The sequence below is a fragment of the Diabrotica undecimpunctata genome, chromosome 1 (assembly GCF_040954645.1).
Source record: "Diabrotica undecimpunctata isolate CICGRU chromosome 1, icDiaUnde3, whole genome shotgun sequence".
Classification (NCBI taxonomy): domain Eukaryota; kingdom Metazoa; phylum Arthropoda; class Insecta; order Coleoptera; family Chrysomelidae; genus Diabrotica; species Diabrotica undecimpunctata.
The window spans coordinates 199,779,702-199,899,983 of NC_092803.1; the positions used below are offsets into that span (position 1 = coordinate 199,779,702).

Consider the following 120,282-nt stretch of genomic DNA (forward strand, 5'->3'; position numbering starts at 1 on the left):
AGTATAGCGAATACACACGTAATGTTGTAGCAGCAGCAACGTTTAGCTGCGAACTTTTTGGAATACCCTGCCCTGACGACGGCCTATTAAAACAATTAAAAACTTTGTTAAACAAAATTGTAACTATTTACGAATAAAGGTTGCTGTGTGTTCCTTCTTAATGGTTGTTTTATTTAAATTCCATTACTCTATGTATGTCAAGCGATGTCTTGCGTTGACACATAACTGTCACGTCCTGCATCGAATGTCACGTGTCATTTCACGTTCTGCGTCGAATGTCACGTTCTACGTCGAATGTCACGTGACATTTCACGTTCTGCGTCGACGTTCTCTCTTAGGCACTGTACGGAAAAAAAGAAGAAGAAGAATGTTCGAGCGTTGACATGGCTCCTGCGTCACCAACGCTTTCATTTGACACCTCATACGTCAAAATCAGGCCAATAGTAACGAAGATACGTTTTAGCGCCCATTTGGCAATGCCGCCATCTTTGTTTTTTGCCTCCCCGTCTCCTCCCCGTTCCAACGAGCCCTCGTACGTCACGATCAGACCAATAGAAACGAAGATACCTAATAATGCCCTTTCGGTATGCTCCGATGCGCACGGCACATACTGCGTTTAACCCTATTTTTCATCCCCTTTCCAACGAGCCCTCGTACGTCATCCTACGTTAAGCCGTTTGGCACTTACGACCGGGGGTTGCGATTTTAGGGGTTGCGATTTAGGGGTTGCGCTTAGACACAGGTAGCCTATCTACTCATGAGTATTGAACAAGTAATGGAAATAAAATACCTGAGAATTACACTGTCTAGCTATGGAGATCTGGACAAAGAAGTGAGAGATCAAGTACAAAAAGCAAATAGACTGGCAGGATGCCTTAATGACTTTATATGGTGAAACAGACACATTGACACTGAGATGAAGTCAAGAATTTATACAGCCACTGTAAGACCAATAATGACATGCCTCAGAAACAAGACCCGACACAGCCACAACCCAAAGGCTACTGGAAACGGCAGAGATGAGAGTACTGAGAAGAATTAGAGGAAATACGCTGAGAGATCCAAAGAGAAGTGAAGACATTAGAAGAAAATGTAACGTACAGTGTATAAATGAATGGACACAAAATAGAAAAAAAAGAATGGAATAACCACATAAGCAGAATGGAGGGAGCCGTGTCGTCAAAATAGCAAGAGATAATTCACGAATCGGCAGAAGAAGTATCGGACGACCGCGCAAAAGATGGAGTGACAACCTTCCATAGAGGTATTAATCCGCCAATGAACAAGCAGAATTACTTATAAAGAGGAAGAAGAAGAAGAAGATAATTCCATTTAGCATTGATATTGCTCCCCTATTCTGTATATTGTGTAGTATGTAACCTTTATATTCTTAGTTTTCATAAGGCCTGATGTGCTCTCACTTTTAAAATATTTTTATAAAAAACTAAAATATTCAAAGATAAACAACAATAATAAACAACTCAACATCATAGTTGTAATGTATAATTTTGCATTTTATTTAAAACCACTGTGTATATATATCTAACGTTTTTGTTGTCTACTATCATCAGTCAAGGTTTTGAATAATTATTTATGTATAAACTAGGATTTACAAAACAAAATACCGGCAGTCGAGGAAAATACGGTGTGTCGAATGCGTCATCTCTACAGTTTTCGCGCTTCGCGTTGGAGAGACGGGAATATCCGCAAGTGAATTCGTCGTTTTTAGTCCGCGGTTGTAGGAATTTTATTAAACATCTGACTTCGCAAACGAGTCGGACAACAGATAATAAAAGCGGTGCGTTTGAATAATTATCATTTCAAATTTGACCTCTGTTCAGTGCGCGCCCATTTTTGTGCTTAAAACTTGATTTTCGTACGTACTTCTACCTGTTTAATATGAGTGTGGCTTATACGGCTTTAGATCAAGGACACGGCGGTGATGACCGTGCAAACCAACCAAGTGATGGTCATTCAGCGAACAGTGCACCCATGGCGAAGGCCGAGATAGACGACATCGACGGTCCTACCGAAGATGCGAATCGGATCGCTGGAAGTAATAACGTTAACCCAGTTTCACATACAACTGTACCTGACATCTCAGTCACCGACACAAATGAACTCAAACTGAATAACTCCGAAGACCACATGGATGGTCTTCATTTAGGAGATGATCTCAATCACGAAACCGACGGAGTACACCACCTGAGGGACTTTCGAGTGGGCACCCCGCACTCCGGCATGAATCGCACAGGGTTGAACTTTGACACAGAATTAGGAAGTATCGCAGGAGAAACTATTCCTGATATTAACGTTTACCAACACAAGAAAACTTTGGCTCAAGGTATGATGGATTTGGCCCTTTTTTCTGCCAATGCCAATCAGCTTCGGTACGTGCTGGACAGTTATTCTAGACACCCTTACTACTGGGCTAGTTGCATCTGCATAATTTTGAGTTTGGGATTACAGGTAAGTTTTTAAGTAAATGTATATATAATAAAAAATCAACATATTAAATGATTTTTCTAATGTTTTAGTTATTAGTGTCTTTTTACAACCAAAAATATTTTGCTCTGTCTAGCTTTAAACCCCAATCTATATGTGAAAAAGTCATTAATTTCGCGTAAAAATCTTATACAGCTATTTGTCAGTTTTAAAAGATATATGAGGGGTAGCTTATGACAAATCTGTGAAGATACAGGTACAGCTGATTTTCGTTTTTGTTAAACAAATCATAAAAAGTGAAAAAAATTTTTGTGCAGAAAACGTTTTTCATTTATTTAAAAAAATGGTTCAAATAAAAGTAGTTCTTTCAAAATAAAAGTGTATCTTAAAGAGTTCTTTAATTTTCGAATTTGTAAATTTAAATACATAAAAAATTACAAAAACTCTTATTTTTGGCGTATTTTATAAATATTAATAACTTTGTTTTTTGTGCAATGATATGTAATACAACCACTTGAAATTTATGAGCTATTAAAGTATGTTAAATCTCAGCTAGATTGATCAAATAGTTTATGTTATTTAATTATTTAATTTGTTTATACTGGAGAGCGATTATTTAAATAATTCTACATTCCCAAACAATGATTCTCGAGGTATTTTGCTGATCTCAATCAATTCTTTGAGGGTTCAATTTTAAGATATATTAAAAATCAAGATTTTATCGAAATTTTTATTAAAAAAACTGTCTGAAAAGGGCATTTAACATAACTTTAATATTTATTATGTCACGCTTTTAAGTAGGCTCACTGGAAAGCTGGAGAAAAAGCACGATTTTTTAAATGACCTTCTATGACCAATAGGAACCAAGAATGCACATTTTTTAAAAAATCATATTTCCATTGTTTATTAACTATAAGTGCTAAAAATTGAACAGATTATAAACGAAGATCTAGATTTAACGATCTAATTTATAGATGGTATTTACAGAGACAGGCTAATAGGTCTATAATTTTCTAGGTCCGATCTATCTCCTTTTTTATGCAAAAGAATGGTTACAGCATTGTTCCATTCTTTGTACACCAAATGTCCTCCTCCTTGTCTAACTCCTCGACCTAAGCTGAATTTTTCTGTGTCTTCGTGTAGTCGTATACTTGATGTAGCGTTCTCGTAGATGTTTTTGATGAGTGTCATGTACCTGTAATCTATTCGGCTTTGATTTAGGGCTTCCAGTACTGTTTCAAACTCTACAGAATCAAAAGCCTTCTCGTAATCGCCAAATGCAAGAACCAGTGGTATGTTGTACTCGATGCACTTTTCTATTAAGATCCTTATGGTATGCAAATGGTCATTTGTGCCATATCCTTTCCTGAAGCCTGCCTGTTCCTTGGGCCGATAGAAATCAAGTTTAGTCTCTTTGTTAAGATTTTCATAAAGAGTTTGTACATATGTGTCAAGAGGTTGATGGGTCTATAATTTTCTAATTTAGTAATATCGCCTTTTTTGTGTAACAAGACTATCACTGCATTGTTCTAGTCTTTTGGAATCGTACCCGCATGTAAGCATTTATTAAACAGTTCGCTTACTGATTTTAATAGAATTTCTCCTCCTGCTTTTATTGCCTCAATAACGAGTCCATCATCACCAGGCGATCGATGGTTCTTCATTTCCTTTAAAGCTGCTCTTACTTCTGACACAGTAATGGGTAAAAGTATTTCCGATCCCTGATTTATGAGAGTCTTTACTCGTGTCGGGAGATTGTCTTGTGGTCTTTGGCTGGTATAGAGGTCTTTATAAAACTCTGGTTATTTTCAGAATGTTTTTTTTTTATCTCTTGTTGCCTTTCCGTCTTTATCCGCTAGGTATATTTCTTTTTTACTTTGTGTGAGTTTTATTTTCATTATCTTTAAACCTTTGTTCTCTTCTACTGTTTGAGTAATTACATTAGTATTATATCTTCTTACATCTTTTCTAATGAACTAACTCTGAAATTCTTTTATTTAGTTTTCTATATTCTTCTTTGTTTATCTTTTCGTTCTCGCTTAGGTTTCGTCGTATTTCCATGAGAGCTTTTGTATTTTTGCTAATCTTTTCACTTTTGGTGAACTCACGATGGACGAGCAAAATTAGACATTGGAGGCCAAGAGCAGACAAATGTAGTAGGGGGAGACCACCTACACGTTGGGCTGACGACATCAGGCATATCACCAAAAATTGGCAACAAAGAGCATAAAATCACAAAGAATGGAGGAGTTTAAGGAAGGCCTATGTCCAGCAGTGGAGGTGATAAATGAAGGCATGATGATGATGATAATCTACAGAAAAGGTGTAAAAATTAATAACTCGTTAAAATGATCGTACTCGTAAAAAAACTCCACGTTAAAGTAAAGGGGAGAACTTTCTGAGCTCCGTTTTTTTTTTTGTGGAACTTCAAATTGAAGCATGCTGGAAAAATTTACATATCTGCTTCTATGGTACGCACATCATTCATTTTTTAAAATTCTGGTTAATTTTCAGTTCTTAATGTAAATAAACAATGGAAATATGATAAAAAAAATTGCCATCTTGGTTCTTATTGATCGTAGAAGGTTCTTTTTTTTTTAATTGTGTTTTTCATCATCTTTTTAATAAGCCTACTTCAAGTACGTGACATAAAAAAATATCAAAGTGATTATAAATGTTTATAAGCTAAAAAGTCAGCCCTTTTTCAAAGGGGTTTTTTAATAGCAATTTTGATAAAATTTTGAAATTGTTTAATGTCTATTAAAATTGAAGCCTCAAAGAATCGATTGCGATATATTAAATACCTCTAGAGTCACTGTTTGGACAAGTACAGTTTAAATAATCTCTCTACGGGATAAATAAATTAAATAACTTACAAAATATTTGATCGATATAGCTGAGATTTAGCACATTTCAATAACTCAATAAATGCCATAATTTCTAGTAGTTATGTTACACGTCATTATGCAAAAAACAAAGTTATTAACATTTGTAAATTAAGGGTTTTTTAATTAATCTCGGTCAATTGTTTATGTATTTTAATTTAGAAACTCGCAAAATTAAAGAACTTTTTCAGATCTACAACTTTTATTTGAATAATTTTTCCCTAAAATATATAAGAAACGTTTTATAGGCAAGAAATATTTTTTTCACTTTTTACGATTACAGTAAAACCTCCCTTAACCGAAACCTTTTTAACTGAAACGGCTGACAGTTTCAATAATTTCGTCAATAAAAAGTAAATTTTTATCGCAAAACGTAACAATTCCATTAATTTAACTCACCGATTGCTGCCTATGTGTGTTGGGAAATCAAAAAAACCAAGAGCTCTAAAAAATATTTCCGAAAGAGCACCTACAGTTTTTTATAGAAGCCAAAAAAGCTCATGGATGTCGACCACTTTATTTTCAGACTGGTTCGAAAATGAATTCGTCCCAAGTGTAAAATCCTTTTTTAAATCAAAAAACCTTCCCGTCAAAGAATTGTTGCTTTTTGACAATGCGCCAACTCATCCCCAAAATATACAAAATAGTGACAATTGTCAAATTTTTGCCACCGAATATCACGAGCTTAATTTAGTCGTTAGACCAGGGAGTAATAGAGACATTCAAGAGACATTATAGAGGAGCATTCTTAAGACATCTGTTATTACAGGAGACGAATGAATCCAAAAGTGTTCCCGAAATTCTCAATCTTTAACAATGAAACGTGTTCTTTATTGGTGTGCTGAGCCGTGGACCAAGATCAAATCTTCAACTTTGGAAAAATGCTGGAACAAACTTTTTGATGGGATTTTTATTGACGAGCCTGAAGAAGAAAATGGTAAGAAACGACAGAAGAAATTAAACCTTTAATAAAAAATTTGCCGGGATGTGACGAAATTAACCAAGAAGATATAGAATACGTGAGTGGTTAGCAGCCGATGACTCAGAAAGTGAATTCATCGATCAGGACATTATTGATATATGGTTCTTTTGGTAAGAATTTTATACAGTAGGCCTAATTAGTTAGGGGCACGACTAGGTTCTTAATTTTTGTTGCCATTGCATAAAGTTTTGTCCTTTTCAGATTGCTTTAGGTTTCGTCGAACAATCGAATGAGACAAACTCATGACGTTCTGCAAATGAACGATGAAGAGATATAGCTGCAAAACATCGTTGTCAAACGAAAACGCAAAAGAAAATAGAAAATTTCTTTAAAGAAGCATGTTAAATTTGTTCATTTTCCTTAATTTTATGACTTTTTATTCTGTATTTACTAATTAGAAAACATTACAAAATCACCTCAAAGTATTTTTAATACCAATACTTTGACCAAGAATACTATAAAAGACAATGTTATTTTTAACCGAAATTCTTGTTATCCGAAACGGCCTCCCCCCTCCCCAATTATTTCGGTTAACGGAGGTTTTACTGTATTTAAAAAAAAACAAACCAAGATTAGCTGTACATCTTCAAAGATTTGTCATCAACTATCCCTCATACAACTTGTAGAATCTTCAAAAACCTGTACCTGTACGATTTTTTCTGCTGTTTTTTTTTCTTTGTATTTATCAACTCTTTAATTTAAGTAACTTTCTTTTTTCTGCTTACTTTTCTTTCTGATTTTATCTGGTTTTGTTATATTTAGGGTTTTTGCTGGATATTTGGATATTAGAACATTTACTTAACATTTATATTTATTCTTCAATTTATATATAGCAACGACATACTTATAAAAATACCAACAGATGCTTACACTTTTTCATACATTTTGGGACCTTTATTTGTTGTTTTTGTTTTTGTTTTATTTTTTTTTTATTTTGTTTGATTTATTTTTTTTCAAAAAACTTTTCGTTTCGGCTGTTTCCACAAATTCTTGCTTAGTAGTTGAATATAGACATATGTATTAGAATCTTTCTATAAATTTTATCCTGCACTTTTGATCCTCTTTATGTTTAATTTACTTTTGTTTCAAAGGTTTTCGTCTCTTTATAGTATTTTCTATTATTTTTTGTCTCCATATTTCTTGTCTTGTATTTTCTTTTCTTCAGTTAGTAACCTTAAAGGTACTTTTCTTGCTTTCCAGCTTTTTTCTATTAGTTTCAGTATAGAGTCTTTAAAAGGACCTTTTAAACTATCGTGTACCCTTTGTCCATTTGAAATTGAAACTGAAATTGAAACCAAATGTCCAATTGAAACCATTTTACTGCTTCACTGCTACTAACCGTTGAAAAATTAGAAACAAAATAACCAAATCTGAGTAGGTGTTTTTTTACCTACTTATTTTTTTTTGGGAAATTTAAAGATCGATACTATTTGCATCAAGTCACGATACGTCATGGTTTAAAAGCAAAAAACTCATTATTCTCCCAAAATTGGAACAATGACTCAACACGTAAATCCAGTTCAAATTTTCATCTTTCGGCATGACACCTGTTAGCTAATATACCAAACAATATAATTAATTTAAATATTTGGCCAGCGCGTGGGTAAAGGTACACAAAAAATTATCTCTTTGACAAGGTGATTGGTATTCTGCTCTTGTTTGGACATATTATTGAAATAAAAACCACATAAAAATTTATCAGAGTGAAAAATATGTTTATCTTTGGTTTACTGTAGTTGTTGTTAAGGATGATAAACTTAAATACTGTGGTTTCTTATCTGTTATTAATAAGGATGAAATATTCAGTGAGTAAGTAGCAAAATGGAGATTAATTATACAGTTTTTGCATTTTATCGGCAAATATTTCAACGTTTTATTACATAAAAATCCTCTAAGTACCGTTAAAATCAATAAAACTGCGTATTCCTACTGATTCAAACCATTCCATTTAAATTTTGCACCTTTATGGGTGAAATGGGATAAAAATGAGAAAAATATACTAAAGAAAATCAAAGCAAAAAAAAAACAACAATGGATGACCAATTTTGAAATTCTTGAATTGACGGAGCAGAGAAGATCATCATCATCATCATCAATCAGCCCTGAGTTGTCCATTGCTGAACATAGGCCTCCTCTAGACTTTTTCATCTGCTTCTGTTCTGAGTCTCTGCTATCCAATTGTCCTGTCACGATTCTTTTGAGGTCGTCGGTCCATCGCGAAGTCTTCCTCGACTTCGCTTGTCAGCCCGTGGTCTCCACTCAAGCAATTTTTTGTCCAATTGTCGTCTTTCATTCTTGCAACATGTCCTGCCCATCTCCATTTTTGCCTTGTAATATGTTCGATAATGTCTTCCACTCCGGTTCGTCTACGAACTTCCTCGTTTCTTATTCTATTTCTTAAGCTTATTCCAAGCATTGATCTATCCATCTTTCGTTGTGCCCTTCTCAATTTTTCGGCTGATGTTTTTGTGAGAGTTAAGGTTTCTGCTCCGTATGTGAGGACTGGTAGAACGCACTGGTAGAACGCAGAGAAGATAACAGGGAGGAATATGAGAAAAAACAAAAATTAATACAACAAAACAAAAATATCGCTAAACAAAAATGGATGGAGGATAAATGCATTGAAATGGAAGAATTAAAATACAAACACGACACATTCAATATGTTCAACAAAAAAACACAAAGGAATAACTTGTTTCTATCATGAGAAAACTCATAAAATTTTAGAACATACAACTCATACAACTCGACAAGGAAAATGGTGATAAATGAAGAAGAAATTTGGACAACTTGGTAGACGTACATATTTTTCTTCTTCCTTCCTCTTTATAAACAATTCTGCTTGTTCATTGGTGGATTAATACCTCCATGGAAGGTTGTCACTCCATCTTTTGCGTGGTCGTCTGCTACTTCACCTGCCGATTAGTGACTTATCTCTTGCATTTTAACGACACGGGTCTCCTCCGTTCCGCTTGTTTGGTTATTCCATTCTTTTTTTCTATTTTGTATCCATTCATTTATACACTGTACGTTACATTTTCTTCTAATGTCTTCACCTCTCTTTCGATCTGTCAGCGTATTTCCTGTAATTCTTCTCAGTACTCTCGTCTTTGCCGTTTCCAGTAGCCTTTGCGTTGTGGCTGTGTCGGTTTTTGTTTCTGATGCATATATTGGTCTTACACTGGCTTCATAAATTCTTGACTTCATCTCAGTGTTAATGTGTCTCTTTCGCCATATAGTGTTATTAAGGCATCCCACCAGTCTATTTGCTTTTTGTACTTGACCTCTCACTTCTTTGTCCAGGTCTCCATAGCTAGACAGTGTAAATCTCAGGTATTTTATTTCCATTACTTGTTCAATACTGATGCCATTAATTTCTATTTTACATCTGGTTGGTTCTTTGCTGACTACTATTGCTTTAGTTTTCTGAGGTGAGATTGTCATATTAAATTCTTTCCCTCTTATGCTAAATCTGTGGACCAGTTTTTGCAAACTATCTTCATCTTGGGCTATCAATATTGCGTCATCTGCGTAGCAGAGTACTTTTATTTCTTTGTTTCTCATTCTGTATCCTCTTCCTTTGGTAAGTCTTTTGATGATTTCATCCATGATCAAATTGAAGAGCATGGGGCTCAATGAATCCCCTTGTCTTATTCCGCTGCCTATTTCTATAGGTTTTGTAAGTTGTCCATCTACTTTTACTTTTATTTTGTTGTTTTGATAGACAATAGATAGAAGACAGATAAATGAACTATTTAATGATGTCAGATCAGAAGAACAGAGATTAGGTGAAGATGGTGAACCAAAAATATATATATACAATAGCACTAAAGGCCTTAGAGGCCCATGGCTTAAAAAGTTTGTTCTTACTTCATTTTCGCTTTCCTTTATGTACTGAGATCTTCTCTGGCTCCATATGTGATTTTTCTCCATTCCTTCTTGTTATTCATTTTTCTTTTCTGGCCTTCTAGTCCAATTTCTTCCATATCTTTTTCTACCTCCTGATTCCATCTATTTTTTGGCATTCCTTTTCTCTTTTTTAAAGTTATAGTGTAGTTTAGTACCCTTTTTGGAGTCCTCGTGTTCGGCATCCTTTCTAGGTGACCTCGCCATCTTAGTCTCTGTGCCTTTATGATTCCTATTATGTTAGGTTGATTATATAATTTCTTTAACTCATCATTTGATCTTCTTATCCATAAAACGTCCCTTATTATTCCTCCATATATCTTCCTCAGGATTTTCCTTTCCCATATCTCCAGTAAATTTTGTTCATTTTTTGTCATTGTCCATGTCTCACTGCAGTATGTTACTATTGGTTGTATAGTTGTTTTGTATAACTGTATTTTTGCCTTTCTTGATAAAAACTTGCTTTTCGACATTCCACTAAGAGCATGTACACTTCTATTGCCTGCCATTATTCTAGCTTGTATTTCTTCTTTAATGTTAGGTTTACGTGATATTATTGTACCTAGGTATGTAAATCTTTCTACCATTTCGAATTCGTATGATGATCTTTCTTCTACTCCTACTTTAAACTTTTGTCCATCCCTGAACTGATCATCTGTCCACTGCATACATTTTGTTTTAGTTTCGTTTATGTAAAGTCCCATTTTCTTTGCTGCTTTTACTATTCTCTGTACTATCTCCTGTAGCTCTTTTTTTCCTCTTGCCAGCAACACTATATCATCCGCAAATGCCAAAACTGGACCAAAAATACTAAAGCTAAAAGTTCTGAAATGTGAAGATCAAGATAAATCTCAGTTTGAACTTGAGAGATGGATTGAGAACTAGACAAGCACTTTTTGCACTGAATGTTCTGCTACAGAAATGTCGAGCTCAACGTAAAGATGTCTTTGCCGTTTTTATTGATTATAAAAAGGAATTGATACAATAAATCATGATAAGTGAATTAAAATATTTACAAAGAGATCAAGGAATTGAAAGCCGCGACGTCAGGAACTTTGAAAAATTATATTAGCGTCAAACAGCGACCATTCGTCTTAATGGGACATCGACAAAAGAGAATAAAATTCTAAATGGAGTTAGGCAGGATTTTGTGCTGTCTCTGCGTTGTCTAATTTATATTCAGATGTTGTGCAGATTTCCACTAGTCGTTCCTAGTAGGTTCTACCTTAGTTTCCTGCCGTCTGTCTTGTGGAACATATGGTGTTTGTATCAGTAGACACAGTTTATCTCTCACAGTTTAACATGTCCTAGACCTACTGTACGTATTTTACTAACATTTAGAAGTTCTCTGTCGTTTCTCATCATCGTTCTGCATTCTCACCGTATAATTTTTAGCATTCCTCGGAATACTCACATTTCGGGACATTTCAGCCCTCTCCTAGACTCCATGTTTTGATCTATACAGTTATATGGATTAAAATACAAATTTTGACAAACGGTGTCTAACATTCACTGATAACATAGAATTCATGAGATTTTTCAATCATTGAAATATTGATCTAGAATTTTGTACTCCCATTACATGAATTTTTTCTGTGTTTAGTTTTACTTCCTGTTTATGGCATTCTCTATTTAAAGCATTCAATACTCCTAGCTATAACAACTGGTATCGTCTGCTTATCTCAAGGTGTTTTGATAGATTTCCTTAGATTTATCCGTATGATTAAGTTAGCTAGTTGTGTTCTTCACCCGTTTTCAACATTGCTACAGTTATTCCATATCTTTACGAGCTCTTATTGTTCTTTAAGTGTTGAATTGTGTCTATTATTTTTTGTTTGTCTGTCTGTCAAGGATACTTTTACATTCTAACATTGTTTGTTGGGCCGTTTCCTCTTTGTTACCTCTATTTAACAGTTCATCAAAGAAACTTTTCCATTCGGACATTACATGATCAGTCTCACTTAGCACTATTCCTTATTCTTCCTTTTCGTTTGGCATTATTACTCTAGATGGGCCTCTAATGTCTGACTATGTCCGTCCATTCAGACCTCTCTTGTGCCCTTCTCCTCCATTGTCTTAAATTCATAGTTTTCAGGCCGTCCTTCACGTCATCCAACCATCTCGTTCTAGGTCTTCCTTTTTTTCGTGCCTCAAGATCAATTTACGTGAACACTTCCTTGATCTTTGAGTTTGATATTTATACCGCGGGTTACATTGGTTTTTCTGACGACTACCTCAAGAACCAGGTTGAACAGCATCGTTGATAACGCGTCTCCCTGTCTCACTTCCACATTGATAGGGGAATCAGTTCTCCATTTACGCCCATTCCTATGGCATTTGCATCTTGGTTCATACTAATATTATTAGCTAATGAATTCTTCTCAAGAGTTCGGATCCTCCATTTTTTAACAATTGTGCTGAAATTCCGTTCATATCCTGCACTTTTATTACTTTTTTATTTACTTTATTATCTGAACCACTTCTTCATAACTCGAATTTTCAATGTGCTGCTCCGCCGTATCATATATTGTCTCATTTTGTTCATTCCTAATGTCGGCGTTTGGATTTTATTCGAAATTCTTTTCATCTCCGTATAATGTTTTGCTTCTCTGTTAGTAGTTCTTCATCCTTGTCTTTGCATATCGTCAATTTTGGTCTAAATTACTGTCTCTCTCTCTCTCTTGTCATTTCTCCATTACTGAGGATCGTGATTTCTTCCAATATTCCTAACAATTTTTTTCCATTGATCTTTATCTTCAGCTGCTCTGAGAGCTTCGCAGAATAAGTTTGCAGCTGAATTCTTAATTTAGTTACACCATCTAGTTGGTGATCGTTCCCTTGATCTTCTCCTCGGAACGTTTCCAGAGACAATTAATCTCTCCAAATGATCGTCACCTCTGCGAACCACGTGACCGAAAAATTGCAGAATACGTTGCAGACATATTGTAGACAGCCTTTTTATAATCTTGAGTTGGTTTAGAATGGAAACGTTTGTCCTATGAGCTATCCAAGGTATGCGCAGCATTCGTTTCCAGTACCACATCTCAAGGGCATCAATTTTTTGGCGCTTTCGTCCGCGAAGAGTCCAAGTCTCTGTCCCGTATAGAAACATTGAGAATACGAGGGCATTCACTAGTCTCATCTTGATATTTTGAGAGATAGATCTGTCATTTCAAACTTTAGCTAGGTGACTCAACGCATTTTTTGTGATACCAATACGTCTCCGAACTTCTGCTTCACAGTTACCAAAAGACTGTGTGCTTTCTTTTATTCCTTTATAGAATCTTATGCTTTCGTGTCTGTTGTTATGCTCTAGGATGTCTTGTACTTGTTTTTTAAAAGCCTCTCTTTTTTTCTTCTTCATATTCTAGTCGCTCGTATTTGTCTTTTTGTTATAAACTTTCCTGCTGTTTCTGGAGTTTCTTTGAAGTTGACTAAGTCTAGCTATACTTTTTTCCGTTAGCTTATCGTTAAGTTTTATTTGGATAGCATTTTGGTAAGGTTCTGAAACTGTTTTCTAGTGGCATGCCCAAGATACAAATTGTGTCTATATTTATTGTAATGAGAACTACATTTTTAACTGGGTATAACCGCGAAAGCGTTGAAGAAGTTATGGATTTTCAAAATTGAAAGTTCTACTAATAAAGAAACTGTATTGGAGATCTACTTTTTAATTCAGTGCGCTCGTTCCAGCATAACTTAAATCGTGTTGTTTTAGTGCTGGCACAAACAATATACAGTGAATACGCTTTGTTCTTGAAATGCTACCACAATGGAAATCATGCCACTTCCAAGTTCAGCACAATTGTACGTTTTAGATTTCAAAGTCTTCTGGTGCATATATCCTTATTATGTTAATAATTTTGCTGTTCGCCCTAATTTTTACTAAAAGTATTCTCTGAGATATGTACTGGTACTCTGTAATTTGATCTTTATATTTTGTTTGAATCATTATTGCTACACCTTCCTTTGCTCTTTCTTGTTTCGGAACCCCACTATATATTAGTAAATATTCTCCAAGTCGCGTCTGTCCTTTACCTTTCCTCTTTGTTTCCTGTAGGGCGCAGATATCTATTTGATATTCTCTCAACTCTTTTTCTATTTCCTGATCTCGGTTATTTAGGCTTTTTATGTTCCACGTCGCCACTCTCATTATATTTTTCGTTTTCCAGTTCGTCGTCCTTTTTCTCGCCTTTGTTATAATACCATATTTTCTATCCTAATACGAGGCTCGTCACCGGTTCTTTGAGCTTTTTTTTTATTTTTATATATGGCAGGCTGCTAACATAACCCTACAACCCTCCTCCTTTATCCGGGCTTGGGATAAAGGAGGAGGGTTGTACAACAACTGCACCTTCTTATTAATAAAATAATCACCACGAACAGAACACCAGATGAATGTAGGAGAGCGATCATGGTGATGTTCTTCAAAAAAGGAGATAAGAAAGACCCAATAATTATCGAGCAATAAATCTATTAAATACAACACTCAAATTGACAACAAGAATAATAGCGATAAAAATAAACGAACTAATATCTCTGCAAGAGAAACAGCAAGGATTTCGGACAGGAAGATCATGCACGGATGCAGCTTTTGTAATAAGACAAATAAAAGAAAAGTCGCTGGAATACAACAAGCCAGCATATATGTGTCTGATAGATTTGAAGAAAGCGTTTGATAGAGTGAGAATTCGGGACGCGATACATTTATTATATGAAAAGGGAATATCACTGGATTTAGTAAAAACCATTGAGAATATATATAAAGATAACATAGCTATGGTAAGATGTAAAGGAAAACTATCGCAACCTATCAAATATGAAACTGGCATTAGACAAGGAGATTCGCTGTGCCATTATTATTTAATCTGATAATGGATGAAATCATAAAGAAAGTTGAAAAAAGAAGAGGATATAGAATGGGAGAAAAGGAAATAAGGATAATATGCTACGCCGACGACGCCATAATAACAACCAAAAATGAAGATGACCTACAAAGATTAATTAAAGAATTCGAAGATACGGCGTTCATATACAACATGGAGATCTCAACAGAGAAAACTAAAGCGATAGTGATATCAGCGGAACCGAGACGATGTAAACTAGTCGTAAATAACAAAATAATAGAACAAGTGATGGAAACTGAATACTTGGGAATAAAACTGTCAAGCTACGGAAAAGTGGAAGAAGAAGTACAAAAACAAGTGAACATGGCAAACAGAGCAGCAGGATGTCTCAACAGCACAATCTGGAGAAACAAATACCTCACAACGGAAACGAAAACCAGGATATATAAATCAACAATAAGAACGATAATGACGTACACAGCGGAAACAAGAGCAGATACGGCAAAAACACAAAGACTACTGGAAACAACAGAAATGAAAGTTTTACGAAAAATAACAAACCAAACTCTAAGAGACATAGTAAGAGTGAGGAAATACGGGCGAGATGTGGTATAGAGGAAATAAACGCGTGGACCAAAAGAAGAAAAGTGGAATGGAATCAACACATCGAAAGAATGACAGAAAATAGAATAGTACGAATAGCAAGAGACAAATCGCCAAATGGAAGAAGATCATTGGGTCGACCGAGGAAAAGATGGTCAGACAACGTCAATTGAGGCTAAAAACCGAAGTAAAACAGGCATTTTGCCTATTTATAAAGTAGGAAGAAGAAGAAGATTTCAAAGGAGTCGATTGGATCCTTAGACCTTTCCCATTACGACCTGAAAGAACTTTTATGTATACTCTTCAACTATAATAATTATATCTAAAATATCTAGACTACTATAACGTCTTTTATCCGTGTCAAAGATACGTTTCTTTTCTGGCCAGATTCTAAAAGTACCTGTTCTAGACTTTTTTGGCATCGTTAAATACATTTTAAAGCTTCAAGAGTATTTTTGAGTAACGAACAGAATGTTTTAATAGGCTTTTTGCTTGCCTTTAAATGTTTTCCCAGTAGGCTGCACAAGTTATTTTTCTCATTTTCGGACATTTTTCATTAAGTGGCTTTGCGGTAAATCGCAGAATGCTGAATTGGGCTTAACCAAATAAATCAATAACGGTTTTATCTCCTTGTATTAACACTAAAGGGTTTTTCCTTCTACTTTGCTTTTATTTTGTTTCTAATGCAATTTTTTTAGTATTTTAACACCACGTATATGTTTCTAAGAACCGTTAACTGTTTACGATTGCTTATATCGTTTATTTTTATACAAGTAATTACACAAGAAAAATACTCTTGTATAATTATGATTTCAATACGTCTAATAATTGTAAGTACATGAAGTAGAACGTGAGTGTGACGGACGCTTAGACAAATATAAACAACTCTTTCAGCTAATCGGTTAATTTTTTAATTGGATTTTAGTTTGGGTCGTAAACCTATTACTCAACATTTTATTCTGCTAACTGCCAAACGACCTTGATTTTTGTTAAAAATAAAATGTAGCCGATTGCAACTGTCGGACCTACTGGTATACCGTGTCCTTGATAAAATTTACAAAAAACGGAATTGTTGCTATAAAGTCGATACCAGTCGAGCATAAACCTATGTCGAATAATTAATTTTACTTCATAAACTTGTTCTTTATTAAATATATACCGGGTGTGCTAAAAGAAACGGCAAGCGTGAATTTTGCAAGCTTTTTCAGTGAGTGGTTCAAAAACGATCCAAATAACAGCGTTTTGATTGATTTTATTATCAATTAAAACATATAAACGTGCAGTAACTCTCCTCTTTCCGAGCGAGTATATTCCGGAGTATGTCGAATTTTTTCACCGGAAGGCGTAAAATTATAACTTTGATCATTCTGAAAATTACGGAATGATCTGAATGTACCTTTATAGTTATAAAGTCATCCGGAAATATTTAGACTAAAATATAAGTATAAAAAGTATATTACTATTTTGTCATATAATTTTTTTTTGTAAGCGTGGCGTTAGAAAGTTTATCTTTCAGACGCATCTAAACACGCAAACGAAAAAGAATTATGATAGATTAGGATACGTTTGTCTTTCTTGTATTAAAAACTAGAGAGTCTTGTCTCAAAGATTAAGCCATGCATGTCTCAGTACAAGCCAAATTAAGGTGAAACCGCGAAAGGCTCATTAAATCAGTTATGGTTCCTTAGATCGTACCCACGTTTACTTGGATAATTGTGGTAATTCTAGAGCTAATACATGCAAACAGAGCTCCAACCGGAGACGGAAGGAGCGCTTTATTAGATCAAAACCGCTTGCAAAATGTCGAATATTTTGCGAAATTTACACCAAATCGAAAAACTGAAACACTTGTTCAATATTTTTCAATTATCTATCGAATGACACCCCCTGCAACCACTCTCTGGGGGTGGTACGGGAGCAACTTTAAAATCTTTAATGGAAACCCCTATTTTTTATTGCAGATTTGGATTTCTTGTGCAAAAATAAGTAAATAGAAAGCAAAAAACACACGTTGAATATTTTGTAAAAAATCTATCAAATGGCACGAAACACGAACTGTACTAACACTGTACTCACAAACGAGGGACAACGTTGAAATCTTAAATAGAAATCTCAATTTTTTACTGCAGATTCGGAGTCTACGTAAAAACCTGTAAAAAGAACAAATTAGTTTGCAAACTTCTGGTCTGTGTTTTTTTTTCTGCGATTATAGCGCCGGAAATGATCATTAACCTATCGCTAACGGAAAACAATTCAGATAAAACTTATTTACTTTTTCACGTAGAATCTGAATTTGCAATAAAAACTGGATTTTCTATTTAAGATTTCAAAACCGCACCCTTAGTGTCGTGTTTAGTATCATTCGATAGATTCTTGAAAAATGTTAAACAAGTACTTTTTAGTTTTTCATTTAAAAGTATATTTCTCGAGATATTAGGCAGTTTCCATAATTTTCCTAAGGTATCAAGATAAATCTTTTTTTTTCGATTATAGCGCCATCTATAGGTGACATTCGACAGCGTTTTAAAAATATTTAGAGATTAAAAATGAAAATGCATTCCAACTATCATTTTCTGCATCTATTAATGACATTCTTTTTTGATATGCAATTGAAGAGAAAAATTTTGACATATTGACAAAAATTTCCAAATATTTACATTTTTAAGTACTTGCTAGGTAACTTTTGTATCCAAGAGTAAACCCTTGTGAAGACTTCGCTTTGAAGAAGAGTCCGAACGATTTCACAGTTAATACGAACGAAGTCTATTTAACTATGAAAAATTCACAAGAAGGTATAGAAATCGGAGTAGCGACTGTTGGTCATTCTTTCGTTGAGGTAAATAAAAGTTCAATAGTAAACTTGTCACCTCACGAAAGAAACTATCAGCTCGGAGTGACCATTCCCTGCCTGGGCGAGCATCGATCTTGTTGATAGGAAAGACAGTGTGCCTTATACCTATCTCAGATCGTGCCGAACTGGGACAGTGTTCCACTGGACCACCGACGGTTAGGAGTGAATAAATTCCCAAGTGGACTTAAGACCCGTTTACACGGGTAGAGTAATGATGCAAGTACTTGGTAGAGTAGAGTAACTCTACCCGTAAAAACGCTCAGCGCAGTTGAGTGTATAGTACGTGGTAGAGTAGAGTGACTAGCAACATGTGGCAAAGTAACTCTACTCTACTACCACCACCACCGCCAAAATATCCACTCGCCTGCGCACTCTACCCATGGAACGCGGTCAATTCTGGTAGAGTAGAGTAGGTAGGAGAGTGCATAGGGACGCTGTCATTTCGTCTGGAGTTGTGTTTTGTGTAAATAGTGAAAATGAAGTTCACCGAAGATGAACTTCATTTCACTTTCACTTTAAAACTTGTAGAGATGTATGGCGAATACCAGTGTTTATGGAATTTAGGTAGTGTACACTACAAAAATAAAAGTATGAGGCAAGCTGAGGATGATCGTCGAAAGAATGGCAAAAGGGGGCTTTGGAGTAAACGAGCTCAAGCAAAAAATTAAGAATATAAGGTGCAGTTATAATCAAGAGTTTTTAAAAATACAAAAATCAAAAAAATAGGGTTCAGGTTCAGCCGATGTATACGTTCCGAACGTGAAATGGTTCACTCCTATGGAAGTAATCATGAAAGGTGCAAAAAGAAACAAGAAAACTGAAGGCTCACGGGCAAGTTACAGGTTTTTATTACTTGTTAATAAAAAATACAATAAGAAATAAAAAATGTATTCTCATCAAGATAACAGAGCTGAGGCCCCGTGTGTATTCCTTCTTTTAAGCCACTCTCTCATCCACTCTTTTCTTTGTTACAAAGCGACCTCAGTTACAAATGCATTTGCAACAGTAGCTAAACAATTTTGAATCAATTTTCTTTTTCTTGAATTCATTTTGTACTAAACAAACACCTACTCCACAGTATACTAGCATAAGTACTATACTTGTAACTCTCCTCGTGTGAACGGTATCAAGCCATTTTTGGTAGAGTAGCGAGTAGAGTCGACTCTACTCGCTACTCTACTCTCCTCACAACTCTACTCGTGTAAACAAGTCTTTAGAATCGCTCCTCACTCGGTGGCCGAGCTCTCGAAGTAACGTGCAAGGCGTAGCACCAACATCAGAGTTGCCACTCCGACGGTGTTCTTACACACCTTGTGGGATGTGTGCTCGATCACCCGTCGAAACGTGAAGGGCTGGCATCTCTGTGAAATCTAGGGCGTACACCGCAATTAGAATATTCATATTCAATACATGTAAGAAAATAATACACCGTCAACTAAGAAACTATCCAACTGTTAAAGTATTCTAAATTGTCGGTGGGTCTTCGAGGACTACAAAGCCACCAGTGAACTTCACGTGGAGTCTGGTACGGGTACACATCATAACCACGAGGCCGAGGATGGAGGCGAAGAAAAGAGACGTTTAGGCAAGACATGCATTGGTATGACTCAAACTAGAAACTTATAAAGAAATGTAATTACGGAAGCCGATCCCGCAAAGAAAATGATCATGATGACCCTTCGACTGCGTAAATTGTCGCAGGTGAAAGTAGATTGTTAAAAGTAAACATCGTATTTACTTTATATCTCAAAATTTTATAAAGTAAACTTAGAAACATCGAGAGATTAATTTTGTATAGTATTTTAAAAATAAAATACACCTAGGATATTTTCAGTGTCTTTAGAGAATAAATAATATACAACAAGAGATGTAGGAAGCTTTTTAGGAAACGTTGATAATATTATAGCTCTAGCGGAGTATTGAAAATACTCATGCAATGTATGAAAGTATGAATATTCATTATGTCCAATCCTTTCTAGCAAATATATACCTTGATATTCGTATCTTCTTACCCTATTTCTTACTATATCCCATGTTTAATCACAGTTTGTTTTCTTAAAAAAAAATGGTTATCTTTTCATCGTTATTGACGATAGTAATATCATAATATCCTTGATATATATTTGATTTTTTTAATAAATGGATTAAATATGTTCCTTTGTTTTGTGAATGTTTACATATTATTCACTCCGATACCGGATCTTGCAATAAAAACCCATTTAGAATAATGTCAATTGCAAACAGGAAGTACTTATTGGAACACCACAGTTCAAAAAAATTTAACCATAACTTTTTTTTATGAAATTTGACATAAAATATCTTTCTGTGTGGACAGCTCCCTTGGAAAGTTTCATTTTTTCCCTTATTTTAGTGGTATTGATGTCTGAGAACTTTTTAATTTTCTCATGTGTTTTTATGAGTAGTCGGTGACTTTGGTTGATGGAAATTTTTCTTCAAAGGCTTTTTGATTGTTGACTCTATAGCATGTATCCATGTGCCTCTTTTGTGAAGCTACTTAACTGTTTTTGTTACAAAGAGCGCGGAAATTTGGTTTATGGTTTTGGCTATACTAAATTCTTGCGCTTTTTCGAGAATTTGTCGTAGTGTGAAGATCTGGTTAATAGTTGAACGTTCACGTCTGAAACCTGCCCTATTTGCCTAGGAACGCTTCAGTAAGGCTTTAATCTTTCATGCAAGATGTTTGACAATTTCTTTTTTAATCTGTATTTAGGAGAGTTATTCCGCAGTAATTATTTCGCTCTAGCCGGTTTTCCTTTTCGTGTAAGGGGTACATGAAGTATAAGCTACATTTTTTTGACATTTGCTCCTCAGAGCAAATTTTACGAACTATTTTTTGCGTCACATTGGCGATTGCTCTCTCCACCGTGTTTAAATAATTTTGCTGGAATACTATCGCTGCATGGGGATTTGTCGTTTTTTAGATTTTTTTCACTAGTCTTTAAATCATTAATCTTCTTGAAATAATTATGTCCCTTTGTTTTCTGTCTTATTCATGGCGTACTTTCTCAAGCAGCTTGCTGCATATTATCTGTAAATATATATATATATATATATATATATATATATATATATATATATATATATATATATATATATATATATACAGTAAAACCTCCGTTAACCGAAATAATTGGGGGAGGAGGCCGTTTCGGATAACGAGAATTTCGGTTAAAAATAACATTGTTTTTTATAATATTCTTGATCAAAGTATTGGTATTAAAAAATACTATGAGTTGATTTCGTAATGTTTTCTAATAAGTAAATCCAAAATAAAGTAATAAAATTAAGGAAAATGAACAAGTTTAACATGCTTTTTTAAAAAAATCTGCTATTTTTTTGCGTTTTCGTTTGACAACGATGTTTCTCTCTCCCTCCATCGTTAATTTGCAGAACGTCATGAGTTTGCCTCATTCGATTGTTCGACGAAACGTAAAGCAATCTGAAAAGGACAAAACTTTATGTAATAACAACAAAAATTAAGAATCTAGTCGTGTCCCTAACTAATTAGGCCTACTGTATAAAATTCTTTCGTATAAAGCATTGAAAATCTCGTCGACGGTCTTGTGCTGCCTGTTGCCTCTTGGGTCGTCATCTTCGGCATCTGATATGCTCAGGTTGTCTTGATAAAGAACCATATCAATGATGTCCTGGTCGATGAATTCTCGTTCTGAGTCATCAGCTGCTAACCAGTCACGTATCTCTTCTTAGTTAATTTCGTCATGTCCCGGCAAATTTTTAATGAAAGGTTTAATTTCTTCTGTCGTTTTCTTACCATTTTCTTCTTCAGGATCGTCAATCAAAATCTTATCAAAAAGTTTGTTCCAGCATTTTTCCAAAGTTGAAGATTTGATCTTGGGCCACGACTCAGCTCACCAATAAAAATATTGTTAAAGATTTGAGAATTTCGGGAACACTTTTGGATTAATTCGTCTCCTGTAATAACAGATGTCTTAAGAATGCTTCTCTATAATGTCTCTATGACTCTCTGGTCTAAGGCTGGATTAAGCTTGTGACATTCGGTGGCAAAAATCTGACAATTGTCACCATTTTGTAGATTTTGAAGGTGAGGGCGAATTGTCAACAAGCAACAATGCTTTGATGAGAAGGTTTTTTGATTTTAAAAAGGATTTTACACTTGAGACGAATTCATTTTCAAACCATTCTAAAAATAAAGTGGTTGATATCCATGAACTTTTTTGGCTTCTATACCTTAAAATGCCTTTTCGGAAATATCTTTTAGAGCTCTTGGTTTTTGTGATTTCCCAACACACATAGATATCAATTGGTGAGTGAAATTAACGAAATTGTCTACGTTTTGCGACAAACATTTACTTTTTATTGACGAAATTATTGAAACTGTCAGCCGTTTCGGTTAAAAAGGTTTCGGTTAAGGGAGGTTTTACTATATATATATATATATATATATATATATATATATATATATATATATATAGTAAAACCTCCCTATATATATATATATATATATATATATATATATATATATATATATATATATATATATATATAAATATATATATATATATATATATACGTATTTTTCTAACTGTTCTTTATTGTGCAGTGAAACACAGATATTTACTTTAACATCTAGGTTTAGTTTAAAGCTATTTCAGTCAGTAAATTTACGTTGGTTTTATGTTGGTTTACTTTGTTCTCAGATAATGTTTTCACTTTGTGTTAATATAATAAGTGATACATTTTTATTGAAAATATAAATTTCTTCGTTCTTTCTTGAATACTTGTATTTCCCATGCTTCACTAAATAAATTCGCAAAATAATTTCGTTCTAGTCTTTAAAAGTCTGCATTTTAAGCGGTAAACTATTATTTTCTGCCATATTCCAACCTGTACCAATAGTTGTAAGACATCTTTGATATAAATAAATTTTTATCAAATTCTTTTATTTAAGAGCTTCTAAGAAATCTCCAAATTTTTATGTTGCCAACCAACGTGTAGGTGTTTTATTAACCCGAAGCCCGGAGTTATTTATATGCATTCAAATACCTGTCTAGTTAAGTTAACATAAAGCAGACATAATGTAGTTAAAAATAAATTTACATATGTAAATGCCTTAAGAAAGTACTTGTGTGTTGTGTAAAAATAGTACAGATGTAAATAAGTTTAACACGGGGTTCTTAGAGAACAGTAATCAAAGAATATTGGTAATGGAATTTAAACTGTAAGAAAAGATAAATCTACAAATCTGAAGAAGAAATAGTAGAATTATACATCTAAAAATGATCGAATTTTAAAAGGAAAATGATAAATAGGATACACAAGTCAATCACTCTCTTTCCTTCATCATTTCTTATTCCCAACCTGCAACCTCTATGAACTCTTCCTATTCCCGCTCTTTCTCTAACAATATGTCCATTAAAATAACCTCCAATAAAACACTTTTAGTCTACAGGAATCTCTAGCATCTCACAATCAAGGGCACTCCAAAATTCTTCCTTTTCCTGTTCTTCACACCCTACCTGTGGTATGTAGGCACATACGATGTTCACGTTGGTATTGTCTGTATTCAGTTGGACACTCATTACTCTATCACTTCTTCTGGTGACCCTTACAAGATGTTTTTTCCACTGGTTCAAATAATACCTACTCCATTTCTGCCGTGACTGTTCGCACTACTGTATATTAACTTGCACCCATCTCCAATATCTCTCAATTTATTATGTTTCCAACGAGTTTGTTGCACACAAATTACACCAATTATTCACCTCTTGAATGAAATCAGCGAGTTCTCTTCTTTTATCTGTCATACTTCTGACGTTGAGAGTTGCAATCCTCAGGACTAGCTTCTTTGACCCCTTCCGTCCTCTCAAGGAGTAGTCTAAGCGCATTTTTCGCGGGGTTCATGTGTTTTTAGGCTATAATTCCCACGCCGTAAAAGCTATCCTGGCAACTTTGCCATTTCGCGGCTAGAGGGCATTAAGATATCTAATATTTGCATAATTCGGTTGGTTATAGACTGAAGCTAGTCTAAATGCCTATAAAAGTAAAATATCTATACATAAACATACTTTTTGAATCTATGAATTTATTTGAATATTGAAATGTGTTGATTTTCTTGGAGAAATATTCACGGACATACGTTTTTTGCCGTTATCTACCTAATACACGTATTAGAAAGAAATCTTAAAAATACTTTAAAATAAACCAAAAAATACAGTTTATTATTGAAAAGACACAATAAAATATGCAAACGTGAAAAAACACAATAAGTACCTAAGTGCCTAAGGTATAAACATTCAAACAAAAAACTATTAATTTTTAATTTGCATTGTAATTATCCACCAAATTTGAAAAAGAAATAAATGATTGCGTTCTGCAAGTGCTATAATTTGAATTGTTTATAGGATGTAATTTTAAAACTACATCTTCAATGGGGACTATCGAAATATCCTCCGTTTCTGGAAAGTGAAAAGTAGGAACTTGTTCCTTTACCCTTATTTCATTCTTTTCAAAAATTTAACTTCAAACTCTGAATCCACAGCAAATATTTAAGTGATCTGTCCCACATAATAATTACACAGCTTTTTTGTAACAAACTTCACTAAAATATACTCATTCTGTTCATATTTGGCAATTTCCGTGAAATCCTCCGATTCATCTGAACTGGCATAAACTTAACATTCTTCTTAGTAGTAGGTATCTTCTTCAACATCTTCCAAATGTTTCTTTTTATCTTATTTGCTTGCAACTTGTGTTGTTTTTGTTCTCTTGCTAGAGTTTCTTCTTCAATTTTGTTTTTTCTGGTATTTCTGTTAAAACTCTAGATTTAACCTTTTTTCGTGCTATAATATTTTTTTCGGAGCAGCCTTTGGAAAAGGTCGTACAATTTCATGTGTTATTGGGGTTGATGTAGATGGAACAATTTCAAATTCAGGTGCTACTGTGGTTGATGTAGATGTAACACTTTCAATTTCATGTGCTACTAGGGTTCATGTATATAGATAGAACAGCTTCTGTTGAGTTGTTTACATTATTTCCTGGTGGTGGCCTGTCAGTAACAAAAGCACAGTCAAAATCGTCATCCGAAAATACAAGACGGTTTAAGGGCCAAGTGCCCGTTTTTCTAAAACCTTCAACTATATTCTTCATGATAAATAAAGAAGTGTCTGCAGTGTTTGTAATAGCTGCTAAGTCATATATGGTAATTGCTCGAGCAGGATGCATTATCGTCCATATGCTCATAGCAATGGCAAGTTTTGATTTGAACGACGAATAAACTGCTACATCTAACGGTTGAAGGCGATGTGAGGTGTGAGGTGGAAAAGTAATTATCCTATACCATTTTCACGTGCAAACATTATGGATTCAAGAGAACAATGAGTTTCATGATTGTCCTTTTTTGTGGAATCAGAAGAACACTGTGTATAACGTTTAATGTGATTAAGAACCTTGAGAAACAGTTCCTTGGTCATCCACCCAGAACTTGGCGAATTAGCCAGGCTTCCCAAGGAAAGCTCCATTCAACATTGTGTCATGAAAACGGGCTCTTGGAAATATGTACACCGGAGGCACAGCATTTCCTGATGCATTAATTATCCTATAGTGATCAGGGTGCCTCTCTCTGGTGAAATTATCTGCATAACTTGTTTGATTCCCTTTTGCGTTACAATGTTTGGAGCTTGCAGAACAGTGCTCTAAGTTTCTCTAAGTTATAGATCCTGTCAGGTGTGAAATCGTGGGTTGAAAGAGCACGTTCATAATTGTCAAAAAATGTACCAATATTTTCTTTTGTCAAACTGGTATCTCGGTTAAGGCTGGTGTTTTCAGGTTTCCTTAATGCCAAATTTTGGTGCCTGCTTATAAAACACTGCAGCCAGTCTATACCAGCAATTTTATTGGCATCCCATTTACTGATTCATATAAGTTTGTTCAGTCTTTTTGCATAATCATAAGCCAAAATTCTGATTTGGGTGTATGTTAAAGTGTAATTTATTTTTGAAGATTTTAATATATAACTAACTAGTAGGTCTTCTTCAGTTTTGTTAAAAACTTGACCAGTAGAATACAAACTTGAATAATTCCGTTCCGAATAGTTCCGAATATTTTGCTTGTAATTATCCTTACAACCAAAATTACACACAGATGCGTTTAAATACCGAAAACTTTACTTTCGCTATTACGGTTGTAAACACAACAACAACATGCAACTTCACACTATTAGCACAGTTTAACCACAAACAGTTAGGACACTCGGAGTCGGCGCCTTTGAAGTATAAAAGTATCCAGACGCCATATTGAAGACAGTCTAGATTCAGTTACGGACTGGCACAAGTGGTTAGAACAGAGACGTGTTTATATTATTTCAAAGTTAGTAAACAAGTTAATTTGAATTAATTACAATCGACAATATATTGTTTTAATTTTAATCCTCAGCTGATATCGTTATTTTATAAACACTCAACTGGTATCGTGGGGTGCGTAAATACCCCAAAATTAAAGTGACCAGCATTTATATCTGCATTGAAAAAAAGAACACACGTCTCATACAATATTTATTAATAACTAAAAAATACAAAAGTTAAATATTATTAAAAATGTTTTATTTATTTTATATAAAAATAAAACTTTTCTACCATAGCCAAATAAAAAACTAAAAAACTTCTATTCCTACTAAAGTAAAAAACAACTCTTACAATTATTTTGGGAGGCAATTTTGTCTGTAAACTAACTTAAATAGACTTACTGTTAACTTCTACAACAATAATTTAACAAAAGTAAACTTACAAAAATTTTTAACAAGTAAAAATAATATCGGACAAATTAAGAGAGAGTGAATACGTATATATCTTAATTTCTAAAACAATCTTGACAAAAGTTTCGGGTGACACTACGTTCCTTACAACTTGCTCTCTTACAGTCATCACATGATTTCAATTTTCTGTCTTTATGTTTCGGACAAAAATGACATCTTGTTTGCTTAGCAGTTTGTCGATTTGGAAGTTCCTCAGTTGGGTTTCTTGAACTCTTGTCTTGATCTGTTCCAAGAATTTTTATGATTGTGGTTTTTAAATCATTAGAGAGCTGTTTCATATCTTTTCTTCTTTTCAGATGTTCATTCAAAAGACTTTTACCGAGTAATATCGTGAAATGTTTTTGAGACAAAGAACATTGACTATTTGCGCTTTTATAAAGAACATATGCATTTTTTCTTGTTATATCTGAAATTTCATAAAAGACAGCCAGAGGCCATCTTTTTTTTAGGCCAAGTTTTTTACCTGCCTTTTTAAATTGCATTCACTACAGTTTCTAGTAGAATAGTTGTGAATTTAAGATTTTTTTAGTAGCAATGGTACTTGTTTCTTTTTAAAGTATTTCGTACAGTTCTAGCAGTAATACCAGTTTCTTTTGAAATTAGGGTGCTGTTACAAGGAAAATTGATTTCAGAACTACTTACGGCAGTTTCACGCTGTTCCTGTTCTTCATTATTTGCACGAGCTGGTTAATTTATCTCTATCACTATCCGTGCATTTTCTACAATTCTTGACACAATCAGTTTTTTCAAATTTAAAAATAATGTTGTGAATTGCAGATTTTGATGGTACAGGGCCTTCGAATGAAAACGAAAACGTACCGATTATATCGTTGGCATTACTTCCAGAACAATATCATTTAATAATTTGAATTTCATGTTCAGTTGTAAAGGTTACCATTTTTCTAACTGGAAATATCAATTCTTTTTTTTTGCGAATGAAACCAGAATTATTATTTATTTATTTATTAACGGGATGTCCCCATTTTTTACAAAACAATTAAGAACATAAAATATCCTAAACATAACACAAATACTAAAACTAAATATTTAAATATTGTTAAACAATTATTAAATTACATAAATTAAATTTTCCTGAAAATCATTGTAAAATGAAATGAATACCCCCAAGTTCTTATAAAAATGAAATGAAAACTCCCAAGTTAAAGGTCACTCATCTTCGATCCCTAATATACTCAGTCAAACAGTGCTTGAATTTAACAGATTCTATATCCAGCAGATCATAGGATTGACTAAAGTCATTTCCCAGTATTTCCCTTAATTTCCCAGTATCTTAATTCTGATATGGGAGTTTGCCATAGTTAGTGTGATAAGTACTACTTTCATACTATATTCAGCTTCTCTTTGCTAGTAGAACAACCTCATACTGTTCTCTTCGCACTAATTATGCGTGCTATATACAGTTTTCAGATTACCACAACTTCTTTCTTTTTTATACTATGCTAGTAGTATAAATGTAGCCAACACCGTATAACACAAATTAGTAATATTGCGGTACTTATAAGAGGGAAATTTGAATTGTTCAAATCCACCCCACGTTCAAATTGTCCCCACCCCTCTAACTAAAAGAAGGCTTTCTTTGAACGTCACTATACTAAGAATGTTGTTGACATGTTGTTATATCATTTAATTACAAGTATAATTTGGTTGAAGGGTTTCTAAGACAAATTTATAACTAACATGTTTATTATAATCATCAGTCTGACCCCTTTCTTTTGGTTTCAGGTGGCAATAGGCATCGGTTTAATATGGAATGCGTTGTACGACGTAAAAGACGAAAAAGAAATATGCATAGCTAACAAAATTAACAATTTTACCGTGATTGGAATATTCTTAGTGGTCGTGGTTAATGTTTTTATATCCGCATTTGGAGTTGCCGACCCCATACCAGCCACTGCAGTAGCGACAGGACTTTAACCGATATTTTTTTGTAAACTTAATAGATTGCTCAATGAGTAATGGTGATGTAAATAAGGATTATTTATATTTTTACAAAAGTAGATTTTAGTTTATTATTTTAACTAACTATATTCGTTAGCTGATAGAATCTTCATTGATTATCTTCACAGTTATCTTTAGGTGAGATTTAATTGTTATTTGCTTCGATACTTTTTTGCTTACTTACCCTCTTCTCTACCGGCTTTAAGACACCAACAGTTTTTGCAAAATTAATATTTTGTTGAGATATCGATTCTAATCAAGCCAGAAAGTGCATGCATGTTTCATAAAACTTTATTTTAAATCATTTTTGTCTAGATCTATAGAATATGAAAGATTCCAAATAAATAACTGTGTGGTTGGATTAAAATTCACATAACCTCAAAAATTATCGTCTGACGTCATATTCTGACGTAAAACTGTATATTATGTACATGGAACAATATGTAGAGTGGAAACGTTTGACTTGAAAATAACGTTTTCTACTTATCTGTGGCTTGTTGTACTATTACATTTAAGATCTTCAATCAACCAATAAACATTGACTGTACAACCCACTGTATGTCCTGGCCTGTCCCAGGAGCAATCTTCATTCCTTCTTATTCTTCAGCATGATTTTCCAGTTTTGAACTATCGATACTCTTGTTTTCTTTCACCTGGTTCTTAAACTATGCTATTGCTTGTCCCTCTTTCATCTTCCATCCAGCATTTGGTTATGATTGCATTCTAAATGCCTATTTGTTTTAATGGATCTACTAATGTCAGTAGCACTCCGTTATAGTGTGTACGAGGATGTTCAGAAAAATTACATCCATGTTAACAACACGAAGAGCTCAGATTGAACTCGATTCTTCTATTCTTGCACACCTGTGGTCAATTTTCAGACAATTGGTGATCCATATTACAGAAATTTTTCTCATGTCCAAATGGACTTGAACCATTAGATCGACGCGTTCATATGACATATTTATTGCCTCAGATATTCGTATAGTATATTATACTAATAAAGTATATTTTTGTAAACCTGCTATTGTATTGTAAATACTTGATGGCTCGATAATACAATTTTTCAATTTTCACAATTTCAGTCTACATCCCTTTGTAAATTTCTATTGTACAACTCTGATTTGACTTTTGACGTGACACTTTTCACTGAAACTTCAAAATAAGTCATTCGTTGTTGCTATAAGCGTCTATATTCTTTGTTGCTATGGCGATACCTTTTTTATCCTGGGAATCGTCTTAGCCGGATGATTTGTGCGATTTTGCATTAAACTACGAAAAAAAAATTTAGTAGGTACTTTTTTGGTTTCAATGACTTCATGTAATTTAGACTAGGCTTACTCAATTTTTTTGTAAATTCCCCAATGTGCAATTTTCTAAAATGGTTATAAAATATATGTGGTATTGGAACATATCAATATGAAGTTTTCACAATATTTTGCGGTTTTTCTTTTCACAAGGAAACAAAAAATTAATAATGTGATCCAGTCTTTCCGTTCGTTTCATAAAAACGTTTTAGAAAGCAAAGCTGAGAATATTTTTCTCTTATACACGGATCTTATTAGGACCAGAAACTTTTTCTTTCTAATAATACTAATTAATATTTATATAATGTAAGTGTTGAGCAATCTATTGTTTTCGGATTACCTTTATTTATTTTGTAAAAGACTTTAAAAAGACAAATATTCTTTAAAAGAATATTTTCTGCTGTTGATTACCTCACGTATTTTTAAAAAAGATTTTAATAATGTCTTTTGCTCAAGATTTAATTGTAGATCTAAAGAAAAATTTATAATACATTTGCAGAGACTGATGATTGTAATAAACGTTGTACAATTTTCTAATAAAATGTTTTCTTTTTTTATACAGTGTTTTCTATTTTGTTTTTTAATATGATTAAATTAAGAGAGGAAACGTTATACTAAATTTCTTGACAGCATGATAGCTTATCACATAATGAAACCTACGTAAAGATTCTTCATCTAATGAGAAAAGTATTCTTTTGACGATCAACTTGGTCAGATTACATGGAGCCAAATTCTTCATTTTAAACTCGAAGGAAATGTATAAGCTAACAACTTATTCGCTTGGTGAAAGACAATACTTATGATTGAAAAACCGGCGCTGAAGAATGTCAACAAAAAAAATTTGAAACCCTCTCTCCATAAAACTGATAGCCAACTGTATTACCAACTTTCGTAAGAATACAACACCATTGGAATATAAAGGTTCTTTCGTGACGAAAGAGCTGAATACCGGTAAGATCCAGTAGATAAAAATAAAATAAAACTTGTCAAATAACCCTTAATTTAAATGAAAATTATCTAACACTGTTGGCAGTAACACGAAAATTGATTCAGGAATTCAAAATGCAAGTCTATCAACGATTGCTTCGTGTTTTATAGACAAAACATAAAAACCAAGTAGATATTAGGGCAAAATAAGAAACCCCTGAAATTAATGAAGAGAAATTTGTAGTAACAGTAATAGGAGTCACAGTATAAAAGACATGAACATACACAAGAGAAAGAGCCAGGGTTTTATTTATCTTTTTATTTATTTATTTATTATTTATTTATTTATTATTTATTTATTCATTATTTATTTATTTTCTTATTTATTTATTTATTTATTTATTTAATGCACGGAATAACCCCATTAATAGTTTAAATTAGAATATACAATATCACAGTTAGGATTCAAAATTTGAAATTATTTATTTAAAGTTTAAAAAATAAGATTAAAAATCTTACATACTAAAACAAACAAACAAAATATAACAAGAATAAAATTCAACAATCCCAATATGCATATCACAAAGCAAGAGATCTTTTTAACTGAAATAAAGTTATATTGAAAATATTAAAATCGAGAGCATTTAATAGCACCGTGAATCTATCCAATCGGTTGTGAATACCATAGATTGTTCTGTGGAAAGGAATATTGAAAACATTGTGGTAACGTAGAGCTTGATGGGGAACATTAAAGTTAATCTGGCTTAACAGGTTTGGACAATCAATAAATCCATGTATGATCGTATATATAAATATAGCTCCTGACATATCACAACGGTTCTTGAGTGAGGGTAAAGATAATTGTTGGATACGGGAATAATCATGATTTTCAGTAGTAGTGTGGACATGGTAAGTACAATATCTCAAAAATGTTTGCTGGACTCTTTCTGTGGTATCAATATTATTCTGAAAATAGGGTGACCAAATAACTGACCAGTATTCCAAAATAGTTCTAACTGAGCAACAATATACTAATCTTATTGAACCAATGGATAAATACTTGCAATTCCTAGTAACGAAACCAAGAAGTTTAGATGCCTTTATTGAAATAGAGTTTATGTGCTCACAGAAAGTAAGCTTCTCATCAAAAATAACACCCAAAGCCCGAATAGAAGAAACATATTTCAGTGGTTGATTATTAATAGTATAGCTTGTTCCAATTCTACTGACTTTACGAGAAAAACTTATAAAACAACACTTTTTTTACATTTAAGTGGAGTTTGTTCTGATTGCACCAATTTTGTAGTCGATCTAAGTCATCTTGTAGCAAGGCTTGATCTTTTAAGCTATCTATAACTTTCCAAAATTTCAAGTCATCTGCCAACATTAGACATTTGCTATTTAGCGAAGAGGAAGTAATGGCGTTAACGAAGATATTAAAAAGAAGTGGAGAAGTGTGGCCTCCTTGAGGAATTCCAGATGTTACTGAGATACTGTCAGACAGATGACAACCTATCTTGACTCTTTGACTTCTCCCAGATGTAGAGTTTTTAATCCATTCAACAAACCTGACATGAAAGGCTACATTAATTAATTTGGCAAAAATATTTGGTAATCTACACCATCAAATTCCTTGGAAAAATCTGTGTATATTGCATCTACCTATTTACGGTCTTCCATATGAGATTATATATCAGATTGATATCAAACCAAGTTTGTTGCAGTTAATTTTTTGCTATTAAAACCATGTTGTGATTGACATACTAAGCCTTTACATAACCAAGAAAGTTGCTTTGCTATAAGACAATCGAAGAGCTTAGGGATTGCAGATTGTATACATATGCTACGATAATGTTCAATGTTGTGTTTCTCACCATTTTTTAATATAGGAACAACATAACTTTCTTTTCATGAAGAAGGAGATATAGAGGTTTCCACAGAAATATTAAACAATATAACAAATGACGTTACAAAGGTACAGACACACTTTTTAATAAAAAATTAGGCGCTCCATCTGGACCAGAAGTAAACTTATTGCCCAGCTCATTTATGCCATTAAAAATATCAGTCGTGGTACTCTTAGAAAGACAAATATGTGTACTAAAGTTGCTATTTAATGGATGGATATATACGTAAAGGTTGTTGTTATTTGGTGAATACACTGTTTGGAAAAATTTCATAAATAAATTAATTATGTCTTGACCATTTGTTGCAGATTGGACTTGATAAAATAAGGAGTTAGGTCTTTCATGACTAGATCGCTTATCATTGATGTAATTCCAAAATGATTTTGGATCATATCTTAGGTCCGTATCTATACCTTTAATATAGTTGCTACAGCATATTTCAGACAGTTGTTTATATTCAGCTCTTAGGTGGGAAAATCTCAAAGTCATCATCAAAACGATTATTAACATAAATATAGTGAGCATTTTTTTTCCAGAGTCAGTCTTCTAAGATCAGCAGAAAACCACTTGGGAAAAATTAAAGTTCTATATTTCTTCAATGGCACAAAGTAAGCAATCCCTATATAGAGAATTTCATAGAATAATTTTGTAGCGATATCAATATCATTAACCATACATACCTGCCAGTCTATGGAAGTACGGAAGTTGTTAATCGCAATGTAATTGCCATTCCGAAAATCATAAAACAACTCATCATAAACCAACTTATTTCAATTTGTTTCTTTCACATCGAGGTTTAGAAAAAACTAAATCCAAAAATACATTACGATTGCAATCTTTTACTTTCATTTTAACATCTTTTCTCTACGTAAAGAGTGAAAAAAAGGTGTTTTCAAAGGTGAACTGCATATGCATGTCGAAATAAAAGGTTATTAATAAGGTTAGGAAAAGGCTTTGAATTTGTCGTAAATAGATGTCACTGCTAGCGTACAAACTACGTTTTCGAAAAATTTGACACTAGGGGGTCTGACATCAACCAGATATAACAAAAACAATGGAAGACGAACGAAATTTTAGATCTAGTGGAAGAAAGAGATCAACATAAAAAAGATTGTGTTCTCTTATGCAATTAAAATGTCTATTTTTTTATGATAATGATATTAAAATAATACACTTTTCATTAAACTTGCTAGTATCTAATTATCGTGGTAATTATTCACAATTACACAAGTTGTTTTTATCAAAACAAGTATTAAACCTTAGCGGAACTAGAGTTAAAAGTCTTGTAATATAAACTGCTCGTCCACAGTTCCTAATATTCAAATAAAATATTTGCCCTAAGAAAGTTTGAAAGTTTCATGAACAAATGGAAGTAATTACTCGCAGTAAATGCTTTTTTCATTTACATAAAATTAGTAATAAAGACTCTATTAAATTTGTAAGTGTTATAAATAGAACATTTAATAAATAAATGAAAACGATAAATAAGAAGAATAATAAAAACATAACATAATGCTAAAGCGTGCTTTATGTTGGAACAAATGACGGTTAAATTCGATATTAAGTAGTTGAGGAAGAATAGGAATTTACTTAACGACGTCTATGTTTATTCTAATTTGTTAATCGATACAAAGTGGATTATTCAAATCACCCGGTCTTTAAATAATCACAACACTTTAAATTAAGAAATATAAAACAGGAAAAAGACAGTTAAGATTTCACGATCAGAGCGTCTGTGAATATCCGCCTCTGATGATCCCTATTAAACTGAAATACGTATAAGCGGATATACAGACGCACTATACGTGAAATCAAATATTAACTATCTTTTTCCTTTTATTCCAGTTAGTCTAGGCGGGATCTGTTTTCGATTGGACATTTTCCATAGGAAGCTATTTTTTTGCTGGAATCCCTTCAGGATGTGCCCAATATCGTTAACCACGATATGCGCCAGTCGCAAACCCTGTGCTAAATTTTTTATTTAACAAAATCTGAAAACAATTGAAAATTTCTCATTTTTTGCTCCTATTTTCGTTTATAATTCGGAAAATATTGATCCTAGAGAAAAAATTATAACAAGTTAAAAGTTTCGTTATTCAATTCTACACAATATTTCGTTAGCTAGAAATTGAAAATTTAATGTTTATTGTTGAAAAATAGCAATAATTGAAAAAAAAAATGAAGTTAATCCTTTAAATGTTTTCGACTTTCTAAACTTGACATACAAGCTCCATATTCCGCCTAGAAAAACCTTTTAATATGTTTAAAACGTGTGCTAAATTTTGTTAAGATCGGTCGGATAGGTTTTGCATAATAATTTTGGAAAAAAATCGCAAATTTTCAAATTTATAGTAGGCCCTAAATAAGGCCCTCAGATAGTTGCAAATTTTTTTACACATAAAAGAAGGCTCAAACTTTCAAACGCTTTTTATAAAATTCAAATCGGTTCACTAGGAGAGAATTAAATAACTTTACGAGCTTTTAACATATCAATTTCAAAATTTATACACTTAAAGAACATTAAAAGACGCTTCTTTAACCTTTTCACAAAAAAAAAAGATACATTCGGCTTACTGGTTGCCGAGATATTGAAGGTCAAAGTTGGCATACATTTACCGTGTAACCATTAGTGATAGAGGTCTCGTTTTTAAACAAATACCCTCGTCTTGTCAAGTACTTTTTATATGAAAAGTTTTACGTAGTGCTTTTTATGGCAACATCAATAAAAAAGACAAATAAAAAATCGTTTTCGCGTAAAATGTCGCTTGGAATGTATGAGAGGTGGTGGTGGGGGACATTCTCTCGAAATGTGAATCGGCGAGTTCAAAATCATAGCGCGCGCTAAAAATTGCATTATCTCGGCTTCTTGTTAACCAATTTTGCTCTTTTTTTTAATCGATGTCTCGGACGAAAAGGATTTCAAATATCATATTTTCAAATACCATTTTTAATTGCAAAATTAATTGCATTTTTTCTTCATGCATTTTTTTTGGGCTTGCAATTTATACATTGAAGTAAATTGTTACTTTTAGTAAACAATTATGTATTTTTAAATTGTTAATAAATAATTTAAATTGTTAAAACAAAAGCGAACGAAAAAAAATTTTTTTTTCATAAATAAACTTTATTTTGACTCAATCTTCAATAATTTTTTTTTAAAGTCTTTTTCTTTTTTTGGAAGGACAAGAATCTTCAGGTCTGACCTTGACCTTCAATATCTCGGCAACCAGTAAGCCGAATGTATTGTTTTTTAAGCGTCTTTTAATGTTCTTTAAGTGTATAAATTTTGAAATCGATATGTTTAAAGCTCGTAAAGTTATTCAATTTGTTTATAAGCCTAAAAAATGTTTAAAACTTTAAAAAAATTTCTAGGCTCTCCTAGTGAACCGATTTGAATTTTACAAAAAGCGTTTGAAAGTTTGAGCCTTCCTTTAAATGTAAAAAAATTGCAACTATCTGAGAGCCTTATTTAGGGCCTACTATAAATTTGAAAATTTGCGATTTTTTTCCAGCAGGCTGGATTGAAAAATTATTATGCAAAACCTATCCGACCGATCTTAACAAAATTTAGCACACGTTTTAAACAAATTAAAAAGTTTTTCTAGGCGGAATATGGAGTTTGTAAGTCAAGTTTAAAAAGTCGAAAACATTTAAAGCATTAACTTCATTTTTTCGTACTTTTTTTTTCAATTATTGCTATTTTTTCAACAATAAACATTAAATTTTCAATTTCTAGCTAACGAAATATTGTGTAAAATTGAATACCAAAACTTTTAACTTCTTATAATTTTTTCTCTAGGATCAATATTTTCCGAATTATAAACGAAAATAGGAGCAAAAAAATGAGAAATTTTCAATTTTTTTCAAATTTTGTTAAATAAAAAATTTAGCACAGGGTTTGCGACTGGCGCATATCGTGATTATCGATATTGGGCACATCCTGAAGGGATTTTAGCAAAAAAATAGCTTCCTATGGAAAATGTCCATTATGGTCTGAATTTCTACAGATCCCGCTTAGTCTAAGTATACTCTTTATGAGTACTAGAAACCAATTCGCTAAGGATTTTTGCTTAGTTGAGGAGATATGTTGTGGAATGCAATTTTAGATTCCCCATGTCTCTAATAACATCTTTATCAACGTCTGTTTTGCCTTGCAGTTCTTAGAAGGCACAGATTAGAGCATAAATCTGAATTTGGTTTCGAAAAATTACTTTACGGATTTAAATATAAAACAATATTTTATAAAAATATGTACAAATATATTATTTAATACTAATTTACTTTTGATTAACCTTTCTAATAGATCTAAAAATCTAAATAATTATTCTCATCATATCACAATGGGTAAAATGAGTGTAAACAATCGAAGCCTTCGAATTATGATTTTGTTACTCCTCGCGATTGAATGTATCTTAGTGAAGCAGACGGTAGGTTGTATTTTGTGTAGTTTTGGTTTTTGTCTATGTCTATATAACTTTATAGTTTGGCACCCCTCAATTATCTTCCTCACCCTTCCATTATTTTTCCCTTAACTCGGAAAATATCGACTGCACGAAAAAATTTGTAAAAAAGAAATTGTAGAAAATCGCATTTGCAACAATTTCAGTCCTTTTTTTGCCAAATTTTTGCCAAAAAGTTAAAAATGACGGATATTGAGCAAAACCGGTTCTTCTTTAAAATTAAGATGGCGGCTTACTCAACGGCGGAATTCAGTCGCGATTTTAAATTTACACTGCTGTTGACTCCCCTAAACGCTAGAATAATAAAATTTGAGGCAGCTTGCCATGCCAGGTCAACTACTATCCCGACTGGACTGAAATAACTTTTATCCCTTATAACGAACTGTAACTTTCAGATTGAACTTTAATAAAGTATAAATAAAATAAAATTCTAATTCTAGTTTTATTTATTTCAGGTGGGCGTTGGCATCGGACTAATCTGGAACTCCCTATACAACGTTAAAGACGATAAACATTTACATTTAGCCAACAAAATAAACAATTTCACGGTAATCGGGATCTTTTTAGTAGTGGTTCTTAACGTCTTCATCTCAGTCTTCGCTGTGATTAGTCCAACCGAAGTGTTTATTCAAATTTCACCAGTTCAACCTACGCAGTCTCTTCAGTTTTCGACACCAACTGGTAATTTAACGGGAATATGAACTCTATGAAAGCAAACAGCTTCCAAAACTTTTTCTTTCATATTAGAATTTTATTTTCATTTTAAGATAGTGTTTATCTGGTACTGACAAGTCAAATATTATCAATTGCATTGTAGTTTATTTTGAATCCAATAGTTTAATAGTGGAAATAAAAATAATACATTCTAATGGCGAAAGAAAATTGTTTAACTCTATAAAATATGTTAATATCTGTAGTTACGTGATACATTGTGTACTAATATTTCAAGTTAAAGTTGGGCTAGACTAATGTATGACATACCTACTGCCAAATCAATACGGATTTATATTTGTTGTACTTATTTCAAACTCCTATTTTTAAATTCCATAAAGTATCTAATACTGTTCCTTTACTACTTTAAGATCTGCATTATATCAACCATATAAGCCCATGACTTCAACAGATCTGATTTTTTTGTAATATATGTTTTATAATTAATGTACACTGACTGACAAAAAAAAAGGCCTCCGCGAAAAGTTTTAAAAAAATATATAATATCCATTACTACTACCTATCAAGAGTTTTGAATTTAACAATAATTTATTAATTATATGGAATCCAGATACTAAAAGAAAGAAGACTATTTTACACAGAACTAAATAATTCAATGAAAGAAGATAACGGAATCATAAAAAATACATTATTTTTTCTCATATTTAAAAAATCACAGCAGTTTTTCAATTAACCTGCTAACCATCAATACTTACCGTGTATGTCCTCCTCGGGCTTCAAATATTTCATTTACAGTCGTGAGACGAAGTTAATCAATTTTTCAATGCATTTTGGAGAGTTACAACAAATTTTTCTTGTAGGCTCAAACTGAATTGTAAAGCTGATCCAATAGGTGCTCTATTAGATTAAGATCCAGGATGAATACAATCTCTGCAATCTTTGAAAGAAAGATATCCGTTAAGAAAGTGTCTTCTTCTTCTTCTTCCTTCTTGTATGTAGTCTTTAAAGCCTGTTTTTTCTTCAATATTAGCCTCCTAAATTGTTTAAATTATCGTACCATATTTTTCTTGGTCTGCCAATACTTCTTCGTCCATTTGGTGACTTATCTCGTGCTATTCGTACTATCCTATCCTCTGCCATTCTACTAATGTGTTCGTTTCACTCCTGTTTCTGTTTTGTCACCCATCCATTTATGTCTTCTATATTGCATGCTCTTCTTATGTTTTCACTTCTCTCCCTATCCAACAGACTTTTCCCTGATATTTATCGAAGCTGTTTCACCTCTGTTGTTTCTAGTAGTCTATGTTAATATAGGTTTAATTGCTGCTTTACAGATTCTTGTTTTTGTGTCTTGTCTTAGGTGTTTATTCTTCCAGATTGTTTCATTAAGAGATCCCGCCGCTTTACGTGCCTTTAAGCTTTGTTGTCGTACTTCTTCTTCAACATCTCCGTAACCAGTTATATCTATTCCCTATATTGCGTCCTGATTTATTATTTTCCCATCAATTTCGATTTTACATCGTAGTGGGTATTTAGATGTTATCATACATTTGTTTTTTTCTGCTGATATTATCATATTTTATTTCTTGTCTGTTGTATTGAAGATGAGTGTTATTCTTTGGAGCTCGTCTTCTGTCGCGGCAATTAATGCGGCGTCGTCTACATAACATGTTATTTGGATTTTTTTGTCCCGCATTCTGTAACCATGACCTTTATGTACTGCTGGTATTATTTCGTCCATTATTATATTAAAGAGAAGTGGGCTTAACAAGTCACCCTGTCTGACTCCGCTTTGTACTGGTATACACTGTGTTAGTTTTCCATTTATCTTTGCCTGTATTCGATTATGGAATTAGATGTTTTTGATGGTTTGTATTATATTGATTGGTATGTTTCTTTTATACAGTAGGTACTTTTATATAGTCGTAATCAGAAATTGTGCAGTATAAATATATTTCCACTTCTCCATATTATACTTTCTAGTCCATCAGATGACCTGAGACAAGAACAGATGCAACATTCAGTGCTGCAGTGTTTATTCTGAAATTACACACGAAATCTTCAATAACTAAATAGCAATTTTACCGTGGAGAGCATTCTAGAGATTAAACCACTTTCCGCAAATCCCTGCATTTATTTGTTGTTTCTGCAGACGATGTTGCAGTTGAACGTTTGTAATTGTTATTAAACCAGTAATAATTGCTAGTCTTGGTCTTCCAAAACTTGCTAACCTCTGAAATGAACCATTCTCTATATATGTCTTTTATCAATCCCAAGTATGGTGAAAAGCAGCATGTGAAGCAATGCTTTGACAATCTTTTTCAACATATTGAACTATAAAACTAGTTTGATCAAGAATTTGGGCTGCAAAAATTTACGTAGGAATAGAAAATGCATTTCAACATATCAATAGCCCAAAAAGCAAACCGGTTTCCAATTAATGTAAAAAGAATTAGATATGAGTACCTATATTAAAAAATGTTTTAGAATGGTTGCCTTTTTTGTTGGTCAGTTTCTCTTCCAGCGAGTTAAACTACGAAATACACGAAAGAAAGAGTGAGATAGAGTAACAGAGGGAGCGATAGAGGTGAGAGAGTGAAGAGAGAGAAAGGTACGTAACTATAGAGATAAAAAAGAAAGAGTCAAATAAAAGTTGTTAAAACATTTTTAATTATTAGTTTTCTTTCAGTTACTGAATAATAACTACTCTCTTTAATGACAAATAACCACAATTTTAGTTGCTTTCTTCTAAATGTTTTCTAAGAGCTTTTTATATCTTCTTCTTCTTTTTATGTAGACATAACTCTGTCTAATTTTCAGTGTGCCTCCAGTGAGTTGTCGTTCCATCGTTTTCGTGGTCTTCCTAATGATCGTGTTCCTTTTGGGAAACGGTCTCTTGCCGTCTTTACTACTCTATTTGTTGTCATTCGGCTTATATAATCGTTTCATTCTACTCTTCTATTTATTACCTAGTTCTTGATGTTCTCCTCCTTGCATCTAAGTCGTATATCTGTACTTCTAGCTCTGTTCCGTAGTGTCTTACCATCAATTTTTCTTTTTCAATTTTTGTCCTCACTGTGCCAGGTCGTGTTTCTGCCACGTATGTCATTATCGGTATGATGACTGTTTTGTAAATTCTGCCTTGAATTTCTATCTCAACATTTTTTGTCTCCGTATTGTTTTATTTTATATCGGGAGTCTAATATATTAAGAGTCTCTATCTACTAATAGTGTATTATTTTATTTCAAAACTCAATAGTTTGGTCTTATATCATGGTGTCATTTTAGAAACTAAGAGATAGTTGGGGTAAAAAGCACCAAAAGTAATGTTGTAAATAAGAATTATTTTTCAGTAACTAAATTTTGAAATAAATTCTAATAGGTTTTCTAGAATATTTTAAAAATTTAATTTGACTCTTTTTTGTAGGTAGATATACAAAACATTGTTTCTTTAATTTTAAGCACAAAAAATCCAAAGCAAAATGTACAAATAAACGAAAATATATAGTAAAATACTGTTTGAAATTTAATAATTAGCAGCTATTTGTAAATATATTGTGGTGTGTGGTTAAAACATTCTAAATGTCGAAAAAAGTCCGATTAACTCCAAAAAAACCACAGCGTTGGAAACAGCTATAGTTATGTGATCATCATAAAGAGAATTAAAGTGAAGAAACCGTGGACAGCTCATGTCACTGTTATCTTATCAGAAAACAACGAACTGCGAATTCCCAAATTTACAAGTTTTCTTGTAAACTCTGTTACACTTTATAATAATAATGAATCAAATGTAGAACTACTTACAAAACGAACTATTTTCAACAAACGCAAACATATTTCTAACGATTCACTATTTTTCGGCCATAGTCTGCAAATATGTCTTTCTTATCTTTCATCTGCAATTGCAGCAGATATTAAGCAACGTCTACGTTCGCTCCCGCTTTGCCTTTGATTATATCTGCTGAGTTTTTGGCGGAAAATAAAGTATCATTACAAAACTATTGCATTGACAGCCTACACTCCTTAAACAAGCATCTTCAATAAATTCTTCAACGAAAGATTTAAGTACTTACTAAAGTTTCCCCTCTTTTATTCAATTTTACTTTCTTGTGCTATTGCCTTCAATTAATCCACGTGTTTTCACTTTTTATGCCTATATATTCAATTTTTTGACCAATATTTTTTTCTTGGTCTTCCTATGCGTTTTTCCTAACTCATTCAGATTTCATTATTTTCTACAATATATGAAGAGTTGTGTAGGTAGTTACAGTAGCAGTTGTGTATGACAAAGAAGACTTGTATTGGGGCAACGGATAGTACCTACAGGAAAACTAATAGCAGATAACCATTATTGAATTACATATACGTATCATCAGTTTTTCTATAACGAATAAAGATTTTCATTTACTTAAAATATATATATTAAAAACCTATGTACTTATTCCTATCTTGCTCAAACCATTACAGTTTAGATAAATAAGATTCTAAATGCTGCCAATATTTTATTATTACCTATGTATTTACGAAATCTGTTAAAAACTTAAAATGTTAAATATTTTTTAAATGTACAATAAAGAATTTATTGTTATATTTGTTGTTATTATTGCCAATTCTTTCCAATTTGATTAATTTTGTAGGTTAGACTGTAACTGTTAGAGATTCATAGCTAGTTCGGTTCTCCATGGTATATCCTGGACAGAGCTTTAGCACATCGATCAAACAACTCCTTTTCTTCTTCATGTGCCGAGCTCGATTATCGAGCGTTGGCTATCAAATTGGCTATAGTAATTTTGTTGACGGCAGCTCGGAAAAGAGATGCAGAGGATCTGTTAAACCAATCTCTCAGGTTTCTAAGCCATGACGTTCTTCTTCGACCTGGCCCTCTTCTTCCATCCACCTTGCCTTGTATTATTAAATGGAGTATATTATATGTCTCTGGGTGGCGCATAACATGGCCAAAATATTCAAGTTTGCGATTTTTAACTGTTTTGACGACTTCCGTAACTTTTCCCATCCGATGCAAAACAACTTCGTTACGAACTCTATCCACCCAACTTATTCGTAGGATTCTCCGATACACCCAGATTTCAAAGGCTTCCAGTTTCTTGAGAAGTATATCCGTCAAAGTCCAACCTTCGACACTATACAAAAGAGTAGAGAACACATAACATCTGACTAATCTAATTTTCAGACTTAAAGTAATATTGTTTCCACATAACAGTTTCTTTACCTTAAAGAATGCAGCTCTGGCCTTCTCTATCCATATTCTAATTTCTTTGCTCATGTCCCAGTTCTCATTTAGATTACAACCAAGGTAAGTGATACTGTTAGTTCTCTCCAGTTATTCACCATAAGCTGTTACCACTTCCGGTTATATTGGCGTTTTACTGACGACCATCACCTTTGTCTTTGCGGTGTTTAGCTTAAGGCCATATTCATCACACGTTGTGGTAACCCTATTAATTAGATGTTGAAGTTGTTCGTAATTGCTTGCAATTAACACTGTGTCATCCGCATATCTCAAATTATTAATATTGACGCCATTCATTCTTATACCACATTGAACATTATCCACTGCTTTATTGAAAACGAACTCAGAATAGATGTTTTGAGTTCTAACAACTAGCTGGTTGTAATATTCTGGACTAAGTTAAAATCAATCCCAAACTGTGTCTTTAGTAATAGGCAGTCTCGAAATGAAAAGGATGCCATCAAAAAGTCAATTTCTAAAAATTGTGGTCGTTGCTATTTCTGATACTATGTATGTACCTATGTACAGCGTTAACAGGCCTTTTAAACCCATTGCTGGATGGATAATTTGGATGGATAAACGGTGTGATGATCTACTCTTTTTGTTAAAAAAATCAGTGTACATTGCATACCGTATATTCTATCATAAAAACGTAGTATTCTACGTTAAGGAATTTTGCTGTGTGGTGTGGACAAATAAAAATAAAAATTACATTGGTAAAGGCCCTTGGTCTTCTATATTTTATAGACACAGCTGACCTTATAACCATCAACAACACAACCAAACTTCCTTTGTAGATGATAAACTGATATTAACACCAAGTAGTAATAGTAACCAGACTATTTCAACATCTTAAGGAAATAGAGAACTGAACACGAAAATGGATAATTAAAGTAAATAAAATAATATAGGTGCCAGGTATCTTTACCAAATACAGAGGTACAGACCCTCCTGTTAACACCAAATGGCAAAAATATGCCTCAATCTGACAGTATCAAGTATTTGGAGATACATCTGGACATCCTTTTCTGTTCTTAGTTATCATCAGCTTCCAATCTCTGATTCCCATCTCTCTGACATCTTCCATCACTATATCTCTCCATTTCTTTATTGGTCTTCCTTTCTTTTTTTGCCCTCAGGTACTCTCCAAACAATATTCTTGACTAGTCTATTACCTTGCATTCTTTATAGATGTACAAGCCATTCTAGTCTACGTTTTTTCACCACTTTTGTTATTGTAGAGTTTGCATACAATTAGTTCGTCTTCTCCATTCTCCCTCTACTACTTTTCCACCAAACATTCTGCAAAGTATCTTTCTTTCCCATGCTTCCAATATGTTCTGTATGGTTTCATTCTGGATCTATTTATAGTTTTGTATACTCTTATTTTTGTATTACAAGATATATCTTTGGCCTTTATTATTTTGCTCATGGCTCCAGTACACCTGTTGCTCTTGGTCAGTCTCAGGTTGATTTCAGTTTCTTCCTTACATGTCTGATCAATAAGAGTACGTTAGTACATATATTCATCCACCTTCTCGAATTCTACAATTGATCCATCATCCATCTTCAATTTAAAGGAGCCCCCGGTGTTTATTCCTTTTTTGCTCGAGATTTCCATGTACTTGGATTTATTAATATTAACTTTGTTCCATTTTAGAGCTTTCCCGAATCAGTCTTTTTGTTTTGCAACAAGAACTACATCATCAGCGTATGCTAAGTATCGGTGCTCTTTGTATAAAATAGTGCCGGACCTATATGTCCCACAAACCCTTACAATTTCTTCTAGAACTATATTGAATAGCAAGGTAGACAATGGGTCTCCTTAGCGAACACCTTTTTCACTTCAAATTCTTCTGAGACTGTACCGTTGCATTTTACGCCACAAATGGTTTATCTAATTGTCATTTTTACCAATCTTACTATTTTTTCTTGCACTTGGAATTCTTTGAGCGTTTCTATTAAGTTGTTCCTGTCTATTGTATCGTAGGCGGCTTTGTATAACCTATGAAAAATACTTGTGCTGAAATGTTATATTCATAGCAATTCATCAGGATTTGTTTTGTAATAAAAATTTGATCGGTTGTTGATCTTACCTTGCGAAATCCTCCCTAGTATTCTTCTCTACATATATTTCTAATTGTTTTTTAATTAGTATGGCGAGCACTTTATATATTACCTCTAACAAGGATATTCCTCTATAGTTTGCGCATTCCTCCATTTTTGTGTATACAAATTATTAATTTTAATCGGATAGAAGGACTGAAAATTAACAAGACATGGATACCAATATTAAAATCCACAAACACCCTTCCCGCCAAACACGAAGAAAGAAAAGCTACTACAAACAACGACACGCCCCCTCAAGCCGAAACCAGTAGAGGGGAGGTGAGTGGGAAATATAAATATTGCCTCCGTAGTACAACGCGGCGTTAGGAACTCTTCCAAACTTTCCTATCAGATAACATTCCAAAGTTAGGCAATTTAACACATTCAGATGATATCGACAGAGGTATCACGGTTATTTCTGACCTGATAAATCAAGCAGTTGATTTATCAGTCCCTAATACGGTCATCAACCCTAATAAACCACCACTTCCACAGTTTATCATTGATAAAATCAAACTAAAGAGACGACTCTTACGTCAGTTTCAACGCACCCGCAACCCCCTTGTCAAAACAGAATACAACCGCTTGTCTGCGGTGATCAAACTGCAGGTCAATAATCTGCAGTCCAGGCAATGGATTGCGGCCACCTCCAGTCTTGATTATCGTAACGGTGGTAGATTCTGGCACAAGTTCAAATGCCCAACCAAACAGAAAACCAATAATCCTTCTCACCTTGTGGTGAACAACCAAATAATAAATTCGAACCAACAGAAGGCCGAGGCCTTCAAAACTCATTTACAAAATACCCTAATCTCCCCAGAAGATCCTAGATTTGATCGCACCTTCCTTGCAAAGGCTGAGGCAGATATAACACGACTGCTCGGTTTCCCCTCGGTCCTCAGGCACCCCATGATCATCCTATCATGGCGCCTGTGGATCACCAAACATTCAAAGAATTTTGCCAAATCGGCAAATCAAACGCACCAGGACCTGACAAAATTGCCAGGAACTGCGTGAAATACCTCCCACCGAGCGTCACCCTATACCTGACGAACATATTCAATGCCACTCTTAAACTCTGCTACTTTCCATCCCCATGGAAAGTAGCCAATAAAATCATGCTCTTAAAAAAGGACAAGCCACGTACCAATCCAAACTCTTATAGGCCGATATATCTCCTTAATGTCCTGGCTAAATATCAAAGAAAGACTTGTAGACTTTACCACAGAACACAACATCGTTCCACCTTATCAATTCGGCTTTAGAGAAGGGTACTCAACCAAAACGGCATTGACAGAAATCGTCACACGCATTACTCAAGGTCTGAACGACGGCAAAGTTTCACTTGGTATCTTCCTCGATGTTCAAAAAGCCTTTGACCAAGTCTGGCATGTGGGACTGGTCAAGAAACTAGTGAACATCGGCCTACCACTTCCATTCGTCAGACTTATCCATTCATATGTTACTCAGCGACAAATCACGGTTAAGGAGCGCGATCAACTCTCTGCATCCTTTACTCCCACTGCGGGAGTACCTCAGGGTTCCGTGTTGGCTCCAATACTATACTCCATCTACAACAGTGACTTCCCTAACCCACAATACACTAACACTACCACCCTATTATACGCCGACGACACAGCACTACTCACAACAGCACAAGACGTCGACGCTACACTCAGGTACGCTCGAAATCACCTGCTCCTAGTCGAGCGATGGTGCAGGAGATGGAGAGTGACACCTAACCCAGACAAAACACAAATGATTCTCTTCAGATATCCAATGCGCAGTCAATACATCACACCCATAATCACCGAAAGACACAACTTGAGCCTATGGGGAGAACGACTTCAGCTCCGTAACCAGATCGAATACCTCGGAGTGGTGTTTACGCAAACACTACGCTGGAGGTACGATCTGGACAGAGCCTGTAACAAGGTTAGGAGCCGACTTGGCCTTCTCAATGCTCTTAGTGGTAAATTCGGTCATACACACTCACGTACACTCATACATACATACAAAACATTCATTAGGCCGGTCATCGAGTATAGATCTTGTATCTATACTATGGTGCCCGGCTATCTCACAAACAATCTGCTGTCATTGGAGAGGAGAATCTTACGCAGACTAAACCGAAAACGTCCAGACTACCCTTCCGCACAAATTCATCGCCTGTCAAATATCCAGCTCATCAATGAGAAGCTTTCCTCTTTGAGCAGGAGTTACACTATTCGCACCATCCGGGGCCAAAACCTCAGAGCCCAAAGCATTCTAAAAACTACCTGCTCATCCATCGGCAATGTATTCAGAAGAAAACCCAAACCCAAACTCCCATTTCTACCCACTATTCTGCTGGAACTCGCCAGCAACGAACTCCCTGACGAATACATTGATATACAGGAGGCAACTCCCCTCTATTACCGTCGTCGCATTCAACACTAAACGCTCACTTCGAGCTTGCATAGACAGGGGGGGATCGGTTTTTTGTGGTTTCCCGATCCCATTGCACAACGATACCTGTCTATTAGTTGAGGTACCAGTCCACAGCTGCCCTCTCGCGCCGCGTCCATATATATTATTTTCAATAATAAACACATAAAATTGATTTACATATATTCACTAATTTCATTTTTAGATACAACAAATTCTGAAAAGAGCCGTTTACCTACATGGCTTTCGCCCCCGATTGTCCAGGCTCAGCTGCAGACAGCCACCGAACAACAAAGCTAACACCACGCACACCAGTGGACACCACCCAAAAAACAGTGCCAACACCCACAACAGAAAAAACACGTCCTGAAGAGGCATAAGCCTATAGCAGGACAACAGAAAACACACAAATCAAAAAACAACCCAAAACAACAAAAGACGAACAATGGTTACAACGCGGCGTCATTTTCAGGTTACAAGCGAAGCAGTAACATGCCAAATAACACAGAAGATGGCAACCCCTAGTGTTGGCGAAACGTCGAGAACTAATCTCAGAAGACAACGGCCTAACAGCCCGAACAAACAGTTTAACAAGTTAGACGATGGCCGTGAAAGCCTAACGCAGTTTATACAAATTATAATGGTCTTAGTCCATTATTGTGGCATTTTTCGGCATCCCACACTTATAGTAGCTATTAGCTCACAAGTTGGTTTATTAAAGCCTATTCTGCATATTTTAAGTTTTCTGCTACAATGCCGCTTTCCCCGGGGCTTTTTTGATGTTTCATATCTTTTATTATTTCTTCAATTCCTTCTCTTGTGGGCTTTGGTATTTCTTCTATTAACTATTTGAGGTTTAGGAACATTACAATTTTCTTCAATTCACATATTTGGTCTTCGTCCACTATCAGGTTTCCTTGCTTATCTTTTACGTTCATCGTTCTTCCCTGATACCCAGTTTTAATGTATTTTACCTCGTTGTAAAAATTTTTATTATTATTATTATTACATATTAATAAGGGCTGGGGTCATGAAGACCCATAAGCCCATTTACAAGAAAAATGAAATAGTACATTACAAATTAATTAGTTACGCAAATAAACTATGAACTAGTAAATTGTATACAGTATTGTTCAGTTCACAAACATGTAACAGTCTATACAGCGTTCCACGTTAAGAAAATAACATTAGGCTTATGGAGATCAGTGTTGCCAAAACTCTCAGGCATGCGGTTTACTAGATTGTCGATATATTTTTCGAATTTCCATTTTCAATTAACATTTAACTGTAAAGTCAGAATAACAACTGAAGAACCACAAAGCCTTATTATCATTATGTAGTCTCAGAGAACGACATAAAATCGCTGACATACGCACACGGTATTATTTTAAGTTGCAATTAGTAATTAGATATATGCATTCCAAGCGGTCCGTTTATTTGCTTTTAAATCTTTAATAGCCGGCAAAGTGCATGATTTAACTAAGCAATATTTTCTACTGATTTCTATGATTTATGGTATATGATATTCTTACCGGAAAACAAATAAACGGTCGTTACTATAATTAAAATAAGATAAAATAAAATTATCTTTTGTAAATACTATTTATTTAATTAAAATCATTTTCCCTACTTTTCATTTCTTGTTTCGAATGGGCACTTTTGGTCAATTACGTTAAAAAACATTAATTTAATTCATGTCTGTGAAAACGAAAACACAAATTATACAACCCTGAATCGTGCTTGTGTTCATCGTGGCATCACTGCGCTTCTATCGTCCATAAGAAATACATGGCCCTATCTCCGCAATGTTATTTTCTTAACGTGAAACGCTCTATAGTTGGTTTTTAAAAGAATTTAAATTTCAATTTTCTTCAATACGCTTTACTTTATCATCCATATACTTTCTTTTCCGCGCCCTTAGCATTTTCTTTACTTTCTTTTTCTTTCGTTGTTCGGCATACCTTTCTAGATCGTCTTGTTTTTGCGATCGCAAACTCTTTAATCTCAAATCTGATCTTTTTTAACTCTGTTCTTCATTCGTCATCGAACCAGTGGTTTTTTCTAAATCTTTTTGTTCTTGGTATGTTCTTTATAGTGTTTGTTATTTTCAAGAACTTTTGTTGTTACATTTCTGATACTATACTCCTAATTATTATGTTATCACTGAGGAATCACAGTACGAGGATAAAGGCGATGTGACTTTTCTATAGAAAAAAGGTGCGAAATAAAACATATATTTAATAATATGTAAGTAAAGTTTAATGGTATTTACAAAATTGATTATTTTCACAGCCAAAAATAGTTATATTAACATTATTATAAGATACAATCTATGAAAGAGATATTACAAATTCTGAAATTAGTTGGTTGTAATTGGTTGGTTGGGTATTACATTATTGGCATATAAAATCACAATTTCATTAAATACAAGCAAGTAAACTGAATCAGTTTTAAATAAACTTTCGTAAACTCTACATAACAATAATTCCGAAAATATAATTTCATAAAAATGAGTTTCATTATTGATTTATTCCATTATTAGCAACAAACAGTAGATATTGGGTAATGATACATTTATTTCCGTGCTTATAGGCCGTGATCTAAAATTATTTCTTATTGAAATTGCAAATTAGTGTTCCTCCGGATAGCGGCCGATGACTGACTCGCAATAAACTTATTCAGAAGGAAAATTAAAAAGGAGAATGTACGGGAAGTGTAAAAACGTTCTTCTTAATGAAGACGAAATTAGTAACGAATATATTAAAAAGGAAAATAGACTTATAATAGAGAATTCTGTGAAAGTTGTGATTGATTTCCATTAAATAAGTACATACGATTATCATATATACAAACAAATAAAAAACAATAAAACGAATTAAACAGGATAAATTTTAAACGTTGAAAACGAAGAGACAAGGTCAAAATAATCCAAACTAAGTACTAAATGCGAGCCCCAAAGTGTGTGAAGCATTGTTTTTAACGATTTTTAGAGTTTTTAACGATTTTCTGGGGCCGCGTTTTCAGTTAGAGACCAAAAATTAAAATCAAAAGATGAAAATGCTCTCAAGTGTCTATCTAATGGTATTGATACGAAATTAAGGCATAAAACAATAACAAATCAAATATTTGGTAATATTTCATTCATCAAATATTTGGGGATGACTTTCTCCTTCTGCACATTTGCTCCATAATAAAATTAATAATTTATAGCAACTGAAATGATACGATTCATTATGTGTATTGCGGTTTTTCACAGAAAATATATTTTAAACAAATTATTTTTTGATAGCAATCTCTAGATTCAAACTTTTCGTTGAACAAACGTTGCAAATTATTAATAAAAAAAACAAATTATTTTTTGATAGCAATCTCTAGATTCAAACTTTTCGTTGAACAAACGTTGCAAAGCATGCTAAAAGCATTGTAAAAGTGTTATAAGTATCAAAAGAAAACATTGCATAGGACTTCGACAACACTTTTTTTAACATTTCAACAACACGTTAATTAGATTAAATCGCTTTTCGATGATTTTAATACGTTTTCAAAGCTTATTCGACGCTCTTAATCATTTTGCAACGTTTTATATGGCCGTTCCGATGATTTTTTGGGTGCTTTCAATATTTTAACAACGCTTTAAATATTTTGCAATGCTTTCTCAATTAATTTTCTTCTCTTTCAAAGTTTTTAACCTTTTTACAATTATTTTTACGCTTTTTCGACGACTTTAATGATTTTTTAATACTTTAACCATACTTAGTAGATTTCAAACACTTTCTCAATGATTTTAATGTATTGCCAACGCATATTAGGCATTTTTAACCTTTCTAAAACATTTTTTCCACCCTTTTAATGTTTGTAAATACTTTTACAACGCGTTAAAAGTTTTACAACTGTTTTTCGGCGATTTTAATTTTCTTTCTACCCCTTTGACCCATTTACAAAAATTTCTAACGGTTTCAAACACTTTTTTGTGACTCTAATGTTATACTAATTTTAACTACACTTTAAATATATTCTTACGTTTGTAAAAATACATTGTGAATGTGTTAAAACGTCGAAAAAAACGTGGGAAACGAAAAGATAGCGCCCAAAAACTATTTTAACATCGTTAAAAAAAGTTTGAAAAAACTGTAAACACTTTAAAATTGAAGTTTCGATACTCATAATATTTACTCATTCCAAGTTTGTAATGCATTTAAAACCATTTAAAACGAGTTTTTAACACTTTATAGCCCATTTACAATCCTTTTTTAACACTTCAAACAGTGTGCATCGCTTTTGTTGACGATTTTAAATACATTTTTAAAGCTGATTCGACTCTTTTAATCTTTTTTACAACTTTTTATAATGTTTTGACGATGCTTTTTCGGCGCTTTGCATATTTTTTAACTCTTTTACAATCCTCTTATGATGCTTGTTCGATTCTTTAATACTTAATAATTTAATCATTTTGAAATACTTTATAATATCTTTTTAACACTTCAACAACACTCCAAACAGTTTCGTTAACGTAACAGATGCTCATTCGACGCTTTTGGTCCTTCTACTATACTTTATAAAGCTTTTACGATGTTTCTTCGATTATGTTAAACGATTTTAACCCTCTACAAAGGTTTATAGCGCTTTCGAATAGTTTTTACACACTTTAACAACGCTGACAATCAAATGGCAAACATTTTTCAACGATTTTAATGCATTTCCAACACTTATTCGACACTTTAGTCCTTGATAGAGCTTTTCGTTTTTATAAAGGCCAAGAGATGGCGCTTTTGACCTATCGTAGTCATAAATTCGGAATTTTAGTAAAACTATCTGCATAAGCACACAATGTGTTGTTCTAAAGGTAACTCCAAAATCATTAAGCATACGATATTCCAAAACAGGCGACATTATTTCTAAAATTGGTAATTGAAAATCGGTCATTTAAATTTCCTGCAGACTATATTTCACCAAGAAATTACAAAAATCCATACATCTTCAAAAATGGGGCTACCTCAAGAACAAAAATAAAATTTTTTATACCAGAAAAGATTAAAAGAAATTATTGATAGTGGTTTTCCTTTGTACAGCGGTCAATAGATGGCGCGTTTGATCTATGGCGGTCATAAATTCAGGATTTTAGTAAAAACTATCTGCAATCACACCTTATGCAGTGGCGGCTTTTGGGGGTAGGCAGGATAGGCCGGGCCTACCCAATAATTTTAAGAGCTTTAAAATTGAAAAACATATATTTAAAAATTATATTAATGCATGTAAAACTTTTAAATGTACTAAATCACTCAATACATTAGCGTCCGTTAAAACAACTAAGTTATTATATTACCACAGAAAGCATCGAATCGTATTCAGGCATTTTAAATATCATTAATAGGCCCGATCGGAATTGGCCGACCCAGCTTACATAAGATCGCCGTACAAAAAGCGTTTGAAGTTAAGCAGCTTGCCGTACAACGATTTATATTGCCGTGTTTATGCTTGCTGTTTAGGCACCAGACGATCGGGCCTACGATGACCATCGTTGTCACTTCTAACGTAATTATTGAATTGTAATATAAATTTTCTTTTAAATTATGATAAAAAAATATGTAACATAATCTATAATTAAAACATATTTTTAAACAAACAACACAATTGCAAACAAGTGCACGGTTGCCCAAATAAATTTAAAAAAATTCGTAAAATTCGAAGAAAAAAATCACATTTGCGTGATTTTTATATCGCCTGATTGTATGCAACTTATATATGTGAGATTGTTTTATAACTGATACATAAAAATGAGTTTTTATGACGCTTTACCAGGTTGCAGTAATAGTAATGTTGATAGTGAGTGTTTGGACATTATTGTTTCACTATTGGAATCGCCATTATCTAGAAGAACTGAAATTGATGAAAAAAAAATTATAGGGGGGTCATAACCCCGTGACCCCTCCCACTGGATCCATCACTGATTACACATAGCTATGTAATTTGCTGGCTTGGCCTACCCAAAATTTTACCACACCAGCCGCCACTGACCTTATGCCCTTCTAAAGTTAACTTAAAATCATTACTGTGTGATATATTTTAAAACAGGTGACACACTTCCTAAAAAGCCAAAAGAAATAGCTAATTTAAGTCTTCTATAGATTTCATTTCATTAATGATCTGCAAAAACTTATTAGGTACCTCAGGAAAAGACCAAAACACGAAAGGAATTAGTAATTTAAATCTTCTGAAGCATCTCTAGAACAGGAACAAAATTTGCATATTAGAAAAACTGGGAGTAAATATTTATTTAAGTTTTTGTTTTTATAAAAACCAAAAGATGGAGGTATGATCTGTTGTGGTAATAAATTCGCAATTTTAGTAAAAACTATCTGAAATCACCTCATATGTTATTGTAAAGGTAACTTTATAATCAGTATCATGGGATATAGCAAATCAAGTGGCACTGTGCCTAGGAACACGAAAGAAATTGGTAATTTAAATCTTTTCAAGGTTTTTTTTTCAATAATGACCTATAAAAACCTCCATAAGCCTTCAGCGATGAAAATAAGATAAAAACATAATCTTAAGGATCAAAAGAAAAAACTGTTATGGAACGAAATCAAAATGATGACAGATAAACTTTATAGGTTATATTAGGTTAAATGTTAATTATAAAAGTATAATAGAAACAATATTGGGTACAAACACAATCAAAATAAACAAATGAAATAAAAGTACACACACAAGAAAAATTATTACAAAAGTTAAGAATGACTGACCTTATCTAAATAAATCAGAAAATCAACTGCTTAGAAGTTCGCTCACACAGGGTGGAGCCACGATTTGTTAGTTCTCACCAAATTGAAAGACAGAAAAATGTATAATACATTGGCATATAGCACTTATCTTATGAATATTTTTGTTTGCTTTTACCGAAAACTGTTTTTTCTTGTTATTTGCCTAATTGAGATTGATTTATTTCATTAAGGGGATTCTTGTGGTCCTGTGGCATTGGTCTAGCTTCGTAGGTACATATAGTTACTCCATGATGGTGAGCTTCGAAGAATTCACCTTTCAGTCCTATGTAATATATTTTAGTAGTTTCTCCTCCAAAGTTGGATGGAAAATGTAACGTTAGATGGTTGACGTTGTTGAAAGTGACTATCCTAAAATTTAAATTAAATAATTTGAATATGTGAAAAAAATTATTAAAAAGAAAATGTGAAAAAAGTACGATTAATATAAATTTTTTGTATTATTTTGTATTTTTAGTGACTTAAACACGCATGGCTTATGGACTGAACACACATGTTTATAAGAAGCATTTTATTAGAATTGAATCACACTCCACAGATATATCAACAGTTGAAATTTTCTCTATACCATGAGTATTTTGCAAAAATTACTCTGCCAAATTTTTATTTCAATTCCTATTTGAAAAAGCTTAAAATAAAGTGATTAGGTTGCAGGAAGTGCCACATCTAGTCTGTATGTTCTTCTTCTTCTTGATGTGCCTATCTGTTACGAATGTTGGCTATCATCATGGCAATCTTTATCTTATCTGCAGCAGTGCAGAAAAGCTGCACAGATGTTGTATTGAACCAGATTCTGAGGTTCTTTAACCAAGATGTTCTTCTTCTTCCTGGACCTCGTTTTCCAAATATTTTTCCTTGCAGGATGGCTTGAAGGAGAGCATATCTGGATTCATTTCGCATAATATGTCCGAAGAACTGTAACTTTCGAGATTTAATAGTGGTCAGTACCTCTCGGTTCTTATTCATTCTTCTGAGGACCTCCTCATTTGTGACTCGGTCAATCCACGGGATCTTAAACATTCTCTGATATAGCCACATCTCAAATGCTTCTAGTTTTCTGCACACATCTTCATTCAAGGTCCACGATTCAACACCATAAAAAAGGACAGAGAAGATGTAACATCGCAGCATTCTTACTTTTGTATCAAGAGAGAGGTTGTGACTCTTGAAGAAGGCCCCCATCCGATTGAAGGTGGATCTAGCTTTTCCGATGCGTGCTCTAATCTCCTGGTTGTTGGTCCTTTCTTCATTTATTATGGTGCTGAGGTAGTTTTAGTGTGTCACTCTTTCTACAGGGGATTGGTTGACATAGAGTTGACCTTCTGTTATCCTTTTCTTGCTAATTATCATAAGCTTTGTCTTCTTAACGTTTATATTGAGTCCATATTGTTGACTGTAATATGTGATTTTGTTCATAAGAACTTGTAGGTCTTCTAAGTTGTCCGCAAATACTATGGTGTGATCTACATATCTAATGTTGTTTAGACAGTAACCATTTAGTAGAATACCTTTTTCAATTTCGTGCAAAGCTTTGATAAATATTCTTTCAGAGTACAGATTGAAGATTAGAGGAGACAAAATACAGAATGCCTCACTCCACGCATGATTTTCACATAGTCAGTGTGTTCACCTTCAACTCTGAGATTTGCTGTCTGATTCCAGTAAAGATTTCTAATTATTTTGAGATCTTGGTTGTTAATTCCTGTTTCTTTTAATATTTGCCTCATCTTGGCATGCTGTACTTGATCAAATGCTTTCTCGTAATCAACCAGACATGCGTATACGTCGCAGTTGACGTCTCTGCATCTCTGGAATAAGACTTGTACTGAGAACAAAGCTTCTCTAGTACCAACAGGATTTGTGAACCCGAACTGGTTGGGGGAAATTTGACTTTCACACAGCTTGTAGATTCTCTTATGAATTATCTTTAGGAACAATTTTAGGAGATGACTCATGAGGCTTATAGTATGGTAATCTTCGCATTTTTTGGCTCCTGGTTTTTTTGGAAGTGTGATAAACTCAGATTTCAGGTATTCTGTTGGTATTTCTCCAGAGTTGTATATGTTGTTGAATATCTTTGCGATTATTGCTATTGATTCGTTGTCAATTAGTTTCAGTAGTTCTGATTGTATATTATCAGGTTCTGCTGCTTTACCATCCTTTAACTGTGTTATTGCAGAGTAAACTTCCTGCTGTAATATTCTTGGTTCATCATTTACCTCTTCTTCTAGCTCAAAGGTGTTATCTCTTTGGTCTTCAAATAGTTTTTCTAGATATTCTTTCCACATTCTTATTTTGCTCCGTTTGTCCAAGATAATATTTCCGTCAGAATCAGTTATATCTGCAGTCTGTATCTTGGACATAAAAAAAAATTCAATCTCATGACCCATCGAAAAACAAAAAAAAAACAACAGCCCAAACCCACAGATGATTTATGGAATTTGTAGATATTGTGGACTATGTTTATATGATGCCCAAAGTGAAATGAGCTAAAACCTGAAAACATAACAGAATGGCACACCAACAAAACCACTGTATGGGCGGTTGAGTTCAGCATCACAGAAAGTGCTTTACAAAAGTCTAAATATAATGGAATAACCAGGAACTAGTTATATTAAAAGAAACAAAAAAGAATCATTCAGTAGCAACTATGAGAGGTTTTGCAAATCTATTCCATACAGGACTGTTATCATTACTTTACTTGAAATTCAGCTCTATAATATGCAAATAAAATATATCAAAATAAGTCTTTACTTAGTTACATATTCAGCAGCACCCGTAGTATCTCTAACTAATTCAAATTCTTGATCTGCATTGGCACTGGTATCATCAAATGTCATTTTTGGTCTATTTTTGAATCTAAAACAATAATTAACATGATTACTTAAGTCTTTAATAATACATTTAGATTAGGTCTACAGAAAGACCACCTAAAACTGATAATAGTGCTACTATAAATTAGTTGAACTTACAATCTCATTCTAGAGGGATGGGTTTCAGAGTCTTCTCCGATTATTTTTATAGCTTTAAGTTTAATATTTCCCACAAAAGGTATATTAAATAAAAGTTCTTCATCAGCATCAGATTCCACAAACTGCAACAAATAACACGGAATTTATTACAATATTATTAAAAGCTGACAAAATGATAAAAATAATAAAATTATTAAAAGAATAAAAGGCCTACTATTAGGTGTGTAAGAAACTGGTAAATGTAAATATACCTTACAGAATAAACTTAATCTATAAATATATCCAAAAATAAAATATTTAGGCAGGCCAACAGTAATATGAAAGAATCACCAACTACAAAATGCAAATTTTATATTTTTCTTTCTTAAGTTTTGTGATTTTGAAATCCAATTCATATTAAACATAATGGAGAAGAATATAAATATACATTTACTTTATGGATAAGAGAACTTTATGTACAACTTACGGCCTCAAAGTTTAAACGCTCTTCCCATGGCTTAAAGACACTTTTTCCACTACCTTCATTAGCTTCGTTCAAACATTCTAAATTCTCTTTGTCGATCTTTGCATATAAACTGTAATGAATTCCTATTTCATCGGATTCGTGAGAATGGCTAGAATCTCCACATTTTCCGTGTGGTGCCATGATTAAAGGTGGTTTTTTGTTGTTGTGGTTATAGTTTAGTTTTTTTAAAAAAATTGCAACCTAACAAAAACACAGGTAGGTTTTTATGATTCATGACATGATACTCCTTCCTGACGTCTATCTGTCATTATCATATCATAAATGCTGTTAATTTCTTATGATATCACAGTTTTATGGACGATTTTCACATTTGGTCCCATTGAAGATAGCTACAAAGGAGCTGTGAATTAAATTCACAAAACAAATTTTTGACGTTTGACTGTGTTGTCATGTCTTTATAATGTATATGTTGTAGGCTTCAATTACAAATAGAGAAGCTTTCAAAAATACATTTTTATTATATTATTATATGAATTATGCAATTTTTTATTTTTTTATATACAACACGAACGAATAAATACTCGTTTCTTCTCATATTAATTGCAGTTAATTATTACAACATTTTTTGGCATTTGCCTTTGATAATAAGCTAATAGATTTGGCAATCCTCAAACCACCAGTTGCCAGATTGTTACAGATGGTCACCAGATGTCTGTGGAAAGTACCTGAATAATATTCTTATTATTCTTTGAAAGAATTTCTTTTTTACTGTTAGTTTGTTAACGTTCTATTGGATTTTTATTAATTATAAATCACATGCTATTTCCCGATTTATTAAAAAAACATGGCAACACAGTCAAGCGCCAACATTTCGTTCTATGAACTTGATTGACAGCTCAATTATAGCTATCTTCAATGGGACCAAATGTGAAAATCGTCCCAGTTTTATAATTTCTTACAGGATATTCCAAGTTAATAAATTCGTTTCAATTATTTTTCAGATTAAAAATTTTAAATTATTTTTGTGGTTGTAGAACTTAGAGATAAACGTCATGCTCCTAAGTTGACATTTTATTTGACAATGACATTTTTCATTAATCTAAACACGGCCTGACGGCCACCTGCCAAATTATTAGAGTTTTGTAAGTTAGTAGACAATGATCAATTCGTGTCCCGTCTGAACAAACTACATAATTTACAATGGATTGGGTTATATCGGACGAATTATCCTTAACAGTAGGAACTGTTGTTGGTTGGATAAGTGCCGGGGCTATGATAGTTGGGGGTGTCATACCCTACATTCCCCAATACAGACAAATACGAAAAACTAAAGATGCAGAAGGTTTCTCGTTGTTAGTGTGTTTAGCTTTATTAGTAGCTAATACTTTAAGAATAATGTTTTGGTAAGTTATTGCAGCCATTGAGTTGTAATTTCTTTAATAATGGTTCTATTTAAGGTTTGGTAGGCATTTTGAATATCCACTGTTAGTTCAAAGTATGATTATGAATGTCACTATGTTTTTAATGATCCACTTGTGTGTACGGGTTAGAAATAGAAATCAGCTACTTCAGGCAAGACAAAGAATATTTACAGGTAAGTTTTGAAGATATTTATAGAACCAAAATCAATAATCAATAAAAAGTCTGCACTAAATATTAGAGATGTATGTTATGTTCTATTTACAGTTTTATTTAGTGTTTTCCAATACCCAGAAATAATTGGATCATAATATATAGTTTTTTCTTTAATTTTCATTCAATTTGAATTATTGTTGTAAGAATTAGAAATTAAATATGTTTGAATTAACCACCATATAAAATTTCATACTTTTTAACAAAATTGCTACATTTGTATATATTATTCATTGTAAATATATTCATTGTTTTTATCAGAGTGATTTCTATTAACACAATTATATATTTTAAGTTAGTTTTAAAATATGCATTTACCATAAGTTTATTTTATTACCTTTAGCACTTACTTAGCACTTTATTAACTTTTTTTTAACAGGTATTTGAATGTTCTTAAATTTGTATGTACATACCAATTCATTTTATATACCTACTTAATATTTATCTTGTTAAACTTTTAAACCACTTTCTACCTTGATAGAGGTGTAAAGTCTGGTGGAGTGTAAGGTACTTTATTTTCTACACAGTTTTTTCCACTGATTCCTTTTGCATAACTATTGCATTGTTATTGCATTGCTCAGTTAAAAATTTTCATGCAACATTTTTCTTTATCCTTTATGCTTTACTTATAGCTTCACTAGTAGTTTATGGCCTTCTTTTATACCTCTTTATTAGATATTTTATGGTTAATATTTATTAATTCAGTTAAAATCTTTAGCTGGTGTGAACATTCAAGTTGTAACTACTGTATATCATCAAATAAGGATATTTTTCTATTGGAATTTTCTTCACTGCCCTTTTACATATATAATGTGTACTTTTATTGTGTACAGCTTTTTGTAAAACCATTTGTAATTGTAATATGCTTAACCCTTTCGCTGTGGCAGGATGAAAAAATGTTAATGTTGCTAAAGATAGCGATTGGCTTGATTGCCAGATAACTCATGCTCAGCATACTGTAATGGTAACTCTGATTAAAGAATTTTTTGCTTATAATTTTCTTGACGAGTTATGTTGCTGAAGAAAAATAAAAAAGCTAAATGGGGTAGTCAAAGTTGTTAATAAAAGTAATAATAATTAAACGTTTTTTTTTCTTGGTGTGATAAATACCAGAATATGGTACAACACACAGTGGAATGTAACATTTAGTACACATAAATCATCTTTCCCTCCTTTTCTTGTTTTCACTAAAAATACATCTTTTTGTTGGTTGTTTAGTGTAGGTCATTTTAGATATACCATTAGGGAAAAGTCTCAAAGCATTTTCTAGAGTATTTTGTTTACCTAGAATTAAAAATAGGAAAAGGATGCATAATGGCATCAGTAAATTGTCAACTTACCTCATGAAGAATGTATAGCAGTAATTTCAGGATTATGGTACTTCTCTAAAATACTTCGAGAAAGCTCCGGTTGAAAATCAGCTAATGATATTTTCTTATCAGTTCCCAATTTGTATATAGCATGTGTATTCAGTACTTACAGGTCGATCAAATGAAAAAATACTTTCTGGTACCATTTATTTGTTTTTTAGACTGATTCGATACTGGTCAGTAACACGTTTTATTATAATTAATAACACAACTGGGTTTCATTATTGTATTTCTGGTCTTCCAATTTTTTTTCTAGTACTCTGCATTCTAAAATCATTTTTTGTTGTTAGCATATGTATATCTTTGTTGCTGCCGCCCCACTTTATATAAAAAACATTCATTGGATGACTGAAAAGTCATTTCATCTCTTCTCAGCTTTTCTGTGAATTATGGCTTATTTTCCTGGTCTTCATCACTGTGCCACAAGCATTGGCATTAAATCCGGTGAATACAATGGATTGTTAATCAATTCATATCCCAATTGGTGTAATTTTACCTGTACAAAAGCTTCCTTGGGGCAGATGTGTTGTCTAGATGGAAGAGAATTTTCTTGAGACAAACTAGGACTTTTTCTTACTGTGATATCCTTTTTTAAGTATCTTAGTCTTCCTCGGTTGGTTTATGACACTTTTCTACATTGGTTTGACTGCCCCTTCAGCTTCATAACAGTTCCATATTGTCAAAAAAAATTCTTAGGATTGTGTTTTATTATTGCCAAAAGGTTTACCAATCTGATGCATGTGTCCATTTTTTGTTGACAGTGAGCAAACAAGGCATCCACTGGTAAAGTACCACATGGTAAAAATATCAGATGCTGGTGGTTAAGATGAATACAAGATAAGAGCTCCGCTTTTATCTTGTATTCATGTTTCATTTATCTTAGCTCCAAGGTATTTGTAATTCTTCACTTTTTTCTGCCATTATATTTTTAATCACAAGAATGTCTGAGTGAATCGTGGCATATCTTGTTAAAAGCATTTTCGAAGTTTATGAAACGGGAGTATTTCTGCAATATAGACACAAGATCAATATTTAAAGAAATATCTTGTATAAATGAATCACTAACGATATTGTATGGTGATCGGAACATTCTTTTGCATTAGCTTTTTTAGGTATTATGATGATTGTGGTAAAGATCATTATTGGGTAATAATACCACTATTGTACATACAATTAAATAGGTGTAATATTATAGTTATAGATTTGTCATTCATCAGTTGTTAATATTTCTGTAGAGATTTTATCAGGTTTCCATTATTTTCTATTTTTAGCATTTTTTATTTCATTTTCTTGTTCTTTTTAAGATATATTTGACCCAGTTTCACTATTTATTTGTGAAAGGTTTTATATTGTCTGCAAATAATTTATGTAGGGGAGAGTTGGAGAAAACTGGGTACAAGTTGAAAAATGAAGTTGATATTTGATATTTGATACATATTTCCAAAAAATATTTTTTTACTATCTGTAAGAATAAAATTTAAAACAGTTTCAAAGTGCCTGGATTTATCACACCGGTTTGCTAGAACTGGGAACATACCTAAAAAATGTAGGGCTGTATTGTCTCCAACTAAGTTTTTGATAGGTGTATGAAAGTCATTACAGGAAAAATACAAACGAGCAATAGTTAAGATTCGTTTTAATGATGCTTTTAGGAACAAAAATCACAAATAAATGAATCACCATTTGTCACAGCCACTGCAATCTCATGGGACCACTTATTACAATTTAAACACTTTATCCAATCTTCTTTCGATTTAGAGTTTGAAAATAAATTGGCAATAGATGCAAACATCATCCAAATCATCCTCTTCTGAACTATCTGAATCTTCTTTAACTCCTTTAGAAACTGCTTTTCCTTTTAAAATATACTGTTTGGTATTTCCGGTATCTTTTATATACAGTGGAACTTGATTATAGCGTCATTGAAGGGTCCAGTAAGAAAATGACGCTTTATCAGAGTGACGTTATAAAAGAGGTAGAAAAAAATGAAAGTTTAACGAGGCAAAATTTTATTACACTATAATTTATTATTACAGCTGCATTTAGGATAAAAAAATTAAGAAATAAAACATATCATGTATATGAAACTTATATTTTTTATGAAAAAGTTCTCTAATACTGAAAAAAGTCATAGTTTCTCCTGCACAACCCTTTCTGAAAAATAAAGTTTCTCTGTAGTGTCCTTAATAATCTGAGCTGCTTCTTTGGTAGCTGTGGATGCCTCCCTGAACTGGTAAAACCTGGATATAGTCTTAGTAGCTCTCATTGCTTCTTGGATTGTAGGACAATCAACGTCGTCTTCTCCTTCTTCTTCATTATCTTACTTTACGATGAGGCTTACTTTATATTTAGCCGATAAAACCGGGTTTTAAGTAATGTTATCGAATAGTTTTTGGCCGGACCTATTAAAAATTGACGTTACAATCTAGATGACGTAACTACCAAGGCCGTAATATCCAAGTTCCACTGTATTACTTCGTTACACTCTTTTTTTTTGGGATTTTGTTCTTGAGTTCCTTTTCTAGTTCAACTTTTTGGGGTGAAGAAGTCAACACTGCTCTTTCTCTTAATACTTGCTGAGTTTCTTGTCGCTTTTGGAATCTTAAATATTTCCTTGGGGGAGACTGAAAAACTACAACTTGCTACTGGATGAACCACGAGATGTTAAAGGAGTTAAAACTGTCATTACCGTCTGGGTTGATTCTGGGGATCACGATTCTTTTGAAATATTTTCAGTGGAAGGACCACTTTGATGTTCTACTTAGGATATACCTTTGGGTTCATTTGATATAGATCCGGTATCTTCTTGACAATTAATTTGCCTCTCTGTGGTTTCAGATAAGGTGAACATCCAATCTGAAAGCACTCCTGGAACAAATGGATATATTCCTGTTTTTTTTTGTTAAATCCATTAATCGTAGTTTCCATGGTTGCTGCTTTCATCAAAAGCACCTCCAAAAAGGCTTTTCCACTTCATAAATTGTGACCCACCGTCTCGGATGCAGTGAGGCGGCAAACATATTATTACAACGTTATTTTCTCGTGTCATATTTATTAGTTCTATGCTCTTAGTATGTGCTGCATGGCCGTCCAGTAAAAGCAGAACAGGATTATCTGCTGTAGGCTGAGCAAATTGTATACATTTCGTAAACCAATTAATAAAAATATTTCGTTGAATCCAACCGGAAGGGTGATATTTCGCAAAAGTGTCGGGGGAGTAATGTTCTCAATTTGACATTTTTTAACTCTAACCAGGCAATTAATGCTCTTAAAATTTATGATTCGTCAAAACTTTTGTGACATATACACGCACAGCTTTTAACAATTTTTATTATTTAGCATTTTTAACCCTTCTTCTTTGTAAATACTTTAATTAAATTTTCTTTTAATATTTTGACAGCTAAACCTCAAGAAGTACAGAGATTGCTTAACACTACGCCTCGTAGATCAACAGGCAGTTTGCGTGGTAATTTGGCTTGCACGCTGTAGCTTTGCTTTTAATTTACTAATCCTTATCTTTAGTCTGCTAATAACTAACCCTTAACCCTATTTGTTTAATTGTCTTGATGGGATCGACCAATTGATAAATGGATACTTTCTAAATACAACATATAAAATTATTGCCTTCAAAAATTTGACATTTATCCTGCTCTGACGTCCTCAGGTCTTGTCATTTGTTCTGTTTATTAATGAACTTTTAGCTCATGCACCAGAACTAGATTTAACGGAATTCTTCAATGATTATTCAGGTATCTGATTTTACTGTATTAATATTTGAAGAAAAAATCAACTTAGCACTTTTAAATTTAAATAGCTGAGTTGTTCTTAAACGTTCAAAAAACTAATCTTATTGTGTTTCATTCAACTGTTGAAAGTAAGAAAGTAAGATGGTGCTGCAACTTATGAAAACTTCTCTTAGAAAATTCAGTGCACAAACCTTTCCCCTAAATTAATAATTGATATAACTTTCTGGTTTAAGTTTGATTTAAATTTATTAAATAGTTTTTCTAACAAACTTACTGTAGAAGTCTACTTTCACTTCTGCACAAAACCATGGAGTTCTTCGCTTGGGAACGATTTATTTTTGTTTATACGAGGCGTGTTTTTTAAGTAAGTACCGTTTTGGAATTAAGAAAAGACGTGCAAAGATATGGCAATAATTTTATTTTTACATGAAAGCCTGTACCTTAATCTACTTTTCTACATAATTTCCGTGAATATTGAGGCACTTGTCATAACGTGGCACCAGTTTTTGAATACCCTCCTGATAAAATTCTGCCGCCTGACTTGTTAACCACTGCATCACACATGTTTTGACTTCGTTATCGTCTTGAAGACGCTGACCGCCCAGGTGTTTCTTCAAGTGCTGGAACAAATGGTAGTCGCTGGGCGCCAGATCAGGGCTGTATGGAGGATGATCTAGAGTTTCCCATTTAAATGATTTGATGAGATCTTTGGTCTGATTAGCCACATGTGGACGGGCATTGTCATGCAGCAAAACGATACCCTTACTCAACTTGCCACGTCTTTTGTTCTGGATTGCACGACGCAGATTTTTCAATGTCTCACAATAAGACGCTGCATTCATTGTCTCATTTTGAGGCAGAAACTCCACTAGCAATACTCCTTCTCTGTCCCAAAAAACTGTGCACATGATTTTCCGGGCAGAAATTGTTTGCTTAAACTTCACTCTTTTGGGTGATGATAAATGTCGCCATTCCATGGATTGTTGTTTCGATTTTGGTGTGACGTAGGCCACCCACGTTTCGTCACCAGTAACAATTTGGTCTAAAAATCTTCACCTTTACTGTGGTACCGCTCAAGGAAAGTCAATGCACTGCCTAAACGTTGGGTTTTGTGCAAATCCGTCAACATTTTTGGAACCCAACGTGAACACAATTTCCGGTAATTCAAGTTCTCGGTAACAATGCGATACAAAACACTACGAGAATACTGAGGAAAGCAGTCGGACAATGATGAAATTGTAAAGCGTCTGTTTTCTCTCACCTTTTCGTCCACTTTCTGCACCAAATTTTCATTAACGACCGAAGGACGCCCACTCCGTTCTTCATCATGCACATTTGTGCGGCCATCTTTAAATGCTCTCACCCATTTCCGTACCATTCCATCACTCATAATGTTTTGTCCGTAAACTTCAACGATCTCACGATGAATATCGATCGGTTTAACAGCCCGTACTTCACAATCAGCGTGACTCACGATTGTTGGAGGCATCTTAAACACTGAAGTAAACAAGTATACAATGAAGAATCAGACTGTAATGACGTCAGTGCGTAGACAAGAGATGTAGGTAACCAGCGCTCATGCGCGGATCGCCGACCGTAGCGCTGCGGCGGCGGAATCGCAAAACGGTACTTACTTAAAAAACATGCCTCGTATTTCTTGCACCAAACAATCACAATGAAAAACAATCATATTCTACTTTTGGTCGAAATTGAGATGACGAAGTTTTCTAGTGATGAATACATATTACTTTCGGATGGTACGGAGTAAAAGAAAAACATTTACAGTCCTTTTATTACAAATGCTAAATGAAACGGTGTACTGGGGAAGAACCATCAGAGTACGCGCGCTGCGAGGGAATAACCTTCAGAGTCCGAAGGCGCCCTCTCTCTGTCTCAATAGGTCGGGTCGGGTACTGCATTTCTGTGATTCTCTTTCTTAGTTTAGCGACTTCATTGGTGTGTTCTAGTTTGCCAGTTGATTCTGTTTGAACAATAATAAAGTAGTGAACACATACTGATTAAAATGGAAAGTAGTGGTAGCGATAGCGATGACGGCCGTTTTCGTGTTTTTATGAAACTTCTGAGAGCCACTACTCATGAGGTAGGGCCAGATTGCAAATGCCACCGTTTTCGTTGTATTGGGAACGTCAATGAAGCCGAAAGGCGACGCATTTTGACTCAATTCAATGAATTTGCTAACTACCACGATCAGAATCGGTATCAAGGTGGTCTGATAACCGTTCTCCCAGTTATGCGTCGACGAATTCGAGTGGGAAAGGGACACCTAATATTGCTTCTTATTCCTATCGTGTTAGGAGTGGCCCTGATGGAGACTTTCGTGATGTGCAGTATTTTTCAAAGCATTCTTATCCATTCATGGAATTTCTGCTTTCCGATTGCAAAGAATTCGAGAATTACTGGCCTCAACTGGTACTGTACAATTAGACGCTAGAGGAAAACACCGAAATAGGCCAGACAAAATTTCTAAAGATACTATCGTTAAAGTGACAGAATCTATTGGTTCATTGAAAGGAAGAAAATCGTATTACTCCCGAAAAAAAAGTAAGAAAACTTATTTCCCTGAAGGACTAAACATAACTAAGTCACTTACTATGTACTTAGAAAAAATTCCGATAATAAATTATCATATGACAAGTTGAAAGACACCTGTAGCTACTGTGGCACTATAAAAACGGAAATATCTGCCCTTTCGCAGAAATTAGATGCCAGCAATGATGAATGTACAAGCCAAATCTTGGAGAAATTACAAGAAAAAAACAACGAGAAACAAGTGAAAAATTTTATTCTGTGAAAAGAAAATATCAAAAAATGTCGTCAAAAGCAATCGATACCGAAGCCATAACCATAGACTTCCAAAAAAATTTACCAACCCCTAATATGACCTCAAACGATGTATACTATAAACGGCAACTTAATTTTATAAGCTTTAATGTACATGTATTGGTCGATTCTACCTTTGTTTTCTATACTTATGACTAATCGGTAGCAAAAAAGAAGGCTGACGATGTGTGTTCGAAGACTCATCAGTTTGTGTATAACGTACTGTTATCTCAGGTTCAAAATTTGATAATATTTTGCGACTTTTGTGGAGGGCAAAATAAAAATTACAGTAGGTAAAAGAAATAATAAATTAGACTTCCACAAATTGGTAAAATCCACAAATTGGTAAAATAGTCTATTAAACTGTAATGAATTAATAAATAAACAAATAAATAAAACATTACTTACATGCCGGTACTCTATTAATTGATGGTTGAAAGAACATGGTTCAAACTATCTTGTATTGTTGATTGGAGAACTCAAGTCAACTATTGTAATTGTTTAACAGTAAACGGGGAAGTTCTTGAGGATCTATTCTTATTCATTGTCTCACAACTGTCACCTTCCAAAACAAAAATAAAAATCTCAATAAATAACACACATTTCATAAATATATCTCCAGAATAAATATAAATACCTTTAAAGAACTTAATGGTATAGAACATTACTTTCATCAAACAAACAATTAAATTTACCTATCTCTACTTCATTGGATAAAATCTGTCTCCTCAAGAACTTCCCCGTTTACTGTTAAACAATTACAATAGTTGACTTGAGTTCTCCAATCAACAATACAAGATAGTTTGAACCATGTTCTTTCAACCATCAATTAATAGAGTACCGGCATGTAAGTAATGTTTTATTTATTTGTTTATTTATTAATTCATTACAGTTTAATAGACTATTTTACCAATTTGTGGGTCTTACCTTGTCTGCTTAAACATTTTATTCATTTTTAAAAACCACAGACATGTAATATTGGCATAATTACTGTAATTTATATAATTTATATCACCTATCTTTATTTTACCTTTATTAGACAACACCCTAATATGGGTTTATTATTTTCAGCATTTATTTAACTTTGTATCGTGACCTGAAGATGCTTTGCATATTGTAGAAAGCGAAACCGGTCGTCTGATAGTTAAATTAAATTGATTGTGAGTAAGTCTAATTTATTATTTCTTTTACCTTTTGAAATGGACTCACACAAGCAACACATTCATGATTTAAAAATTTCAGTTTTTTGGTTCCTTCATTATCTAGTTCAGACAGAAGGACGGTTTGAGTTTGTGAAAGTAATTTTTCCCATTATCAGAGGACATTCCTATGTAGAGTGCGACCGGGACATGAGTTTCATTAATGACAAAGCTTATACGGAAACTCAAGATGATTGGAGAGAAGTCCTCCGCACCAGCAGAGTGAAACCGAAACCGTTACAAGTGGTGAACTGTGGGAAAGATATCAAATTTCTGAATTGGACTAAGCATTTCTCCAACAAGTGTCCCAAGAAATGCCCAATGCCTAAGAGACCTATTCGAGTGTTGGAAATCAGGAAAAATAGCCCTCAATTTATCTTTCACAAGAATACCTATTCTGGGTTATTTGCAAGCTCGCTGTTTGAATGCAAAATTAAACCCGAAAATAAGTTTAAGGAAAGCTCATAATATCACAACTCCGGAAGTTACTAGCCACAATCATTCTGAAGCTTTGTACAACGGCCCACTTCCGGTCAAAGCTGCTAAGTTACAAAATCTTCTCCACTTGACCAAATATTTGGAAAACTTAAACTCTAGAAAGTTCTACACTGATTTACAAGGTACTGAACAGGAGGGAAGTGTGAGGAAGAAACATTTTGTGACGCAGAAGCTTAAAGGTACTGGGGAAGAACTTTCATGATCCATGCCGGCACACTCAATTTTTTTTATGATGTTTCGCAAATAAAATATTTTTTTATCTTCTCTTTTTTGCACTGTAAACATGTCAACATACCACTGGAAAAATTGACAGATTTATACGGTTGAGTTAAAACAATTTGTTTGAATTTGAAACATTAAATTTCGATTTCCATGAAAACTGTTTTTGTGGACTCAGATTGTTTTCCTCCTGACTCCTCAAATAAGAACTGTCATGAGCTACAAGTCTGCTTCTACTGGGTCTAAAGACTTCATAAGTACACCATTTTTTTTTTGTTTTTTATAAGCCACATTTTTGCTCAGAACATTTTTTTGATCAATACTCACGTTTTGAGTTATTTGAAAAACCGACTGAAAACGTGGTTTTTATTTTAAAAAATGAACATTTTCTCTCGCAATTAACTCAAAAAGTGACTCAGTGAAAAAACTCTATAAAATAGAAGTTGCTTAGAATTAGTCAATTTATCCATTTCCGGACTTATTTTTAACCAGTGGCGGCTGGTGTAGTAAAATTTTGGGTAGGCCAAGCCAGCAAATTACATATATCTATGTGTAATCAGTGACGGATCCAGAGGGAGGGGTCACGGGGTCATGACCCCTCCTAACTAATTTTTTAATGATTTCTCTGTTCATTTTAACTTCTGCGTTGTATCTAATTTTTGCGATTTTAGATTTTTCATCTAGCAAATTGCGAACAGAAAACGCCCTCTTCTATACATCCTTAAAGGAAAGGAAATTACTTAAATGTTCCTTGCAATTGGAATGTTTTTTTAAGGAGGCAGACATATTTTTTAAATCAAAGTATCCTTCACAAGTCCATACACATTTCTTATTAGAAAATAACAAACACGATTTGTAGACATTATACCAAGAGCAATTAAAAGTACGCACCTTTTTCCCATCTTTTTGGTCAATACGCAATGTTAGAGTAGGCCTTTCATTCATAATAATTTTTTTTCTATCAATTTTAGTTCTTCTAGATAATGGCGATTCCAATAGTGAAACAACAATGTCCAAACACTCACTATCAACATTACTATTACTGCAACCTGGTAAAGCGTCATAAAAACTCATTTTTATGTATGAGTTATAAAACAATCTTACATATACAAGTTGCATACAATCAGGCGATATAGAAATCATGCAAATGGGATTTTTTTTCTTCGAATTTTACGAATTTTTTTAAATTTATTTGGGCAACCGTGCACTTGTTTGCAATTGTGTTGTTTGTTTAAAAATGTGTTACAATTATAGATTATGTTACATATTTTTTTATCATAATATAAAAGAAAATTTATATTACAATTCGATAATTACAAGTGACAACGATGGTCGACGTAGGCCCGATCGTCTCGTGCCTAAACAGCAAGCATAAACACGACAATATAAATCGTTGTCCGGCAAGCTGCTTAACTTCAAACGCTTTTTGTACGGGGATCTTATGTGAGCTGGTTCGGCCAGTTCCAATCGGGCCTATTAATGATATTTAAAATGCCTGAATACGATTCGATGCTTTCTGTGGTAATATAATAACATAGTTGTTTTAACGGACGCTAATGTATTGAGTGATTTAGTACATTTAAAAGTTATTTACATGCATTAACATAATTTTTGAATATATGTTTTTCAATTTTAAGGCTCTTAAAATTATTGGGTAGGCCCGGCCTATCCTGCCTACCCCCAAAAGCCGCCACTGTTTTTAACGTATTTTTTTACCCCCGAGAAGGGATGGCTTTCACCCCCGAGTAAAAGCTACCCTGCGCTCGAGTCCAAAAATGAAGTAGAGGGTAAGAGGAACCTAAATACAAATTTTCAAGCAAATCCGTCGTAACGAGGAAAATTACGCGAGTATTTGTTCTTTATTCATTTCTAATTAGTTAATTATCATATTAATGTAGTTTACAAAATTAAAGTTTTGATGAGAATTTCGATGATGCGTTAAATTTGCCCAGTAGTATAATTTACTTGAAATATTTTTATTTATGTATTGAGATCAATAAACCGTCGAAACGAAAACATAATAATCTGAATATATATACATAGATAATAGTTCTAGTCCTTATCTACGTTGGTTGTGTAATAAAGGTCAATACTCCGAAAATAGATTCGGAATCAAAGGCAGTCCTAATTTCCTGTAGGTTACACTTTTATATAAAACGGTTAGTTCATATTTAGGTTACTCACGTTTTCGAGGATTAAAAATAGAAGAGGGAGTGTCTACTGTATTGAAATCCACTGTTATTTTGTAGGTTCTAATATGAGAACAATTGATAAATTGGTTGGAACTACAACCGAGCTATTATTGAATTAAACGTTTGTATGTATACATTGTTCAAAAAGGGTGGCACTTCTTTATAGTTCTCAAGAGATTCTGTAATTTCAGCCATTGTAACTTTTTTAGAGGTTGCTCAAAATTTTCTTCCATTTTCTTATCTAAGAAAATTATATTCGGCTTTTGTGATATATTTTCTCTTTATTTTTCGTACATTCAGCGTATCCTTTGGAGGTTTCCTCAAAAAAAAAGAGCAAAATCATTGAAATAATAAATGTGGAAACAGAATTATTGTTATGTTCAAGGTATGATACAGGAACATGATTGCACATTGATAGAATTCCAATAATCGGAAAGTTTATGTTTTTGAAAGATTGAGTCAATTATTGCGAAACTAATAAATACGCAGGTAATCTAAAAACAACAATTAATCAAGAGTAATATCAAAAAGCACAAAAACAAGAAAAAAATTTGGAAAGGAAATTGTAAAGAAGGAAGATTTAAGATGCGGTTTAAATCATTGTGTCACTCACGCGAAAATTCAGAACAAATTAACTGTACTTACTATATTTTAGTATGAAAAATGTAGACACTAAATTCCAGGAAATGGTGATGACCATTCTGAGTTATTCTTAGTCTTCCAGTGGCGTACAAACATTTTTTTGTATGTAAAATCTATGTTAGATTTGACTATCTTTTCCAAAACTGTCTCGAAAGGTTTAAAGTAACTATTAACATTAGTAGAAGAGATCTAGAATGGTTTAACAATACATACTGGCTTTTTATTTAAATACACTTTGGCTGAAATACCATTTATTCCAAAATGCTTAAGTAAAATATTTGTCAAGGCTTATTACATTACAAGACAAAGTGTTTTTTACCCATATTGCAGTATTGTTTCAATATCTGACCAACAATAATTTGGCGCTAAATAAAAATCAGGTATACAGTAGTGAATGATAGACGCTGATATTTCAGACAAAAAAAAATTATAGAATAAAGAACTTTATATAAAACAATATCATTTAATAAATCATTAATTTTATCAACACTCAAACTTTACATTTAAACATAAAACAGTAGATGCTTTAGTTTGCGCCCAAACACAATTCCACTTTTTTAAATTGTTTAATCAACAACTGGTTTGCACATTCCTATTCCTATTTTTCGTAAGCTCTCGAAAAGCTTTCCAACGGGAAAATAACAAAAAATACTCTATTTCTAAGCACCCAGCCCAATACCCGAAAAGCTCGAACTCTGATTGGACTGATAAATGCATTTCATTGGTTATAGAATAATCGAAGTTACTCACAGATATTCAGTTATACTAATGTTGTATTCAGTTACTATGTAATGTCTATTTTTATTAAGACCAGGGCGTTAAGCAACACCACACTGCTGGAAGAAACGAGGGGAGAAATTCTTCGAATATCCCTAAGGATATTTAAGAGAAAAACGCCCACCGTTCCATCCATCAGAATGGTGCTCTGCCCGACTGCTCAGCCCTGGGTTCGTTCCCTGATCATTCTCTCCCCACAACAATCCCAGAAAGGTACAGGAAATAAAAAAAAAACTTACGAAGTCATAGTAAAGGTATATATATTTATTAAATAATAATAAACAGAATTCATATTATTATGAATGTGAAACAAAAATAAATTTTTAAACAGAGACTCAAAGATTCTGCCGGTTGCTGGTATAAAATAATTTAAGTATAAAAAGGTACTCAGCTTTAGTTCGTTCTGAAGGAGTCGTTCAGTTCTCCAGGAAGGGTTCCGATCTTTGTGGAAGTTAGCCGCTGTCGGTGGTTGTTGGTTAGGCTAAGGGGGTTGTTGGTCGAGAATAGCAATCATTTTTGTCCCCATGTTGGTAAAGGGGTTTCAGATTATATTCTGATGCATTAGTGGATTTCAGGTAGTATGGGTGGTTGCTGATTGTTTCCCCAAGGTATTGTGGTTGGCTGTTGTTTGCTTCCCAAGGTAGTGTGGTTGGCTATTGCTTGCTCCCCATGGTAGTGGCAATTTGTGTGACTAAAGTTTCATTGTAGAATGATTGGACAGATTCGAATGTAGATATAAGGATTGAATCGTTTGTAATGCCCCTTTATCCGCTTCTTCTCGATCGACGATGGTAAATACAATAAAACGTTGAAGTTGTGGAGTAAAAATTATGGTTTTATTGACAGCTACTAATAATTACACTAAAGATGATGGTTAGGTAACTTTCTACAATAGACTGCGCTCGAATGAGCTCAAATCCCCAATTTATAATCTCACAAATAATGTATACCTCAGCACAGAGGTTATTGCTTCTATTATACTAACAAACTTTGAACTATGAGCTTACAATACAATTTAATCTAGGCCGTAATTGCAACACTTAGGAAGTTCAATTGGAAAATATATTATTCGGCAATTTATTATGTTGTAGGTAAATGAACTAATTATTAAAATATTACACGATATGTTTTCACAATGTTTCAATTATACACGGTGAAACTATAAAATATTAACAAGTTAAGAATAATGTGAGATTACAAATTAAGGGATTAATTTGTGATTGAACAATGGTTGTAGTGATATGTTTGAGAAGAGCGAATAAAAATTTGTATCGGCTTATATAGGATGGAACGGCTACTAAAAATATTTATAATTTAGTGAGGTCGCTTTGGAATAATATAGTACGGGGGACAAGTACCAAGCGGAGCTTGGTGTCACGTTCAATTGGTTGATTAAAACGTTACAACTAATTATTGAAAAATGTCGAAAACGGCAGTGTTATAAATCTGCTTTATTAAGAAAAATTTTAAACAACTTTATTGGAAGTTTTGATAGATATATTATGGTAGGCTTTAGTGGCGTACAAGAAATTTTTTAAAGGGGTTTCACTAAGGCAATATAATACCAACTTATGTTTTTTAAATGGGACCTCGTATATATTTTGACATTTTCGTTTACATTTTTAATTCTCTTTCACCTGATATCTCATATCTCATGGTATATATATATATCTATTTTCAGTTGTTGAAGCTACTCTGCAAATAAATTGTTTATTTGACATCACGTGAGACACTTAGAAAGCAACACTTCTAACATTGTATTATGCGGATAATAATTCTTCATAGTTTTATTTAACAGAAATAAGATCAATTTCAATCTCTGATCAATTTAAAAAATAGAAATAACAAATTTACCAACAACAAAACTACTTAACAACTAGAATTAATTTTACAAAAATATAAAATTATAATAAATGTTCAAAACGCCCCCCGTTTTGTGATAATAATAATAGACACATTTTCCTTAATATCTTACACAATTAAGTATATGCATTGGCTTTATTGAAGTTATACTTCTATACGCGCGCTCCACGTTGGAAATTTGTATGGGAGTGAATCTGTGAAACCATTACATATGTAAGATGATGAGTAAGAGAGAGACAGAAGATATATTTTCTCTCTCTTCCTCTCTCGAATATAAAAATGTTCCTTTTATATATATATAATTTAATATTATATATATTATATAAAGATATATATATATATATATATATATATATATATATATACATATAATATTATACATATAATAAAATATTTATTAATATTATTATTTATGTGATATGTTTTGTATTAAATGTTCATAATTATATTAGTCTTTTGTATTTCAAAATAATCTCAATAAATCACTGTATGATCCAGAACTGTCAATTTTGAAATATCTTTGTGTCATGTCCTCGGTAGTATAGTAGTCAGTATCCCCGTCTGTCACGCGGGAGACCGGGGTTCGATTCCCAGTCGGGGAGGACTTTTTTATTAATATTATTACATTATTGTTATTTTTAAATACTTATGGATATTGCATTTTAATTTGTATTGTATTATTATATGGAATTATGTTGCACTGTATTGTAGTGTATTTTTTTATGTATATTATTGTCATTTTTAAATACTTATGAATATTGCAGTTTAATTTCTATTGTATTATTATATTAATAACAAAATAAACAATGAATTTTACTGCAGAGTATGTGTAAAAAAAATTTGCATTCAACTCCTTTCATACATATACGAAAATAAAAATATACATTTTCATCAAAATATTGATTCAATCCTTCATTTTTAGTAAGTTGTTATTAATTATGTTTCTCTTTCTGCTATGTCTTACCTATAGAATTACATATGTAATGATTGTGCAGATTGACTCCCAAATAAATTTGTAACGGCGAATGCGTGTATAGAAGTGTAACTTCCACCGGCAGTCCCACTGGACTGCCACACCCTTTTTTTTTCTAAATGCTTGATGAATGCTTTGTAATAATTCTTCCTTAGTGTTAAAGTCAGTTTTATAAATATTATTTTAAAAATCCCCAAATAAAAAAAAAATCAGGATATCGTTGAAAATATAATTCAAATGCAGCAATAACATTCCTTTGGCTTTCATATATATCAAATGCACATCGTATTTTTTATAATTTTCAAAATTCGTGTTTATGTTGACACTTAACGTATGTGAGGTATGCGGGTTTAGAATAATATTTGGAACAACTTTTGCAAATACATTTTTTAGATATCTCTAACGCGAAGGAAAATATCGAAAATGTACCCAGTTTGTGGATTCGCATTAGACCGCCTTCAAAATTCAAATTTCAGTTGGGTGTCTTAAAAAATGTGAACTTTCAACCTGTATGACTGTGCAAAACTTCAAATCTGTATTTATTCTGATAGCCGAAATATAGGACAGTCTTCATCTTAAAAGCAATACACTGTATAACGAAAAGAAGTCATGGCATCTTAACTACTTCTTCTATCTCATCTAGCAAATCCCTATCTGCAAAATGTTCCAATTTGAGACAATATTTTCACATTTTTTGTCTAATTTCGTATATCTACCTCGACAATATTCGAGCTTTGTATAAAAGAATCGCTACTTAAAGTATAAAACGTTTGAAAAAAAAATTAGTACTTTCAAAGCTATTTATACATTTCGTGGAGTATTCAATTATTACAGCTTTTACCATGCTTTTTATTCTACTGTATTACCTGATATACATATAATATTAAACTCGTGTCGTCGGGAATTGCATTTTATTCAAGCCGGTCCTGTGAGACGCTCTTGAGTGAGCAATCAACACCTGGCGAAGGCTGACAACCCTATACGTTCATTCTCCATGAGAAAAGCGTTGCCGTATCTTAGCCGTACTGCACTCTCAGTGCGAATTTCACTATAGATCCCTTTACTAATGATATAATTATACCAACATAATTTATTTAACAATGGGTTGCATGGTGGGTATAGTTTTTAATCTTAAGAAAATATAACCTCGTATTCGTTATTTTTTGCAGTATATAATATCCCGTTCTCGCATGTAGAGTAGGGAGGTCGAGTAGGACTGTTGACTGTCGTGTGCTTCCCAAAGTTCCAGCTATTTCGTGGCAGTCAATTTTTGATGATAGAATATTTTTTAGCTTTTGGATGGTTATTCGTAGTTATATGATCCAAATAAATTTTGACAAGTTGCTGAGAAAGCACACAAGAGACAGCCTTTAAAAATAGACAAAATTTTTTTAACATCGAAACAAAATTTTATGAAAATGAGGTTATATTTTCTCTTACCATCCTATAAAAATATATACGCCATAGATTCTTTTTGTAGATTTCGACGCGAAGTATTTCTGGAACTGGACTGATTTTCAATCGTACCTGGACTGTATTTTGATATTTACCATAGCAACTTCATTGTTGATGTATATATTCATAGACTATATAATCTTTGTTGAGACCGTTGGGTTTCTGGCGTTATTTACTGAGGCGATGTTAGGAACGCCCCAACTCACGAAGAATTACAGGAACAAATCCACAGAAGGAATGAGGTAAGTTAATTTTTCTTCGTTAGTTTGAAAGTTTTTCGTAAGTGGACCGCGAATACCCGCTGCAAGTCGTTCAAAAGGTTCTCCGGAAAGATGCGACAATTGATCCAGTAAAATCTATTTCGAAATCTGGCAAATGTTTTTTTACTCCAAAATGTCGTCCAGAAAGGTTGCTACGAAATTCTTGCAACATATGTACTTTGTATGTGTGATTTTGGCAGTACCATTGGTTGAACTGTACGTACTACATCAGGACTTTCCAACTTCCTATATAATAGACCATTCGAAAGATACAGAGATTCTCATTGAGCCCTTTATAGGTCGACTATATTTGGTTATAAAGAAAACAAATATACCAAAAAACATACATTTGGGAACTGTACCGATAGAAAGGGTTGATAAATACAAATACCTAGGAACCTGGATTTCACACAATAATGATCAAACAACCTAAATAAGAGCCAGCATAGAAATAGCAAGAAATGCGTTGCTAAAAATGAAAACAATTTTCTGCAATAAAGACCTTAGATTAGAACTGAGAGTAAGAGCACTGAGATGCTACGTATTTTTGATACTGCAATTGAAAGCTAGACATTAAAGCAAGAACACATAAATAAGTTACAGTCCTTTGAAATGTGGTGTTACAGGAGGATGCTTAGAATAACATGGACACAGAAGAAAACTAACACGGAAGTATTACGAGAAATGGGCAAAAAATGCGAAATCATAAACACAATAAAAATAAGAAAGTTGCAATATCTGGGACACGTAATGAGGGGACAGCGATATGAACTGCTAAGGCTGATAATACAGGAAAGATAAGAGGAGGAAGGAGTATAGGAAGAAGGAGAGTGTCATGGTTGAAGAATTTAAGGGACTGGTTTAAATGTAGTTCTATAGAACTCTTCAGAGCAGTAGTAGATAGAGTAAAGATACTGATGATGATATCGAACCTCCGATCGGGAGACGGCACTTAAAGAAGAAAAATATGTGGTTATTTACGTCCAAATAGATATTACTCCATTTTTAAGCCATCCTCGTATGACTTTTAAGTTACTATCTTTCTTTTGACTCTTTTAAAGGTTTTCCAGGGAAGTCTGATCGTTATCTTCTTCTTGTTTAACTATGGTCATCTGGAGAATTACTTCTTCAGTCTTACTCCTCGTCTTGCATAAGAAGCAAGATTAGGTGTCCCCGTACCCACTCGAGTTCGTCGACTCATAACTGGGAAAACGGTTATCAGACCACCTAAATACCGATTCTGATCGTTGTAGTTAGCACGTTCATTGAATTGAGTCAAAATGCGTCGCCCTTTCGGTTTCATTGACGTTCCCAAGACAACGAAAACGGTGGCACTTGAAATCTGGCTATACCTCATGAGTGCTCTCAAAAGTTTCATAACGTCACGAGCACAGCCTGTTTTTCTTCTTTTTTTTAGCAGCAGTCCTTACATCTACATCACTACAATCTCTATCTCTACTTTCCATTTTAATCAGTATGTAGTTATTACTTTACTATTGTTCAAATAGAATCAACTGGCAAACTAGAACACGCCAACAAAGCCGCTAAACTAAGAAAGAGAATCACAGAAATGCTGCACCCGACCCGACCTGCTAAGACAGAGAGTGGGCGCCTTCGGACCCTGAAGGTTATTCCCTCGCAACGCGCGGACTATAATGGTTCTTCCCCAGTACACCGTTTCATGATACTATGATTAAGAAGATAAGATATTGCGCATAAGTCGTGACGTAATTGGAGAGTTGCACGTTCGTAATGTCAGTTTTTTGTATGTGTCAATAAATAATCTTTAATAAATAGTTTGGAGATATCCTTTTGTGTACGATTATTGTAATTATTAAACCTTTATTTAATATTATTATTTTGCTAATTGAATAATTTCATCACAGAATGCATCAAAATCCCATTTAACTTTAACAAGAATTCAAATTCTACTCTCCAATGACGGCATGCGCGAACACGACCGATTTTGTGTTACGGGAAGATCCTATCTTGTTAGTCATAGTATCATGCACCGTTTCATTTAACATTTGTAATAAAAGGACTGTAAATGTTTTTCGCTTTTACTCCGTACCATTCGAAAGTAATATGTATTCATCACCAGAAAACTTCGTCATCTCAATTTCGACCAAAAGTTAACTATGACTATTTTTCCCCCGACTCCTCATGTATTTTAGTTTAACGATATTCCAAATTTGCGATAAATATGTGTACCAGTGTTAATTTTTGCCGAATAATTAGTTGTATTGAAGTACCTATTTATCTATAATAGTATTTACCTAGATAAGTGGTTTTTAAGTCGATAATAATGTTGGTATACTATGTATATTTATTTATTTTTTGATTTGATAGCAATGTATATTAAAAATCATTTACAGTTTTGAGTGCAATAACGACTTAAATACTGCTTGTTAATTTTTAGCGCTCGTCATAATGAGGCTATCAGATATTTATGGTCATTAAGTCTGCTGCGACTCAGACGTTTGAATTATTAACATCGTTTTAACTAGAATGTGCTATATATTATACATAGTTATCGGTTTTCTGGGTGTGGTTATTTCTAATGAATCTTAAGGATATTGCCGACGTTTGTTTCTGCTTTATTTCTAAGGCTTTTCTTATTGTTCTCGTTTTGTAATATAGATGGCCACAACTCAGCTCTATTGTGTTTCCCATTTAGTCTAAGAGTAAAGGAACACTTATCTGTTATTTTTCAAAGATAGTCTTGGAAGTAAAACTGTTACTAAGAACAATTTATTACCATCTCCAATAGTAGTGGAGAATGTGAAAAAATACGAATTGTTTTCCATAAATTCCATGCAAATACATGTAATAGACGGTGACTACTTGTAACAAGACAACGTTGCGCTCATTTGTATAAAGGCTTCATCTAGCTCTCTTAGATGTAGGATCGTCCTTGTCTTCATATAAAACTATACAATGGAGAAATTATGTGAGAAAAAAAGGGAATGAATTTACGGTATTTATTGAAATACAAAAAGCAAGCAAATGCTATGCAATTTACAAAGCTGTAGTTATAAACATATACTAGTTCTGTGGGTCACTTATTTTCAGAGAGTTCCTTACTGACTATGATACGTAAAATGAATTTGCTGTTCTTCTTACAAATTAAATGGAACTGCTATAGTTTTCTCACACAATATAAGAAAATAATATTCAAAAGTATCGTTGAGTATTCTATCATACTTTCCCCATTCCTGTTCATTATGTCTTCTCTGTCTTCTCCTTCTTCTTCTTTAAGTTTCATCTTCTATCGAAGGTTGGAAATCATCATGGCTATGTGGACTCTGTTGACTGCCGCTCTAAAAAGTTCTGCACTACTGAATTCAAACCATTCCGTTAAGTTTTTAAGTCAGGATATTCTTCGTCTTCCCACATTTCGCTTTCCTCGGATTTTGCCTTGCATAATAAGTTGTAATAATGCGTATTTTTGCCCTCTCATCACATGTCCTAAGTACTCAAGTTTTCGTCTTTTGATAGTTAATATTATTTCCGCCCCATTTCCTATCATTCTAGTTACTTCTACGTTTGACATTCTTTGAATCCATGATATTCGTAGGATTCTTCTGTAACACCAAAATTCAAAGGCGGCCAACTTCAGATGGACTTGTTTAAGTGTCCACGCTTCTAAGCCATAAAGAAGATTAGAGAAAACGTAACATCGAAGCATTCTCAGGCGTAGTTCTAACCTTATATCCCGACAACAAAGAAACTTTTTAAGTTTAAAAAATGATGCACGTGCTATTTCAATGCGTGTCCTAATTTCTTTGGTTTGGTCTACATCTGATGTTATCCATGTTCGTAAGTATTTATAGTTATTAACACTCTCAGTTGCAGTATCTTCAATAGTCAATTGGATATTTGCATGTGCAGATTTAGGCATGATCATGCATTTAGTTTTCTTTAAATTTATCTTCAGTCCGTACTCATGACAGCGTTCATTAAGGCGTTGCATTACGTTCTGTAAATCATTGTTGTTATCCGTCATTATTACTCTATCGTCTGCAAAACGTAAGTTATTCAAAACTTCTCCATTGATAGATATACCTTCTATTGAGCCTGAGAGCGTTTTTTGAAACACCGCTTCACTGTAGACCTTGGCAGTTTGATTCCAATATAAGTTAGATATAATTTTCATATCATGACTGTCAATATTTTTGCTTTTTAATATATCTACAAGCTTTTTATGTTGAACCTTATCAAAGTCTAATGTCTTCTGCTAGATAACCATTACCTCGATGTTTATTCCTTTCTGTTTATATCTATTATATAAGTCTTCTTCAATTTCTCTCTTTTCTGTTCCTCTTAGAGATGTTTATATCGGAGTTATATGTATGTTTATATTCTGATATCTCTCCTTCCTTTTTCGTTTCAGTAGCATGAACTCCAGAATAGTACTATTTACCTAAAGTAGGTAAGAGTAACGACCTATCAAATCGTTAAAAAAAGATGAGTTCTGACGGAGGAGTACCTGACAGACTACCACAGAATAACATTAACACTACATTGCAGTAGGAAACCTAAACCTACACGTAGTCCCAAAAATACACAAAGACAACGTACCCTCCAGACCAATTCGCAGTAGTATGGGTGTTTTGTATAAAATTTAAGAGGTCGCTGGTTAAATGATATTAGATAAATAATAATGAAGAAAAATGCAATATTTTGTTTGTAAATAAATTAGCGAAAAATAGCAAATACAACTGTGAATAAATTACGAAATTAACTAGCCATACATTGTTGTCTGTAAAAAGAACATAGACTTTTCCTTTGAAATATTGAAGTCGTATTCTTAGCCAGTGGAATCTCGTTGGTACCGAGGCTCGATAGGACGAGAACAGATCACACTAGGTCCGTTTGGTTCGCTGTCTTGGGATGAACTGTTTTGAGACTTAAGGCGGTCGGAAAAGAACCCTCTAACCGTTACGTGTGTAACCATTGAATTAGATCACATTATAGTACACTAAAAGAAAAATATTAAATGTAAAAATATGAAAAGAAATAGTACATGCTTTCCCAAACAATGGGTTCTTTTTACAGTAAACTGTCTAAATTGCTTCTAGATATAATACTGTACCAATATAATTTGCTTATAGGGGCTAAAAGGGGGACTGAACAATTACTAGGCTTGGAGATAGGGTAAGCAAAAAAATTGCGAACGGCTACTCGTGTTTTGATTAGAGATCATGCTCGTGGATAAGGATTCCTTTGTTTTGGGGGCTGATAGAACTAACTACGAAAAATAAATCAAGAAATACTTACGGAAATGTCCTGGGCAAATACTAAACGGGCGATTTAAAGTAGATATCATTTTATTGGGAATAAGCCACAATTAAAGGTTAAAATACGTTTATTGATGTTTCAATTTCCACTTCGGAAATCGTTCTCCAAAGGATTGGGATGTGATTCTAGTATAATTGTTTATAGTTACTTTTAGACCAAAAAATGTTAATAGATTTTGAATATTAAAAGAAGGGTCAGATTCAATTTTAAAATTTATATTAAAATCACCAAGTATGATCAGTTTATCTGCTTTTCTAAGCAAGGTCGTTATGACATTCTCAAAATTAAAAAAAAAAACAAGTCAAAGTCACCCTTACCTGATCTGTATACAGTTAAAATATTGGTTTTTATTGAAGGTGCATAAATTGCACAAAACTCTGAACTTTGCTCTACATTATATTCATTTAGATTAAGAGAAGAATACGTAAGATTTTCTTTTACATAAATTGCAACTCTGCCTTGTTTATTTTTTACCTTACAAAAGAAAATAGCTAATGAAAAGCCGGAGATGCTAATTAATTTTAAATTTTCTTCATTTTGCCACTGCTCCGAAAAACATGACGTCATATAAAGTTTCATTACCGTACCTTTTGTCAAATTATTTTATTTTGATAAGAGTTTGTAGAAGCTTCTAGGTTTCTTCCTCCGTCTTCTTTATGTGCTGAAAATTTTAAATAATTATTGTTGAATAAAGTTTATACCTACTATTAATAATAAGGAATTTTTTTGTATAGTTAATTAATATAATTCTAAAATTCTCAATGTAGTCACGATTTCACTTTTGTTATTATAATACCATGTTGACGTCTACGAAAGATCGAGCAGCTCCGTATGTTGGTCGTATTTTTAGCTGTGCTACGGAAATGTCAACTCTAAAGTTGATGTTATGGAAATTTTAAATAAAAGTGACGTCAGTTTGTATAAATCTTGAAGTAACATGATTTTAGTATGAAAAATACTATAATAGATAAGTTGTATATGAATCAAAATAATTAAAACAATTATAAAGTTACTGTTAAGCAGCTGATTGTGCCGCAAAAACGTAGAAATATCATTGATGATGTATAATGAACTTTACTACTTGTCAAATTTATTTAAACTAATCTTATATTTTGTTGCAGCATAAGCATGGTGGTGATGTGGACGTGCGGTGATATATTCAAGACTTCATACTTTTTATTGCGCGACGCTCCCGTGCAATTTTGGGTATGTGGTTCAATACAAGTGACCGTGGACTTACTAATATTATTACAAGTATGTCTTTACCGAGGGAATGTGGAATCGGCGCGGTCGATACCCCATCGTCTTGATTGAGTAGTTATTATCTGGACCCAGGACGAGAAACATCGCAAAGAAGTCAAAAGTGCCGAGGTAGCGATCGTTAACGAGAAAAAAGTGGATAAAAACATTAATAACGTTAATACCGAGACTGAAAACAGTGATCCTTTAAAGCACAGCGATTCCAGCTGTAATTCTATTAGTAATAAAGATGCAGAAAATAATTGTATCACCAGCGTTGAGGTGCATACAGAAAACTGTTATAAATCTAGCAAGGCTGTTAGTAGAGATAGTGATGTAGATATTGTTAATAATGTAGAAAAGTTGACGGTAAATGGTGTCAAAAAAACAACCACACAACACATTCAGCACGTCTCTTACAAAGAACGCGCGAAAAACAAAGTTAATAAACTCATCCATAGGCATACGTTATGACATCTACTAATTATGGCTTCCAAACGAAACTTTATGAAATTTATGCTTCCTTTTTAACTTTCTTCCCTTTGAAGCTACTTTCAATTTTAAATGGTATTAAGTGACAGGCTGCATCGTGTACGTTTATTTTAAGATAATTTTTTAAACCGGCGACGATATGAAACTGAGAAAAAGCTTGTTATAGGTTACACTCTTAGGCAAACGTAATGAATCCGTTTGATAAACTTAACTAACTGAGGTACTATCATGTGTGACACATATAAAGAGAAATCACAGTACTATACAGAGAAATACTACATTTTTCTCTCCACAGAAGAGAAATCACTTCTGTGGAGAGTGTATGTGCGCGCGTTTATGTATGGGTATGTGCGTGTCATGTTGAATCAACAAATCTGCAGTTAACATCACAGTCATTATGTCATGTTCTCAATTAATTCTTAGGTATTGATTTGGTTATACTTTATTCACAGCTATCCTGTGGTCCTATACAGATTGAACCAATTTAAAACGGAACATACAATTTAATATATGTCTGTTTGAACTGCATTTGAAATAGTGGACCAATATAAAACTGGGACAAAAATAAATCCATACGCGGTGATAGACATTGTATAAAATATCGTTCAACTATCTGTCTTCTTTAAAGGAAAGAGGAGCTTGCCTAATAGTCGGAGAGATAGAGCCGAAATTTTGAACTGATCAGTAATATGACATTTCTCTATAGGAATATATTCATTGTAACTGGGTTAAGACTTTGCCTTACAGGCGGACGCCCCTCGTGGTACAGGGGGTGGCTATACAGGGATGAAGTTGTCATTTTTTTCGGAAAAATTAACGATTAATAATATGGCTGAAAATTTGCCCAGAGTAAGGTCTTGGTATAACTAGACGAAATCCCAAAGGGCGGACACGAGAGTGGATACATAAGGTGTGGCGGACAGGGGTGAAATTGCAATTTTTTGGGGAAAAATTAACGATAAGTAATATGTCCGCCATTTTCATGGCTCATTATTTAGCCCCTAAAAACTCCAAATATAAAAGGGAGGACAGCTGGGTTGGTACAGAGAGCCATAAAACGGGGTCAAATGTACCACTTGCCTGCGCATTTTAGGTCTCGGTAACAATTTTCAAACTGATTTTATTATGATATTTTTATACCGATTGATTTAAAAATTTGTATGCTCACTTCTGTTACTATTCTGAAAAGCGTCAAGTAGAGTTTCAAGCCTCAAAATTTTCCAAAAAAATTTCCGTAAATGAAAATTTTCGTAATTTTTTGAGGTAAAATCTAATTTGTAGAATCCTTTCGATTTTCTGTCAGTTATACCATGATTTTTTTCCAAAAATTTTCAAACGATTTTTCCGATAAGAAAAAAAATTTAGAAAAACTTTAAAAATTTCGTCATTTTTCTCACTCTCATTGATGTCATCACATTCATCATCTTCGTTACTTTCACTTTCAATAATATCACATTCATTATCTGCTTCATTTTCAATCACTACTTCTCGAACTGATTCTGGCATCTGAGGTCCACTAAATCATTTGAATTTATATGTTTCATCTTCAAACTCCCAACCAGGTTCTTCAACAATCAATTCTGTTGGTACTTTTTTATGAGCATTTGTCCAAATTTTTGAAATATAATGAGCTCGCAGTAGATGTTGGTGTAATTCATGACATGATGGTAAGCTTGAAGCATCGAAATTTTTTAGTTTTTTTTTTAAGGCTCGTTCACATCATGCAACTTATACTGCCGGTTAAATAGTGAAACTCTGACATCGTTTACTTTTCTTTTTGGAATTGTTCTCGCCAGTCCTGTTCCATATAAGTGACATATGAAAGTTTCTAAGGTGTCAAAAACTTCATTACAATCGAAGTCAGTTTCACCAAGTTGAATAAAAGCATCTTGATACTTATTACATTTAGCGCATGCGTCTAGAATTACTGATCTAAATGAACGCGCATCATTATTATTTTAATATTTTAAAATAATAATGATGCAAAATTATTGTCCAAACAGAATTTGTAAAATTATAATTAACTAATGAAAAAAAATTCAATCAATTTAAAAGTTAAAAAAAATATTAAAAATATCTACAAAGTAAATTTCAAAACTTAAAAAATTGATAATTCCACTATTAAATTAATTTTTATTAATAATTATTTGTAAAATGTTAAAAGAATTCTACAAATTGAATTTTACCTATTGATAAATAGAAATATTTTGTAATTGATTATTAATGTAAGAATAAATCAAATTTTTCTTATATCTGAACAATCATTATTTATGCAATATAAATTTAAAAACCTTTTTATTGTAATAAAAAATAAGTAAAATTACTATTTGTTATACCAAAAATATTTAATAGTTAACATTAAAATTACTTTAATTTAATAAAATATCAAATATCAAACATTTATTCAATTAAAAATTAATTCGTAAAATATTTATATTTAAGAAAAAAATGTGATTTGTAAAGTAAATATGACTTTAGTTTGAAAAAAAAAATTGTCATATCATTTTAAAACTACAAAATATTCTATAAAAGATTCAGACGACGACGTAGAGTTTTATCAAATGCTTTAGAAAAGTTTTTCTAAATTTTTTTTCTTATCGGAAAAATCGTTTGAATATTTTTGGAAAACAAATCATGGTATAACTTACAGAAAATCGAAAGGATTCTACAAATTAGATTTTACCTCAAAAAATTACGAAAATTTTCATTTACGGAATTTTTTTGGAAAATTTTGAGGAAAACTCTACTTGACGCTTCTCAGAATAGTAACAGAAGTGAGCATACAAATTTTCAAATCAATCGGTATAAAAATATCATAATAAAATCAGTTTGAAAATTGTTACCGAGACCTAAAATGCGCAGGCAAGTGGTACATTTGACCCCGTTTTGTGGCTCTCTGTACCAACCCAGCTATCCGCCCTTTTGGATTTAAAGTTTTTAGGGGCTAAATAATGAGCCATGAAAATGGCGGACATATTACTTATCGTTAATTTTTCCCCAAAAAATTGCAATTTCACCCCTGTCCGCCACACCTTATGTATCCACTCTCGTGTCCGCCCTTTGGGATTTCGTCTATTTATACCAAGATCTTACTCTGGGCAAATTTTCAGCCATATTATTAATCGTTAATTTTTCCGAAAAAAATGACAACTTCATCCCTGTATAGCCACCCCCTGTACCACGAGGGGCGTCCGCCTGTAAAGCAAAGTCTTAACAAAGTTACAATGAATATATTCCAATAGAGAAATGTCATATTACTGATCAGTTCAAAATTTCGGCTCTATCTCTTGGACTATAAGGAAGCGATAAGGGGTTTGACAGCATAATAACTGCTTGTTTAGTCTAGTTTTTTCAGTGATTCTAGGCAACCTATTTGGGTGGAGTTTTGACTTGTTCTTGAATGAGTTCCGAATCCAGCAGCCCGCTGAAGTATTGGATTTTTATAATATAATTATTTGACAACCTTTTGTTGGCCAACCACCTAGAGTGGAGTTGAGCCGAAATACATTGATTTCGTATGTTCCGTTTTAAATTCGTTCAATCTGTATACGTATAGTATGTTCTCTATTAGCCATTGGAACGCGTCGTGTAGCAGATAAGAACCTTTCACCTAGTCCATCTTGTGTGGACTAGTAACGAACTCACAGTCTCAGACTGGAACGGAACTTTAACCATTACCGTATCGTATTAGACCTCAACCGAAGTTGGAGACTAAACAGCAGGAAGAAATAATCTGAGACGATTTCCTATAAGCCCGGAAAACAATGTATGTACAAAACAGCAGGTTGAAAGTTTGTACTTATGGAACGAGATTATTTTGGTTCGTTTGTTCCTTTCTTCCAACTATTTTTATTCATTGCCTCATTTTTGTTTGTTTTTTATATGATGTTCGCATATTACGAGCCCGTTTCCATATCACTTGGCCCCAACGTTAGATTGATAAGAAAATTAAATTTTAGAGAACAAAAATAAAAGCGTAGCGTAAATTTTAGAAGTTTTAATGCATGGAACAACATTTTTGAATTTCCTAACTATAGAAAATATATAAAGATAAATAACTACACAGAAAGGTTAAAGAAGTAGCTGGAATACGGAAACCCAAACACTTATCGATTGTAACAAACAAGAAAAACCAAATGGAATTAGACCCTGAAAAACAGAAAGAAATATGGGAGCAATATCTTAAAGATTTGTTTGGTGATCAGAGAATAGAAGAGCCCCCACAAATAGATACAGATGAAAAATTAAACGTTCTCAACGAAGAAGTTTTGCAGGCAATAAAAGACGCAAAGAAGAGCAAGGCACCCGGCGAAGATCTAATAACAGCCGAACATTTTAAACACCTAAGTGATAATGCTGTCAGGAAATTAACTTACCTCTGCAACATTATATATGAACATGGCATAATACCGCATGACTGGCTAACATCCACATATATAGCTCTTCCTAAAAAACAAAAAGGTGAAGGTCAAAGAAATGTGAAGACTATCGAACTGTATCCCTAATGAGTCATGCCGCTAAGATTTTTATGCGAATAATTTATAACCGAATTCACAATAAGTGTGAAGAATACCTGAGTTGTTCTCAATATGGTTTTAGAAAGGGTACAGGCACTAGAGAAGCAATTATGGTTGAAAAATTAAACGTTCTCAACGAAGAAGTTTTGCAGGCAATAAAAGACGCAAAGAAGAACAACTCACCCGGCGAAGATCTAATAACAGCGCATATTGATGAACATTTTAAACACCTAAGTGATAATGCTGTCAGGAAATTAACTTACCTCTGCAACATTATATATGAACATGGCATAATACCGCATGACTGGCTAACATCCACATATATAGCTCTTCCTAAAAAACAAAAAGGTGAAGGTCAAGGAAATGTGAAGACTATCGAACTGTATCCCTAATGAGTCATGGCGCTAAGATTTTTATGCGAATAATTTATAACCGAATTCACAATAAGTGTGAAGAATACCTGAGTTGTTCTCAATATGGTTTTAGAAAGGGTACAGGCACTAGAGAAGCAATTATGGTTGAAAAATTAAACGTTCTCAACGAAGAAGTTTTGCAGGCAATAAAAGACGCAAAGAAGAACAACTCACCCGGCGAAGATCTAATAACAGCGCATATTGATGAACATTTTAAACACCTAAGTGATAATGCTGTCAGGAAATTAACTTACCTCTGCAACATTATATATGAACATGGCATAATACCGCATGACTGGCTAACATCCACATATATAGCTCTTCCTAAAAAACAAAAAGGTGAAGGTCAAGGAAATGTGAAGACTATCGAACTGTATCCCTAATGAGTCATGCCGCTAAGATTTTTATGCGAATAATTTATAACCGAATTCACAATAAGTGTGAAGAATACCTGAGTTGTTCTCAATATGGTTTTAGAAAGGGTACAGGCACTAGAGAAGCAATTATGGTTGAAAAATTAAACGTTCTCAACGAAGAAGTTTTGCAGGCAATAAAAGACGCAAAGAAGAACAACTCACCCGGCGAAGATCTAATAACAGCGCATATTGATGAACATTTTAAACACCTAAGTGATAATGCTGTCAGGAAATTAACTTACCTCTGCAACATTATATATGAACATGGCATAATACCGCATGACTGGCTAACATCCACATATATAGCTCTTCCTAAAAAACAAAAAGGTGAAGGTCAAGGAAATGTGAAGACTATCGAACTGTATCCCTAATGAGTCATGCCGCTAAGATTTTTATGCGAATAATTTATAACCGAATTCACAATAAGTGTGAAGAATACCTGAGTTGTTCTCAATATGGTTTTAGAAAGGGTACAGGCACTAGAGAAGCAATTATGGTTGAAAAATTAAACGTTCTCAACGAAGAAGTTTTGCAGGCAATAAAAGACGCAAAGAAGAACAACTCACCCGGCGAAGATCTAATAACAGCGCATATTGATGAACATTTTAAACACCTAAGTGATAATGCTGTCAGGAAATTAACTTACCTCTGCAACATTATATATGAACATGGCATAATACCGCATGACTGGCTAACATCCACATATATAGCTCTTCCTAAAAAACAAAAAGGTGAAGGTCAAAGAAATGTGAAGACTATCGAACTGTATCCCTAATGAGTCATGCCGCTAAGATTTTTATGCGAATAATTTATAACCGAATTCACAATAAGTGTGAAGAATACCTGAGTTGTTCTCAATATGGTTTTAGAAAGGGTACAGGCACTAGAGAAGCAATTATGGTTGAAAAATTAAACGTTCTCAACGAAGAAGTTTTGCAGGCAATAAAAGACGCAAAGAAGAACAACTCACCCGGCGAAGATCTAATAACAGCGCATATTGATGAACATTTTAAACACCTAAGTGATAATGCTGTCAGGAAATTAACTTACCTCTGCAACATTATATATGAACATGGCATAATACCGCATGACTGGCTAACATCCACATATATAGCTCTTCCTAAAAAACAAAAAGGTGAAGGTCAAGGAAATGTGAAGACTATCGAACTGTATCCCTAATGAGTCATGCCGCTAAGATTTTTATGCGAATAATTTATAACCGAATTCACAATAAGTGTGAAGAATACCTGAGTCGTTCTCAATATGGTTTTAGAAAGGGTACAGGCACTAGAGAAGCAATTATGGTTGAAAAATTAAACGTTCTCAACGAAGAAGTTTTGCAGGCAATAAAAGACGCAAAGAAGAACAACTCACCCGGCGAAGATCTAATAACAGCGCATATTGATGAACATTTTAAACACCTAAGTGATAATGCTGTCAGGAAATTAACTTACCTCTGCAACATTATATATGAACATGGCATAATACCGCATGACTGGCTAACATCCACATATATAGCTCTTCCTAAAAAACAAAAAGGTGAAGGTCAAAGAAATGTGAAGACTATCGAACTGTATCCCTAATGAGTCATGCCGCTAAGATTTTTATGCGAATAATTTATAACCGAATTCACAATAAGTGTGAAGAATACCTGAGTTGTTCTCAATATGGTTTTAGAAAGGGTACAGGCACTAGAGAAGCAATTATGGTTGAAAAATTAAACGTTCTCAACGAAGAAGTTTTGCAGGCAATAAAAGACGCAAAGAAGAACAACTCACCCGGCGAAGATCTAATAACAGCGCATATTGATGAACATTTTAAACACCTAAGTGATAATGCTGTCAGGAAATTAACTTACCTCTGCAACATTATATATGAACATGGCATAATACCGCATGACTGGCTAACATCCACATATATAGCTCTTCCTAAAAAACAAAAAGGTGAAGGTCAAGGAAATGTGAAGACTATCGAACTGTATCCCTAATGAGTCATGGCGCTAAGATTTTTATGCGAATAATTTATAACCGAATTCACAATAAGTGTGAAGAATACCTGAGTCGTTCTCAATATGGTTTTAGAAAGGGTACATGCACTAGAGAAGCAATTATGGGATTGACACTGATGGCAGAAAGGTATCTTGAGGTTCAAAAACGGCTTTATGTGTGCTTTGTCGATTATAGAAAGGCCTTCAACCTCATCAAACACGAAAAATTTATTGAGGTGCTAAAAGAAGTAGGGTTGGACATAGCTATCATAAGTAATACATACTGGAACCACACAGGATGCGTTCGAACAGAGAACGGAAACACCAAGGGTGCATTTTATCCCCCTATTATTTAATGTATATGCAGAACATATAATTAGAGCTTCTCTTGAAGATCGCCCTGAAGGTGCCAGAGCCAATGGAATCATCATTAAGAATATAAGATATGCCAATGACACCGTAGTATTAGCAGAAACAGAAGACCAACTAAAAATATTGATGAACATATTATCAGAAGAAAGTCACAGGCTGGGCTTGGACATTAACTTTTCCAAAACCAAAATTCTGGTATTCCACAAAAACCCCTATGAACAAGTTACACCTAATATACAAATAAATGGTATCACCCTTTAGAGTTCCCAAAGCTTCATATACCTGGGCAGAGAACTAAATAGTCAACTAGACCACTCAAAAGAAATTAGAAGACGCATTGAAATAGCAAGATCTGGTTTCATGAATATGCTTAAAATGCCCTGTAACCCCAAGCTTTCAGTCTCAATAAGATTGAGAACACTAAAGTGTTATGTGTGGTCTCTATATATGGCTGTGAGACCTGGACATACTATCAAAATTAGAAAGACGTCATATCTAGGACACATAATGCGCCATAGGGAATTTGAGCAGCTCCAGGTAATATTAGAAGGCAAGATTGAAGGTAAAAGGGGCATAGGACGAAAGAAAAAATCTTGGCTACGAAACATCAGAGATTGGACCCACACAAGAGAAAATGAATTAATTCATCAAGGCCAGAACAAAGAGAAATTTGCCATACTGATTGCCAACTTCAACAGAGAAGGCACTTAGGAGGAGGAGGATCCCATCGATCAAATGTAACTTTCCCAGAGTTTTAGACGACATGCTGCCCCAGATCATGACAGATGCAGGAAATTTGACTTTTCTCTTTAGACAGTCGGTATGGAAAGCTTAATTTTTCCTGCGAATGGCGCGACTCCTTCTGTCTCCAACACACACTTCAAATCTGGACTCATCACTCCATTGTATTGAATCACATTACGACTGACTCCAATCTTTATGCTCTTTTGACCATCTTAGTCTATTTTTCTTTTGTTGTAATGTTAAAAGTGGCTTTTCCTTAGCTTAAAATTTATTAAAAACAATTCTTACTAATTTTTTCAACTACAAAACTTACTTTGTAAGTACCAAATCCTAATTTGTGTGCCTCTCGGTGGCATGTTCTAGAAACGTGTCTTCCAATAACGTCACTCCATAAAACGCTCAACTCCATATAATTTTCTCGTTGATTTTTCACTATAATGCGTCTTAATGCTCTTCGATATGCTTCGGTTATTTTACTTTTTCTTACATTTCTACGTTTTGTGACTACTGAACCTGTAATTTTGTATCTTCTGACCATATTTCTTACACTATAGCGTGACAGTTGCAACATATTCGCGATTTCCGAATTGGATTTTCCAGAATTAAAAAATCTAATAATTATTGAACAAATCTTTTATCGATATACCTCGCCCCATTGTACAATCCACAAACGACAAAAAGCGTTACAATACTACAAAATACATTTGACATTAACCGACAATATTATTGTTTTGATGTCATTTTTCCATAGCTACCTCTGGATTTAACGTAATTATGAAAAAATCAACGTATGTTGACATAAGTGAATGTATAGCCAGGGTTTAGTGACATTTTTTTTATTGTTGAAAATAAATAAAAAAGCCTAGGGGTAATGTTTTTAATAAATATTAATAAAAACGCCATATTATTTAATATGGGAACTTATAAAAACAAACATGCAGAGTATAATTTGTTGATGGTAATCGACTTAAAATGCAAATTCCATAGGTGGGCCAAGTGATATGGGAAGGGGCTCGTATATCATCAATTCATTTCCATTGAGTTTTTGTTGTAGAGCCAGTAAACTGGCTCTTGTTTTGTATATAGCTTCATATTGGGAATTTTCTAAGACAACTTTATTTTATTTACTTACTTACATCAGTAATTAATTAAACTTCCTTAATATTTCTTACATCTAATAATTTTTTGTGAAAACTATGTTCTAAATTATATGTACGAAGTGCCATATTGAATGTATTGATTATTTAAAGTAACTCTCTGTGCCATTTTGTTGTAAAAAGAATTATTAGTAGGGAATTTTATTTTTATAAAATATTTTATTGGTAAATATTATGATTTATGGTTCATAACATCGTGCATGTTGTTTTAAGAGACACGCTGGTGAAAACAATTTGTTTTCGACTTTACCTACGAGATCTAGAAGACCTACGTCAAACTGATGAGATCTAAATAATTAAAAAATCCTTGAATTATAGAAGGTATATATATATATATATATATATATATATATATATATATATATATATATATATATATATATATATATATATATATACGTAGGAATTATCAGGTAAAGTGGTGATTAAAGTATTCCTGATGAAGCTATCCAATAAATAGCGAAATATTGAGTTTCTTAGAAAAAACAAAGATTTTTATTAGAGACCACTTTACCTGATAATTCCTACGTATTATATACATATATATATATATATATATATATATATATATATATATATATATATATATATATATGTACATATATATATACATATATAGATATATACATATATATATACATATATATATATATATATATATATATATATATATTTATATATATATATATATATATATATATATATATATATATATATATATATATATATATATATATACAAGCTACACCACAGAACGTTTTCGGACTAACAAATCCATCATCAGTGCAGTTACCAGGTATACATGAGTGAAGCCACTAAATATGTGGGTAAAATCCCCTTCCATCGATAGTAAATTTGTTAAATATTACATCTTTGCTGATAAATTCGTTTGATGTTTTAAACAGATTTACTACATGGCAACGCACGACTCCCAATTGGGGTTTCTAGCCCTGAGCCGTAGTCTCTGTATGGTCCTTAGGTAGCAACTAAGTTGGAGTCTTGCATGCAGTAAATTAAAACTTTAACATCAAACGAATTTATCAGCAAAGATGTAATATATAATAAATTTAATATCATTTTAGGGGTTTTTACCCACATATTATTATTTAGTTGCTTCACTCATGTATACCTGGTAACTGCACTGATAAGGGACTTGTTAATCTGAAAACGTTCTGTGATGTAGCCCGGAAGGGTCTTTTTAAATACACATACCGTTTATAGAGGATTTTGTTTGAATTATTAGTGTTGGCCTAAATGAAGAGTTTCCAATGAGGTAAAAACTAAAACATATCTGGTTTACGTAGGTTACAATCCAGGCAGCTCGATATTTACAGTTATATTTTTTTCTTGAAACTTTAACTGGCCTTGTTAATTTAGTCATTTAGACTCAACATAAAATGTTTAACAAATTGAGCCAAAACTACAACAGATACAGAAACACGACTGATGGATTTTTCTTTTCTGACTCTACATTCTATTCAAGAGATTTTTCCATCGTTCTCAATTTAGAACACGTCTTCTCAAGGGGTATTGCCAATCTTCCTCGATGTCACCTAGATATCTTTTATTGGCCTTCCTTTTTTTCTTCTTTTCACCTGATGCTGCAAGAGTGTCATTCTTCTTTGGACCATTTCTTTCATCTGTATTAAATGGCGGATCATGTCATTTATCTACACAGTATCACACAATAAATTTCTGTCAAAACATCCGAAACTGGATCTTATACTGATGCAGCATTAAAAGTTCTTCTCCCTGCCTGGTATTGAGTTAACTGCTAGAATAAAGCATCCATAAACTGTCCTACTGGACGCTGTTTTGAGCTATTCTAATTCAATTTTCCTCTACTGTTTAGAGTAGAACGTATTAATTAAGCTGATTAATTAGTTAAAATAGTAAACACTGAAATAAAATATAGAATTGGCATAACTCATAAATCATCATCTGTACAAAGAAATCACTTACCACTAGTAATGATTGGTATGTAGAATATCGGCATCGGTGCGTGCCCCTTGCCCCCGACGCCAAGAAAGAATTTTTTTTGCGTTAAACTGGAGATACTTTTGTTTTTAGGTTTATTGATGCGTTGCTTTAACTACATCACTCAACTTTCCATGACTGGCCCATCCTAGACTAGTTCCTCTTTGATTGTCTCTATGATAATTCCGTGTTTTTTTGATGACATGCACAGGTCAACTTTTTTGTTACCGGTTCACCTCTTGCATCAATGACAGCCTCCTTGAAATCATTTGTTGTCATATATCGTCCTCAAAGCGTAGATTGTTTAATTTTTTCCCTTTTATACTCATACCTTTAGTAACCCAATCTAGGATCTTCTAATCTAGAATATTCTAAAACAGTGTTTAATAGTTTTGGGGTTAACGTCTTCTACCTATGGGAATTTTCAAAGCGGTCTTATGGATCTTTACACTGACCGTTGAGTTCCTGTAAATATTATGTATCAAACGGTATCAGTCGATAGTAGCGTAAAAAAATATTTATTGGTAGCTTAAAAGTACACTTAATCGTAATTTCAAATGGAAGACTAACGTGTTATCTAAGGAACTAATACTATAAGACTACGCTCCAAATAAGCGTCTACCCTAGTTGTAATAAATTCATGAAATTAAATACAACACGTGTGTTAGCTTTTGCAATAGCCACGTATGTGAACTTTATAGTTGTGAAACAAAAAACCTTTCTCAGCATATTGCAGTTTGATGTACTTTAATAGTAAAATATCTATTTAAAAAAGGTAAAATTCACCTAATGTGAAATTACATTAATTTGATTAGTTGTATTTGAACAATGCGTTTCAATTTTGTCCTGAATGGTTTCCGAAAGTCAACAAACACAAGCACCAATGACCTATTGTATTCGATTGTTTTCTCGATAAGTAACTTTATTATGAGAAAACGACCATTGTTCCGTGTCTAAGCATGCTTGATGAGAAGTGTAGTTTTTTCCCCAGTCTCTTATTTATTAGATTATAGGTTTGATAATAATCCGATAAGTTAATAGTGTCAACTGTTTTATGTATCAGGATCATCAGCACCTTATTCCAACTTTATAGTGATGAGGCATTATATAGCGATAAACTGAAAAGTTTTTTTAATGAGTCTAATAAGGTGTGCCTTCAATTTTTACTGCTTCTTCGATTATTGTGTCTTGCCTTGGAGATTTATTATTTTTAATCAATTGTAGTGATTTTTTAATTTCTTCTAATGTGATCTAGTGAAGTTCCTCCGATCCTTTATTAATTTATATTTGTTTCATAACCTACTTCCAATTTACGTCTATTTTGGTATAGCTTCGCTTACAATTATCTTACTATCTGGAGTATTTCTTCCCTATTGGTTGGTTCTTTGATGTGTCTGTTCTGAAGCCGTAAGTTTTGTCTTTTTTATTGTGCCAGTTTTCTTCTCAAGACCTTCAAAACTTTTTAATCATCGTCAGTTTTATTTTAGTTTCAATCATTAGCTTAAAAATTTTGTGGTGCAAAATGTTTAATATATATAGGTAAAATATATTAGTCTGTGAAGTAGTATATAGGGAAGATTACAGTAGTATGCTCTATATTTACTAACAAAATATACACCCATTTTGTACCTATATACTGGTACATCATAGACATAAATAAATAGATTGTGCGGTTCATCAGACAAAGTGAAGGGACCATCTTTTCTTAAACTTGTTTTCTATCTCTGTCTTTGTGTACGGAGGTGGAAGAAACTCCTCACACGCTGCTACTCCCACTTGACATCAAGGCGAGGCGAGAGAGAGAGAAAGGGTAAAATAAAACGAGCTGGAGAAAGATATAGGAAATTAGTTTAGAGATTTTGTTGACATTGGAAACTGCCGACTTGCTCAATCTATTTTATATATGTCTTTGGTTTACATAATAGAATATTTTGATGCATAAACTTTTGTAAAATGGTATTTTAGTTACGATTGTAGCACGTTAGAACTTTGTAGAGACTCATCAAACGAGATTTTTATCCTTCGTCGAAGGCAGCTGTGTGTAAGGATATTAATGTTTACTACACTAATCTTTTTCCAGCATCATATTAGTAATTGAGCAAAAGAACATATTTTTCCTAATCTAATCTTCATTTTACAGAATATTTTGTTGATTAGTCTTATATAAATACCTATACCTATGTATACAAAATATTAAATTTTTTATTCCTTTATTATAGATGTTTTTATAAGAATGATTTTTTATATTTTTCTTTCTGTATTTTCACATACAGATACAGATTATATATACGAGTTAAAAGTATATATTTTAATGTAAAAATTGTAAATAATAAATATATTGAAGTGGCTATTATTGTATTTTTTCTATCCATTTCCATAATCCAATATCCAATTTGGATTAAGAGCTGGTTACTCCACATATACCTAATACATTGATAGAAGCAGCAATCTTCGCATCTCAGGCAATAAGTGAACACCATAGATTCGTAATCAGTACCTTTCTAGTTCTAGATGTCCAGAAAGAATTTTTAATCAGGTCTAGCACACAGCCCTGATCGAAAAACTCCAACAAGCGTGGGTGCCAATTCCGTTCCTCAGAAACATACACTCATACATTTACCCCTCTGCTCCAATTCTGTGTCACGTGAGTGAGAGAAAAGTCGATAAAAATCTATCAACTCACTTCACTCTTGACGCCTATACTACACTATATTATAAAGTATTTATAAACTGATATACTTGAGTGAAGTATATATACATATATAAGTATATATTGTAGATAGATACGATAGGTATACTTTACTAACTTTACAGTTGTAAGAAGCATGGTACGGAGTACGGCAGTATAAGCTGATACAGTTTTTCCAAATTCTGGAATGGGATCATGAATGAATGGAAGGTGTACATGTACAATAAGCTGAAGTAAGACCGGTTTATAACAGACGGCTAACTCAAAGGGAATACGTAAGATGTAAGTAAGTTCTGTGTATCAAGTGATACACAGATAAATTTCTTCATCCTCTTGGAACTAAATACTAAATTGCAAAACAGTTGTTACACACAAGGTGTGTCCCTTAACACAGACAAGATAAGATACAGAATATGCAAAAAATATAATGTAGATAATAAACTTTAACCAAGAAGAAGAAACGCATTTACTTCTGACTTCTAATCTAAACAAAAAAGAAGAAAGTTTGGTTAGGAAAAGAAATTTAATATTATAATAGTTGTTTTATTTAAATGTATGCTTCTTAGTTTTAATAATTATCTCATTTTCTTTTAAAACTAATGAATTGTCTTTATAATTTAAGTATTTGCAAACTACATTGACCAAAATATGCTGCCGGTAAAACTCGTCCAACCTATGCTAGCCAGAAACTATAAGACCATTTATAAAGTACAACCTTTAGTATATTATTTATCATCAAAACGCCATCAGTCCACCAAGCAAAAAGAGAAAAGCTTGACTTCATCTACTAGAGGAGATCTAGATACTAATGTTAAACCTTTGGGAGAAAAAGTAAAAGAAACTACAAAAACTGTGTCATATTTAGGAATAATAGCTTTTGGGTTGGTGGTAACGGGTAGTTTATTTTATGCTGTCTTCAATGAATTATTTTCAAGGTATGTAATACATATTTTTACATTAAGATGTTTTTGAACAGTTATAATCAGATATTTATTGTTATACTAACACTTAACAACCTTCCAGAAGGATTTTGGACAAAAAGAAAACATAAGAAACGGTGGATAACGCCTGGAAGAACTATTTTTATAGAAAAATAATAAATTAGTAGTTGATAACATAAGAAACAGTGCATAACACTTAAAATTATTTTTGTAGAAAATTAAAAAAATAAGTAGTTATATTGAAAGATATTTTAGACCATGCCTTCTATATACCAGGGAAAATACAAACATCTAGGCTCTATATCAAGTACAACACATGTATTGATGCGGTGGGAATTGGGAATTCAAAATTCTTGTAGTAGTAAAAGAACTGCATATTGTCGTCAACCAAGCAACACCACGTAACTCATTTTTCTTCAACTTTGCAGGAGAGCAATAACAAAATAACTTACTTTTGTCGACAATGAACCTAGCAAACCAGTCCTCAATAGTCTTTGTATGGGAACTATGGTGGTGTTGTGGTTAGAAATGTTGTATGTGGTGTCGTTTATTGTGACTACAGCAAAACTGTTGAGATTTTTTCAAATCTAAAGTCATTCAGACATTCTGCTTGAAATTTCACATCAAATGAAACAAAAAACCCAAACCCCATTTATCAAAAAATTGAGTTATGTGGTGTTGCTTGGTTGACAACGATATATACTACTACATATATAAATATAATTATTCTTTAGGCATCATCCCAATACTGATAAACTGTAAGCTATACAGAGAAAATGTTTGACAATGATGTATATTAAGAAAAGCATTAAAACACTTTTTAAGCAAAAATATAGAATTTTTCAGGATGAGGCTACATAAACTTTATGACTTTTTCCCAAAATTTATAAATTTCCCACATTGATTAAATAATTACTATTTTAATTGATTTTATATCATTGTGTTTTTTTACTGTAAGTAATCCATTCTTGAACTCATCATCAATGTCTGCACTTTTCTTTTATTGCAGTAAAAGTCCCAACAATATTTATTCTAAAGCTGTAAAAAAGTGTCTAGCTGATCATAGAGTAGAAGATAAACTAGGATTGCCAATAACAGCTTATGGTGAGCAGACTCGTAGGGGTAGGAGGCAGCATGTTTCACATGTGGTCTATACGGGAAGAGATGGAAGAAAACATTTAAGAATGAAGTTTCATCTAAAAGGATCTTTTCACTCTGGTACTGTTCAATTAGATATGGCTGAGGTATGTATATTTTTAGTTATTTTGCCAGTTAAAACTAGTTAATACTAAAGGGAATTAATGGGGAAAATCATAAGAAAATATACATAAAAAAATATAAACTAAGAAGCTTCACATCCTTAATTTCATGCTATACTCCATTCGCTTAGCTCGGCCATATTTTGACAGATTCATTGTCGGAAACCTACAACACAACAATTCCTACTTCTCAGTATTAATAGCTCAAGTATACTACTATTGCAGACTTCTTTCTTTGAAAAAAGAAGAATTATTCTAAATAGTGGAAGTGTATACTAAACACAACATTTTGGGTAGTATATATTTAAAATATATATTTTAGTTGTTATAATTTAACATAACTATTTATGATATATGGTGCAAACAAATAAATATTGATTGTCGGTAATTTATAAAGTTCTATTTTATATACTATTTAGTTTGTTTACTATTAATATTGGCTATAAGTACGTGTGCTTGGTTGTATAGTAATTTCCAGTCACTTCGAGTCTGTCAGAAAGTAACTAACTTCGCAAAAAAATAATTACTAAATTCACTAGACAGTGCAGACTGGAGATAGCGAACCGAGTATATCAAATGAGTCATAGTTACTTCTAGGTTAGGTTAAGTTCTAGCTTGCTAGGTAACTTTTGTCAGGTGATTAAAGATGGCCCTGTTAGGTTGGTCATTTTATTTTTGTAAAGATGATGTTTGATGAATACATATGAAGTTTTATTTAGATTTTCCAACTCATTTATATAGTTAGAGCACTGCTAAATTAACATTTTAGAACAATATCAATGAATATTATTTTGTCCTGACAACATTTTTGGAAGGAGTATCCTTTTTTATGAATTGTGTTGCATATTATATTAAATGTATTACATGACACTTCTGGATTTTGTTTATAAATCAGATACCTAAATATTATAAATATATTCTTATATAATATTTTTAGAGATTCTGGGTTTTTATGCAGCGAACAAAGTCTTAGTTAGATTATTTTGAATATATCATAATATGATTATAGGGTTTTTTAATATAACTGTTCATTTAACTTCCAGAATGATGCTGGTAACTACGAATACAGATACATATACCTAGAAGTGGATGATTTACTTAATAATGTCATTGTTATCGAAGATAACAGACACAATCTTGCTTCAATGGAAAAGTCGAAATCATTTGAAGAACTGTCACTTTAGTTTTGTTATTATTTAATTTTTACTGTACATATTGAATTATTCAACAATAGGCAATAAATAGTTGTTTTATTTTTACATTGAGCTAGGAAAACTGTTACATATTGTCTGACTGAATATAACTTTTATTTTTAATTTATGTAAATGACTTTTGTGTTTATATCGATTAAATTGTTGATAATTTCACAGTTTTAAATTGTTTCCTTTAATTCCTGAAATATCCTCCACTGCATCATATTGTATGACCATTGAGAGTAGATATAGTGGGTATCTTGAATTATATAGAATTTGAAATGAAAAATTACTCATTTGCATCAACTTTAGTTAAAATATGGTGGAGATGCTAAAAACTGGAAAAAGAAATGTCACAAAATGGGAATTCCTGATTCACCCTTTACAGATGATCAGGTCTTGATAGCGGAAGATAGAGACAACAGCAGTTATGTTTGGAAAATTACTTAAAATTAGGCCTTACAATAAGTATAAAACAATTTGAGTACTTTGTAGTGGGCGAAGATGATCGACAAGACTTGAATTTAGGCTGCACTGTACTATTTATTTACATATGGTAAAACTAAAAACCCAAATTGGCCACTTAAAGTCAACCAATTACAACATTACATGGGAAAAACTATGAATCAGTTGATTTAAAAATGTATGAAAAATAACTCAAAGTAGAGTTGAACATTTGGGAATTCTTATCTCATATGATGTACACTGGCTGGCAGCAAATGTCAATGGAATTGCTTCGGGAAAATGTGTAGAAATAAAGTGCCCTCTGGTAGACAAAACAAAATTGTGCAATCCATAACAGATTCCATATAAGGAACTAGGAATAAATTAACTCTTGCTTTAAGGATTTTAAAGATTTTTAGCCCTTGTATAGTTTTTTTCAACGTTTACTCTTGCTGAAGCAATTTCAGCAGTACAAAGAGTATCTTGCATTGATAATTGTGTTCTTTTTCCCAAAAATGGCGGTCTTATTATTTCTATTTTATTTTCAATGCATTCATTTTCTATCAAAAAGCCCTTATCTATCATCATAGCATCCTCATTTGGTGTCAATTTCTCCAATAATCTTGATTGAATAAAAATTTCTTTGTCTGAGATTACAAATGTAATTAAACCAGATGGTGCTATTCCAATCATAACTTTTAATGTGTGGTCCCCTTTGTAGTGAGAATAATTCATTACACGATACTTGAGATACTTGTTTTTTTGTAAAAGTAATTCTGTGCAGTCCAAAACAATTCTTGTTTTAGGAAATTTCTTAAAATTAAGTATCCTATTTTGAATCTCTTCTTTTCCTGGTCAGGGATTGCATACTTCAAAAAGAACTTCCACCGTTATCTGAAAATAATTTCTACATGTGTTTTATGAGACACCAAATATAGCATCATAACTAATAAACCTAGTATAAAACTTATACTCAGAATAAAAGGCAAAATCATTAACAATAAACATGGAATAATTTAGATATAAGTTATACTTGGTATAAGAATTTATTCCAAGATTATACCGACCCACACCCTTGTTTAAGTCTAGTCAAAGTCAAAGAATATAGACGTTATAAGCGTCTATATTCTTTGGTCTAGTATAACCGTGGTAAAAGGTATAACCTATTTTATGAATGTCAAAGTCATCAGTGAGAAGAATATCGATGGCCTAGAATGAAAAAGTCATAAGTCGATATTTTTCGATATTGAGATTTTTATACCGATGTATTGTGTGTAACAGGCCTCACACATTACAATTGAGAGAGAGAGAGAAAAATAATCTCCTGCTGCCACCTGGCGAAAAATGAAAATGTTGTCAGTCTTGAATTGTATATTCACCAGTGAAGTTGTCGTATCTCGAGTGAAACGTGCCGATAAATAATATTTTGATTTGTGCAAAGAACTCAATTTATTTGGAAAATGGGTAAGTTTATTACATTTTTGTACTCTTTATTTCCTATTTGCTATTGTTTTTCCTTAATTATTTGGCTTAATATTTAGTGTTTATTGCGTTTAAAAAAGGAATAAAATGATTAAAATTTCAATGAAAACGTTGTAAGTCGAGAGAATGCTTATTATACTTCAGTGAAAATGTCATATGTCTTGACTTACGACTTTTTCACTAGAGCTTTTAGATCGTGCCTTATTTGTTTACTCCCAAGTCCCAGTTGCTTAGGTCAGACTTACGCGGTTTTCATTCTAAAATGGACACATACAGCAACAGAATTTTTCTTTAGAATCAATGGTGATATTTTTAGACATTATCATACTCACATCTCACCAGCACAAAGACGCTTGCTTTATTTATTTGAATTTATTTTGTTACAGATCGTATACTATCACAAACCAATCAATCTCGAGGAGCTAGAATGGTAAAATCCGTTCTGCAACCAAAGTCTCATTGCAAGAATATCGAGACAGAATCTCCTGTGGATCAAAAGCTACATACAGAACCGATCCAATGTAGTGTAAATATCAAGCAAGATATTATCAATGCAGACGAAAACCTACACGAAACTACCTCAAATCTACCAGTTTCACCTCTAGAGCTAAGTGTATCTAATGATACGAGTATAATATTTACAATGAATAGTTTTCCTGTAGTTGAAAGTTCTCTAAATTTCTTAGTCCAAGAAGATGGTTCTTTGCAATTGGAAATGAATACCTCTGGACTTGTTGGTGACAAAAGTTGTACTTCAGATTCAAGTAAACCAATTTTGGAAAACATCAATACAGATTTAAATGAAAGAACCAACACTGATGCAAATCTTGCAACTATACATCATGATCCGACCAATGCTAGTAGTTCGATTGTAATTTCTGCAGAAAATGATGACGTGAATGATGCTTCCAATTCAAGTGAACAAATCTTGGAAAACATTGGTACAGATGAGCCTATCAATTCTGATAGTTCCATGGAAATTTCTTCAGAAAATATAAGAAAACGAGCACGAAAAGGTAAACCGAGAAAGGGAGAGTGGATCCAAAAGTCAAACAAAGATAAGAGAATGAGAGGACAAAATTACTTGGGAAGAGAAGGAAATTCGTTTACTATTGGGCCAGAAGCAAGAAAATTAAAAGTACATTGTGGTTGCAAAAAAGGTAAACTTGGAAAGAAACTCAAATGTGCTTTGTTTGATGAATCCAAAAGACAAAAAATATTTGCTCAGTTTTGGGATATGAATTGGGATGAAAAAAAAATGTTTGTTGCTCAATCTGTCAATATTGTTAGCGTCAAGGAAAGAAAATATAAAAACAAGAAAAAATTCAGAAGACAGACTACTTATGAATACTACCTAAAACTTAGTACAGCTGAAGAAAAGTACAAAGTTTGTAAGAAACTTTTTTTAAATACATTGGCAATTGGAGAGAGATGTGTATTTGACTGGGTAGGAAAGTACAAAAACTCTTTGAATAGTACAAGGGAGTCCGAAATTGAAGAGGAAGAAGCTTCTGCTTTGGATTCTTCACAAGCCAATAAAGAAAAAAATGTGCAGGCTCAACCTAAAGCTGGCTCAAATAAAGCTGAGGATTCTAGAAAGTGTATTAATAATTTTTTGGATGCTCTTCCCAAAGTAGAGTCGCATTATTGTCGAAAATCAACAAAAAAGTTATATTTGGAACCAATGTGGTCTTCAAAGGCAGTTCTTTATCGTGAATATATAACATACTGCAATGCAATGAATCAAAAACCGGCTTCATCTTTCACTTTTGATGATGTTTTTGAGAGCAAAAATTTATCATTGTTTAGTCCTCGAAAAGATCAATGTGATCTTTGCACCGCTTACAAATTAGGAAATGAAAGTGAAGAAAATTATATGATACACCAAAATAACAAGACACTAGCAAGGAATGAAAAAAATGCAGATAAATTCTCTGACAACAGTAAAATTGTATTAACAATGGACTTACAAGCAGTACTTTTATGTCCCGTATTAAAGGCATCAGCACTCTATTACAGAACCAAGCTAAAAGTCCACAATTTTACAATATTCGATATAAAATCGTCTGAAGGATATTGTTTTTTGTGGGATGAAAGTGAAGGAGAAGTAAATGCTGACGAATTCTGTTCTATAATATTTCATTTAATCTGTACAAAACTTGATTTGTCACCACCCGTGAACGAAATAATAATTTTTAGTGACGGTTGTAATTACCAGAATAGGAATTCAATTTTGGCAAATACATTCTTGCTTGCGTCTGTCAAAACAGGAATAAAAATTACTCAAAAAATTTTAGAGAAGAGCCATACACAAATGGAATGTGATGCTATGCATGCCACTATTGAGAGAAAATTGCAGAACCGAGAAATTTATTCTCCAAGTAATTACATAGAAATATGTAGAACTGCCAGAATTAAACCGAAACCATATAATGTTGAATGGCTTGAGTATACTTTTTTCAAGAAATTTAGTAGTTTAAACTATGTCTCGTCTCTGAGACCGGGTAACAAAGCAGGCGATCCTGTAGTGACAGACATAAAATGTATTCAATATTGCCCAAATGGGGAGCTAAAGGTAAAGACAAGTTATGAAGATGAGTATTCTAATATTCCACGCAGAATTAAAATGCCTCTTGTAGAAGACTTGGAACGAATCACACCTTTATATCAAAAGAAACCGAAGATTACAGCTATAAAATTTAGACACGTGCAAGAAATGAAACATGTCCTTCCAAAAGAGGTGCACAATTTCTATGATTCATTACCACACGAGTAAACTAAATTCTTTTCTAAAGCTATAGAACATAATCATTATATTTTATTAGTTTTATTTTGTACTGAAACTTTGTAATAATTTCTTAATAAATGTATTTAATGTGATGTTGAGGCTGGCTTCTTTAATTTTGATATCTGAAAATATCGTAAGTCAGGTAATTTCTAGAATTTTGTTATCTGAAAAAGTCGTAAGTCCAAAAAAATTTGGTTTTCTCCATAATGCCTACTCATTAAGATTTTTTTAATATCAATTTCATTGTATTAGTCTAAAAACTAATATGGTACCAAAAAGTTTTTCATTAAAACCATTATTGGTCAAAATAACCAGTTTTTTGTTCCTCCTGTATAATTTGTAAAAACCTACTTACGACTTTTTCATTCTAGGCCATCGATATATTATTTTTTGTATTGTTTTGTGAGTAGCTATGTATATAATAAAAAAATATGTTTAAGAAGTGTTGCGGCTGTCGAGGTAGTTGATAATTTAATTAACATGATGGAAAATACACGAAAAAGAAAAACTTTCAAAGAAAGAATAAATCCATTTTCAAAATACACTGGCAATTTTAAAATACTCAAACTCAACATATATGATAACAAAAAAAGAAAAAGATATATTTGGTATCAGTTGTCAGTTTCAAAGAAAAATCAAAATTGACATATTCCACTCAATATGTCGTTGTTCTATGTATTTGTGCAAAAGATTGCGACATTGCCAAACTATTATTTCGGAATAAAGTGGAAATACTTATAACTAACGTATACCGAGTTTATTTGTAACAAAATATTTTAGTATTATATTTACCTTATACTTAGGATAACTATTCTAGATATAAATACGGAATAACCTTAGAATACGAGTGTGTTATTAGTAAGACAGTAAAAAGGCAAAGAAAAGTGGGGTCAGTTTTTAACTTAGTAAACACAAGAACAATACGTTGTTCTTTCACAAATTTTTTTAGCAGATTTAGAGTGGATATTTCAGTGAATGCATTTAAATCGCGATTTGTTTGTATCAAATCATACAAAGTAACTTTTTTGCCTTCACTTAATATAGATGGGGTCACTTGGATAGCCTTCTCTTCTGTGATTTTCAGTAACTGATCCAGCTGTAACTCTGGACTATTTCGGATGGCTTCTAAAACTGCACTAATCGCTATACCTATATTAATTTCGATTTTATCTTCCGTAATTATTGCCGTTGGCTCTGAGTCAATCATTACATCTTTTGAGATAGATACTGTAAAAGATAGATGCCTTTGTTTTGATCTTTCTTCTCGAGATGATCTTTGTGAAGAGGACAACACTTTGTCTAAAGATCGAACAGGTAGATTCTCAGATTCAATGGATCCTTTTTTTTTTTAATCGTTTACCAGTCCTCACATTTAAAAAATAAAACGTTATTTCAATGATTAAGAAAGAACCAGGATGAGACAATATTACCTAAATAAATTTCCTATCAAATATGATTTACCTGGGAAAAAGTAATCTGATTTCTTAAAGTGTCGGCTGCATACATTCATGAATTTTTTGACGGGTTTTGTAATACGAAGCGCTACCTGCCAGTTTTTTCGTAATTTCTCGTCATTTGGAAAGTAGTGGATATGTATATCTTTCGTACATCCAGCACAACGTTGTGGCACTGAACAATATCTATTACTTTTCTTCTTATCGCTCATTATTTTTAAAATTTGATGAAATTTAGGTATACCAGTTTTAAACTCTAATTTATTCAAATTTTTGACATTTATTCCTATATTTTATTAGTTATGTATTTTGGCAGCACGCTCGTTTGAGAACGAGAAATTGAAATACCTGTTATAAATTATTTAAAAAAATTTTTATCAGGTGTAATTAAAACACTGATTAAATCAAAAACTTTATTTTGTTTTAAAAGGATTGTCCGTAAAATACCATACCAACCTGTGACGAAATATATATTTATTTACTTTTCTCGAAAGCCAGGCGGTTATTATGTAAATTGCAAGATACTGCATCCATGCGAATTTTAAGATGTGCCAAAGGTCGGGCTGATAATAAATTTGATTTTCTGGATATTTCACCTTCAAATCTAGGAGAAACGAAGTGGAGCTTTCGGTTCCAACAAACGTATTGATGTTCAATAAATGTGTTGTCACTAAAAATTGTAAAAATGATAGGTAATAATTGTGTATAAGTTTATATTCACATGTCCATTTTGAGTAACATGCTATATCAGTTTAAACCACAAAATCCATAAGATTAACAAAGAAACATTGGAAGACGGGAAAATGATTGACGCAATAGAATCTCCAAGGCAACATATATTATTGTAACGAAAAACCTTATGTTCGACATAATATGTCACAATTCGGCAGAAAGATGACTCGTATACGAGAATCTTTGCAGCATTCTAGAATATATATAATATAATAGTGACCATGGCATTTCAGAATATACGGCGTTAGTAACGAATAGAAGTGGACTGATCTAGATGTGCTAGAATCTAAAATAATGTATTTTTCTGTAAATAAATTAAAACCGCTCGTTTTATCTAAAATCGTTACAATATGCTCTCAAAAAAATATTTCCAGAACTATAGGCACGTCTCCAGATATATCAGAACAGTATGGAAGAACTTAAAGAGCATTCAAACTATAGATTAAAGTTAAAGAAGAATTAATGCATGACACACAGTTTATATTGTTATAATAGATAAGGAGACTAACCAAAAGATATACAATGCAAAAGAACATATGGGAAAAGTCATGATGTACCACCTATCCTTGTCAGAAGTATAGGTTAAGTTTAGAAAGAGCATATATTAATGGAAGTTATGGTATATTAAGTAATAAAGGACGTAAATCAATAAATACGAAGACTAAATGATTGGAGCATATGAGAGACCAGATGATTAAAAAATTACCTTAACACTTGCATCATAACTTACCATTTCTTTCTAAGTAGGCAGCGATTATATTTTCAATTAAAAAATTTTTACTCTCATCTCCATTCTTAATAAGCGGGTTATTAAAATCTTCTGAATGTTTTCGTCTGCATGGAATAGCGCTTGATTGGATAAAATTTAAATTAGCAAAAATTAGCAATTTAGTGGCTTTTTCGTGTTGAAAATTATGCTGATAATATATTAATGATTGCATTTTTAATTGGCACAAGTCCTAAAACCGACACAAAGCTTACAATAGCATTATGATTACTTTAAAAACCAACTTTACTTACACTTAGTTCATATTTAACAGGAAGCACAATGTTGATGGAGTTGATTTTGTAGGAATGAAGATTTATGTTAATTTGAAAATGTAATTCGTCGTTTTTTGTATCAAAATTTTTATCTATTTCTCTAAGCTAAAAACAAAGGCTAATTTATAAAAAAGTATGAACCTAAATGTAAATTGACTCTCCAAAAAAGTTATTCATCATCCAGCCACGTTATTCGTCTCTCCATTCCATTAGTTCCCTTCATCTTAAATCTGTCAGTATTCATTCCGTATTTGATTTCTCAGCCACCTTGGTTACTCCTCAAGCTTTACCCCTCAAGAAAAACATCATCTTTGTCCGATCCATCAAAGACAATTTCACAGCATCAGTGCACTGAACAGTCTACAAAAAGCTTAGGAGGCTGATACTTTAGGAATCCATGATGATTACTACAGAGAGGAAGTCGAAAGTTCAGTATACTCATATATATTCATCTTCCTTGCGTTAGTTTCGCATTATTACAGTTCTCGTCGCTACGCACAACATGTCCATACCACCTTAGTCGATTTTTCCTTATTTTGTCTGTAATTGTGTAATTGGCACAACTCCCACTCTTTTCATATCTTCATTCTCAAAGTGTTTAGGAGCGAACTTAATATCTATCACAGCATCCTCATTTCTATGACATGTATAGTCTGTTCTTGTTTTGCTGTGGCTGACCAACATTCTGTTTCATATAGGGCCGCTGGGCAGACAACGGTGTTGTATACTTTTTCCTTGAGTCTATCGGGCATTCAACGATTGTATAATACTCCAAGTGCCATTTTAGCCATATTGCGTTAATATGAGATTCTGTGTCAGTGCTGTTTTTCTATTGCTACAAATGGTAACACCTAGATACTTAAATTCCTCGACTTTCTTAAGGTCCCCGATTGTTTCCATACACAGAACAAAGTAGAGCGGGAATAGAGCCAATTTTTGGTGGACACCAACAGTGATAGGGAAAGGCGGAGATATTTCTGATAGGAATCAGACGGAGCTTATGACGTTGGTGTAAAGAAGTTTCACCAAGGACGCGTAAGCTTCAGGAATGTCATGTGATCTAAAGGTCATGCCCTCAGATCACCACGACCAAGGCCTTTTCATATATATATATATATATATATATATATATATATATATATATATATATATATATATATATATATATATATATATATATAGATATAGATTTTTGATTATTCTAAATGTTATTAAACGATATACCAACTCTTGGCTATCAATTAAAATTTACCTTAACGGACGAACAAAAGTCCAAATCTGATAAATAGCTCTTGTAATAGGAATATGTACTGCAAATAATTGGATTACTTAAATTATTAGTAATTGCAGTGATCAAGAAATCCCCCTCCAAGTTCACTTTTGGTTGCTCATAGTAAAAATCGGTTTTTAACCAGAATCCTAAAATTAACATCGAATTGTTTTAATTATTAAATATGTATATGTATAACTGAATTATAAAAATAATAAGAATTAAACAGAAAATTCGTAAATATTATTTTGCAGATGCCAGGAAAAAATCAATGAACGGGGAGTTATAGCTATGGATTCATAACTTCATGTTGAGATAATAGTATAGTCAACTTTAAAGAAAACATATCGCCTAATAAAAGAAATAAATGTACTTTGAAATACAAATTTAACCTTCCTTTAGTCTGGTGGGGTCTGACAGAACCAGACGTTTATGTCATGTACCTCCATAACGCGCATAATAATCACAGAATGATGGCATGTATCTGCCGGCTCTATTGACCAACTCTATTATTGTTCACGGCACGGGTGACATTGAAATTGTGACAATCCAGAAGGCACGTAGTTATCAAGTCAAAGTCAATTAATTATCAAGTCAAAGTCAATTAATTATCAAGTCAAAGAATGTAATCAAATATAATAAAAAAAGCTTTATTGATATATCAGATCAAATGGAAAGCTATAAATTGTATTTATAATTGCAATCTAATTTTTTTTTAAATTGAAATTCTTTAAAATATGAAAATAGGAACAAAGTTGTAGAAAATTTAATTTGATACAAATAATGTTTTATAAAATTTCTGTGGGATTAATAATTTAGATGATACAGCGCGAAAACCCTTTGCACACCTTTTTCCAACATGGCGGAAACTCTGACAAGGGTGGCAACCCCACAAACTTGACCTTAAGCTTATATTTACCCTCCCACCACATTAAAAAAAAAACGGATGGTAGGACCTAAAAAATGTAACAATTCAATGGACTATACATCGTACATCAAAGCATTACCAGCGAGAAAATGACATTTGCCAAATTTAAGAAAGAGGTATTTATGGGTCTTATAAGGGCCAGAAGACGATGTATATAGAGTGTGTTACGCAAAAATAGCAAACGAACAAGGTAAGCAAGCAACACACAGAAGATCCACCAATACCCCCTTGAAGTGCGATGCCTTTGAAAAATTCTATTGCCTAGACTGTTTTTTTATCACGCATTCAGTGACAAAATTATGAATTAGTCGATAGCGTAGAAATAAGTTCGTTTTTGTATTATTTCTGTTGCCTTTGATTTTGATCCATGTGATTCTGATTTAGACTCTCGGGAGCACAGACAAAATACGATTTCTAGACCATCTAGCCGAACCGAAAGCTCTCTCGTGTATTTTAAATAGATACGAAAAGCTGTTGTTGGATCTACACAATCTTTTATGACAGTGTAGCGTGATAGTAGTGTACTTAACCTGTTAAAAAAAAAACGTCAAACTGACAGGCCATCGAGACGATTTATATGTGATTGATGTGTTTTATATATAGACCATAGACGTATGTATGAACATAGACTTAGCATGCCAGCAAGAAGCAGTGACAACATCTTTTGCGGTTGTTCGATTTGTCCCTCTTTAGCACATTGAAACTCCCCACTTGCTCTCATCTGAATAAAAACATACTTACTTAATGTAAAATAAAGACAAAACTAACGACAAAAAGGTGGTGTCGTCACTAAGACTGCTCGGTCTATGGTTTTACATATAAATCGTGATCAAACGGCTCAGTTTTTGATTTTACGCCATGAGAAGTGCAAATTAAAAGTAATGTAGTGTTTTTATGAAGCTAATATACTTCGAACAAAAGTCCTAGAAACAGAAGGGATAATCTGGGAATTAAAATAAAAAATTAAAGAAAGTAAGAATATAGAGTCTGCAAAAATTGGTAAAATAGAAACAATAACGTCACTCGGATGTCTGAAACGTTAACAACTTTAGAAATAGGACAAATCCTGAAAGAAGAAAATTCATAATAATAGTTTAGAGTAGTAACAAAACAAGAGAGAAGAAAAAATCTGACTAATCTTACCTCCACTTTTATAACTAATTATATATGGAACAATTATTTTAAACAACCAGGAGACCACCGCTAAAAATGTAGCTTTTGAACATAACGTACTTTTGTATCTTGTTTTTACAGTTCGTGTAAATATTTCTAAAACAACCATGATTTCATTACTTCAATGAAAACTTTCTGTATTATGTTTATATTTATGTGCAAACTGTTGACATTCTTGAAACTGTTGCTATGGTTACATTCTCCTAAATATAGGCCAATAACAATACACGAATATATCCTGTATTACACTTTGAGAAGGTTGCCAACTGTTTGAGAAAAGAACCGGACAACTTTAAATTTTTTTTATTACCTAATAAAAATCTTAAAATATACTTTTTTTATTATTATATATTTAGCAATGCACGAAACTGCTTTTAACAGAGATTTGTTAAATGAGATCGCATCTTTGAATTCAGTGGAACTGGCAGTTATATTGAAGAAAATGCACAATTCACTTTTTACAGGATTTAACTCGAAACGATTTTTTTCGTCAGACGATACATTTTCCAATACGCTAAAGATACGGTTCATAAAAGCGTTTGAGACAGTAACACTACAATCAAACTGCCCAATCTTCAACAAATTCGAAGCTCATTCTTTTTTGAAAAGAAAAAAAATGCACCACATATAAATGAAGCTGCCTTCATGTGAAGAAAAACACATTGATAAATCGTTTTAGGGGAAATATACTGTCTTAATATAAATATTGATTACAGATCGAGCAGTTTATCCAGCGTGGACAATCTTCCTCGTTTGGCATCTAAACAAGTAACTTGTACTAAGTTATAAATAATTTCTGTGTGTAATTCTGGTGTTTTTTTTTGTTAGAGTAACGATTTGTTTTCTTAATGATTAATGCTTTTCTTATTTTCTTATAGTTTTCCTGTCTTCGATTGCATTTTCTACCAGTCTTTCATTGTATTTTCTTATTTCCTTATAATGATACTTTTGCTTATTGTGTTATAAAGTTCTGTGTTGTATTATCTGTATGTTACTACTTACTTTCATTTCTGTTCTTCGTTTTAACAGTATTTAGGTGTTATCGGACAGTTTACTATGCTCATTTTGTTGTCGCGGGCCTCCCATTTCTTTGGCACTATCAACGACGATTTCCATTAATTGAGAGCTGTCGATTTGGTCATGTATTCTTTCATCAATTGTCCTTTGGTGGTGATCTGAGTTTTCTTTTAGATTGTTCATATTTATACCGGTTACTTTTGGTTGTTTTCGCAAAGGCGGATGAATCAGTGGTTTGGTCAAAGGCATAAGAATATATAAGGCAACGAGAAACCACTATATTAAAGTCCCCTATGGACATCTCTAGTACAATCATAATGGCTGTACAATACAATACAAACTCGCTTACTGATCATGGACATCGGACACCAAGATCCGGCAAGAGAGGTGATTCCCATGACCACAGGGCCTCCCGGGTCGTTAATATGCAAAATCTCTGTGAAATTTTCAATAACACACCTATAAAAAAATCCACACGAATTGTCTAAAGAGAATATCCACTTAGAACGTTAGGACTATGGCTCTATCAGGAAAAATCCAACGCGCAATTAAAGAAATGGAACGCATAAAAATAGCAAGCGAAGTGGGGTGGCCTGACTCAAGTTATTGTGACATAGAAGAATACAGAGTATACTATTCAGGATCAGAAAATGACTTAATCGTGCTAAACACATTTTACAAACTACCACCTAGACGCCTATATACGTGGAAATTACCTAGAGACAACGGAAAAGACGTTATTATAAGACACCAAATAGTCTATATACTTAACATAAGATATCGAAATAGTTTCAATAGTGTTAAAACCTACCCAGGCGCTGATATTCAATCTGACCACAATCCTTTTGATGGGCTTGTATAGAACCAAGTTAAAGAAAACACGCGGAAAAACTGTAAGAAACATAACAGCTGAAATGCAGCGAAGTAAAAGAAACGTAGTCAGCAAAACAATGAATAGAAAATTCAAAGAAATCGATAATACAACGGAAAGTACAGAAGAGAAGATAGAATCCCTTAATAAAACGATAGACCACATTAAAGACAATTTTATGAAGAACGAAGAAGGTAAGAATAAGACATGGATGACGACAGAGATTTTGCAGCTGATAGAAGAAAAAAGAAAAAACAAGAACGATAACTCTATGTATAAAACATTTTTTTAAGCCCTCTTCTCTATTCGGATTGCCGAATATAGGCCTCTTCTAATTCTCGCCATTCATCTCTCTTGTTTGTAAGTCAGTAATATCGTCGCTCCATCGCATTTGCGGTCTTCGTCGTGGTCTTTTGGTCCAGCTCATTTCCATTTCAGTTTAGCTGCCAGTTCGACAGCATTTTTTACTTTTGTTCTATTACGAATGTTTTCATTGGTTTTATGGTCTTTGAGTGAGATACCCAGCATCTGTCGTTCCATAGCTCTCTGAGTTTTTCTGATCTTCTCCATCTTTATTTTAGCGACTGTCCAGGTTTGAGCTCCATACGTAAGTACAGGTAGGATATAGGAATTAAATACTTTGGTTCGCAGTAATCGCAGTTTTTGAGGTATATTTTTATTTTTAACTACAAAAGTATAAAACATTACAACGAGATGTACAGAGAAAGATCAGAGAAGCCAAACAGGAAGAACTGGAGAAAATGGTAAGAAATCAAAATTCTACAAAGTAAATATGACGACTTCAACGTGCATAAAAAGGTAAGAGAAATAACAGGCAAATGTAAAAACAGAAGAGTAAGTAAACTTGTTAATGACAACGTAGAGGTAATCATGGACAAAGAGAGTATTTGGAGAACCACCTATACTAGTGGCAGAGGTAAGATAATATTATTAAAAGAAGAGAGAGCTCCAGGACCAGACGGAGTACAGTCTGAATTTCTTAAACTTCTTGATGATAAATATTTAAGACTATTATGTAAAATCTTCAATAACATCTATGACACAGGCAATATTCCAAACGATTGGCTAGTTTCAGAATTTATTACGTTACCAAAGAAACACGGAGCGAAAAAGTGCTGAGAATATAGGCTAATAAGTCTAATGATCCATACACTAAAACTTTTTTTTTAAATTATACATCGCAGAATATACAAGCTATGCGAAGAAAGAATACAAAACACACAGTTTGGATTCATGAAAGGCGTAGGTAAGAAAGATGCACTGTTTAATCTACAGGTATTATTCCAAAGATGCAGAGATATGACTTGCGATATGTACACCTGCTTTGTGGACTACCAAAAAGCATTAAACACAGTTCAACACCGAAAAATGATGGATGTTCCAACAAAAGCCCAAATAGATGTTAAATACCGGCGTATAATACAAAATTTATACTGGAACCAATCAGCCACAATAAGAAAAAATCTTGTAGATAAACCGACGGAAACGATTCAGATTCTGCGTGGCGTTAGACAAGGATGTATACCTTCACCTATATTATTCAACCTATATTCAGAGGAAATATTTAGTGAAGCCTTGAAAAATTGCGAACATGGAATCCTTTTAAATGAAAAACGCCTAAACAACATCCGCTATGCAGATGACATCGTTATTTTTGCAGACAGTTTAAACAGTTAACAGCAAGTAATAAACAAAGTTAATGAAGATAAACAAAGTTAGTGAAAGATTTGAACTACAAGTAAACATGCAAAAACTAAATTTATGGTTATTAGCAAAAATAAAATTAGAGACGTCCAACTGCTTATCAAGAATACACCATTGGACCAAGTAAAACAGTTTACCTATCTTGGAACAATAGTAAACAAACAATGGAATCACTCACAAGAAGTAAAATGTAGAATAGAGAAGGCTAGGACTGCATTCAACTATAAATATGGCCAAACTCTTTAAAAGTCACAACTTTAATCTGGAGATAAAAGTAAGGCTCCTACCATGTTATATCTTCTCGATATTATACTACGGAGTTGAATCCTGGACACTCACTAAAGCGATGGAAAAAAACTTGAAGCCTTCGAGATGTGGCTATACAGAAGAATCCTAAAGATATCATGGACGGACAAGATAACCAACAAGACTGTACTACGAAGAACAGGGAAAGAAAGAGAAGTGATGTATACGATTAAAAGGAGAAAGTTAAAATATCTCGAACACATAATGAGAAACGGCACTAAATACAGATTACTGAAAATAATCCTTCAAGGCTAAGTATTCGGAAAGCGAGAAATTGGGAGAAGAAGAATATAATGGTTAAAAAACTTGAGTAAAAGGTTCTCCACAACAACAACTAATCTATTTAAAGCATCAGTTAATAAAATAATTATAGTCAGAATGATTGCCAATATTCGAATACGCACCAAAAGAAGAAGACTGTTGGTTTTGTGATTAATTTTATTATTTCTAGTTGCAGATCTACATTTGAAATGTACTAATTGTAATGTTTGCTCTGATTAGTCTATGGTCGCTGCCTGTTTGAAATTTATTTGTTACACTGACATCTTTTATTATAGCAATCTTGTTGGTTAATATGAAGTCATTTTGGTTCTTAGTTGTTCTATTTGGTGCTACCCAATATTCTTATGGCCCCATTTCATGCAATAGGTATATTTTGGGAGTGTGTAAACTGAACCAGTCTTTGTCCCCTTTAATTTCTCTCATCGACTCCATACTTTCCCATGACTTGTTTCTTGCCGTTTCTCTTTCCCACTTTGGCATTAAAGTCAGCAATTAAAGACTGGAAGTGATTTTTATTGTTATTTAATGCTTCAATTATGTTACTTTAGAGTTCCTCTATTTTTTCGCCGGTGTGAGTAATCGTTGGGGCGTATATTTGTATGATTTGTATTATACAAATACGTATATATATATATATATATATATATATATATATATATATATATATATATATATATATATATATATATATATATATATATATATATTTAATTTTTGAATATCCAATTTTTCAAGGTTTTTCTGGGTCTCAATTTTTTTCAATCTAATTCTAATTTTAATTACTAATTAAATAACTTTAAACTGCTTAATATTGTATTTAATTTGGGTGGTTCAAAATTGTCTCAGTAAATTTTGACCGGACACGGTGTGTAAAGATAAATTTCGGTAACAATTAATTTGTCGTTCCTGTAGGAAGTTAGATATCAGTTACGTAATAATATTATATTCACCTATTAGATTGAACTGCTTATATTGAGGACAAACTAGAAAACCTTTTTAAATATCACTTATACTAACTATAATCTTCTCGACAAACTATAAAACGAAAAAAAAAAAAAATAGTTTATCTTTCGCAATAGGAAAAGTTTCGAAAAAAGATAAGCAACTAAAGGTTCCATAATAGCTTTATTGGAAACTAGCTAACCCGGCGAACTGCGTATTGCCTTAGAATTTATTAATGTTGTAAAGTTCAATAAGCTCTTCTTTCGAGTCTGTCAAGTAACAGAAATTTCTGGGTAATAAAATGAATCCTGTCGAGATGTCAATAGCGACTTTACCATTTCCAATATCTAAGAACTTTTTCGAAAACACAATATTGCACTTTGATCTTGTAGCAAACACACCCGTATGTTAATTATCATTTGGGGTGTCTTGATATTCCGCCACAAATTAGATAATGTTAGTTCTGTCCAGTCTCTTTAATGATCTCTTGTAGGCCAATGTACATTGAACGATATCTTTATATAGGCATATATTAAATTTTGAGTGCAATTTAGAGTTCCTACAGGCAAAGACCGACAGATGTGAAATGTGCGAAAAATACAAACTGGCGGAAGAGGAGAACGGATTAAATCCAGACGATGAACAAATGTTTCAGTTACACATTGAAAACAAAGAAATAATGAGAACAGAACGTGCAGCCGAGAACGTTAAATGTCAGTCTCTTTAATGACCTCTTGTAGGCCAATGTACATTGAACGATATCTTTATATAGGCATATATTAAATTTTGAGTTCAATTTAGAGTTCCTACAGGCAAAGACCGACAGATGTGAAATGTGCGAAAAATACAGACTGGCGGAAGAGGAGAACGGATTAAATCCAGACGATGAACAA

At 33.0% G+C, this 120,282-nt stretch overlaps 6 protein-coding genes across 10 annotated transcripts; 4 read left to right on the forward strand and 2 right to left on the reverse strand.

Annotated features, from left to right (window-relative positions):
• The first annotated feature begins 1,610 nt into the window (after positions 1-1,610).
• Positions 1,611-43,142, forward strand: LOC140432852 (ninjurin-1-like). 2 transcript variants are annotated; one of them, XM_072520989.1, is made up of 2 exons: positions 1,611-2,469; positions 38,347-43,142. In XM_072520989.1, the coding sequence occupies exons 1-2, from the start codon at positions 1,900-1,902 to the stop codon at positions 38,590-38,592; spliced, it is 816 nt and encodes a 271-aa protein (XP_072377090.1). In that variant the 5' UTR covers positions 1,611-1,899; the 3' UTR covers positions 38,593-43,142. The 2 variants fall into 2 exon arrangements, with proteins under 2 accessions (XP_072377090.1, XP_072377091.1); XM_072520990.1 differs by lacking the exon at positions 38,347-43,142 and adding an exon at positions 29,075-31,139 and having other exon boundaries at positions 1,616-2,469.
• A 7,444-nt stretch (positions 43,143-50,586) lies between these two features.
• LOC140432854 (PITH domain-containing protein GA19395) lies at positions 50,587-58,866 on the reverse strand. Of its 2 annotated transcripts, XR_011949838.1 has the most exons (5): positions 58,571-58,866; positions 58,105-58,226; positions 57,887-57,991; positions 54,366-55,483; positions 50,587-53,494 (listed from the first exon to the last, which is right to left on the reverse strand). XR_011949838.1 is itself a non-coding variant. In XM_072520993.1 (4 exons), exons 1-4 carry the CDS (start codon positions 58,748-58,750, stop codon positions 55,270-55,272), a joined length of 621 nt encoding a protein of 206 aa, XP_072377094.1. In that variant the 5' UTR covers positions 58,751-58,866; the 3' UTR covers positions 50,587-55,269. The 2 variants fall into 2 exon arrangements, 1 of the variants encoding a protein (XP_072377094.1); XM_072520993.1 differs by having other exon boundaries at positions 50,587-55,483.
• Positions 58,867-59,651: 785 nt separating this feature from the next.
• On the forward strand, positions 59,652-86,013 carry LOC140432853 (solute carrier family 66 member 2). 2 transcript variants are annotated; one of them, XM_072520991.1, is made up of 5 exons: positions 59,652-59,973; positions 60,028-60,164; positions 64,973-65,038; positions 78,003-78,219; positions 84,660-86,013. In XM_072520991.1, the coding sequence occupies exons 1-5, from the start codon at positions 59,771-59,773 to the stop codon at positions 84,850-84,852; spliced, it is 816 nt and encodes a 271-aa protein (XP_072377092.1). In that variant the 5' UTR covers positions 59,652-59,770; the 3' UTR covers positions 84,853-86,013. The 2 variants fall into 2 exon arrangements, with proteins under 2 accessions (XP_072377092.1, XP_072377093.1); XM_072520992.1 differs by lacking the exon at positions 64,973-65,038 and having other exon boundaries at positions 59,656-59,973; positions 84,660-86,012.
• A 13,625-nt stretch (positions 86,014-99,638) lies between these two features.
• On the forward strand, positions 99,639-103,106 carry LOC140442118 (mitochondrial import inner membrane translocase subunit Tim21). Of its 2 annotated transcripts, XM_072533201.1 has the most exons (4): positions 99,639-99,823; positions 100,164-100,476; positions 101,492-101,726; positions 102,785-103,106. In XM_072533201.1, exons 2-4 carry the CDS (start codon positions 100,190-100,192, stop codon positions 102,923-102,925), a joined length of 663 nt encoding a protein of 220 aa, XP_072389302.1. In that variant the 5' UTR covers positions 99,639-99,823; positions 100,164-100,189; the 3' UTR covers positions 102,926-103,106. The 2 variants fall into 2 exon arrangements, with proteins under 2 accessions (XP_072389302.1, XP_072389299.1); XM_072533198.1 differs by lacking the exon at positions 99,639-99,823 and having other exon boundaries at positions 100,004-100,476.
• Positions 103,107-104,579: 1,473 nt separating this feature from the next.
• On the forward strand, positions 104,580-107,636 carry LOC140437032 (uncharacterized). The gene is made up of 2 exons (XM_072526266.1): positions 104,580-104,842; positions 105,247-107,636. Exons 1-2 carry the CDS (start codon positions 104,839-104,841, stop codon positions 107,634-107,636), a joined length of 2,394 nt encoding a protein of 797 aa, XP_072382367.1. The 5' UTR covers positions 104,580-104,838.
• A 1,879-nt stretch (positions 107,637-109,515) lies between these two features.
• LOC140437040 (transmembrane protein 231) lies at positions 109,516-114,443 on the reverse strand. The gene is made up of 5 exons (XM_072526277.1): positions 114,217-114,443; positions 112,128-112,294; positions 110,855-110,980; positions 110,565-110,793; positions 109,516-109,772 (listed from the first exon to the last, which is right to left on the reverse strand). The coding sequence occupies exons 1-5, from the start codon at positions 114,353-114,355 to the stop codon at positions 109,516-109,518; spliced, it is 918 nt and encodes a 305-aa protein (XP_072382378.1). The 5' UTR covers positions 114,356-114,443.
• Between the last annotated feature and the right edge of the window lie 5,839 nt (positions 114,444-120,282).

Coding starts and splice junctions, on each gene's coding strand:
- LOC140442118 (XM_072533201.1), top strand. CDS start 100,190: ATGCTGCCGGTAAAACTCGTCCAACCTATGCTAGCCAGAAACTATAAG. Junction 100,477..101,491: donor TTCAATGAATTATTTTCAAG/GTATGTAATACA, acceptor CTTTTATTGCAG/TAAAAGTCCCAACAATATTT. Junction 101,727..102,784: donor TTCAATTAGATATGGCTGAG/GTATGTATATTT, acceptor TTTAACTTCCAG/AATGATGCTGGTAACTACGA.
- LOC140432852 (XM_072520989.1), top strand. CDS start 1,900: ATGAGTGTGGCTTATACGGCTTTAGATCAAGGACACGGCGGTGATGAC. Junction 2,470..38,346: donor TTTTGAGTTTGGGATTACAG/GTAAGTTTTTAA, acceptor TATTTATTTCAG/GTGGGCGTTGGCATCGGACT.
- LOC140432854 (XM_072520993.1), bottom strand. CDS start 58,750: ATGGCACCACACGGAAAATGTGGAGATTCTAGCCATTCTCACGAATCC. Junction 58,227..58,570: donor AGCGTTTAAACTTTGAGGCC/GTAAGTTGTACA, acceptor TATTTGTTGCAG/TTTGTGGAATCTGATGCTGA. Junction 57,992..58,104: donor CATCCCTCTAGAATGAGATT/GTAAGTTCAACT, acceptor TTATTGTTTTAG/ATTCAAAAATAGACCAAAAA.
- LOC140432853 (XM_072520991.1), top strand. CDS start 59,771: ATGGATTGGGTTATATCGGACGAATTATCCTTAACAGTAGGAACTGTT. Junction 65,039..78,002: donor ATCAACAGGCAGTTTGCGTG/GTAATTTGGCTT, acceptor TTCTTTTTGTAG/ATTTCGACGCGAAGTATTTC. Junction 78,220..84,659: donor AAATCCACAGAAGGAATGAG/GTAAGTTAATTT, acceptor ATTTTGTTGCAG/CATAAGCATGGTGGTGATGT.
- LOC140437040 (XM_072526277.1), bottom strand. CDS start 114,355: ATGGTTGTTTTAGAAATATTTACACGAACTGTAAAAACAAGATACAAA. Junction 110,794..110,854: donor CTGTTAAATATGAACTAAGT/GTAAGTAAAGTT, acceptor TGTCGGTTTTAG/GACTTGTGCCAATTAAAAAT. Junction 109,773..110,564: donor TGCCTACTTAGAAAGAAATG/GTAAGTTATGAT, acceptor TACAATTTTTAG/TGACAACACATTTATTGAAC.